Source organism: Cricetulus griseus, chromosome 3 (assembly GCF_003668045.3).
Source record: "Cricetulus griseus strain 17A/GY chromosome 3, alternate assembly CriGri-PICRH-1.0, whole genome shotgun sequence".
Classification (NCBI taxonomy): domain Eukaryota; kingdom Metazoa; phylum Chordata; class Mammalia; order Rodentia; family Cricetidae; genus Cricetulus; species Cricetulus griseus.
The window spans coordinates 236,674,619-236,818,797 of record NC_048596.1 but is presented as its reverse complement, the minus strand read 5'-3'; the positions used below and the strand labels follow the sequence as shown (position 1 = coordinate 236,818,797).

The following is a 144,179-nucleotide window of genomic DNA, read 5'->3' as shown; positions in this document are numbered from 1 at the left end:
TTCAAAGACATGACCCCCAGGATCTGAAGATCCTTCACGAGGTTCCACCTCCTACAGGTTCCATCACACCCACTAATGTAAAGTTCAGGGCCTACCCTTCAATACAAGGGCCTTTAGAAGGCACTCCAAATTGAGGATATAGCAGTGTCAGTACTTCCAGTTCTGAACCATTCCCTGACCCACTCTAGAAATCTAGATTAGATCTCCAGACAGCTGCATAGAATCTAGGACTTGCAAAGGCACAAAATCTGACTTCTTGCAGCCCCACTGCACAGAGGTATGTTTCTAAAGAGCTCAGAATAAAGTTGGTGTCTCTACAGTTCCACTTAAAACCCCAATAGGAACCTCAAAGACAATCCCTGGTTCCCTCCTATCCCCACCTTGGAAAGCAACACCAATATATCACACAACAGAGAAGGGATGGAGCTAAAGAGATGGCTCAGTAGTTAAGAGCACTGGTTGCTCTTCCAGAGGATGCAAGTTTGATTCCTAGAGCCCCCATGAAAGATCTCTAACTCCAGTTACCAACTTAAACCATCTGTAGCTCCATTTCCAGAGGATCAGACACTTCATTCTGGCCTCCGTGGACACTGGGCATGCAAGTGGTACACAGACATACATCCGGGCAAAACACTTACATACATATAAAAATAAAATAAATCTTTGGTTTCAAAAAAGTGTTGTGGGGTATCTGCCAGAGAAGACTGCTCAGACCAGGTTTAAGCCAATAGAAAGTATCTTTATCAGCCAGCTGGAGACTACACTTAGGAGTTCAAGATCCCAGTGTAGCACCGAGCCTTTCTCAGCGTGAGCTTTTAAGCATAAAAACCATGTTCTGGGTTGACATAGTCCATGACATATTCTGTTACCAAGAACAGTTAGCCAGAAACAGAACTACAGAAGTCAAAAAAGCAAGGTTACTACATTTAAAGACTTTCCCAGAACTGTGGGTTTTGATGGATTAGGTCTTTGTTTTCATTTAGGCAGTTGGTACTGTCTACATGCTGAGTTGTATGGACTGGATGGGTATTTGCATCATGGAGTCAGTTGTGCTAAAGTCTGGGGCCCTGTTAAAAATGGAAAAAAAGGAGAGGGGATAGTCTGTAAGAAAGAATAGTAAATGAATGGAGAATGAGTTTGACATGTTTCTGGGCTTAGAAAGTCCAATATAGAAGCCTTGTAGATGACAAAACAACAGAGAAGCCACCTGTGAATGAGGGCAGGATGTGTTAGTTTTCAGAAGCACATGTTGGCAGAAGCAGTGTGGCATCAACATCTCCCATCATGATCTCATTGGTACACTGGGCATAGCTTTTCCTAATGCTGCACTGAGATCATCCTGCAGCTGTCAGCATTTCCACCACATATATGCTGGCCTTGGGACACTGTGTCTCTTGCACCTAAAAGTGCTTCCAACCCCTTGTTGTTATGAGTGTAGGTTAATTGTGGCTGGTGTCAACTCCCAGCCCCACTTCCTGGAACTCATAATCCAGCAAACAAGGTCATAACTCCCTAAGAAGGTTCAGCTCCTCATTCCTCTTATCAAGGAGAGCTATTCTATGGGAGACCAGCTTGAAGCTGGCCTATGGCTGAGACTACAGTCGGGCTGGGTTCTGTGACTTCAGGGACTTGCCTTTCTGAAAGCTGATACTGAAATTAATCCCTGTGACCAGGTGCTTAGCAGTAGGAGCAGCCTGACTCAGTACCTAAAGGTGGGGCCTTTGGGAGATGACTAGCACTAGGGGATGCTCCGCAGGGTGGGCCCCTTGATTGAACTCTGGGAGAAGGAGAGAAAGATGAGGGTAGGGAAGAAGAGGAAGAACAGGAAAAGGAAGAAAGAGAGAAAGACCAAGAGAGATTAGGGAACACACCTGTGCACATATTCTCTCTCTCTCTCTCTCTCTCTCTCTCTCTCTCTCTCTCTCTCTCTCCCTCTCCTACCCTCCCCTCTCCCTCTCTCTTTCTGCATGTGATGCCCTGTGACACCTAAAGATTTTACCAGAAAGGTGGCCAGCTTCAAATATGGCCTTCTACTTTGTTTCTCAACAAGCACTGTGAGCCAAGTCCAAACAACTCCTTTTCTTTATTACTTACCCAGTCTGTGGTACTGAGCCACCAGCAACAGAAAATGGCTCAAGACATCTTCTGACTAGTGTCTTTGGCTATAGGAGCACTTGATGTCTGCTGTTTTTTGGCTCAAATGGCAGATCACTGGTTTAAGTCACACTATATGCACATATAGGGGAAGCAGGATTCCCAATACCATAAATGAACTTGAACATGAGCCTGAATTGTTGGGAGGACAGACTCACTTTAAATAGTATACGTAACTGAAGTCTTGTCCCCAGGCTCCTGGTTAAGTGATGGAATCAAAATTTCATCAGGTCTTGCTTTAGCTATGGTCTTATGGCAGTCTGATAGATATGACTGAAGCAGTTGTTTTTTCTTTAAAAAAAAAAAACTCCATGAATTTAATAACTGGGACACAATGTCTTTGAATTTCTTGGCATCTGTGGAGGTGATTCATGCATTTAATAGCTGCAGAGACTAAAAGGAATGACTTGCACAGGGCCAGACAGCAAGTCAAAGAATACGGTGAATCCACAGAGCCGTCAGAACCATTTGGCCTCTTGCCTGTCCCTTGTCCTGTCATTGAATCAGAAGCAAACCCTACTGGTAGAGAACAATGATGACCCACTGAGGGGATATGCAATACAAGCCAAGGGTCCATGTCCCCTGAGGTCAGACATCTGTTGTTCATCCTGGAGGTAGAAGCTAAAGAAGGCAGTTAGTCGCGTTGCATCTACAGTCAATCAATGTTCAGCCCACTTTCTCTTTCTAACTCAGTGTGGGATCCCGGCCCTTGGGATGGTGTTACCGATATTTAGTGTGGGTCTATGAACCTCAATGAACCCAATCTAGAAACCCCCTCACAGCCTACCCAGAGCTTGTCTCTTAGCTGATTCTAGATCCTCCAAGTTGACATTCAGTATTAACCATCACGGTGGTGAATGTCTTCCTTTTCACCTGCTCCTGTTCCAAGAGCCTCTCTGGAGGTCAGAATTTGGTGTTTTGTTTTTTAGGAAATGAACAGTGTTGTTCTGGAGAGAACAAGGTTGTAGTAAAAGTTTAGAAGTGGACTGTGTAGATCAGTACTTATCCCTAGCATAGGTATGGAGTTTGGGAGCCCATTCCACATAGAGGGATACTCCCTGAGCCAAGACACATGGGGATGGGCTTAGGCCCTATCCCAAAGGATATGACAGACTCTGAAGACCCCGTATGGAAGGTTTCACCCTCCCTGGGGAGCAGAAAGGGTGTGTGATAGGTAGGGTTTTAGTTGGGGGGGATGGTAGGGGAGGAGGGGAGGAAGAGGGAACTGGGATTGACATGTAAAACAATCTTGTTTCTAATTCAAATAAAAAATGAGAAGAAAAAACAGAAGTGTATTGTGGTATTAGTTCTCACTGTTTATGAGCATTTTGTCTTCACCCTGGAAGAAATGCAGTTGGCCAGATCCCTGGGGTACAGCTCTTTCCTCAGGGTTGGATGTGTCTATCTCCAGCTGTGATGACCCATGTGAGACCTTCAGGAGATATCAGAGCTAATGGAAGTTCACAAGATTCACAAGACTCAGGAAGCTCATGATATCTTCCTGAGGGGTTCACCAGATACTCACCAGGATCCTTCCCTAAGATTATTGTGGGCTCTTCAGTGATGTAGCTGCCTGTAAGTTGCCTAGGGGACTTCCCAATTGTGTTGCTACATTTGAATCAATCATGTTTCTGTTCAGTAACTACAATAAACTTATTGGTTTACTAAGCTGTAGTTGGATGGAATCCTTTCTTTGGTCTGTTGGTGCCTTCTCTACCCATATAGACATTCCTTTATGTCTTCCCCAGGAAAAGTCACCCATTAGCATTAGGGAATGTAGAGATGTTTACTTGACAGACATAGGTAATCTCCTAACTTCTTGGATACAGTGGGGGCTAGCAAACAAAACAAAACAAACCCAAAATCCAAAAAAAACCTTCTATCTCTTGAGCATGTGCTTCAGCTAGGTGAGAACTATATAGTTTCATCTTCAGGACAGAAATTTTTTTTTTAGTAATTGCCAAGTGTCAGACAATGTATTGGTATCAGGAAGAGACATAAAAATAAACAGGGCACAGTCTCTGCTTTCCAGAGCTGTACAGAGAAGGAAAGATATGATCTTCATAACTATAATAAGGTATGACATCAGTCTCCAGTAAGAGGTGAGCACACAGGAGGAGACTCTGACATCATCTACAACCCTCAGAGAAGTTGCCTTACAGGAATTGATTGATGCCTAAGCATTATGACGTGAAATTTACTGTCCTCAAATTTATTTCTGATCATCATAGAGTTTGAAAGAAGAAGAAGAAGAAGAAGAAGAAGAAGAAGAAGAAGAAGAAGAAGAAGAAGAAGAAGAAGAACAACAACAACAACAACAACAACAACAACAACAACAACAACAACAACAACAAAAACAAGAAGAAGAAGAAGTAGGTCCCCAACGACACCCATATCCTAATTGTCAGACATTGTGACTACATTATCTAACAAGAAAAACAGGTATTATTAAGAGGTCTAAAGGAAGAGAAGAGAGGGGGACAAGAAAGGGCAGTGCAAAGAGAAAAGAAAGCATGCTTTCCTCAGATGTGGATTCTAGATGTGGATGTGTGTGTGATGAAAACAGAAGGGTGACTATTTGTGGGGAGAAAAGGGACCAATATGGGGGAGGAAGGACAGGGAGGTTAGTAAGGGGGTGAACCAGGTATAAAAACATATGTATGAAAATGCCATAATAAGCTGGGCGTTGGTGGCGCACGCCTTTAATCCCAGCACTTGGGAGGCAGAGGCAGGCAGATCTCTGTGAGTTCGAGGCCAGCCTGGTCTCCAGAGAGAGTGCCAGGATAGGCTCCAAAGCTACACAGAGAAACCCTGTCTCGAAAAAAAAAAATTTAGAAAATGCCATAATAAAGTCCATTATTTTGTGCTCTTAGAAAATTAATTTTATTAAGTTCACAACTACCACAACAAATCTTGAGATAGAGTTGGTCCTAGGTTAACTGGATGGACCCAGTATCATCACATGTAATCCCTTATAAGAGGGGATTAGCAAGGACAGGTCAGAGCTGAGGAGATACTCAGTGGGTAAAGTACTTGATATAAAGCCTGGGGACCTGAATTTCAATCCTGAGAATTTATGTAAAACCAGACACAGTATTCATGAGTCTGTAATCCCAGTGCTCCAATACCAAGATGGGAGATAGACATGGGGAAATTCCCAGAAGCTCACAGGCCACCTAGACTGGTGTATATATTTGCAAAAAAGGAGATCCTACCTCAAGTAAGATGGAAAACAAAGATCAACAATATCCAAGGTTGTCCTCTGTCCTCCATGTGCATTTCTGATTTCACATATATGAACACACATCATATATACAACATCTGTACACACATACATACACACACACAAACACACACACATAAAGATAAAAGGTCAAGTTTATACAAGGAGATGCTGGAACAAAGTCAAGAGGCTTGGTGATAAGAGGGAGGCCCATGCTCCGAGGAGTATAGGTGGCTTTTACTTCTAGAAGCCAGAAAACTGTCCTACCGACAGCTGGTATGGCCTGAAGATAACCTGTGGACTTCTGCAACTGCAAGAGAATAAATTTGTGTTGTAAACTACTAGCTTTGCAATAGGAAATGACATTGGACTTGAGCAAGAACTTGCCGGATGCCTCAGATGATGCTGCAACGAAGCCTGAATTGAAATCAAGTGTGAACAAGTCCAGAACCAAAAGGGCCTTTCCCTAAAGCTGAATTCATTCTCTCTTGGTGTTTGTTCACTATATTTTAAAAAGCGTGTCTGTTTCCTGTATCTGTTGCCTAAGGCACAAATCTATGCAAGTGATATTAGTGCTAAAATGCAGGGAAGTAAGACACAGGACAAACACCTGCGGGCAGATGAATGTTTTTGGTTTTCTGAAGAGCATAAAAGAGCTAAATTAAGTGAGTTAAACTCCACCAGGCAGTGGTGGTGTACAGCTTTAATCCCAGCACTCAGGAGGCAGAGGTTTCAGTTAGGGTTTCTATTGCTGCAAGGAAACACATGAACAAAACCAAGTTGGAGAGGGAAGGGTTAATTTGACTTACATTTCCAGTGTTCATTGCCATAGGAAGTCCAGACAAGACCTCAAACAAGGCAGGATCCTGGAGCAGAACCTGATGCAGAGGCCATGAGGGTGCTGCTTCCTGGCTTGCTCCTCATGGCTTGCTCAGCCTGCTTTCTTATAGAACCCAGGACCACCAGCCCAGGGTTGGCTCCACTCACAGTGCACTGAACCCTCTCCCATCAATTACAAATAAAGAAAATGAACTACAGGCTTTCCTATAGCCTGGCCTTATAGAGGCATTTTCTCAACTGAAGCTCCTCCTCTCTGATGAACTTCACTTGTGTCAAATTAATATCAAACTATCCAGCACAATGATTGCATCCATGTCATCAGGTGCTGGAGACTGAAAGGAGAGCTTGGAGTAAGCTCTAGATAATTGGCAGGTGATCTGGTGCCCCCAGGAAGCTAGCGAGCCAAGGCTGTCACAGAGGGCGCATTTGCACGAAATGGCAATTTGTGGCCCTTTGTGGTTCTGAGGTTTTTGCTGTGCTAGAAGGATGACCTGTGGGTTTTCACGCAGCCTTAATGATGGTACTTGTATGTCACAGACTCGCATCTTTGAAGCATGGAAACCACAGCGCAGATTTTCCTTGTGCTTGGTATGTGGGTCCTCAGTACAGTTCTGTAAATGGTGCTGCTGGCATCCCAGCTGCTTCCTTGACATTTTCCTTCCTGTACTAGAGATGCCTAATTATATGGAAAAAACATATTAGTAGCTCAGTCAATAAATAATTAACTACTGCATGGCTCTAAACTGCTTGCTTTCTTTACCTCACAAATGCAGCATAGGATTCTACTTCGTGTTTGGAGTCCATGATGCTTAACTAGGCCAATTCCCTCTCCATGGCTGCTGGGCTTAGTTCCCACCTCTAACATTTGCTCTGCCTGCTCTCACCCTTCAATTGCCACACACCATGGTTCTTTCTTCTGCATGTTACCTGCCTTGACAATTGCATCCAATCTCAAGGATCCCATCATGTCCTTATGTGGCCCACTCTGCAGCCAACTGAGTGATGAGCCCTTTCTTAAGCCAACCTCCCTATGCCAAGGGCATCAGGTACCAGATCCCAGGCTGAATCCCATTTCTGTCATTTATAACAGATGTTTGAACATGGACAAGTGATGCAGGCCTCGGTTTTCTTATCTATAAAGGGGGGAGAATAATAGACTCTACCTTCCAGTTTACAGTAAGCATTCAAGGAGTTAGCTTTTTAAAGTGCTTGGCTATGATAATCACACAATTGATGTTATCTACAATCTGGCCCTTAGAGCCTGTTCCTTCGGCGCCTCCATCTGCCCCTCCATCAATGTCCAAGTCCTAATTCTCCATTCACATCTGGTCCCTCCAGTCCACTCCTGTTCATCACCTTACTTCTCTATCTAGTCTTTCAGCTCTCAGGGTTTTGTTTTGTTTTTTACCACCGTTTCTCACAGGTGAACCTCACAGGAATACTCATCCTTGCACAGAGTTGTAATTTGCTGCTTCTTAGTCCTAAACACACTTCTACTCACTCATGTTGCTTATGGAAAAGTCCAGCTTTTCGTGTAACATTCAGGTTCCTATACAGTATCATAGAGGCTTAGCTCATGTGCGGAGGACTGGGGGGCTGGAGGCTGCCTTGTGCACAGCACAAGTGGGTGGCAGCTGCTAGTGGGAGAAACTATGAGTCACTTGGCCACATTCTGTAGGCAGCAAAGGGTATAAAAAGGAGGAGCAGACAACTATATCTAAAATAGCAAAAACTGTCAAAATCAGATGGACATGAGGAACATTCAGCCACAAATATTGTCACTTGTCTGCTATGTGGCAGACAACACAAGGCAGTGCTGGGGACCCAGGGATAGAGATGGCCTGACCCTTCTTCTCCAAGATGGGCACCTGGGGAAGGGGACAGGAAAATCTGGGCTCACACACATTGGGAGGCCAGCAGGACACTTCTGTGGGAAGATGAAGGAGAGACACTTGCCTGTGTCAGCGTGCATAAAGGAAACTTCTAGAAGAAAGAGACCTAGCTGAGAAGAATGGAAAGCATAAGTCAGGTGATGGTGGAGAGGTAATGGTAGGGATTTTTTCACGGCCAAGAGGATGGCCTAAGGTCACCAAGACACTAGAATTTCCATGTAGTAGTGATGTTGGCCAGTGACCTAGCTGGGGACAGAAAAAGTAGAACATATTGAAAGATGTAATGTATTTCAAGGCATCTGTGGGGACCGGTGGGGTCAATAATAATATTTATTTATTTATTTATTTATTTATTTATTTATTTTAGTAGTGGGGGTTGAACTGAGGGCTTTGTGCATGTTAGACAAGCACTCTGGCAGTGAGCTCCTTCCACAGTCATCTTTTCACTGTTAATTTTGAGACAGGGTCTCACTAAGTTGTCTAGGCTGGTCTTGAGTTTACTCTGTAGCTCAGGCAGGTTTGAATCTTTGATCCTCCTGCCTCCACCTCTCAAGTAGCTGAGATGATAGACCTGAGCCATCCAGGCCCATAGATGCATACATTTATCTATCTGCCAATTTAAAAGTAATTCCTACAATAAAAGATATAGTTAAAAAGAAGGGGTGGACCAGGAAGACTTTGGATTTTACCCGAGCAGGAGAAATGCTGACAAATTATAAATGGGAAGTGGGTTCATCACAGTTTGTTTTTCTCAGACGCTGGAAGAAGCCTGGATTTGTGTTAGCAAAAGGCAGCACACACCAGTGATGTGAACTCAGACTGATTCCATTAGCAACAAGAGACATTATTGTTCTCGCTCTTCACCTCTAACCCCTGCAGGCTATAAGAACTGAGAGACTGTGTCCTAGGATCAGGATTCTGGGATGCCAGCACCTGAAATGATCCCAGACAGCACCTACTTCAAAATAAAAGTAGTGTGTTGACTAGGAGGAGAGGGACTAATGAGCTCCCACCCTCCCTGAGGATTTGAAGGCAGTTAACATTCACTAGAGGAGGAGAGACATTTTCCTCAATGGTGGAACCATTGGTAAGTTACCCACACCACAGCAAATAGCCCCTTACCTATACTCCTGTAAGTAATGAAACTCCAAGGGGGTCACAAAAAAAAAGAAAATATAAGATAAAGATATGAAACTAAAAGAAGTGGGGAGAGGAAGGGGATCGGCAGGAGTGGGAAGGGGACACAAGAGAGTAATAGAGGCAAATATGACAAAAATACATTAGATTAAAATACATTAGATATACATAGGAAAATGTCATAATGAAACCAGTTACTGTGTGTAATTAGTATACACTAATAAAATATCTTCTTAAAAGAGGTGTAGTAAATGCTGGGTCCTCAGCTTTTCTGTCTGGTGTCTTCATTCAGCACCCAATGTCCACCTTCTACCACTGCTGAGTAACTGTGACATAACTGGAGGTAGAGACATTGTCCCTGGAGGGCACCAAGGAGCCTCTAGGCTCTCCAAGCTGCCCAACTCCTACCCAGAGGGACCAGGTTATGATAAACCTCTACTCAGACAAGTTCCCCTAAGGAAGAGAGGAAAACGGGGCCATGCAAAGCAAGACATTGCTCTCATCTCAAAGGGAATAAGATATCATTTATTCTTGAGCCAGCTATGAGTTGATCATGGTCCATGAACATGGATTCAGATTGCTTGCAAATACAAATTGAACCATGGAAGTGATTACATGAGATCTTATTGGTTACAGAACAAACAACATAAATCAAGCCATCTGCCAAGTGTATTTTGGGGGACCATGGGTAGGCAGGTCACAGTAAAGTGGAGGAAATAGCTGTTATCTGATAACATTCTTGGATTTTAGATTGGTGGAAGCTACTGGCCTTCCAGAATACATTTTGAAGCTTCTGGTAGCCACAGTGATATTAGGACAGACACAGGGTGGGCAATGAATGGGCTTTCAAAAGGACTCAGTGTAGGCCAGATGCTTTGATTCTGATCTGTAACATTCTAACTCTGCACAATCATGAAGTTCAGTCATTGGGCCTTTTGTGCACATGCATATGGAAGCTAAAGGCCAATGTTGGGCATCTTCCTCAACAACGTTTCTCACTGAATCTGGACTAGACTGGCAAGCAGGCAAGCCCCAGGGATTTTCCTGTCTGCCTCCCCGGCTGCAATGCCCAGCTTCTAACAGGGGATTAGGCTTGGGTCCTCATGGTTATACCACAAATACTTTACCCGCTGAGCCCTCTCTACAACCTCCTCATGTAGTAGAGTCTTTAATTCAGGTGTGACTTTTTTTTTTTTTTCAGAGAACTTCGGTTTGCAGGAGGCAGGGAAGTCGGGCTTCCCAGAGGGAGGAAACTCTGCCTGGTTACACTGACAGACGTTGTGCTCATCCAGTTTTGAAAGACACTGACACCATCTCTCCTCCAGGGCCACTCAAAGGCTGGCTTAATAGGATTTAGTTCTATGTGTTTTATGTCAGAGAAAGCATCTGTCTCAGTGGCTGAGTCATCCCCACAGCTCTTAAAGCCCTGGAAGTGTGTATTAGTCACAGGACTTCCATCTGATTATCCTCACAAGGCTGAGGAAGTCTCCCTCCCTCAACTCCCAGGTAACTTTTGAAGGTTTCTAGAAGTCTCAGCATCACTATTATCTGACAGTCCAGGGTCATGTCCTGACTTTGAGTTTACACCATAGAATAGGCCTGAACTGCAGAAAGCTAAAAGCAAAGCCAGCATGCGTGTATGCATGCATGCATGCATGTCTGTGTCTGAGTTCCTGTAAGCAAGAGGTCAACCTTAGGTGTTCGACTCACTGCTAAACATAGCTGTTAGTATTTATTTAGGCATTTTTACTGGCCTGCCTTTTGGAGTTCTGACAAGATACACCCTTAGCTGCTGCCACTAAGAGCACCACCTGTGTCTATTCAATATGTTCCCTTTTAAAAGGGCCCTGGCCACCTCCCTCTCTCTTTCTCTCCTCTCTGTCTGTTTCTCTCCCCCACCCCCATACCTCTCTCCTGCTGCTCCTGTCCCAGGAGGCCACTCTCTCCCCCTCTCCTTTCCCCTTTTTATGGTCCTTTTCCCTTAATAAAAACCCCTCCCCTTGAACTCTGTCACACGGCATCTTTCTTGAGTCACTTTAAAAAAAATTACAACAAAAGTGCTTAGCACAATAAATACATTTCAAAAAACATTTTTTAAAAATTTTATTTGTAGAATTCTGTTGTCTTATCAGAATAAAGTCAGGAAAAGAAGTGAACAGGACAAAAGGCTCTGTGTTAGCTATTTTGTCATCATTCTATTCATGATTTCACAGTTTTGCCATTTGTCATAAACTGATGGTGCCTGGTTGATAACAACCTGATATTTTACCCCTTTCTGGGACATCAGTGCCTCTTCTGTGATTTACCTGTTGCTATCTATCATTTGTCTGCTTTCTACTTTGTCTTTTTTTTTTTTTTCTTTTGCTCTTTCTTTTTCCCATTGCAGTGCTGGGCTTTGAACCAAGGGCCTCACACATGCTAGGATTCTCTACCACTGAGCTGCACTCCTCATTGTCTTTTTACTTCTTTTTATTTTATGACAGGATTTCCAAGAGAAGTTGCCCAAGTTTGGCTTGTACTCAGTCTGCAGTCCAGACTGCCATGAAACTCATGATCCTCCTGCCTCAGTCTCCCCCATAGCTGGAACAGGGCTGTACTGCCAGGCCCCATTTGTCTATCCACTTTTTACGTGTATTTATAACCCATGGCACACATGTGGAGTTCAGAAGACAACTTAAATGAGTTGGTTCTCTCCTTCCTCTATGTGGTATCCTGGGAATCAAGTTCAGGTGGTCTGGCTTCGTGGCAAGGGCCTTTACATCTCAGTGGCCCTCATTTGTCCACTTTCTAATTACCAGTCTCACCAAGATTACCGTGAGAGCCCTAGCATGTTTAGTCTGTACACATTGCTGTGAGAGCACTAGCATGTAGATCAGGAGCAGACTCCCAGGCTGGTACTAGCCTGCAGGCCCATAGACACCATCGTGGTGAGACAGGTCCCTTTGCAGTCTGCCCATCATAGCCTCTGAGCCCTTCTCTTTCATATGAATATGCAACACTTCTTTTTCTTCCTTTTGCCTGCCCACACATGAGGCAAAAGCTCCCCCACCCACCCAGGCCAATCCTCTCCTCCTGGGCTGTGCTCCTGGTCCTCTTTTGACTTTTTATGTTGAGATGATCTCACTAAGTTGCTGATGTTTCTTCCCCTTCATTGTCAGTCGCTTCTTGTCGTCGTCACCACCACCACCACCACCCCCCGCCCCGCAAAACTATAGCTCTCCTTCTCCACGGAGAACTCTCTGACCATAAGAATTCATGCACAGAGGACCAGGATTCCAGAATACTTTCTCATGATACTTCATGAGAAAACTAAGCTCTGATGAAGCCAGAATCCTCCATGCCATGGTGGCCAATTGCATTTGTGAGTCAGAGTTTTGCCATCTCCCCAGCTCTCCTAAGGTGTCCCTTGTGCAAGAGGCTGGCCCCTGTATAGGAATTGAAAAATGGGAACCTCAAGGAGCACAGAGAAAATAGAGAGCCTGAGGGAAGACAGGCACCATCCCTAGAGAAGTGGTCCAGGATTCCACGGGACCTGATGGAACAGAGGTCACCAACTGCTGTGTCAAACAAGGTCAAGTAGCTATTTACAGCATATGCAGAAAGCATATCTGGCCAGGGCATCTCCATTGGGCTCTTCTCTCCCCCTCTTCCCTTCTCTTCCTTATTTAAGGTCACAGAAGATAGACCCTTCTATCACACAAGAAGCAAGACCCTTCTTGGTCTTGCTGCTGAAGTTGTCAGGGTCAAATCGTAGGTCCTGGCAGCCCTAACAAAGTAGGCCCAGTCACCTGTACTCATCATGTCAATTAAAGAGACAAACAACAATGATAAATAGAGAAAGGTGATGTTTTCAATGTGGCCACATGGGAAAAAAGAATAAAGGTTCACTCATGCCTCCAACACCATTTAGGGGCCCAGATATAAGGTTGTGTTTATATAGAGGGAAAATAGTTAAGCTGTCCTAGTCAATGTGTGATCCTGCCTATCAAGGACCCATCATTGTCACAGCTCCAGTTTCTTCTGAATGGTGATATAAGCATGAGATTCCTGGGGAAATTCCAACTTTCAGGGTCCATTGTTTCAATAGTCTGATAGCCAAAGGGAGAGTCACAAGAGTCTCTTTAGAATATATCTTCATTCCTGCCAGGACAGTTGCAATCTCAGAGACTAGGAGCTTTGTCTATGAAGTGTCCCTGCCCCCAGCAGCTATTTATTCCCAGCACTCTCCATGGGTCACATGCTACATGGTACCTGAGGACTCCTTTTCCCTGGGGTAGTAAATCCAAACCCAGACTCCATCCCCACAGAGCAGAGGCAATGTGCCAGTGAAAACGCTGTTGTTTTCTGAAGCGTGGTTTTGGAATGTACGCCAAAGTGTTTTATGTAACAATCTCTGAATTGTCGCCACAAATCTGGGAGATTGTTAATGCCCTTATTCTAGAGAACAGGAGCCAGAGGCACACAAAGTTTACATAACTTGATGCAAGTCACCTAGCTTAGATGGGAAATCTAAGCATGTCTCTTGTTAGAGCTACACTTGACGATATTGTTTGCCCATTGTTATGGTTTGAGTGTGACATGTCTGCACAGGCTTGTGTGCTAACTGCTTGGTTCCCAGCTGGTGGAGTGTGTCTTATTGGGGTTACTATTACTGTGAGGAAATGCCATAACCAAGACAACTTGGGGAGGAAAGGGTTTATCTGGCTTATACTTCATGTCACTGTTCATCATTTAAGGAAATCAGGACAGGAACTCAAACGTCAGGAACCTGAAGGCAGGAGCTGATGCAGAGGCCATGGACTGGTGCTACTTACTGGCTTGCTCCTCTTGGCTTGCTCAGCTTGCTTTATTATAGAACCCAGGACCACCAGCCCAGGGGTGGCACCACCCACCAGGAGCTGGGTTCTCCCTCATCAATCACTAGTTTTGTTTTATTTTTTAAAAATGATCCTATAGAGTTGCCTATAGCCTCATCTTATGGAGGCATTTTCTGAAACCAGGCTCCCTCCTCTTGGATGACTTTAGCTTGTGTCAAGTTGATATGAAACTAGCCAGCACAGGGTTATTTTTGAAAAGTTCTGGAAACTTCAGGAGGAGGGACCTAGCTGGAGAAGTCAGGTTACTGGGAGTGAGTCCTTGGGAACTAGCTTGTTACTAGCTCCTTCCTAGTATCTCTCCCGTTCTTCTCTGTCAGAGAACAGATTTCCTACACCACACATTTCTCCTGCCATGGTGGTCTGTTCATGCCCAGGGGGCCAAGCAAGTATGAACTGAACTGAACTGAACCCTCTAGAATGATAAGCAAAACTCATCTTCCCTCTTTCCCATTGTTTTGGCCAGGTATTTCATGACAAAGGTGTGAAAGTCACTAATTCACCTGTGAACTCTCACTGCAGCATAGATGACTTATGAAAAGCAGGGTGAGTTATTCACTTAATAGGATGGCCAAAAAAAAGGGGGGAATGAAAAGATGTTCAAGGTGGGGAGGGCCTGTGGAGAGGTGACTCCTGCCACCCAAGTGGAGAAGGTGAGGGAAGTCTATTCTTTTCCTCCCAACAAGGGTCACTGATTATTTCCTTATCCTCAGATCCAGAGAGAAATTTTAAAAAATATTATACTGGTGTTTTTCAAACTGTAGGCCATTATCTATGGTTGAGGCACAAGGCCCACTTGGTAAGTTATCACCAGTGTTATTCCTCTTTTTAATTAAAAAGGCATTTTGGTTGTGTGAGTATTCATGTGTGTATAGCTACATGTGTGTATGCAGTTGCTTGTGCTCATGTGTTCATATGCAGGTGGAGGTTGGAGGGCAACCTCCAGAGTGCTATTCCCATCAGTACTTATCCCTAGCATAGGAATGGACTTTGGGAGCCCATCCCACATGGAGGGATATTCCCTGAGCCTAGACACAAGGGGGTTGGCCTAGGCCCTATCCCAACGAATATGACAGACCTTGAAGACCTCCTACTGAAGGCCTCACCCTCCCTGGGAAGCAGAAAGGGTGTGGGATGGCTAGGGTGTTAGTTGGGGGGGCAGGGGAAGAGGGGAGGGAGAGGGACCTGGGATTGACATGTAAAATAATTTTCTTTCTAATAAAAAAAGGAGGGAGAAAAGAGTGCTATTCCTCAAGTGCTGCTCTTCTTGCTTTTGAGCTAGAGTCATTCATTGTCCTGGATCTCACCAAGCTAGTGAGGATCCAGAAACATGACTGTCTACACCTAACTATTTCTGTGATGAAAACTGACTTTATAAGTATGTGCCGTCACACCAACCTTTGATAACAAAGGCTCTGGGTACTGAACTCAGGTCCTTGTACTTGCAAGACAACCACTTTATAGACCAAGCTATCTCTCTGGCCCTGAAAAGTGTGTCTCTTTAAAAAAAATAAAATAAAATAAAATGAAGCCAAGGATAAGACTGAGAATGTGACACCTTTCATTTGGAGTTCTGCCTTATATGAGAAATCACTTAATCTTATGTCTTGTGTGTGGTATGTGTATGCAAGCATACATATGTAGGTCTTTGAGATGTGAGTATCTCTGAAGCGTCTGGGGCAGCTCTCTTGCGAAATGCCCTGCCATCTGGACTGGTCTGTTGCTATGTGTGTTGGAGCTGTTGTTCCCTTACAGCTGATTCACTGAAGGTGTGAACTGTGTGATATTTCTGGAGAGCAGTCTGTCTGCACGCTTGAAAAAAAAAAACAAAACAGAACTGAACGCACACTTCCAGGAATGTCTCTCAAAGAAGCAGATAACAGGTGGACAGTGCGAAGACTTTCATGAAGTCAGTATTGTCAATACCAAAATAAACATCACCTATGACAAGAACCTAAGTAATAATCAGCAAAGAGTGAATAAGCTAAGTTGTATTCTACATGTGTGCAATGAAACATGGAGCCAGTGAAATAATGAGACTTAGATAATCCAAGCATGCGTGGTAGTGCACACTTATAATCCCCAGCACCTGGAGATGGGAGCAGGAGGAACAAGAGTTCAAGAGCCACCCAGAAGTGGTGGTGCATACCTTTGATCCCGCACTCTGGAGACAGAGCAAAAGGATCTCTGTGAGTTGGAGGCTAGCCTGAAAACAAACTAACAAATAACAACAAAAAGAGTTCAAGGGTTAGGGAGATATCTCAGTGTACAGTGCTTGTCTCACAAGGGTGAAGACCTGAGTTGAGATTCCCAGAAGCCACGTAAAGCAAAACAGCGTGTCTGTGACCCCAGTGCCGAGATGGGAGGTGAAGGATCCGATTAGCATGGTGTTCACACAGCATCAAACTAAAGGGATTGACCTGGAGGTTATCCTCTGACCTCCACATAGGTGCTCTGGCACCTGCACACCGGCCTTCATATTTTGTGCACACACAACAGTTTAAAGTTATTCTTCGCTATATAAGGAATTTGAGGCTAGCCTGAGCTACACAAGACCTTGTTTAGGAAAACCGTCAAGCTGCTGAGTTAAATGAAAAGTTAAGCTGATGGTAAAGAACAATTGAGAGCAATAAAGACCATCTAAAAAGAGCCATTAGGTAAAAGGGTATTAAAATGGGATGTGTAGGTGTTCTAAAGGATATTGGGCAGGGGAAGCAAAGAGTGACTTTTACACTGGATCAGGAAGGTACCACTTTAACCAAGCAATCAGACTAGATCCTCAGCACAGGAATAAACACCAATCGGGTCTTCTCTTGGTCAGTATCCATGACACTTAGATTACATTCTTGTCAGAGAGATGTAATCAGTATCTGGTTAGAAACAAACAGGCCAATTCATACTGAAGGGCATTCTGCAAGAAAATTGGCTCACGGAGTTAAAAATTGTCTACATGACAAGTTACACACAGAAGAAGGGAAGATTCTAGGATGGTGTTGTCAGACTAGTCATCTTTCAAGGGCTCCAAAGTGGACTAAAGATGAACAAAGAAACATAGTAACCAAATATAAAGTATCTGTGAGGAAGACTGTGAGGTAATTGGAGAGTTTGAGTACAGGCTGGTTTGGGGATCCTATTATTTTATTTTTGGTAATTGTGTGTTAAATGTTTCTGTCTCCCCAAAGGAAGACTCAGTTCCCAATGTGATGGTATTGAAGGTGAGGCATTTAAAAGGGAAAAGAACTTAGATGAGGCCACAGCCCTGATGGGGTTGTCCTTGCCAGAAAGGGTATAAGAGACTTCAAAGCACAGTCTCCCCCTGTCCTTTGTGTGTATATATATCTCTCCTGTTTTTTCTTCTCTCTCTTCCCCCTCTCCTCTTCCTCTTTTGTCTATTCCCCTTCTCATCCCTCCCTCTCCTCGTCCCCCTCTCTCTCCCATGTGAGTACATAGCCAGACAGAGCCATGAGCAAGTCAGGATGAGACCCTTACCCAGAATTATGTCAGTTAACACCTTAGCCTTGGTCTTTCAACTCAAGGACCATGAGGGAAACTATAAGGTGTTTATGCCCACAGGCTGCAGTTTTTCAGTCAAAGCCCAAGCTAAGGGTTAGGCCCAGTGCTGACTAGCATATAGTAAACACTGCTTTCACCCTGTACTCTACTCCAGGGCACTTACAGTGAGAACTGTGATGTCTGTAGCTTATTTCCACATGGTTCAATAAATTTCTGGTAAATAGATGAGAGAGAGAGACAGAGAGAGGCGAAGAGGGAGGAAGGGGGAAAGAGAGAAAGAGAATGCTTGAGCAAATGAAAGGCAATGTTAATAACAGATGAATCTGGGGAAAGGGTCCATAAGCTTTTTTGTAGTATTTCTCCAACTTTTTCCATATTGAAAAAAAAATCAAATCAAGTACAGGGTGTGGGAGTGGCTAGAGATGCAACTCAGTGGCAGAGCACTTGCCTAGCATGCACAAGGCCACAGGTTCAAATCCCTCAGTACCACACATCTACACAAAATCAATGACTGTGTTTTTTTTGTTGTTGTTGTTCTTTGTTTTTTCCTAGTTGGGTGTGCTGGTGCTTGCCTATAGTCCTGCATTCAGGAGGTGGAAACAGAAGGATCAGGAATTCAAAGCCAGCCAACCTGAGTGTTTCTCTGTCAAACGGCCCTGGCTGTCCTGGAACTCACTCTGTAGACCAGGTTGACCTTGAACTCACAGAGATCTGCTTGGCTCTGTCTCCTGAACTGAATGCTGGGCTTAAAAGCATGTGCCACCACTGCCTGGCAAATTTGGACATTTTTTTATAGTCAGAAAAGCCAAAAACAAAACAAAACAAAAAGCCAACTTCTACAGACCTCCTCCTCGAGGGCCAGGTTGCAAGCCAGGGGCAGCAGAGTTCAGATTCGGATGTAACTTCAGCCCGCTCCAAGGCCAGGACTCCTTCCTTGGCCTCCTGTTTGCAATTGCTGTTCTACAGACACTGAAATGTTACTGGCTTTTACAAAGACACATCTACTGGGGATAAAGGCAGAATTGAGGCCTGGATTTGGGTCTCCTATCATCCCGCAGCCCTCTTCTTAGAGTACTGAGCAAGCTGTGGCTGCAAAGCGCCTGGAAGGGACACTCTGAAACTGGCTCCGACTCCCTAAACTTGTGGCTCCCCTGATAAGGAGGCTGGGCCTTCAGCACAGGAAATTAGTCAGGCCTTTGGAAAAGAGCCAAGGACTGGCAGGAAGCTCCAAGTGGGCCTCAAAGGGGTGATATGCAGTAAAACAACAAGTGCAGTGATGTTGACAGAATCACTTGATGCTCTGATTAAGAGGCATGTGTTGTCACTCGTGATGGGCGCTGGGAAAGCCAGGCTGGAGACATCAGCTGGACAAGCCGCCATGGGCATTTCTAAGCCATCAGGGTGGCAGACTTACCAACTAGGCTGTACTTGAAAGAAAAAAGTACCATCAAAGGACATACGCTGACACCTTCCAGGTGCTAGGTGGAAACCAGCAACCTGTGTGTCCCACCGGCAGCTGCAGTCTTCATCCATGCTGGGGCTTTTGTCTGTTTCATTGCTTCTTGACTCTTGCTAGTCTCCAGACAGGTGTCACCATGCTTCATTTGTTTGTTTCTGAGACAAGATCTCACATCCCAGGCTGGCCTCAAACTTGCTATGTAGTCAAAGATGATCTTGAACTTCTGATCCTCCTGCCTCTACCTCCTGAATAAGATTACAAACATGTACCACCAAACCACATTGCAGTGCAGGAGACTGAATTGGGGGCTTTGTGTATACTGGGCAAGCATTCTATGAACTGAGCCACATCTCCAGCCTCTGTTTATCTAGATATATTTTAATCTGCATCTTTACCTTGCCAAGAATGGGAAAATATGACTTGCATACCTAAGTGCTTCCTGAAAGATACCCATCGTCATACACTCTCCAACTTGTAGCCTAGAGCTGTTCACATACTTCGGGTATGAATACACTCTTCCCAGGATACCCTGAGCCCTGACTTCCATGGAAGCAGAGAGCTCTGTTCTGAAAATGCCTGCCTGAGACATCACCGGGGGGCTGCTTCCTTAAAGTCAAAGGCATAGCACTGGTACTGTGTCACATGCTGGTGCCAGAGCTTATGACTCCAAATCAGAGGCTAAATGACAGAGCTTCCAGACCTCAGAGGATAGCCTATGAAGTCAGACTGTTCCATTTCAAGTGGTCACATGATTTCCTTTAAACTCATGGAAACTTACAGGTCCTATATAACATAACTCCCCCCTCTCTTCTACCCTTCCTTTCTTTTCTCCATTGAACTTTCTCTGACTCAGTGAACCATTTAATAGGTACCATTCACTGCCATTTGATTCATTCCATGTTGTACAACCATTTTTCTCTAGTTTCAACACTTTTCCATCACTGAAGAAGACTGTAGGCTCATATCACACTACATATATACATATTACACTCATATATATACTAGGTACCCCACACATTACACATATACATATGCTGGACAAACCTATATATACTTATGCATATTCATTTATCACATACATAACTGCACCATGTACGTACATAATTAGGATAACTATTGTTTCAATGAAACACCATGACCAAAAAACAAGTTGGAAGGAAAGGGCTTATTTAACTTACACTTCAGCATTGCTGTTCATTCCAATAGGAAGTCAGCACAGGAACTCAAACAGGGCAGGAGTTTGAAGGCAGGAGCTGAGGCAGAGGCCTTGATGGAGTGCTGTTTATTGGCTTGGTCCCTCTGGCTTGCTCAGTCTGCTTTCTTTTTTTTTTTTTATTTCTCCATTTTTTATTTAAGTTAGAAACAAGATTGTTTTACATGTCAATCCCAGTTCCCTCTCTCTCCCCTCCTCCCCTGCCCCCCACTAACACCCTATCTATCCCATACCATTTCTGCGCCCCCCCCAAGGACGGTGAGGCCTTCCATGGGGGTCTTCAGAGTTTGTCCTATCCTTTTCCATAGGGCCTAGGCCCTCCCCTGTGTGTCTAGGCTGAGGGAGTATCTCTCTATGTGAAATGGGCTCCCAAAGTCCAGCCCTATGCTGTGGATAAGTACTGATCTACTACAAGGGGCCCCATAGATTTCTGAGACCTCCTCACTGACACTCACATTCATGGAGTCTGGATCAGTTCCATGTTAGATTCCCAGTGATCAGTCTGAGGACCAAGGGCATCCCCTTATTCAGGTCAACTGTTTCTGTGGGTTTCATCAGCCTGGTCTTGACCCCTTTTCTCATCACACTTCCTTCTCTGCAACTGAATTCCAGTTCAGTTCAGTGTTTAGCTGTGGGTATCTGCTTCTACTTCCATCAGCTGCTGGATGAAGGCTCTAGGGTGGCATATAAATTAGTTGTTACTATAAATCTTTCTGCTGAAAGCCACCGAGCTCCACTGCCACATGTGCGCTTTACGCCAGCCACCTGCCCGAGTTAGGCCCAAATGAATACACAGAAACTTGTATTAGGTTCAAAGCTGCTTGGCCAATGACTAGGATTCTCATCTGTTAGCTCAGTCTCAATTATCATAAATCTATATATTTTATAAGACTTATCTTATCAGACACCTTATTGGCGTCCCTCCTTGTGGTGGATCACATTGTGCCGCTGGAGCAGGAGCGGAGGGGAAAAAAGGGACGCTTCCTGTTTCTCCTTTGCTTAAATATGAGTCTCCTTACTATGTCACTTCCTGCCTAGATCACACTTCTCTACTACATTTCCCAAAATCCTCTTTGACTCCTAGTCCCATCTACTTGCTGTCTCATTGGCCAAACAGTATTTTATTTAATCAATAAGATAAACATACACAGTACATTCGCCATCAGTTAGTTGTCAATCTCATTATCAGGGGAGAACATTTAAGGTAGCCTCTCCACTGTTGCTTAGATGGTTAGTTTTTGTCATCCTTGTAGATCTCTGGACATTTCCCTAATGCCTGATTTCTCTTTAAACCTATAATGACTCCCTCTCTTATCGTATCTCTTATTTTGCTCTCCTCTATTCTTCCCCCTACACAACCTTCCTGCTACCTTATGTCTCCCTCACTCCTCCTTTTCTCCCCTTCTCATTCTCCTAGCTCCCTCTCCCCTCCCCCCATGCTCCCAAATTGCTCAGGAGATCTTGTCCCTTTCCCCTTCAGCAGGTGACCATATATGTCTCTCTTAGAGTCCTCCTTGTTTCCTAGCTTCTCTGGCAGTGTGGATTGTAGGCTGGTAATCCTTTGCTCTATGTGTAAAATCCATATATGAGTGAGTACATACCATGTTTGTCTTTTTGTGACTGGGTTACCTCACTCAAGATGGTTTCTTCTAGTTCCATCCATTTGCCTGCTAATTTCAAGATTCCATTGTTTTTTTTTTCTGCTGAGTAGTACTCCATTATGTAAATGTACCACATTTTCTCTATCCATTCTTCAGTTGAGGGGCATCTAGGTTGCTTCCAGGTTCTGGCTATAACAAATAGTGCTGCTATGAACATCGTTGAATAGATGTCCTTGTTGTATGAATGTGCTTCTTTTGGGTATATGCCTAAGAGTGCAATTGCTGGATCTTGTGGTAGACTGATTTCCATTTTCTTGAGGAGTCGCCTACTGATTTCCAAAGTGGCTGTATGAGGTGGCACTCCCACCAGCAGTGGAGGAGTGTTCCCCTTTCTCTACATCCTCTCCAGCATATACTGTCTTTGGTGTTTTTGATTTTAGCCATTCTGCCAGGTGTAAGGTGGTATCTCAGAGTTGTTTTGATTTGCATTTCCCTGGTGGCTAAGGTTGTTGAATACTTTCTTATGTGTCTTTCAGCCTTTTTAGATTCCTCTATTGAGAATTGTCTATTTAGTTCTGTACCCCACTTTTTAATTGGATTATTTGGCATTTTGGAGACTAGCTTCTTGAGTTCTTTGTAAATTTTGAAGATCAGCCTGTCAGATGTGGGGTTGGTAAATATCTTTTCCCAATCCGTAGGCTGTCATTTTGTCTTGTTGACTGTGTCCTTTGCCTTACAGAAGCTTCTCAATTTCAGGAGGTCCCATTTATTAATTGTTGCTCTCAGTGTCTGTGCTATTGGTGTTATGTTCAGGAAGCGGTCTCATGCCAATTCATTTAAGGGTACCTCCCACTTTCTCTTCTAAGAGGTTCAGTGTGGGTGGATTTATGTTGAGGTCTTTGATTCATTTGAACTTACGTTTTGTGCATGGCAGTAGATATGGATCTATCTGCAGTCTTCTACATGCCAGCATCCAGTTATGCCAGCACCATTTGTTGAAGATGCTCTCTTTATTCCATTGTATATCTTTAGCTTCTTTGTCAAAAATCAGGTGTTTGTAGGTATGTGGGTTAATATCAGGGTTTTCAATTCTATTCCATTGGTCTATCTGTCTATTTTTGTGCCAATATCAAGCTGTTTTCAGGATTGTAGCTCTGTAATAGTGCTTGAAGTCAGGGATAGTGATGCCTCCGGAAGTTCCTTTATTGTACAGGGTTGTTTTGGCTATCCTGGGTCTTTTGTTTCTCCATATAAAGTTGAATATTGTTCTTTCAAGGTCTGTGAAGAATTGTGCTGATATTTTGATGGAATGCATTGAATCTGTAGATTGCTTTTGGCAAGATTGTCATTTTTACTATGTTGATCCTACCTATCCAAGAGCATGGGAGATCTTTCCATTTTCTGGTATCTTCTTTAATTTCTTTCTTTAAAGACTCAAAGTTCTTGTGATACAGGTCTTGCACTTGTTTGGTTAGTGTTACCCCAAGATATTTTATGTTGTTTGTGGCTATTTTAAGGGGTGATGTTTCTCTGATTTCTTTCTCAGCCCTCTTATCATCTGTATATAGTAGGGATACTGATTTTTTTGAGTTAATCTTGTATCCTGCCACTTTGATGAATGTGTTTATCAGCTGCAGGAGCTCCCTGGCAGTTTTTTTCATCACTTATGTAAATTATCATATCATCTGCAAACAGTGAAAGTAGATGGCTCAGTGGTTAAGAACACTTAACTGTTCTTCCAGAGGTCCTGAGTTCGATTGCCAGAAACCACATGGTGGCTCAGCCTGCTTTCTTATAGCCCTCAGATCCATCAGCCCAGGGATGGCACAACCCACAATGGACTGGGCCCATTCCCATTAATCACTAATTAAGAAAATGCCTTACAGCTGGATCTCATGGAGGCATTTTCTTAATTAAGATACCTACTTTCAGATAACTCTAGTTTGTGTGACAAGTTTGCATAAGGCCAGCCAGAACACACACTAACAGCACATATGCACACTCACACACATTCTGCACACTTGCACACACTTAGGCACACACGAACCACATACACAGTCTAGATAACATTGGTTTTGTTTTATTTCTTTGAGTGAGTGATATAGAGATCCTCATACATTGCTGGTAGAGATGAAAAGCAACCGAGCAAAATCACCACATCTTCCAACAATTCCACACGTACACACACGTACACACACACACACACACACACACACACACCACTCAACACACACTCTCTCTACACCTAACATATACATTGTCCACACATACCGCACACCATTTTGCATGCATATATACACTATACATATTGTTCACTGTACACACACATAGGTAGTGGGTAGAGAGTTGTCCACCTCATAAGCTCAAACTGTAGCAACTAGACTGTGTTATGAGCCTTATCTAATTTGATAAGGGGAATTAAGGAAAAGCTGTTTCAAAAGGAAACAGAAGAAAAGGAAAGAAAGAGAATTGTTTAGCTTGGCAGTGGTGGAACATGTCTTTAATCCCAGTACTCAGGGAGGAAAAAACAGGCAGATCTCTGTGAGTTTGAAGCCTATCTGGTCTACAGAGTGAGTTCTAGAGCAGCCAAGGCTACACAGAGAAACCCTGTCTCCGAGAGAGAAGGAGAGAGGGAGGGGAGGAGGAGGAGAAGGAGGAAGAGGAGGAAGAAGAAGAGGAGAGAGAGAGAGAGAGAGAGAGAGAGAGAGAGAGAGAGAGAGAGAGAGAGAATGAAAAAAGCTTCATGGCTGGGATTTGTTAAGTTCCCATTTCATGGCTGAAGACACCAAGATATGAGGTTCATTTACTTTCTCAAGGTCTTGAAACCAGGGTTACTAGATATTAAGAGTTGATTCTTGCCTCTCTTGGAGGCAATCCAATCAAAATGAGGTCATTAGGGAGGGGCTCTTTTCCAATACTATGATGTTCTTATAAAAGGGAGACACTGGACTCAGAGACAGGCATACAGGAGAATGCAGTGTGGAGATGAAGGCAGGTTGTCCCAGTGATGCAACCTTAGCCAGGATACTAAATAAAGCCAAAGGCAGAGGCCTATGGCAGATCCTTTCACAGCCTCAGCAAGAGCCACCAGTCCATATTCTGACCTTAGTGTTCCAGACTGTGAGACTAAGGCTCTGGTGTTAAACTACCTGGCAAACAAGCATACAAGCCAGCCTGGGAACAAGACCTTGGCCTGCCACATTCTAGAAAACTCAACTGTGGGAGACAAAACCCACAAATGATTAGCCTTCAGATGCCAGACAGTCCTGTGCAGAGACCATGTGTGTCTAGAGTAAGGAGTATGATAGGATCAGGGGCCTTAGAGGGACTTTGGGCAGGGGTGTCTGAATGTACTGTAAGCTCAAATCAAGCTCAGGAGGAAGTACTACAGACCTTGCCATATATACAGCATCCACAGGGCCCCAAATGTGGAAAGAGTATCCTCAGAAACAAGGGTATAGAGAGGCCTAGCCATCTCTAGTTCCTGAGCAAGCTATACAGGTTCCCAGGGCCTCGATTCTCTTCTTCTATGTGCTAGGATGGCAATAGCTTCCTAGCTCAATGCGGAGCAAGGTGCTTGATGCTGCTGAAGGTGCATCAAGTAGGTTCACACCTGGGACTTAGTGGCTTGCTGTTCTGGCAGTGGCCTCCAAAGTAGGATCCCTGTCCCAGAAATGAACTTGGTAGGTCTGCCTGCTGGATCAGAAAAGTCATTGCAAAGAGCTTTATCCACCACATTCTGAAGTGTGTTGGTCTGGGGAGCCAGCAAGTTCATGCACACTGCCTAGCTTCAAACATGAGATGAGGCAGTTTGGAAATGCTATCACCTAACTCATATGGTACCAAGCAAAAGTTGACATCAGGATGTAAACGTTAGGTGTTTGGTGGTTCATGAGGCTCAACCCTCATAAGGAAACAAACATTCTTGTTATAATCAAACCCATCCCACAGGTACATACACATATGTGTACATACATATGCATATATGGGGCATTCATGTGTGCACACAGAGGCTAGAGACCAGCCAGAGATACCCTTCCTTAGGAACCATCTATCTTGTTTTGAGGCAGGGCTTCTCCCTGGCCTGGAACTGGCAAAGTAGGAGAGGCTGGCTGGTCAATGAGCCCTAGAGATCCACCTGTCTCCACCTCCACAAAGCCAGGATTGCAAGTGTATATAACCATGTCTTGCTTTTTTTACATGGGTTCTGAGTATTGAACTCAGATCCTCATGCTTGTATGGCAAGCACTTTACAAACTGAGCCATCTCTCCAGATTCATTCTTGGTCTCCATCTGCTAGTGTTGTCTTAGGAGGCTATGGGACCTTTGTGTGTGTGGGGGGGAGTAGAATGTCACTGGGAAAAAATAGATCACTAGAGGTGTCACTAGAAAGCTATATCAGGACCCTGGCTCCTACTAGACTGCCATGATGTGAACAGCATCTTTCACATGCTTCAGCCACCTTGATCTGCATTTCCTTACCATGATGGACTTGTCCCTTTGAAATCAAGAGCCAAAATAAATATTTTGTCTTCTTTTATTCAGGTACTATGGTCACAATGATGCAAAAATAACTGTTTATAAATTCAAACGTGTGTGTGTGAGAGAGAGAAAGACAGAGAGACAGAGAGAGACACAGAGAGACACAGAGAGAGACACAGAGAGAGAGAGAGAGAGAGAGAGAGAGAGAGAGAAGGAGGGAGAGAGAGAGCATGCATTCACTGACACCAAGTCCAGGCAGAGGGTTGTGGGCCCAAGGAACCTGAGAATTAGAATTACCCAGTCTGGAAGAGCAGGAGAGAGAACCCAGAAGATGGGAGGTTGCTAGAGGTGAAATCAGTTCTGCCTAAGAGGAGAGTACCAGTAGGCTGCACAGTCAGAACATTAGTCAAGACAAAGATGGCTGCTCAGGTGCCCACCAAGCTTCAAAGCTCAGGGCTTGGGGCCCAGAGGAAGCCAGCAGGAGGAAGAATCCAAAAGCAGATCCAAGAACAGAAGATGGTGAGGAAGATTAGTCACCATGAAATGACACACAGGCCCCAAGTACTCCACAGTTGCAGACAGGAACGCAGTTCTAAGCTGCAATAGTGTTGGTGTGTGTAACACCCAGGGACATTGAAATCTACATTTCTGAATAAAGAAAACTGGTATCCAAAGCCAAGAATGTGACAGTAAGATGCCCTAATGTTCAATTGATTGGTTGATCAGTTATGGTATTGGGGATTAATCCCAGGACTTTGAGTACATAAGGCAAGTGTCCTACCACTGAGCGACTCCTCCAACTGGTATTCATTTCAGTTAGTTTCACTTCAAACATGTGACAGCTATCTTTGTATTAAATTTTCATTAAATGTCCTGTACCTTTGATTCTTTTTTTAAAATAATGAACAACTTCTTTGGATCAGGCTTGAGGTTAAAGCCTGGGAGAATGAGGAATCTGGCACAGCTGCTGATCCCAAGAAGTTCCCAAAATGGCGTCCTGGGCACACTCTAAGGGAAAAGCCCCAGGGGCATCCTCTGAAGGTAGAAATGGGGTCAGTGGGTGCTCCCAGCTGAGCAACTGCTTCTCTCAGGGCCAGTTCTCCTCTCCTTTCCCCACCTCACAGAGGGTGGGACAGTCTGGTTGGCTTTGTAATCTCAACCACAGAAAGCTGCTCCACCCTTTGTCCCAGAGAAACTCTGGCTTGTCCTGTTATTATTGCCACACCATACCTGGTGCCATCTGATAAGGACCTATTTCAAAACTGGGCTCCTAATCCCTGCCAAAGTGAACAAGTTGGGCCCAGCTGAGGGCTGAGTAAGGAGCTGTGAAGTGAAAGTCAAAGAATGGCACTCAGCAGGCACCTAGGATGAGATCACACACACACACATACACACACACACACACACACACACACACACACACACACACACACACACCCGCACACACTCGCATATCTTGTATGCATTGCAACGATGCATAGACATGCTCTTGTAAGCACAGTAACAGAACAGAATCATTCCTACACTTCCATGCCCAGTTTCTAGAACAAGGAAGTCATCCTGAATGCAGCACATTGGAAAACAGTCATAAGAAATTCAAGAGCTTCCCACAAGGAGATGGACAGGGAAGGGATTGGTTTCCTGTTCTTACACAGAGATACGCCCAGGTGGAATGTCCTAGTTAGGTTTCTGCTGCTGGGATAAACATTACCAAAGGAACTTGGGCTGGAAAGGGGTTATTTCACCTTACATGTTCCTGTCATCATCAGGGGAATCCGGGACAGGAGCTCACAACAGGAACCCGGAGGTAGGAAATGAAGCCGAGGTCAGGAAAGAACTTTTACTGGCTTGCTCCCTATGGCTTCTTTGGCTACTTCCATGTAGAGCCCAGGCCCAGTTGTCCAGGGATGACACTGACCACAGTAGGTAGGACCCTCCTGCACCAGAACCCCAAGAGAAGAATGCATGGTCCCCCCGGGGAAGGCAACAGGATCTCCTGAGCTAATTGGGAGCATGTAGGTAGGGGAGAGGGAGCTGGGAGAAAGAGAGGGGGAGAAGAGGAGGTGAGAGGAAAGGAGGAAATGGGGGCACAGGAAAATTGAGTCGGGGGAAGAATAGAGGAGAGCAGGATGAGAGATACCATAATAGAGGGAGCCATTATAGGTCTGTGGAGAGATCTGGCACTAGGGAGATTTCTAGAAGTCTACAAGGATGACATCAACTGGCAATCTAAGCAATAGTGGAGAGGCTACCCTAAATGCCCTTCCCCTATGAGACTGATGACTGCCTTATATGGCATCCTAGAGCCTCCATCCAGTGGCTGATGGAAGCAGAGGCAGACACCCAGAGCTAAACACTGAATTGAACTCTGGAACCCAGTTGCAGAGAGGGGGGAGTGATGAGCAAAGGAGTCAAGACCAGGCTGGTGAAATCCACAGAAACAGCTCACCTGAACAAGGGGGAGTGCATGAACCCCAGACTGATTTCTGGGAGGCCAGCATGGGACTGATCCAGACCCCTGAACGTGGATGTCAATGAGGAGGCCTTGGAACTCAATGGGGCCTCTGGTAGTAGATCAGTATTTATCCCTGGAGTAAGAAAGGACTTTGGGAGCCCATCCCATGGGAAGGAATGTTCTCTCAGCCTGGACACATAGGGGAGGGCCTAGGCCCTGCCCAGGATGATATGACAGACTTTGGGGATCCCCCATGGAGGGTCTTACCCTCCCTGGGGAGCAGAGGGGGCATAGAGTGGGGGGGACTGGTGGGGGTGGGGGAGGAGAGGAGGGAGAGGGAGCAGGGATTGACATATGAAGCCTGCTTGTTTCTAAATTCAACTAATAAAAAAATAATTTAAAAAAAAGAAAATACTCTACAGGCTAACCCAGAGGCCAATATGATGGAGGCCATTCTTCAGTTGAGATTCTTTCTTCCCGGATATGTCTAGGTTTGTTTCACATTAACAAAAGCTACGATGGGAACATAGTCCATTGGTCTGTTTACTGTGTCTGCAAAAGGACAGCTGTAGGCACCACTCAGCCCAGGTGTAGGTCCCAAACAGGGATGTTCTAGAACTAAGCTAGCCTGGCAACCCTGTGAGGATGGTGCTAACAGATGAGGATTTCCAAGAACATACCATGTCCCTTGGCTTGTGCTGAGGGCTTGTACACACTGGCTCACTGAATCCACAAGGTCATCACCTGCAGTGGTACCTGGTAATATTCCCATTGCAATATTGGGAAACATGAGCCTTAGGGAGATAAGGCAGCTTGCTCAAAGATAATGTACCTAACTACCAGTGAAGGAGTTGGAATGTGAGCTAGGCCTGGGGGACCGGCGGGGGGGAGGGGGTGCTCACAGTCTCATGGGGTTCTGTATCCTCTTGCCACCATGCTCTCTCGATGTTTCTTGAAATGACAGGTTCCAAGCTGTTCTGTCCTGAGGTAGGATTGTGGGCATAGAAAGGAGCATGGCCCCAGGGGTCGGTGGGAAGGGAGAAGCACTTTGGGCCTCAGGTGCATTCACGGATGCCATGTAACACCTTAGTCCTGGGTTCCCTGTCAATCATCCATCCATACAGTCCCTTGTTTTGTTTTCTTGCTTTTCCCCTGCCGCACTTCCAACCCCAACACCTTACGTTTTCACATTACCACATTTACATTCCACTAGTTCAATGCACGCATATGCACGGGTAGCTGCACAGGGTGTGTCTGTATGTTCCACATGTGATACTGTGCCACCAACTTTATTCTGCACCATTATTTCAACTGACTATATTTTTAGAATCCATTCTCACCCCTCCTGTGAATTGAGTGTTTCTCCCTGCATCCCCTTCATTTAAAGCTTTCTGAAGCTCTCGTGCGCGCGCGCGGACACACACACTCGCATGGGTGATTTATGTCTGCTAGCGTCCCCTAAGATTTATGTTCTGAGAGAGTTGGGAATTTCTTTTCCTTACCACTGTAACTGTAGCTCCTAAAAATATTGCAGCAGCATTACGCTCTTACAAATATTGAAGAAATGAGTAGATTCACCTTCACCCCATATTTATCTCTTTCTTTAATGAGGAATATCTTGGTGCCGGGGAGTATCTTTCCCACTCTATTAACACCAACACTGTCTTGGTCTTCTTAATGCTGCTGTCACAGAATACCAAAGCCTGGGTGTTTTTAAAGAACAGATTGATTTCTTACATTTCTGGAAGCCTGGGAATTCCAGGTGGAAGAGCCACATCCAGTGAGAACATTCTTGCCTTGTTTTTTTTTTTTTTTTTTTTTCCCATGTGTATATATGTATGTTGTGTGTCTGCATGTGTGTATCTATGTTCACAATGTGTGGATGCACATGCTTGCATATGCTTGTGGAGGCCCCAGGTGGAGTCTTCTTCGGTTGCTCCCTATTTTACTCACTGAGCCAAGGTATCTCACTGAACAGGTATCTCAATGATATAGCTAGTCTAACTTGGCAGCTTGCCCAAACTTGCTTCCAAGTGCTGGGATTACAGGTGGGCTGCCATACTCACTCAGCAGGTATTTGGGTTCCAGAGATCCAAATTCCAGTCCTCACACTTACATCACAAGAGCTTTTGGCTACCACCTCCTCAGGTCCCCACCCCACCCCCCTGTCTTCTGAACAGACTCTCATGAAGTAGCCCTGGCCTGACCTGGTACTCACTATTTAAACCTGGCTGAAGTCAACTGTGTGGTGATCCACTTCCATCTGCTTCCCTAGTGCTGGGATTACATGCCTGGTGTGGTGAGAACCTTCTTCCTTGGAGTAGGCAGATGGAGCAGAGTACACCATAAACTAGAGAACAGAGAGGGAGCAAATGCATCCTTTTATCTGCATTTCATTTCAGTGAGGACTCAGCTCTTTCTGCAGTAATGACATTAATCCTTTTAGGATAAGCTGAGCCTCATGACCTAATCACCTCTCAGAGGTCCCACTCCTCAACTTTTGCACTGGAGATTGAGTCTCCAATGCATGGACCTCAAGGGACACATGCAGACATGGGATGGAGTAGACTGGCTGAATAATGGAGGTGTATTCAGATTCAATTCTTCCACTTCTTTCCCTCATCCTGCCTCCCTCCCTTCTCTCTTCCCTTTTGCAAATACAGCCATTCAGAGTTCTTTTTGTGTAAAAGCCTATTTGTATTCTTGCAGGCCCCATCCCAACTACCCAGAGAGGAAGTCTTTCTGAAATCCACTGTTGCAGCATTTGCCCTGGAGGAGATGACACTCTTTGTGTTTATTTTGGTCTGCAGAGCATTTGTGGAGTCCGGCTCCATGTGAACTTCTGAAGGGCAAGCAAGGGGAATGAGGGGCCCACAAAGTCCTGAAGGGGAGGCAGATGGCAACAGGATGAAGCACTTAGAAGGTGTGTTGAAAACCTACACGTGTATAATGAGCACCTGCATGATGAATTGTTCTCCCCATCTGTGGTAGAATCCACTGGGAACCAGTCTGAGATGGACAGATGTTTATAGTTTCAAAGAATCTTCCTGAAGAAGTAACATCATGCGCCTCCCAGCATGATCCATTGAGAACACATTATTTATGTAGCGATTGTGCCCAAATTTAATTTGAAGCTAATCACAAGAGACAAATTAGGCAGGCCCATGTGAGGAGCATGCTAACAACTGCATTCTTCCGAAATGATGTGTGATACTGGGCTTGGTGTGCACACCCATAACCCACACTCAGGAGGTGGAGGTAGGAGGGTTGAGAGTTTGAAGCCAGCCTGGGCTACACAGAAAAATACTGACAAAAATAAAAATAAAAGGAGGGGAGAAGGGAAGGAGGGAAAACCTACCATGTGAAAGACAAAACTGAAGAGCTATTTCAGATTAATGGCAACTCATGGCCTGGATTGGTGTGTGAACTGAAGGGGAAGGGAGAATCAATTCTTCTAATTTGAGATTATTAATACGGCCGCTGGGTTTGAGTGTGGATTGACTATCAGATCACAGGACTAATTAACGCTGAGATTGCTGACATGATCATAGCTTTGTGGTTATGTGAGAGAAGCTCCTGTCCTTAGAGATAAAGTATCAAACACCCAAGGTCAAATGCTCAAAAGTTTCAACTAACATAATGACAGCCATGTTGACAAATGGAGAAAGAATAAACAGAGAAAGCAAATATAGGAACTGATCAATCATTAGCCAATTTGAAGACTATTTGGAGTTCAGGCAAACCTTTAATTTAATTTAATGTGTATGAGTGTTTGTCTGCCTGCATGTCTGTGTATCATGTGTGTACCTGGTGCCTTCAGAGCCCAGAAAAAGTCAGAGTTCTCTGAACTGGAGATACTCACAGTTGTGAGCCGCTACGTGGGTGCTGGGAATGGAACCCAAGTCCTCTGGAAGAACAGCCCATGCTCTTAACTGCTGAGCCATCTCTCCAGCCCCCTTGCAAATTTTCTGTGAGGTTGTTTTCAAAGTAAGCTTAAGAAAGTCTTCTCTAGTGTTAAATTCAGGGGCAGAGCATGGAAGGATGGCGTAAGCATGTCGTCCCAGCTACTTGGGAGGTTGAGGCAGGAGGATTCCAAGTTCAACGTCTACCTATACTACAGAGTGAGTTCAAAGCCAGACTGGGAAGCAATGAAGTCTTGTCTCAAATAAAAGTGGAAAAGGGGCTGGAGATGTGGCTCAGAGGTAAAGCACTTACCTAGCAGTCATAAGGGCCTGGATTCAGTTACCAGTAAGAAAAACAACTACTATGGGTGCAGCTTCATAAAAAAAAAAAAAAAAAAAAAAAAAAAAAAAAAAGTAGCTGGCATGTATAGTGCTATTAGTGCTATGCAGTGTGCTGTGCAGCATCTCAGCCACTGTATCTAATAGGGGTATGGTTATCATGCCCATTTTACAGATGTATATACTCACTGGACTCACCAGTGTTAGGCAGAGGCAGGGATTTAAGCACAGGAAGGTACGCTCAGAGAGCTCTTTTGCACTGTTGGGTGTATGTGTATAAAAGCCTCAGGCTGAGTCACACACCTGGCCTTAAGTTCTGTATTCCCTGTGTTACTGACCTCAGGCAGCCTGACAGCCTCAATGGCCTGAGAGTTTTAACTTTGTCTTTCTTGCTTTGTGTTTTCTCACAGGTGCCTGGAGATGTTTGTTTATGCCACAGCCCAGTCACATCCTCTGGTGTTACCAGACTGCCCATGTTGAAAGGGCACGTTCAGCTCTGAATGCCCTGGGAGGAAGTTGCTCAACCTTCGTGAAAACCAAAACCCTCACTCTGGTTTCCTCTGAAAACGTTGCAGCAATTTCTTAGCTGGCAGTGGCAAATACCTGGCCGTTGCCTAGACCTGGAGCCATCCAACTGGCCATTTTGTAATCATGGATGCATTCGGCAGATGTGCATTGCTTGTTTGTTTATTTATAGGGCTAAGTTTCGCTCTGTATCTAAGGGGGCTCAAACTGACCCACAACTCCCAATCAGCCTCCAGGTACTAGGGGTACAAATGTGTACCTCCACACCTCACTAATTCCAGATTTTTCACAGTTTTCCTACTAAGTCTTATAATAACTTGAGGCTGAGTTTGCCAGGCAGTGGTGGCACACGCCTTTAATCCTAGCACTTGCTGGCAGAGGCGGGCAGAGCTCTGTGAGTTTGAGGCCAGCCTGGTCTACAGAGTGAGTTCCAGGACAGCCAGGACTGTTAGACAGAGAAACCATGTCTCAAAAAACCAAACAGCAGCAACAACAACAAAACCCAAAAATAGGAAGTGGGGCTGTGTTCTTAGCAGCCTCAGTTTCCTTCATCATACATGTACCGAGGGAGGTGTGTGTCCACTGAGAGGAGGCTGGAAGGAACCTAGAGGCCACTGATTGGTTCCACCATGACATTTTCACACATTTGTGTTATTGTACTCACTCAAGTCTGTGCCCCCTGCTATCCTAATTCATACCTCACTCCTCATGCTGTCCCCGTCCCTCCTTCAATCAGCCCCCCTTTCTGTGTTCATGTCATATTTGTGTATGTGTGTGTGTAAAACTAAAATCTGGATTCTGGTATTTCTTTATTTTCCCATTAGCCTCTCTTGTCCCTTCTCTCCCTTTGTCTCTACCCCCACCCCCACTCACGGTTCCCCTTCTTTCTTTATGATATTTTATTACTTATTTATTGTGTGTGTTCATGTGTGTACAGGTACTTGTGACCATGTGCACACATGACTGTGGAGACCAGAGTTCAACCTGTGCTGTTGTTCTTGAGGTAATGCCCATCTTGGTCTTTTGTTGGGGGTGGGAGAGCTTTGTTTCTTTTTACTTTCATTTACTCTGTATGTAACAGAGTATTCCACAGCCCTTGTGTGAGGTCAGACAATAATCTTGTAGGAGTCATCATCTCTTTCCACTCTTTGGGATCTGGGGATTGAACTCAGGTTTTCAACCTTGGTGGCAAGCACCTTCACCCAGTAAGCCTTCTCACTGCTCCTTCTTAATTCCCCTTCTGCTTTCATCACACACACACACACACACACACACACACACACACACACAAAGAGCACGTGGTGCTTCTAGATTCCTCACATGAGCAAAAACCTGGACATAGACATTCTTTTTGTGTTTGTTTATTTTTCAAGACAGGGTTTCTCTGTGTAGCCTTGGCTGTCCTGGAACTCACTCTGTAGACCAGGCTAGCCTTGAAAGCAGAGATTCTCCCATCTCGGCCTCTCAAGTACTGGGATTAAAGGCGTGCACCACAATGCCTGGTTGACATAGACTTTCATAAGACATGTTTTCCTTACTCTGCACCCAGTGATGGATGCTTAGTAAGTCCTTGAGGCAGGCTGTCACATCCTCTGACTGAAGGGTCATATGGCCAGAAGACACTAGAAATCATATCTCCCCATTATTCTCATTCTTCCCAACCTGGCACAGGTTTGCAATCCATTAAACTATATTTTTCATTGAAATAGCTAGCTATCAATGTGCCCCAACACAAAATCACAAATGTAATTAAAGCATTATGAGGGTTGTTTTTTTTGTTTTGTTTTATTTTTTGAGATAAGGTTTTGCTATATAACAGTCCTGGCTGCCCCAGAACTCTATCTGTAGACCAGGCTGACCTCAAACTCACAGAGATCCACCTGTCTCTGCCTCCTGAGTGCTGCTGGGATTAAAGGTATGCATCACCACTGCCTGTATAGGGTTTTTGTTTGTTTGTTTGTTTGTTTGTTTGTTTTTGAAACTTGATTGTACAATCCTCAAGAATGAACTTTATGGATGATAGCATCATGTCACAATGTCAAAATGTTGGAAACAACTGTGATCTTAATCTTTTATTCAGGTCAATAAATAGTGACTAGGCATGCGATGCAGCTAGCTGGTAGAGTACTTGCCTAGTGTGCCCACCTGAGGTGGGGGAGTGGTGTCTTATACCCACCATCTCATAAGCTGGGCCTGGGGGTGCACACTTGAAATCCTAGCACTTGGAAGCTGGAGGCAGGAAGTTCAAGGTCATCCTTGGCTACATAGAGGAAAAAGAGATTGAATGCAAACTATAAAGTAGTTCCCAGCGGGCTGTCTGCCCATGCCAACCCTGCAGGCCCAAAGCTCTTCAGAGACCCCAATTTTCATGGATGGCTTGTCCTTTGGGCTTCCTTTCAAGCTGAAACCAAAGCCAGCATATCTCTTAGCCTGTGCTCACTGACCCCAGAAGCACACTCACTGTCATGAGAGCAGCCAGAGGCTGAGATGGCACCAGAAGACTGTTCACTTCCCATAAAGATGTCCTGTTGGGTAACAGGGTCCATCCAAATGGAACAGAGGCCCAGCAGAAAACACCAAAGAACTCATTGCCACATTCCTCCCAAGCCACAAACAGTTCTTTCACTGTATTGAACAAGCTAAATTAAGCTTAAGAAGACTCAAGCATGACATTTTTGCTTTAAAAACAGAGGAGTGAAGTGTTGTGACTTATGCCTCTAGTTCCAGTACTCAGAGGAGTTTGAGGCAGGGTGATTGCCATGACTCCGAGGCCAGCCTAGGTTACATAATCAGATCTTGTCTATAAAAATCAAAGAGCAACAAACAAACAACAACAAAACCCCAAAACAAGGAGGTGGCTGGGGAGATGACTCGGAAGTAAGAGCACGTACTGTCTAAGAATAAGGACCTGAGTTCAAATCCCCAACAACCATGTAAAAAGCCTGCCCAACCCTGCTTGTGCCTGTAAACCCAATACTGTGGGAGGTAGGATCAGAAGGATGCTGGGGCTTTGCTGGTATAGACTCTTTATTGAGAGACCTTGTCTCAAAGTAATAAGAACAAAGTGGTAGAGGAGGACACCCAGCATCATCCTTTGTCCCCAGCATCCTCCTTTGGCCCCTGCACATGTGCACAGGTGTCTGCATCTGTACTTGTGAGCACACCACACACCCCCTCCTAGACTACACACACACACACACTTGACTGACAAACAGAGACCTCACACACACACACACACACACACACACACACACACACACACACACCACCACCACCAACAACAACAACAACAACAACACAAAATGAGGGTACCAGCTTTTAAGACACACAAGGGAGAACAGCTTGAGAGGAAAGGGCCTGGAAGGGGCAGCCCCTGGGGTACACAAGTCCTGTCCTCGCAGAGCAGGCAAGGCTGCCTTTTTTCTGCCTCAGGGTACATCAGCCAGAAAAGCCTTATGGGCCAGACAGACACATGACAAGAGTCCAAGGTAGGAGCCTTTCAGGGTGAGGCCACAAACACACAAACTTAGGAGGAACTCATTTCAAATCCTGACACCCAAAGGGCCACATCAATCTGAGAGAATGCAGCGCCTTAGCCTTTTTATGAACTCAACCCAGGACAAGTTCCACCAGGTCCTCTGCATCCATTCAGCTGGCCCTTTTCTTCTGAAAGGGTCTGTCCCTACACCTTGTAATTTTGTATTGTCTGCAATTTTGAACTGGGTGTGTCACTACTGTCTCCTTGAATCAGGGTCACTGGGAACAGCTTCCAAACACAGCAGTATTGGGCATGAAATTCAGATCTTCAGTTCACATAAATGCCTGGTGGGATGACAGCCAGCCGTAATTCCACCCTTGGAAGGCTAAGATAGGGGATCCTTGGGGCAAGCTGACTAGATAGATCAGCCAGATGGACAAGCTCTGGGCCTGATTTAGAGACCTGTCTCAAAGAATGAGATAGAAGTGTGATCAAGGAAGACTCCTGACATAGACCTTACGTCTCCATAGGCCCTCACACACAGGCAAGCACTACATATAAACATGCTCATGAAAAGAGAAAGACAAAAAGATAGATGGAACGCAAGGAAATGACACTTGCAGCTGTTCTGTGACCTCCACATGCTTATGCACACATGCAGATGTAGCCATTGGTGCAGGCACATATGCACGCAGGTATTACTTGTGGAGGCATGTGCATGCTTGTGCACACACAGAGACAGAGACTTGCACACACATAGACACAAATACACACACAGACTTACACACACATACACACATACTGCTTTATATAGAAAAGTTCTATTTAAAAGGCCGATTTTTTTTTGGCCTTTTGCCAGCCCCTCCTCCCCCATCCCTGTCCCCTGCCTAGGGCAAAGCTCTGTGCAAGTTGGGGACTTTGAATGTAGGCCAAGTTCATGCAGAAGGGTATTGCTGAGCATAGGCTTGTCTTCTCCTCAGTGTCCTCACTAAGAGCAGGGTGGAAAACCCCAGTGGCAAGGGGGCCCTGTTTGTGGGGAAGCAGGAACTGCTGTAAATAGCCACCTACTTTGTTAAAAAAAAAAAAAAAAAAAACCTACCTACTTTAGAATGGAACTCCCCTTGTCACAGAGCAATGACAAAACCCAGAGCAGACCCTGAGCTGGCCAGAGTAGACAAAGTAGGTTAGAAGCCGAGGTGGTCCTGCATCCCCAGTGGGCATAACAAAGCTTCAGCTTCACTGCTGGGCCATTTGTTCAGGTGTCTGGGACCATCCCATGCCCAGAGGGCAAAGTCTAAGGGACCCACCCTATACTCTCACTAGCCCAGTCACCACAGCTTCCTCTTTGTCACTTTCACAGGCACCTTTATCCCCCAGACAGGAACTGCTGCAAGGCCCACAATAGCCATGCTTGATGCAGCCCTGGCTAAGAGCCCAGAGGGATCCCCCGAAGTCTGGTCTCAGAGCAGCTGCTACAGTCTGGCTGCTGGTCAGTCAGCCTGGTAGAGAGCCCGAGGAGGGACAGAACAAGCTGTTCCCTCAAGTCTGTGTGCCTGTGTGGGTCTGTGCACCTTCCTTCACTAAGGTGCTTCCCCTGGCTGGAATGTGAAATTACCCAGAAGCCAAGGCAGCTGGGAAGGGAACCTAGCAACTTCCCATTTTCAAAGTTCGGTAACTGGCAGCATGGAGGAGATCTTTCCCAATCTCATTCTCAACTAGAAATGATCTTAATTGTAAGGGTATTGTGCACTTATACTAGAACATTCTAGTCAGATCCAGCCATTCCCCTATACCTTAGAAAAGTAGTAACTCTTGGGCAGTTGCCACACTGTGGCCCTCATCTTCATTTCACCCACACAGCGTCTGAGTAGCAGAGGACACTAGACAATGGAAGATCATAGCCCCCCTTATTGGGGGGGGGGACTTCAAGACAGGGTTTCTCTGTGTAGCTTTGGAACCTGTCCTGGAACTCGCTCTGAAGACCACGCTGGCCTCAAACTCACAGAGATCTGCCTGCCTCTGCCTCCCTAGTGCTGGGATTAAAGGCATGCAGCACCATTGCCCTGCCATAGCCCTTTGACTCTTACAGCTACCACCACTACCCTCCCCTGCGAGGACTGGCCTAAGAATTTCTGGGATCTCCTTCCATGATTACCGGGTGCAAATATACAGATATCTTTGGTTGTACAAAAACACACCACACAGTAGACAACCTTCTGTGACTTCCTTACTCATTTTCTGTGTCTTGGACATTCTCCAGTGTCACTAGAGATAATTCTATCTCCTTTTAATGTTCACTCAGTTTTAAATTTCTTTGTGAGGCTGCTATTTGTGCTGGCCTGGGGAACGGGGTTGGGGTATAGTCTCAGTCACAACAAAGTAGAAACTACCAGACAAATGGAGCCTGGAATCCCAGCATTCCAGTAACATATCGTCCTTATAGGTGACTCTGGCCTCAGACGCTGTGTGGGTGAAATGAAGATGAGGGCCACAGTGTGGCAGCTGCCCAAGAGTTACTACTTTTCTAAGGTATAGGGGAATGGCTGGATCTGACTGTGAACAATCAATTGAGATAACTCACTACCATCAGACCAGCCAAATGGCTGGATCTGTAAAGAACTTGCTGTACAAGCATGAAAGCATGAGTTCAGATCCCTGTGGTGCCCATCTAAAAAGCTGAGCGTGATGGTGTGTACCAGTAACACCAGTGCTAGTGGGCTGGACATAGGCAGATCTCTTGGTCTTGCTGACCAGCCAGACCAGACAAATCAATGACAGACCTATCATTAAACATCAAAAAAGGGGGAAAAGTGATTGAGGAAGATGCCCAATGTCAGCCTCTGACATACACCATACAGACCCACCCCCCACCCACATGCACACACACACACACACACACACACACACACACACACACACACACACTCCAAATATTCCTTTTTCTCTCCACACATTTTCCTTAAAATTGGTATTTACAGATTTGTGTTTAGGAGAGTTACACCTGAGACCGAAACTCCATCAGTTTGCCTTGTGTTTTTCTCACAGCAGGGGTGATATAGACACACTCCAGCACCACTCCATCCGGCCACTCACCTTGTCTGCTGTGTATGTTTATTCCTACAAGTAGCACCCCTGTAGACACACTACTCCTTAGAGTAGGAATTGTGAAGTCCATCTTTGGTATAATAACAGGACTGATTAGAAAGCCAGCCTAGAGTCCAAGCTCCCTGCAGGCCTCTACAAGTGATGGTCAAGGCCAGCTGTGTTCATGATCTTCCTGACAGACTCACTGCTGTGGCTTCAAGGGTAGCTACTACAAACCTTGTCCTGGCACTTTCCTATTGAGAAAAATCTTGGCCTAAATCTCTTTTCTCCTAGGAATAAGTTCCCATTGAAATACCTACTAGGGCTCTCATTTTCTGGACATTTCTGTCTATTGTGTTTCCATTGGAGACATGGTGTCCAAGTAGTTTGGACTTGAATGATCAATATCCACCTTAAATAGAAGGAAATACCTTCTTCCAAATTCACCTTCCCAAATTATAGCTGAAACACCTTGCACTTTGACCCAGTTTACTTGGAGTAGTTACAGAGGTGATTATCTGTGCTTCCAACACCTGTAAGATGATTGCGGCAGGAAGACTTTTCTGCAGACCCCAGAAATAGTTTAAGTTAGTTGTCTTCCTGACTCAGCTGACATCCCTGTTTCCCAGAGGATTCTTTGCCTTTCCTGTGTGTGTGTGTGTGTGTGTGTGTGTGTGTGTGTGTGTGTGTGAGAGAGAGAGAGAGAGAGAGAGAGAGAGAGAGAGAGAGACAGAGACAGAGACAGAGACAGAGACAGAGACAAAGCACGCTAGAAGTCAACCCCAGGTGTACTTCATCAGGTTCTTTGAGGCAAGATTTCTCACTGACCTTGAACTTGCCAAGTAGGCTAGGTTGGCTAGTCAGCCTATCTCTACCTCTGGCTTTGTTTGTTTTCTTAGACAGGGTTTCTCTGTGTAGCCCCGCCTGTCCTGGAACCCGCTCTGTAGACCAGGCTAGCCTCAAACTCACAGAGATCCACCTCCCTCTGCCTCCTGAGTGTTGTGATTAAAGGCGTGCACCATCACTACACTGCTCACACTGACTTTTCTAGTGAGTGCTGAGAATCAGGCTCAGGTGCTCTCGCCTACTTTATCAACTGAGCCATCTCCTTGGCCCACCTTCCACTAATTAGCAACAGCTGACTATCACATATTATTTTCTCGTCAACCTCTCGAGCATCTATGCACACCAACTGTGCTCTCTCTAGATGGGCATCAACTGGGGTGACAGTAGGCAGCAATGGATAAAGTCAGTGTATTTCCCTTACGATTCAGTGTTTTTGCTGGTGTTTTAGTCTGCTGAAGGTGCTGTAACAAAGCACCACAACTGGGTGACTTAAACAACAGCAGTATTTCCCGTTTTTTGGTTCAAGGTTGAGATTTTAACCTGCCCCTGTCACCTGGCAGAATGCACTCAGACAGTACCCTGGTCAGCCCAGGGTTCTATGGTTGTATAGTCTGTACGCGGTGCAAAGGACCGCTTTAAAAGAAAGACTTTGGCCTACATAAGTTTTTTCCCCCTCTTTCTTTCCCACTGTTCCCTGGGGCAGACAGGACTCTTCCTGTCTCCCTCGTCTCTTCTGCCCTCCCCCTGTCTCTGCATCTCTTTACCTTATCGTCTTACCTCCCACTCAATAAAACTTTCAATATGAGTTACATCTACAGGTCTCTGTTTCCTCATCCCCCCGCCGTCCATCACCGCCCTGGGACCACGATTCTTGTGGTCCCAGCATGGGACTGGACAGGGGACCCATCACCTGCCATCCCAGTCCAGGCTGCATTATTCCTAAGAGAGATGTTTTGGGGTTAATTCCTTTGGAGGATGTGAGGGACATGTGTCCCAGGCTGCAGACATCTCTGGGTTTCCTAACCTTCTATCTACGTCTCCCATCTGTCTTCCTCTCTCGTGGAGTTTTCTATGTGTGTACTATCTTTTGAGTCCACTTCCTCCTTTTAATAAAAACCTGGGTCTGATTTGGTTAAGGTCCACCCTACAAGTTCATCTTCATCTGACTATATCTGCAAAGACTTTATTTCTAAATATCACATTCTGAAGTACTGGGGTTAGGACCACACTTATCTTTTTGGACGGTCACAATTCAACCTACAGCAGATGTTAAGGAGTTAAAATGGAATTTTATGAGTGGGAGAGATGGATGGCTCGGTGGTTAAATGAGCTTAGGGCTCTTCTGGAGGATGAGAATCTAGTTCCCAGCACCGATGTTGGTAGGTTCACAACCTTCTGTAACTCCAGCTCCAGGGGATCTGACACCCTCTTCTGGCCTCTGTGAACACTACATACTTGTGCACAGATACAAACACATACACAATTAAAATTAAATCTTAAAAATGATATTTTACATTTAATATATTATGAAGCTGGTCTGTTGACACACACCTATAATCCCAGCACTTGGGAGGTGGAAACAGGAGGATCAAGAGTTCAAGGTCATCCTCAACTAAACAGGGAGTTCCAGGCTCGACTGGGCTACATGAAATCTTATTAATTACTATAATTAATTACTAACTTAATTTCTATATGGAGTGGAACCCAAGATTCATACAAATTTGTAAAGACTAACCACACCGTGCTCCAGAAATCTCTGGCTTTGGGTGGGCATACACATCCTTCCAGTGTCTTCCTACCTCCTCACTGCAGTGCCCTGCCCCAGGGGATGCAGTGCCCCAGGGGATATAGTGCTCTGCCCCAGAGAATGCAGTGTCCCTGGGATGCAAGGCCCTGCTCCAGGGGATGCAGTGCAACTCTTTTGACCTCATTTTCATAAAGAAATCTGAACTGTCCAACAGCTGGAAGCTACTATCCTATTGATCACAAAAGAGGAAACAGGCTGGGAGAAGGGCCTAGGTGGTCCCAACAAAAGATAAAGTTTCTTCATTTTGTTCGATAAAAGCAACCAGAAGAACATTAGAGGTTTCTAAGACCGGAACAGTCTTTATAAAACCCCCTCCCCACTAGTGTACCATCAAACGATGGTCCTATCTAATACTAAGAACATCAAGACCCTGAGGTAGGAATGTAGCTCAATGGTAGAGTGCTTGTCTAGCATGCACAAGGCCTCAGGTTCAATCCCTAATACCACAAGAAAATAAATGACACCCAAGTGCACTCTCTGGTACACTCAGGACCTATAATCCATTTTTCTTTCTGGCTTTGAAGGACAGGTTGTATTTACAAGTTACTAATGTGGGTATCTAGTACCAGTACTCCAAGGCTCCTGTACTCATACAAGCTAAGCCATTTTATCTCTAGAAAACTCCGTTCAAATTCTTGTTCACAGTTAAAGGTGATTTCCCATGGGGGTGGGAGATCCACTTTGAGAAAGCCTCAGACCCTTTTGTACCTGTTGTGGTTTGAATCCTTCCTAAACTTATTCTGGAGTTAAACCTCCACTGTGAGGCATGAAGTAGCTTCAAAACAACTCCACCTTGATGTTTGTTTACCCGTTTGTCCTTTGGGAGGTCGATTAACAGGAATTAAGATCAGGAGATGCCTCATTCATTCAGCGGCTCTGGACGCCCTCTTGTGGTTCTACTTGGAACTGCCTTGGCAAACCAGCTAGAACCAGTGGGTTCTCAACCTTCTTAATGCTTCCACTTTTTCATACAATTCCTCAGGCTGTGATGACTCCCAACCATAAAATTTCTTTGTTGCTACTTCATAACTGTAATTTTGCTACTGTTATAAATCATAATGTAAATATCTGATATGAGACCCCTAAGGGGCCACGGCACATAGTTTGAAAACCAGTGATTTAAGCTGAGTGGCTAGGTTGAAGGCAGGCTGGGTGAACCTCTAAGCTCACCAGTGCCTACCTGAGAGCCAAGTGACCAGGAAGCCATTCTCAGAGTACTCGACCTTTCTGGCCCTTCCAATGGCTTGATTTCTGTGCCATCTTACTAAGGACCACAAGGACCATGTGTAGGAGTCCTGCTCTCTTGCTGGGGCTTCTAAGATTTTGATTGTAGACTTTGGGCTCCACATCCTGGTAAAAGAGAAAATGGACAGAGATACTTTGGCAGCTGAAGGATCCTAACCTGCTCTTCAGAACTGTGCTCTTCAGATGGGTTTGTTCAAATAGCCTCTAAAAGAATGGATGCAGGGCCAGGGTGTAACTCGGTTGGTAGCGTGGCTACCTGGCATGCGCAAAACCATAGGATGTTTTAAAAATGAATTAGCAAAACAAACAAACAAAAACCCAGAGGATGGATCCCAAGCATCTGGGCCTCATGTAGCCTAGGTTGACCTTGAACTCACTGTATAGGCAAGGATGGCTTTGAACTTCTGATCCTTCTGCCTCTACCTCCTAAGCGCTTGGGTTACAGGTACAAGCACTGCTCTTAGTTTTATTCAGAGCTAAGGATCAAACCCAGGGCTTCACACATTTTAGTAAGCTGACATCCCCAACACAAAACAAAGGAAGAGAACCAGAGTTCAATTGCCAGAATCCAAGTGAAAAAGCGTGACATAGTAGCAGCATTTGTAATCCTAGTGCTTGAGACTCCTTGGGACTCATTGGCCAGCCAGCCAGCCTAGCCCATGTGATGAGTTCCGGGTCTCTAAGAGACCTTGTCTTAAAACAAACAAAGAAACGAAAGAAAGGAGGGAGGGAAGGAAGAAAGGAAGGAAGGAAGGAAGGAAGGAAGGAAGGAAGGAAGGAAGGAAGGAAGGAAGGTGACCAGCAACTGAGGAATAAGTTCCCAAGTCAACAGGGCAGGGGCTCCAGGTTACTGGCTGTAATCGCTTCCAGCCCCTCCAGCCCCCCCCCCACCTCACCCAAGCTCTTCTCTGCATCCCCATCCCATCTCCTTTGATTCTTTCATCTTTCTTGTCTGCTGCTCACAGTAAACCTAGATAATCCTGAACTCTAGCCCAGTTTTAAGTTTATCTGATTAGCAATCTATTTGCTGTTGTGATGTTTTGAGACAGGGCCTTGTTATGCAGTACTGACTAGCTTCATGCTTGTGTTTGCAACACTCAAGAAATAGAGGCAGAAAGATCAGAAGTTCAGAGTCATTCTTAGATACATTGAGAATTAAAGGCTAGTCTGGTATATGAATTCTTATAAAAGGGTTAAGAGTGGGGAGGAGATAAACAGACAAAAAGAAACAAAAAAATGTCCATAAGGGTAATTTAATTTAGGGTCTGTGATATAATTAATTTTAAAGCCATTCATCAGCCTTTATCTTCTGTGAACCATGTGACTAATGAACCGTTCACTATGTAAGAGTCATGGGTCCCCTAGGTTTTACCAATTATTAAATGGTCTGTTTTCCCATCATAAACTGACTGCAACGTTACACTATGGTAGCATACATATACCATTGATTCCAGTTCTCAAGATCTGAGGCAGGAGGACTGAGAGTCTGAGCTCAAGTGGAGGCCTCAACATAGCAACACCCGGTCATCATGGAACAAAATAACAAAAACAAGACAAAATAAGATTTTATTTTTAACAGTTTTTTTTTAATTTTCTGTACTAATATTTGTACAGTTGTAAACTCAAGGAGTCATCCAATACTTGTGTACATCTGGAGAACCATTAATAAGCACCTTCAGTGGTTTCCACAGTTGAAGAATTTATCATGTAAAACATTTTAGAAGGAACCTAGTAAAATGAATAAAAGTTATAAAAGATGGGAGGAACATGAGAGAGTGGGCTTCATAAAAATGACTAAAAAACAACTGAGGCCTCCTTATGAGGCTGCACAGAAGATTCACATGACCCCTAAATCTTGTGATATAAATTCTGATTGTTTAAGTAAAGACTCCCTCCCAATTCAGGTTCCCAGTCCAATGTAAGCAGGTTGAGATGGAGGTAAGAGGAGATGGGATTGGAGGCTGAGTATGATGAAGCTAGAAGGAAAAGAGATAGGGGGCTCTGTTCCCCAAGAGAAGCATCAGGCAAGGTCTTCTATGTCTTCAAGGACTAGCATTCTTTTGCAAAATGTGCCATTTTTCTCCGAAGTTATTTAAGGGTTTTAGTTTTAGCTGCCTTTAAACCCTTCCCCCACAATTTCCTCTTCAGTTTTCCATTCCTGTTCTCCGTCCATATTCCCACTGAGTCTTGTCTATGCCCTTACTCTACACTGTGCTGAACTGAACTTCTGATGTTTGACTTTAAATCCAAAATTTCTATTGCTTTAAGTGTCTTGGAAGCAGTTCAAAAAGGAGATAGATAGATAGATAGATAGATAGATAGATAGATAGATAGATAGATAGAATGAATAGTGGTTATGCAAATGGTCAGAGGACATTTTTGACACAAATGACAGACAGATACTTGGAAGGCAGCAACATCCCTTGAACTATACCAGTTAGCAATTAAGGGTCTGAACCACTAGTAGAAATACCCAGTTAGATCTTCCCAGGTTGGGTCTTCAGATGAACATCTAGCCAGAAAAAAACATAGAGAGAGGAGGAAACAAAGATACAATTCTAAAATTAAGGGACTATGATGGGCCACTACTTTGCTCAAGCCCTACCCTAGCCTGGGCCCTTAGATGACTAGCCAATAAGAATACTTGGAAACCAGTACCAGCAGTGGGGCTAAAGACTCACATGCCATCGTAGACTAGATGTAAATACAGGTACTTTGGCAAAGAGGAAGAATTTGCTACAATTCAAGACACATCAAAATAATAATCCCCTAACCTCACTCTACATCTTGACATTCCTCTCACAGGACATTTCTTTGACTTGCCCACTTGACTATAAATGGCCACCGCTGAAACACCAGGATTTTATAATCTGGGAGGAGCTGCTTATTACCATCCACCAAATACCGTGAATTCCTAGGATACAATTGGGCTTTGATCACATGGTAAATCATACTCACTAAAATCAGGGTTTTAAACAGGGGGAGGTGGTACAGAGCAGGAGAGTAGTTAGGTGGGAGCATGGAGACAGAGATTAGAGTACTGAGAGAAAAAGTATGACTCATAACCTTGCCTAAGCTGGACCTGGATGCTATGTTGAGAAACTGGCAAGCTCTCAGGCACCTCACAGTAACAGATGAGCTTGTGATACCACAGAGAATTATTGTGATTAGGTCTTCGGAGGTCTGCTTACCATGGAGGAGTCTAAGATTAGGGAAAGGTCCTATGGCTCTGGAATGAACACATAATTTTCACCCTGAATTCTTTTCTTTTTGGGACTGGGTATCATGCAATCTAAACTGTCTTTGAACCCTGCTACATAGACAAGATTACCTTGAACTTCTGATCTTCCCGCCTCCACTTCCCAAGTGCTAGGGTTACAGGCATGCACCACTACATTGGCTTTTTTATTCAGAACTCTATAATCTTGTCTGAATAGTGGGGTCAGAAAGTATGTGGGGGTCCTGCCCTCATGTTGGGGTACAGACTTGCCCATTACTGAGCTCGGGGTGACTGTTTCAGGGAAGGTTGAGGGGAAGTTGTGGGGGCTCAGGCTAGGCTAGACGTGGGCCTAGTGGTCACTCCACTGCAGGATAATTTTCAGTCAGGTTTTTTTTTTTTTTTTTTTTTTTTTCAGATCAAGTCATTTCAAGTAGAGTGTTGCTGTGAAATACTTGGAGAGGGAGCAAGGCATTCTTTTCATCATTTCCGTTCAATGCAGTCAACTCCCAGGGTGTTGTCAGGACATCGGCAGGTTCTGCTCCCTGGAGTGGGCAAGCAGAGGTGGGTACAGCCACCATTATTCACTGAGCAGTAGTTGTGGCCTGGAAAAGAAGGAAATCAGTGTCATAGACTCCTCTCTGGCTGATTTGATATCTACAGCAGCCTCCCTGTTAACCTCCCTATAGGTTCACAGGGCCAAGTAAGATAAGTTGTTGCTTGTTTCTTCGTCATAAGACAGGTTAGAAAATGAGGTCCTGATTTGGAGGTGTTGCGGTTAATGTGGATTGTCAGCCTGGTGGAATTTAGAATCACAACAGAAGTACACCTCTTCTTATGTCTGCTTGGAGTTTCTAGAATAAGTTAACTGAGGTGAGAAAATCCACCCTATGTGTGGGCAACATCCATGTGGGAACCCATGGGCTGGGTTCCTGAACTGAATAAAAAACTAGAAAGCAAGCTGAGCACCAGCTTCCTCTCTTTGTTTCCTGACTTCAGGTGTGATGTGACCAGCCATCTTACACTACACCATGTTGACTCTACCCTTAAACTGTGAGCCACAATAAACCTGTTCTTCCTTAAGTTGCTTTTGTCAGGCATTTTGTCACAGCATGGAGAAAAGGAACTAGCACAGGGGGCTGGATTTGCAAAGTGTATTCCACAGATCATGGGGAAGGGAGGGCTCCCCAACTCTGCTGAGGAATATTGAACTATGTAAAGATGTGTTACATTTGTTTATGCTGGGGAATGTTACTTTAACTGTGTCAAGGTGTGTTACATTTGTTTCTGCTGCAATTGTTTAATTATGAAATGGTGTGTTGCTGTTTCACCTTGTCTGCCTAAGGCACCTGATTGGTTTAATAAAGACCTGAATGGCCAATAGGTAGTCAGAGAAAGGACAGGAGGGGCTGACAGGCAGGGAGAATAAATAGGAGGAAATATCTAGGCTAGATAGAAAAAGAAGAGAACGAAGAAAAAGAGGGGGACATGCCTGGGGCAAGAAGCCAGCCAGCCAGCCACCAGCCAGCTAGCCAGTCACAAGAAGCCGTGAAAGTAAGAACTAAGAAGGGAAGACGAAAGGTAAAGGCCCCAGGGCAAAAGGTAGATAAAGAGAAAAAAGTTAATTTTAAGTTAAAAGAGCTAGCCTAAGCTAGGCCAAGAATTCATAACTAATAAGAAGTCTCCGTGTTATGATTTAGGAGCTTGTTGGTGGCCCAAAAAGAGAAAGCATAGCACACAGCTCCAACATGGAGCTGAAACAAAATAGCAGATATTTCCCATCTCACACACCCATGGCCTCACACTGACTGGGAGCAGGCAAGAAGGAAGATGGCTTGGGAAAGTAGCCTTTGAGAGGAGACACAGCTCAACACAGACTCTGGATCCAGGCTACCAGGATCCACCTGCTGCTCTGCTGCTGTAACTGCATGATTGAGCTCGCTGTTTGTATTTCCTCATATACGATATGGGAACAGCAGCATAACCACACAAGGCAGCTTAAATGAACTAATGAACAGAAGCAACTCAGAACTGTGAATCGAAACATAAGATGCCGAGGCCACAGAAAGCCTCGTGTCTTTGCAGCTTTATTCATGAATCTGTAGATGCATGTGTGCGCATGTGGAGGTCAGAGGACAACCTCAGCTGGCATGGTCTCTTTTCTGTTGAGACAATCCTCTCATTGGCCTGGAATTTTCCAGCAGGCTAGACTAGCTAGCTAGTGAGCCCCAAGGATCCGATTGTCTTTGCCTCCCCATTGTTGTAATAACATGTCACCAGGCCCAGCTTGTTTTTATGTGGGTTCTGGGGATTGAACTCAGGTCCTTATGCCTGCAAGGCATACACTTTATTTGCTGAGCCATCTTTCCAGCTCTGCCATTTTTTTTTTGTCATTTTCATTTTTACTAGGCCAAATAGGTGAATGTTTAAAGATGTCAGGGATTCAACAGTGAACTCACTGTTGAAGTCCTTTTTGGCACCTGAAGACTGTTCACTTCAAGACTCAGCCCAAGACTCAAGATGTTTCATGATCACATCCATGCCACTTCATGCTTCTCATTTATGGGCTCCCCATTCAGTAATGGACACTCTTGGTAGAAGTGACCACACCTCATCCACTGTGGCTACTAGCAGCAGCCTGTAGGCTTTGAGCCTTGGGACATTACCCTGATACCAGAGAAAGCAATGATGGAGTGAGGAATCTTTCAGGCAGGGATATACAGGATGCTCAAACTGGGCTTTCTACAGGAAGGAGGCCAGGGGTGTAGTTAAGCCACCATGATACTCTTAGGGACTCTGGGTGTTGACCCCACATTCAGCAGCAAGATTGAGTTAGTTACCTTGAGGGCATTGGGACAGGGCAATGGTGATGCCATATAGCCGGGTCTGCTTGTGGGGGTGGAAGGCATCCATCTCTTTGGATATAGCGAGGTCCATGGCAATCACTGAATTCCTGCAAAGCACCAAAGCATAGAGAGTGAACATGCATCTTTTGGCTTGAACTATTTTCAGTGGGCTTGGCAGCCTCTTCTGTGGCTTAGAAGAGAAAAAGACACGGTATCTTGCTCTTTTTATATTCCTTCTTCCCCTTGGGCTGAGCCAAGCCTGTAGTCATTGCTTTTTCACAATAAGGGTCAAAATAACCTAGCTCTCCCCTCTGTGTAAATTCTAGGTGACATATAGGTGACCACCTCAGTGTGGCCCTCCCTTTGTAAGAAGGTCTGGTCCAGAAGCAGCTATGGGAATACTGCAATTTAAAAATAACACTGATGTAGAAGTATGACATAATCATGGAGCCCACCAGCCACTTGACCCCAGGCAGTTCCTGGGTTTCGAATGGACATGCTCAGGAAGTCCCAGGCTCTCAGCACCTCTGCTCCTCTCTGAGATTTGCCAGCCCTCTTCCTCTACCTTCTTCCATATCTACTAACAGCCAGGAGGGGGTAAGAAGCAGGCATCACTGGAGGTCAAAGGTTAGGACAAGAGGCCAGATGCAAAGGCCTCCACAGACAAAGGGAAGGACACAGTTCTGCCCAGCTCACGTGACAGCAGCCTACGTACGTCTTCCAATCTGTGTAGTACAAATTCTTCCCATAACTCGTCACAGCGAAAGGATACTGGAGCCCTTCGAGAACCTTGCGACTGCTGGGCTGAGCCGGATTCAGGCATTCTGCTCTATGGGTGCCTGTGTGCAGCAAACACAAGTTGGTCATTGTTCATGTAAGAAATGGACCCTTTGTGTCAGAAAACAAGAGTCTGAAAGACAAGGGAGGAGGAGTTCAGTATTGCAATGACATGTCCTGGGCAACACAGAGGGCTGGTTCTTGAGCACCGACATTCTGTTTCTACTTCCTGTCTTTTCCCTTTCATCAACCTATACCCTCCTGAGTTCCAGCACCCACACCTGGACCTAGTGAGGAGACATAAGCTAGGGTAGAGAAGCCACAGCCTGTCCTGGCTTTCCCAGCCCTTTGTTTCAATAGGAACCCCACTATTTTCTGGCTTTTGCTCAAGTACCTCCCCTCTAAGCCTCTTCAGACTCTTTCTACCAAGAGTTGGGGTGCTGAAGAATTGCAACAGATCAGCAGCTGTGACTAACCTGCCACTAACACCTGCAGAATGGCTGTCATAGGCTTGTATAAGCATGTAAGTATTCACACTGCACTCTTTGTCCTAGTTAGTTGTGGGACAGAGAAGGTACTCAACCACAAACTTTCACAAGGAGAGATGAAGGGTGGGCCTCCTGGATAAGCATCTTTCTTACATCTTATCTCAAGCCTGAGGGACATACTGCACAGCCGAGGCAGGACCACATCAGGGATGCAGGATGCTATATTATCTCTGGATCCTAAGTTCAAGCAGGGCTCAGTAACCTCCCACCAAAATAAGAGTCGGCCATTTTTTTATAGAGCCATATAGCAATTATTTCAGGTTCTGCAGGCCAAAAGGTAAAACCAAGGATGGTACCAGGTGTTTATAACAACACTTAAAATGGCAACATTTAACAATATAAAAAACAATTCTGAGCTTGTTCGCTATACACAAATGGGCAGTGGATGAGATTTGCCAACTCACTAGAGCAAGAAGAGTAAGAAAATGAAGAACCATATTCCATGATCTCAAGCTTCCTGTTACCTGCATCCACCCAGCAGAGCTGAGACGAGAATGCATCAAAGGTCAGGCCATTAGGCAGGCCCAAGTTGTCCTGTGCGAGAATCCTCCGGTTGGTGCCATCCATGTAAGAAGTTTCAATTTTGGGATTTTCTCTGTTCCAATCTGTCCAATAAAGGTTCCTTGAAGAGGTAACAGTGGAGAAAGAGGAAGTGAGATCCTGAAAACATTTTTAGAGAACCAGGGAGGAAGAGACAGGAAAACAACACAGCTAAGTGAGACTCTGAGAAGCTCAGATGGATTCTTCTAGGATTACCTTGACTCTTTATTCAAATTGGGTTATCTGTTACTAGCAAATTCCATTTCCTTTATAGTATCTTGGAAAAGCTATCAAGAAAATTTGGAGGTCCTGTGGAGGGGAGGGGTCACTTAGAGGGTAAAGTGAAGATCTGCATTCAATCCCCAGCACCACAGAAGAAAAAAAATGCCAAGCATAGTGACTGAGGTTTGTATCCCAGTTCTGGGGAGGAGGCAGGTGGGCCACTGAGTCTCTCTGGATAGCCAGCCTGCTCTACTTGGGGAGGGACAGGCTAGTTAGAGACCTTGCTCAGGGTGCAAAAGGTGGACACCACCTGAAGAATGATATACAAGTTTTGTTACCAAACACACATGTGTGCACATAAACTGTGGACCTGACACAAACCAACAGTAATTCCCTGAATAATAAACCTATGCAGGAGGCCACAGTGGAGCAATGTGGTTTGACTACAGCAGGATGTAGATACCAGCAAGGTAGTGATTGAGATGTCTGCCATATGTGAGGTAGCTGAGTGGCCATAGCACAAGGGATTGTTGTCTCCAAGGGAAAAGTATCAAAATATCTAGGAGCTGGGGTCTGGGGTGAAACACTGAGAGCTTGCCATCGGGTGAAAAGAGAGAAAGCCGCAATGGGCTAAAGAGCCCCTCAAGAAGGGGACTCCAGGATACTCAAGTCACATCTACACCAACAAGCAGTGCCAGAGGCATGGTTAGGCCAACCCAACATTTTCACAGCGTTCATGCAATTGGAGCATCAGTTCACATTCACTATATAGAAATTACTTGATTTCTGAGCTGTCACCATACAAAGTCTCTTGACAAAAATGTGAAACTGGGACATAGCATGAAGTCCACCTTGTGGTAATTATGCCTGTATATCATCAGCTTGTAGACTCGGCTTCATCTTGCATGGATGAAACATCTCAGGAGAGCAATGCTGTCATTAGAACCTCCTCTGAGACCATCCAAAACAAGCCAGAGACCAAAAGAGAGACTTACACATTTTAGTAGGCACACATACCCTCCTACGGAGTCTGTCACAATGCCTCTGGGGTTCACCAAACCCGTGTCAAACAGCACTCTTCGCTGTGTGCCATCCATTCTTGCAACTTCTATCCGATCTAGCTGAGAGTCTGTCCAGAAGATGTTGCGGCCGAGATGGTCAAGGGCAATGCCTTCAGGGCTTCCAAGATCTAGACGGAAACACTGAGTCATACCCTAGCCTACGAGTTCTCTGGTTATTCAATTGTCTTAGACATGGTGGTAAAACCTTGAGAAACCAAATGGGAATATGAAATTCTTACTGTTTATAAGATGAGCAATTTCCCAAGTAACAAATTCAAAAATGCTACCCATCCATCCTCACCCATCCAGTGGGTACCACACTGGGAACCTGGAAGGTCACTGTGACAAAGATGCAGCCCTGTCTATTAAGAAGCCCACAGCCAACCACCATTCAAGCTGGGGTCTAGTTTCTATGGGCAGCTATAGATACAGGATCAGCCTGAGTTCACCAGGGAAGGGTTCTGGAGAAGTGGACACCTGTAGAAGCTGGTTCCTGAAAGACCAATGGGAGTTTATCAGATCTTGAATAAGTACTTTCAGATATAAAGAAGACTACAAATGGCTAGAAGTGAGCTGCAAGTAATTTTATACGGCTAGAGCCCATGAGAGTGAGGGAGAAGCCCTCAGTGAAAAGAGGATAGAGCCGGGCATTGGTGGCGCATGCCTTTAATCCCAGAACTCGGGAGGCAGAGGCAGGTGGATCTCTGTGAGTTCGAGGCTAGCCTGGTCTCCAGAGTGAGTGCCAGGATAGGTTCCAAAGCTACACAGAGAAACCCTGTCTCGAAAAACCAAAGAAAGAAAGAAAGAAAGAAAGAAAGAAAGAAAGAAAGAAAGAAAGAAAGAAAGAAAGAAAGAAAGAAAGGAGGATGGAATTCAGAGTGTATCTCACAGATGAACAGGACACATGGAATCCTAAGTGAAGATGGAATGGTAGATTTTCTTCCTTGGTAATTACAGGGCAGGAGGCATTTCAGGAAAAAATATTGCTGATCACACTGTTAGTACTTGAATACGAGTGTAAAGGGTAAAAAGAAGGTGTTTGGTGATTATAAATTACACTCCCCCACAATCTTCACTGAACAAAAAAACAACAGCAATCAAGACATGGGTTGGCACTGTGAAACAAATACTCCATGTAAGTCACTGTAAGTTAAAAATAGGAAATGACATTGTAGGATTCACTGGCATCCTTGAGATTCTTCCCTGTTCTAGGCAGAGAAGGACTGAAGGTTGTTTAGCTTGGTTGGGGTGTGAGCAGGAAGGCAACCCACCAGGCTGCACTGCGCCAGGCATGTGGCATTTGAGAATATCATCCCTGCACACTCTCACCCATATACAAGCAAGTCAACCTCTCACCTCAGCCTTTCCTAGAATACAGCATGCTTCGGGAACAGCAAAGTTCCTGCGGGGCTCAGGAGCTGGCGCAGTCCGTTAAGTGTTTGCTGTGCAAGCATGAAAACCTAAGCTCAATTCCTAGCACCCATATTAAAGCCAGGAGTGCTGGAAACCACCTGTAATCCCAGCACTAGATAGGCAAAAACCAAAAAAATCACTGGGGTTTGCTGGCCTCCTGGCTAGCCCGATTGATGAGCTCTAGGTTCAGTAAGAGACCCCATCTCAACAACAAATAGGTGAAGAGTGATTATGGGAATCACCTGATATTGGCATATGCACCCACCACCCACACATACACACACAAGCCTCTGACAGGAGTCCAACCAGAGGACAGTGATTCAGAATCACAAATGATTCACATATGGTTTATCATTCATACCCAAAGAAGAGCTGTATAAAGGCTAAGGTCTTTCCCACACTGTAAGAGGCCCAGAAACAATGAAACTGTCTCCCAGGGGCTCCCTGTGGCTTTCAAACAAAAAACACACACATACAAACAAACGCACAGGCACATGCACACACATACCCCAGCAGCCAATCAATTTGGGGAAAACTTGGAATGAGCACATCCCGTGGGATCACCCTGCACAGCTTTCAATACTGAAGGGAGAGGAGCTACCCAGAGTGTCTTTACAGGCCATCCAAAAGAAGCCTATTGGGAACTTATGTCACACTGTCACCTTCTACACAGCCCAGGTCCTGATCTCAAGAGCCACTGAGCCATTTCTCCTTCCAACAAAGAAAATATGGCTCTGTGGGCAACGCTTTGTTGAGGAATGGGCTGGACAAAAACCCCTAACTGTGTTGAGGAAAAGGAGCTGGCAAGGGGTTTTCCCTTACTGCTGTGTGAAAAGGAAATCAGTCAAGATCACATTTTTGGTTAATTCTGTGTGCTTTCACAGTCAGTCAATTTTAGTCTTTCTTACAGTTCTCACTGAGCTTAAAGGTCCCTGGGCTGATTTCAGGCGCCAAAAGCAACAGGAAATAGCAGACAGTGACCTATTCCCCTCTTCCACTGGGTTTTGAAATCAAATCACAGATAACAGCAACATTTTCAACAAAGAGGCAAAAAGGCATTTTTAAAGTTCCTTCATTACGCCAGAGCATGAAAGCTAACCAATATCATCTAAACAGCCTGTCAGCTTCCAGAAAAGGATTCCAAGAGCCAAGTGCAAAGCCAACGCTGTTTCACTCAGCCTCAGCTTGATTCCTGCTGTGTTATCTCTAAGTAAGGAAATAGGAAGAAGGGAACTGGCCACGGGGTGGATCCTTACAGAATACTAATGTAAGAGGCATGCTGAGTTAGAAGTTGAAAGGCTGCATCTGGCTCCCAAACTGAAGGAAATACAAAACAAGGCTTATTTTTGGAAGGTGTATCTTCCACCTGAGTATTTTGCAGAGGAAGTAGAGACTTCATACAGCTAATGGCAGCATGACAATGCCTTCTGAGAAAAAATATTCCCCAAGCCAATGAGTCATGATTGAATCAGTTCAAGTTCCTTGACCATTTCGGTACAGGGACCTTTTACAAATCCTGGAGTTTTGGGTAGACTCATTAAACATACTCATGTGAAATAGATTTAAACGAACTGAGGAATGAACCCAGGACCTCACACGCGCTAGGCAAATGCTCTAGCACTGAGCTATATTCCCCAGCCCTCAGGTAACTTTTCATTTTGAGACAGGGTCTTACAAGTTTACCCAGGCTGACCTGGAGCTCATTCTGTAACCCAGGAAGACCTTGAACTTGTGACCCTCTCAAATAGCTAGGAAGACACGCCTATAGCAGTGTGCCTTGCTACTCTATTTATTGAATGAAGGTATTAAAATGATGTATATTTCCTTGTTCAAGAAGGCATCTACATGAGGTTAAATGTTAAAGTTGGTCTGTGTCAACAAGAACACACACTTTATCAAAAGTTAACCAAAACAGAATTCTCTGTGAGAAGTGATCCCAGCTAGTTGGACTCCAGGTTAGAACTAGGGACAGGAAAGATGTGTTGAGTTAGGGAAGATCTCAAGATGCCTTCCATTGAAATAATAGCTCTTTAACTCCAATACAGCGTTGGGAATAGACTCTACTTTCAGAGATGGCTGTGCTGATATACAGTTATGATCCAGTACCAGGGAGAAGAGGCAAGAGAAGCAGGACTTCCAGGCTAGCCAAGGCTGCCGAACAATGGGTTAAGATAAATAAATAGTAGCCAAAATAGTTCAGTTGGGAGAATGTTAGGCTGAAGATGTAAATAAATAAATAAACAAGCCAGTGGTGGTGCAGGCATATAAACCTACACTTGGGAGGTAGCGGCAGGAAGATCATGAGTTCAAGGTCATCCTTAGGTACTTAATGAGTTTGAGGGTAGCCTAGGTTACATGAGATGCTGCCTCAAAAATCAAATAAATAGTTTTCAACTTCTGGGTAAGTGTCTATCAGTATGCTTGTAGGTTTTTTGACTATTCTGTCCATCCACTGCCTTTGATAAAGCCCTCATGGAGCACACGGTAGAGCAGACTCTGTGAGAAGCAATTGTAGGTTCAGAAGCTACAGAAGAAATGGAATGCAAAGAGATGGACCATGTCAGCTTCCAGAGAAAGGTATGGGCACCTGCCTTGTTTCAGTTTTATTATCCTGAGACAAGCAGCTAACCTCAGCCAGAATGTCCCAGATTTAATGACTCAAGTGACCTGTGGAAAATTTCAGGGGAGTTGAAAAGGGTAGAGTGTGAAGACAGAGGACCTGGCCCCTTGCAAGGCAAACAGTTTACTCTCTATCCTTCACCTCCTGCCAAGAGCAGTGTGTGCTAGAAGCAGCACCTCAAGGGACAATATTTGCTTGCTCACCTTGTCGAATGATGGTGGTTGGCTCTCCACCATGTAGGCTGGCTCTCCCAATGGAAGGCTCACTGATGTCTGTCCAGTAAACCACCTTGTCCACACAGTCAAAGGCCAGTCCAATGATGACTTTTGCCTGGAAGTGATACCCAGTGATTGAGAACAGTTTACCCACCAGCTAGTCTTGCCTTGGATCTTCCTATGTACCTATACACCCTCAGATAGTATTTATAGAAAGCAAATATGTTTTGTTCATTCATGTTTTTTATTGTTGAATTGTAGAAACTACATAGTTTAGAAAAAAATCTTTTCTGAATACATATGTGTTTATACGTGTGTGTGTGTGTGTGTGTGTGTGTGTGTGCTTATGTGTCTGTATTTGTACTACAAATGTTCAAGTGTCCTTGGATGCCTGAAGAGAGCATTGGATCCCCTAGAGCTGGAGTTGCAGGTGTTTGTGAACTGACTAACTTGGGTGTTGGGAACCAAATGGGTCCTCTACAAAAGCAGCAAGTGCCCTTAACCTCTGAGCTATCTTTCCAGCCCCAAGAATGAACATTTCAAATATACAAGATCCTACAATGAGTACTACAAAGCATTAAAGAGTAAAATTAAAGATGACCTGGGGAACTAGAAAGAGGTAAATCAGGTTAATGGATTCTGCAATTTTTATATTGCTAAGACATCAGTTCTCCTTAGTGACAGTTTCAGTGATTCAGTGTCTCCTTTGTTAAAGTTATCAAGTTGTTTGGTTTTGCTTTTGTATGATTGTTGATGTAATACTGACTGGCCTGGAACTCCCTATGTAGACCAGGCTAACTTGGAACTCACAGAGATCTGTCTCCTGAGTACAGGGATTAAAAGGCATGAGCCACCATGCATGGTAGGCTGTTTTGTTTTTGTTTTATTTTCTATAGAACAAGAAATTTATTTTAAAACATTATGGGAGCATGCAATGTGCTTGCTCATATCTGTAATCTCAGAACCTAGAAGGTAGAGGCCAAGGAGTTCAAAGCTAGCTTTGACTACAATAATATGTTCACATTTCTATTTTTGAAAATAAGGCTGTTTCAAAAATAAACAAATAAAAGTCTAAAATAGTCCAAAGAGTCTAAGGCAGGACCTTAAATATCTCTGACTTTGAGGTCCACTATAATCAAGACAGAGTAGCACTGGTTGTCATAGGTTTGCTGGAGAGATTGACACAGAAGAACAGAGCACCCAGAAACAGCCTCTCAATGATGCTTTAAGTGGTGTTTCTGACAAGGGTACCCACGTGCCAAGCAAGAAATATGGTTTTGTTAACAAACAGTGCTCTATCATCTTAATAAACACACACACACACACACACCCCTCAGGTTGACCTCATACAATAGATAAAAATTAAAGGCTGAGTTTATAGTACTCCTTTCTGAAATCATGAGAGAACATCTTCATAGCATTCTGAATAAACCAATTGCTAGGCCAAGCTTGCAGAATGGATGATTCAAGAGCACAGAAATATACTTTTCAGTTTGTTACAATAGCTTATAACTAGGAATACGTTATGAATTTAGAATTCTCCCAAATGTAGATTGTCTGTTTAAATCTGCATTATATTTGCAAATGGATATTGTATTATGTTAAATTACAAAATGTAACTACTATTGGTATCATATTACACATAGCTATTAGCTATCTTGGTATTATAGTGTAGTGTGTTATACTACATTGACATCATGCAATATATACTATAGTATATTTAACTATTAAATATCTTGATATTATAGTGTCTTGTATTATACTATATTGGTATTATGCTATATTATATTTTATATTACATAGCTATTAACCATATTAGCATTACATTATATTATATTGTATTACATTAGTTATCTTGTTATTACATTACACTACTATATTACATATAGCCATTAACTATGTAGCCACGTCCCTAGAGCTGGGACTGTCATCAAGGCTAGTCAGCCGATACTCACAGGGATATGGAGAAAGGCCTTGGCTTCTGTCTTCTTCATGGTGTTTCCCTCCAGAGGGAGGCGTTCAATCTTCCCAGTCTGGGCAAAGAGTAAGTGAGTCCCTGGGGGTAGGGGGATGACGGCTGTAGGTACTACAGGTCTCTGATGAATAGGGGGAGCCACTGTACTCAGACCTAGAGGGCAAGAGATGGTCAATGAATAAGTGTGCATGCCAGAAATGTACAGGTGCATTCTAATGCTCAAATATGCAGATGAATACAGGTGAGAGCACGTGTACATAAACATGAATATGTTCACATGAATAAGTGTGTGTGTGCTCACGCACACATCTACATACCACCCATATCCCAGGCCTTGTCACATTAATTGTATGCAAACAGCACAGCCAGTCACACAATGTCCATTTTCTGTCTGAAAACTCCAGAGGTAGAAAGCCTTCTTCAGCCAGTCAAAGGGCATTTGTGAAGAAGACAGGGCAGAACATGAGTTTAGCATTACAGGTCCAGTGGGGTAAAGAGCTAGCCTTGCTGCCTCTTATACAATGACTTGGTTATTTATGGCTGGATGCTGGACTGGTGTGAGAGCCAAAGCAGTGCTGGGAGCAACATTTGCCTGCAGGGAGTGACATCTTTAACACTGGATAGAGAAAGCTATCAATGAGGGCTGTCACACCCTGTCCATTGCTATGGAATGAACCTCACAAGCAGAAACATGTCCCCCTAGGTTCTTAGGACCAACAGGCTAGCCAGGGGTCTCATCCATCCTCTGACATGGCCTGGTCTCCTTGACTTGTTGTGACCTCCTGACCTTCACCCTGGCTGCCTCCCTGACTCCCTCAGCAAAGGAACTCCTGTGGGCAGGGGAAGGGGAGTGTCGGCAGACTGTGTCATAGGCTGCCCAGGTAATATCTGTCTTTCTATTGTGCACACAGGCCATGTACCTGTCTGGGCTTCTCTTTAGCTATCTAAATGGAGAGTTGGCTAGATGTGGATCACACTTATAATCCCAGTGCTTAGACAAACGCAAGAGGATCAGAAATTCAAGTTTATCTATGGACAACACAGCTATGTTGTCTATTAAAGACTAGCCCCCAACATGAGATCCTGCCTCAGAAAAATAAAAAATGACTGGGGCATACTAAGGTTCAAGGGCCTAGCTGTACAGGAACATGTATTGAAAAGATAAAAACATGTTTGAAGAGATGGCTCAGCGGTTAAGAGCACTGACTGTTCTTCCAGAGGTCCTGAGTTCAATTCCCAGCAACCACAAGGTGGCTCACAACCACCTTGAATGAGATCTAGTGCCCTCTGCTGGCATGCAGGCAGAAGACCATATATGTAATAAATAAATAAAATCTTTAAAAAAAATTAAAAAAAAAAAAGAAAAGATAAAAACAGATATTTCCACTAGAGTAAGCAAAGCTTTGGGGAGAACCAAGGGACCACAGCATCCCTGTTCTGTTACAAAGCCCAGTGGTCCAAAGCCTGGCCACCCTGTGTCTGCCACAGGCCCTACTGGGAATGTTCACAGAGCACATGTATACCCATAGATGGAAGGAGTGCACTGGAGAGAGGCAGGGAATATGGCAAAAGGTGACAGATATAGGGCTGGTAGCATGTGAGCAGGGAGACCATGCAGAGCATTGGCTAACACAGATCATTCTAGTCTTCAAGTCTACATGACAGCTGTCCACTTACATGGGGGCCTCATCCCAGGCTGGGTACGGGTACCCTCCAGTTCCCGACCATCTCTGTCCACACACCAGCAGTAGCCAGTGCCATGGTGGCACTGGGTGGGTTCATAGTGTCCATACTCATCACACTGGGGTACATACATCCCCAGCAGCCTGGGCTGTTGGGCATCTGCCACGCCTGATGCTCCAAGAATGTGCTCTCGCTCCAGTTGACATCGCGTTTTCCCCACCTCTGTCAATGATAAGCAAAAGCTGAGTGTCAGTTGAGCCATACATGGTATTCCCAAATGCCACTTGTCAGATTTAGACGCCAAAGATGGCCAGTAATTACTGGCTTTTTATTCATTTTTATTTTCAAATTTAAGACATCATTATGAGAGCCAGGGATGTAGCTTAGTTGGTAGAGTGCTTACATAGCATGCAACAAGCCCTGGGTTCAGAAGTTCAAGGTCATCTTCAGCTCTGTGAGATCATGATTAGCTTGACCTTGTCCCCTCCCAAGAAAAAATCGTAATAACTTATGATTAAAAAAAAAAAAAAACTACCTCATGTCATGCATGGTGGTACATGCCTTAAATTCCAGCACTTGGGAGATACAAACAGGTAGACCTCTGTGACTTCAAGAACAGCCTGGTCTATATAGTAAAATCCTGTCTTAAATTTTTAAAAATTAAGGCAAAACATATAACATAAAATAAAATACTTTAAATGAACAATTCAGTGATGCCTAGCTATGGTGGTTGTTTATATCTGAATCATTTTCATCACCCTAAAAGGAAAGCCCATGTCTAGTGAGTAGATGCTGCCATGTCTCTTTCCTCCCCACCCTGGAAGTTCCCAGTCTGCATCCTGTTGTGGACTTTCTCATTTTGTATATTTCATACAAATGGAATCATAGGTCATGTGGCCTATGTCTGTCTGGCTTCCTTAGCAGATCATCCAGGCCCAACCTCGATGAGGTTACCCAGCAATCCTTCCCTTCAACAGCTGAGTAGCTGCATTGTATAGAAAAGCCACATTTGTTCAGCTTTGTTTCCACTGATGGATGGTCCTGGGATTTGTTCGAAGGCATTGTAAGTTCATCTTAAATTCTACCTTTACCCTCTCAAGCTTCATGTGATCTACATTGAGTCCCAGACAAAGAATTTAGAGAGCAAAGACTAGGAAGCACCAGCCAGCTTCTTGATGTTTCCCTCTAGAGAAGGCCTATGTCTGCCACAAAACCTGGCCTTTAGCCTGTACAGTTCAGATTCCAAAGCAGGAAATAATGCTACACAAGAAGCTTGGGAAGTTGGGCCATAGTGTAAGCCTGCAGTCTCAACTCTCGGGGCACTAGTGCAGGAAGATTAGAGGTTCAAGAAGAATCTGTCTCAATAAAACAAAACAAAACTTGACATAGAATAAACAACTCCTAAATGTGCAGAGTTGCAGCTGGCCCCACATTCTCTGGAGTCCAGCCTCCATGGGAGACAGCAGAGTGGTCATCTCTGATCTGGGTGAGAAGCATCCGTTCTCCATGCCACTACTGCTGAGAACTACATTCATCCAAGTCTTAGTGTTTCTTCCTTCCAGCCCTTTCCATGAGTTGTTCTTCATGTAACACCCCCTTAACTTCCCCTTTTCCATTGCCTGGCCAATCCTCTAAGACCTCCTGCAGGAAGACTTCTCACAACCCTTCCCCTCATATTGGATTCAACATTTCTGGTGAGCTCCCAGACCCTCCAGGTGTTCCATAAGGTGCCCTAAGACCAGAGCCTCTAGGGCCCCATGACTGAAGGAGTTGTTCTGTCTGCTGAGCAGACTCAGGGCTCTTACAGGGTGGCTCTCTTCCACGTTTACTGAGAATACTGGACTGAACTGGGTGCACACATAACCATCTTTAGGCCTGACCTTGGGGAACCATAATCAGAGGGACAGAGCAAGACAACAGAAGATCTTCTCTCCACATGGCAGGAGAGCACCAGAGAGCACAAGAGCACAAGGGGGCCTGTTAGGATGGCTGGGGGATTGTGATCAAACAGTTCTTAGATTGGCCAACTCTCTGGCTTTGTGTACCAATGCTGCCTGTCACAATTACCCAACTCTGTGCTTGACATGTAAATTAATGGACAATAAAACTTTATTTACAATCAGGGTGTGGTTGTGCACATCATTAATTCCAACACTGGCAAGACAGATGCAGGTGGATCTCTGTGAGTTCCAGGCTAACCTAGTCTACAAAGAGAATTCCAGTATAGCCAGGGATACACACAAAGAAACCCTGTCTGGGGGAGGGAGGGGGGACAACAAACAACCCAAGCCAAACCAAACAAAACTTTAAAGCAGTAGCCAGATTTGGCCTGTGGGGATAATAGTTACCAGTCCTGGCTCTAGGACTCTGCTCCTTATTTTATGGAAAGTTAACCATATGAGGCTTCCTCTGCATTAGGATGTGGCAAGAAGGCCCTCACCATTTAACTATGGACTTCCCAGCTTACATAATCCCAAGCCAAATATACTTCAGTTTATAATTATCAGCCTTTGGTATTCAATTACAGCTATGAACAAGAAGACAACACACAGGTGGAACCTTAAGATGTCCACTTGTGACCTGGCCTACATAAGGCAGGCATGGTGGACTTCAAGGAATATACAGCCAAGGGCATGTGAAGTGTCTCATCTTTATGGCCAGTTCTCATGCTGGCTGGCCTAACACAATTGCTCCCTTGATTCGAGACAGTTAATATGCCAGAAAAGTATTTGTTGAACCTGGCAAGAAAAACAACTGTGTGTGCCTTTCTTTTGTCCCCGTGGGTAATGTAAAAAATAACAAGTAAATACTTGATACAGGAACCATCTGGTTAGAATCAAAATGTTGATTTTTGTATTCTATTAGATAAAAAACTTATTTACTTTCTCAAAACCTTACATTTGTTCAAGGTTTTAGAGTTTCCATTTCCACATATATGTCATTTAGTGCCCATTGTATGTATACATGTATGCCTATGTGAGTGCATAGCATGCATGTGGGTGCCCTCAGAGGCAAAAAGAGAGTGTCTTGTTCTCTGGATCTGGAGTTATAGGTGGTCATGAGTCATGATTGACATGTGGGTGCTGGAAATGGAACTTAGGTCCTCTGTAAGAGCAGGAAGTGCTCTTAACTGCTGACTCATATCTCCAGTTTCCATGCCCTTTGTGACAGGAATTTGGTTTTTACACCAAAGGAAAAATTTAAAGCTCAAGGATGTTAAGAGACTCCTACAGGGTCACAGCACTGAAAGTGTCTTGCCACAAATTGTAAGTGAAGTCTGTGGATTCCTGATCCCGCCCCTGCCCCACGTGGCCTTGAGTTTCCACATCCAGCTCTTCAGCAGTCAGGCTGGCTTGAACACAGTCAACATGTTAATATCCGTGAGGACTGTGAGGGCTGATCTTCATGACCAGCGTGACTGTATTTGGGATTACCTCGGAGACACACCTCTGGGCATGCCAGGGAGAATGAACTGAGGAGAATCATACCTACCCTGAATGTGAGTGGCACCATGAGGCAGGTTCCTGGACTAAATAAGAAGGATAAGGAGAGCTGGGTACCTGCATTCATCTCTCTGCTTCCTGACGGCAGGTCAAAAGTGACCAACCACTCCATACTCCATTGCTGTTTTCCCCACCATGATGGCCTGTAGCCTCTCAAGTTCCGAGCCAAGAGGAACCCTTTCTTAACTTGTTTTTCTCAGGCATTTTGTCACAACAATGAGAAAAGTAATGAGCACCATGATTCTTATTTCTTTAACAGCCCCAATGAAGTGTTATGAAAGCCGCAGAAGTTTTCCTCTCGATATTTCTGTCATTAACCACTTTTACAGCTATAGTGGATTAATGTTCTAGGTGTCTCCAACCAAGTGGAACTTTGTGTGTGTGTGTGTGTGTGTGTGTGTGTGTGTGTGTGTGTGTGTGTGTGTGTGCATGTGCAATTGTGTGCATGTGTGTAGGGGCCAGAACTCAATTTCAGGTGTCATTCTGAAACACATTGCTGGGCCTGACTAGGGTATGCGGACTAGCCAATGAGTCCTAAGGATCTGCCTGTCTCTGCCTCCCCAGCACTGAGATTTCCAGCATATGCCATGTCCAGTTTTCAAATGCAAGTTCTAGAGACTGACCTCAAGTCCTCTGTTTCACCTTTTACCAGTTGAGCTTTGGCCCCAGCCCCCAAGCAGAGCATTTGAGAGAGTGAGGGTTATTTCATTTTATACAGCAGGAAAACTTTTGTGTTGATATCCTGTTGGATATTCAAACGTTCAAATCATCTGGAATAGACCCTGAAACTTTCAGAAATATGTTGAATGTGTAAGGGCAGGAAACCTCAAATCTGAGTCAGGAAATAGAACTTGGAGAATGTTTATAGAAGACAATGTGCTCATAAGCTTCCAGGAATGAGTCCTTATCCTGGCAAAGAGGCAGCAGGAGTGGCCAAGAGTACCCTAGGGAATTTTGCATCATGGGTCTGGTAGATGGGGTGGGGACAATAGGGTCAAGAAGACACATTTTCTGGCCTTATTTCTGGTTGGTAAAATTATACCAGACAAGCTACTTCTTCTGTTTGGCTCAGCTGGGAGAAGGAACACATGATCTCTTGATATATCTGAGGGCAGCAGGAAGTCTGGGTGGCTTTTCTTGAGATGGCAGCAAAGAAAATGAAAGGAAATGAAGAGACAAAGGAGGTAACCCGTTTGTGATCTCTGGATCATTTGACACTGTCAAATGAATGGCCACTGCAGTTTCGAAGTAGAAGGAAGGGGGTGGATAAGACATGCCAAGCCTCTCTGGCACAGGGTAGACAGCAATGGGAAGACCTGTACTAGAGGGAAACTGTGCAGAGGTGCCACTCATTCAGTTACTTCCTCCATAGCCTCAACTACTTGTAGGGACCAGCTGTCCCCATTAACTACACAGACCATCATACACATCTGTGAACACAGCAATGCAAGTTCCACAGGCAGTGCCCATTCTCTGATGGCTCTGGGACATCACTAGCTCCCGGACAACACATTTGTCCAGCATGGCCATGCCTCCCAGAATGAGAACTTAAAAGGATGTAACATCTCCAATGTGGGGTCCCTAGCAATTCCCTAAGAACACCAATTACAATAATAACATTAGATGTGAACTCTTCGAGTCCCTGCCCAATATGAACCCAAGGATGCAGGATGGGAGGGAAGCTCAGGCAGGGGCAGTGAACTAGCCACTAGAAAACGGCAAGACAATGAGGGGGAAATAGGAAAAGTCATAAAACACCCAGAAAAAGCAAATGGCCTCTAGTCTCTGTGCTGTTGCCACTGTGGGAAATGACACTATAAGTTTTTCCCAGACCAAAACCCTAGGGAATCCTTAGGCCACTTATCTACTTTATCTGTACTATAAACATTCACAGGAAGCTACCATGAGCAGAGCATCACGAAAAGCCTCAGAGCGTATAGGTGGGAGGGAAGATGAGACTTGTTTCTCAGGGAGTTGGGGAGGGGGGAGGAGAAGTGGTGTCATGGAAACAAAGAAGGGGAGCTGGTGTCAGTGAGCAGGATGACCCCATGCCACAAGGTTCCCGGAGAAAGAGGGAAACCTGCCGCCACAGCCTCCCTGTCGGGCCACTGAAAGGCATTGGAGCAGCTTCCATATGCTCTCACCTTCCCAGAGCTCTTGGGCGTTGGACGTGGCACTCCCAAGATGATAAAGACAGATCCAGATGAAGAAAAACCTCTAAAGGTTTACACTATGTTTAAAAGCATATGTAGGCTTGTGAGAGAAGGAAGCAGAGGCAGGCAGATTTCCAGAGAAACCCTGTCTCGGGGAAAAAAGAAACAAAAGAAAGTAAAAATAAAGTAATAAAACAGCCACATAAAGATGGAAAATACACAGAGAATCTGGATACTATATACCATATTGTTGTCTTTAAATTGTTTGATTGCCAAGGAAAGATTTACTGCTGCTAAAATACATTTGATTATAAATGCTGCTAAATTAATCCAACTTATACATTTTTAAAATGCTCTAACTTCAAAATTTAAGTTTAAGGACAGGCTACTTAGAAATAAAGGTTTTGCTTGTATTTCCACAGAAAATGAAAAGCTGTGGATTCCTTCCAGACTAATATGGTTTGATCAAGCAAGACACCCTGAAGCTTAGATGATACAGGCTTACAGACTACAAAAACAAGGACTTGGTCAGGTTTCTATGCTTTATCATGATCCTCATGGTATATGAACATCGCCCCCAATCAGCAGGAAGCAGTTTAGAAAGAACAACGCCCATATTCCCAAATATTGTTTATAAATGTTTGTTTTCATTTAAATGGGGTTAGTTATAAATGATAATGAGCATAGTCAATCTCTTTTTAAAGAAAGAAAAGGGGAATAGGATATAGGAATGAATACTTTGCATTGGTATAGATTTGCATTTATTGATACAACTTTAAGGTCAATTTTGTGATAGGTATATGTCTCCTCTTGTTTAGGTATTGTGTTTATACAGATCTTTTACCTATAATAGTCAGAACTTATAATTAGGTTAGTTAGGTTTTCTAGATTTACAGAGATGTATTTGAGATGGTTAGGTATTCTTCAAACCTTTCAAAGACCTACAGAAATATGGCATTTAAATGGTTTAGGGTTTTTCTTGGCAGTAAGACACAACTGCTCCTGGCACACCAATTACGTCAGAAAGGAGGATTGGCATCAAAGAAACTCATTATGGAGTTTGCTTTCAACATGGCAAGATTAGCCATTTGGGTAAGAAACTACTCTTGCCTGGACTGTTTGTTGCTGTATAAACTGGACATGCAGGACCCACAAGAAAATGACTGCTGAACTTACAAAACAAGACAGTACTAAAGGGTTCCTGTTAAAATGGAGAAGAATGCTAGACACACTGTGGCCTCTAGGCTGAAGATGGATGCCCCAATGTTACAGAGGAACTTCGGGTGACTGTCCAGGTAGTGAGAAGTCTCTGTCACTTCTAGAGTTTATATATTATCCTTCTGTGGTTTTTGATAGAGTTGAAGACACATAGTTATGGTTATAGTTTTCTTCAGTTATTATAAAAGATAAGTTATCCTTCTTTTATTTAGACAGAAAAGAGGAGATGATGGGGAATGTACTGTGTATGTTTATTTTATTGATTGTTAAATAAAATACTGTTTGGCCAATGAGACAGCAAGTTAGACGGGACTAAGAGTCAAAGAGGATTCTGGGAAATGTAGTAGAGAAGTGGTGATCCAGGCAGGAAGTAACATAGCAAGAAGACTCATATTTAAGTGAAGGAGAAACAGGAAGGGTCCCTTTTTTCCCCTCTGCTCTTGCTCCAGCGGCAGGATGTGATCCACCGGCAAGGAGGGATGCCAATAAGGTGTCTGATAAGATAAGTCTTATAAAATATATAAATTTATGATAATTAAGACTGAGCTAACAGATGAGGAATCCTAGTCATTGGCCAAGCAGCTTTGAACCTAATACAAGTTTCTGTGTATTCATTTGGGCCCTAATTCGGGCGGGTGGCTGGCAGAAAGCGCACATGTGGCAATGGGTCTCGGTGGCTTTTGGTGGAAAGATTTATCGTAACAGGGAGCAGCTCATCCATTTCCATTAAGGGTGTGGCTGACCTTTCAGAGTGACAAACCTGTGGCTTGGTGCAGTGGCTGACTGACCAAAGCCACTGGGATATGTCTAAAAGAACTGTAAGCCAAGAAGCTGGGGTATTATAGAACTTGGTTGACTGGTAGCAGATGGTATCTTTAGGAAAAGAAAGGTCAGCTGGAGGGGCTGCATGGCTCAGCAACAATGCCACTAATGTATAAGAGATATGCTGGTTGAAGGGCCACAGGCATCAAGTTTGAAGAGGTCTGCAAGCTTCTGAGGGCCTGGTTGGAAATGTGGGATGTGATGGTTAATAATGTCAACTTACAGGATCTAGAATGACCTATGAGACACACCAGTGGGCATGTCTATGAGGGAGATTCTAGGTTGAGATAAATGAGATGAAAAGACCCATCCTAACTAAACTTGGGCATCGCTATCCCATGGGCTGGGATCCTTGACTGAATAAAAAGGAAGAAAAGAAGAGGACTAGCATTCATCTCTCTCTGCAATATGACACCCCTCACCTGCCCACCCCACCTGTCCACCTTCAAGCTCCTCCCTACCATGATGGGCTATATCGTCAAACTGAGACAAAGTAAACTCTCCCTTTCAGAGCTTTTGTCACAGCCATAAGAAAAGTGACTAAGACAGGCACAATGCTATCTCCTCGCTAGTTCTATTTGTCCTTTAAGGCCAAGAGCAGTGTCTTCTCCTTATGCTCTCCTTGCCTTTTCTAGCCCACTTGACTTTATTCTCCAGCCACTAATCACCACTCTCAGTCCTTTTCCTTTCATTTAGAATGCGAAGATGCTAAAGAATGCATTTCATTTAGAATTCGAAGAACCAAGTTCAATGGAAGCCACAAACAAGTTGCTAAGAAATAGTTAACTATGTACTAGGTGCATGTGACAAATTAGCATCCCTCTAAACCCTTGTAGCCTTAACCATCTCTGGGGCTAATTGTACCTACAGGGATACAGCCCTGGGGTGATTCGGAACCCCAAAGCTGTGCTGTCCTGGATTCAAAAGACAGAGAAGGTCAGAAAGAAACTGAGATTAACTGTGTCCAGTGCTGCTGATAAAGGCAGAACTAGGGTATGTCTAAGTGAGTGTATTATGGACCATTCCAGAATGATTTCAAGAGCAGTTTGAACAGGTGCTGGAGGTAAAGGCACCTACAGTTGTGTAAGAGTACATGGGAGATTCCAAGAAAGAGGCAGCAGCCTCGCTCTAGAATCTTCATTACAGAGGGTAACTACAGGATAAAATCTACAGCCCATGGGTAAAACATGATGGCTAATATTGCTTGTCAACCTGACACACTTGGAAAGCGGGAACCTCAATTGAACTGTCGCTACCAGATTGGCCTGTGGGCGTGTCTGTGGGGACATTTTCTTGATTGTTAATTGATGTAGGAGTATCCAGTCCAATTTGGGAGTACGAGTACCATCTCTAAGCATGTGGGTCTAGGCTGTATAAGACAGCTTGCTAAGCAAGTCAATAAAGAATGCTCCTCTATGGTCTGTACTTTAGTTCCTGCTTTGAGCTTTTGCCCTGGCCTTCCCTCAAGGATACACTGTAACCTGTAGCTAAAATAAACCCTTTCCTCCCCAAGTTGCTATTGGTCGGAATTGTTTTATCATAGCAACAGGAAAGCAAACTAGTATGAACCTTGAGCACAAGCAGGTGAGGTCACAGCACCGATGACCACAAGCCAAGCTGGTATCCAAGTCTGCGTGGGAAACAGCAAAGGGAAGCAACACGCTTTCTGGGAACAGATGAACCCCAAGGACTGAACAGGTACATCCTAGCAGGCACATCAGGCAGATTTAAACCAGGATCCGGAAGTGGTGTGGTGGGGGTATCCTTTACTTGATGTGCAAGCCAATAAACTGGAAGCTCTAGTTCTTAGGAATTCTCAGAAGTGACCAGTTTGACTGGAACCGGCGGTGTGGAGAAATGGCTGGGGACAGAATTATACAGAATGAGGACAGAGAAAGCCCAGGTGTAAGAGGAGGGGACAGAGCCAGGAAATGTCAAAAGCAAGGTGAAATACTTTCAAACACTTCACCAAGAGAACTGAAAAGGGTTCTGTCAACCAAGCCACCCTTCCAGAAGCTGAGGAAAAGCAAAGGGACACGATAGATAATGGACACATACCAGCAGGACATTCAGGAGAGATCAAGCTAGAGGCAAACACACAATAAGAAGTAAAGGAGGCAAGAGAGCAAAAATGAACACTAATTGGGCAAAGTCCAAAATGAGGCAATTCAGAGAAGAAATTATCATTTCAGAAATGAAAACTGAGTCAGGCCTGTGACCATAGCTACTTGAGAGGTTGAGGCAGGGGGATGGCTAATTCAAGGCCTGCCTGGACTACAGAATGAGTTCAATGCCAGCCTAGGTATGCTGGCCAGACTCTGTCTCAAAAACTGAACAAAACACAAAATCAGTCTGGAGACAATGAGATGGTTCAGCAAGGAAAGGTCCTTGCCACCAAGTCTAATGACCTGATTTGACTCCTAGAATCCACATGGTGGAAGAAGAGAACGGATTCCCACAAGTAGTCTTTTTATCTCCACACCAGTAATATGGTGTACGTGGACAAACACACACAAAATGAATAAATACATTTTTGTTTATTTGTTGTTTTGTTGTAAAGAGGGCTGGTAGAGCACTTGCCTAGCACATGTGAGATTCCAGCCTCAATCCCCACAGAGAAGAGGGGGAAGGAGGAGGAGGAGGAAAAACAACCATTATAGGGGGTGGAAACTTTAGGAGGTAGGACTGGAGACAGCAGGTCATTGAAAGGGATGTGGGAACTCTAGTCCCTCACTCTTCTTGTTTCTTTGGCATTATGGGGTGACTTATTTTCCTCTACCATGGATACATGAAGCTGTGCATCACCACAGACTCAAAGACAAACAGTAAGCTGGGAGCCAAAACAAACCTTCTGCCTTCCTTAAGTTTTGTTACAGAACAAGAAAAGCAACTGCTATACCTGGCATCCCAAGAATATGCAAACAGGTCCTCATCAGAGTGAATTTCCCAGCACATGGATCTTGGACTTCCCAACCTTCAGAACTATGATAAATAAACTTCTGTTGTTTATAAGCCATGTAGTCTGTGACATTCTGTTACAGCATTCTAAGAATACAACGTTCCATGTAACACACCCCTATACCCTAATCTCCTGTCTCATTAGAGAGGCAACTTCTGTTCTGAGTTTACTGTCCCTCATTTCCATATACACATTCCAGTTTTCTTATATACATATACACATTTATTTTCACACTGATTCATATTTTACATAAACAGGATCTGTCTTTCACACATACTATATATGTGCATATGTATATGTGTGTGTATAAAAAACCTTTTACATTTTTTTCAGTATTATACTTTAAGATTTACTCATTGCAACAGTCCATTTGTTTTGCCTGCTGCCTGTTATTTCATAGTACAATTTGAACTAAAAGTCATCTATCTATTCTTCTCATTGCTAGATACTCAGATTGTTTTCTGATTATAAATGATATAAACATTCTTGTACATTTCTAATACAGGTCCTCTAGGGCATATAACCACATGTTGGATTTCTTCTGAGAACAATACATAAACAATCTTAGTAAATCTTAGTAATGTTATCATTGTCCCATCTTCACATCTTAGACTACTGGTCTACCTGTTCCTGTTTAGCAAGCACAGCCTTAAAGACAGGGCAAGGAGTCAGACTTTTAAAAAGTTGAAACAAAAACTCAGACATCTGTTTCTCTTTGAAGTGGAGATGTGAAACCAGCCCACAGCAATAACAAATGCTGGTTGTTTTAACAGCAGTTCAAATGCCTAACTCAACTCAAGCAGCCAGGGATGCTCCTCTATGAACCCTGTCCATCAAAATCTGTGGGCAGGGCTATAGCCACCACCCATAATTTCAGAAACAGAAGATGGCCCTCTTCTACTTTGGCAGCAATTATTTTTTTAAAAAGTGTGTTGGGGGGGAGGGGTTGAGACAGGGTTTCTCTGTGTAGCCCTGGCTGTCCTGGAACTCACTTTGTAGATCAGGTAGGTCTCAAAACTCACAGAGATCCGCCTGCCTCTGCCTCCTGAGTACTGGGATTAAAGGCGTGCACTGCTACTATGTGGCTTATTTTTTCAATTTTTAAAGACACTTACTGTGCGTGTATGTGTGTGCTCAGAAGCACACATGCACATACATATGTGCCCATGTGAGAGAGCACATGTGGAGGCCAAAGCACAACTTATGAGTCAGTTCTCTCCACCCACCATATGTCTTCTGGGGATCAAACTCAGGTGGTAAAACTTGAGGCAGCAAACACCTTTACCTGCTGAGCCCTCTCATGGCACCCAACTCCTCTTTGTGCTTCTTAGTTGTTAGTGAGTTCCTTGGCTTTTCTCCATACTGTCCACCATAGTCAGGCACTTGGCTTTGTTTCATACTCCCTACCACAGTGAGGTACTTGACTTTGCTTCCCACTTTGAGGTCCTGCTTCACCCCAGTCCAAAGTAGCAACACCAACTGATAATGGTCTGACATCATGAACCAAAACAAAACTCCCATTCTTCAAGTTGACTGTCTTAGGTATTTTGTTCCCACAACTGAAAACTAGCAAACACAAGCACTGTGCAAGCCTAGTAGGTTCCATACAGCCAACAGCCAACTATGCTCATCTGTAATAGCACCTGCTGAGAGCCTTACCAGGCTTGGGGCTTCTGGGTACCTACTTGAGGGTCCACTCAAGTCTCAAGTAAGCAGTCATGCCAAAAGCTGCACATTAAGATCAGGAAACAGGTGACATAGAACATTCCATGAAGGCCTTAGTTATAGCTTCCCCCACTTAGTCCCTTCGTTCCATCTTCCCATCACATTCCCCAACACTCTTGGGCTCCTACTGATTTTATGTTAAATGTGACTGAGCCACAGAATGCCCAGATATTGGGTCACATCATCCAGGTTGTTTAGGATGACATACGGAGCAGATTTTCTCCCTGGCTTCATCAGTCACATAAAGGCCTATAAAGGACATGGACAAAACTGGTCCAGACATGGTGGTGCACGCCCAACACACTCGAGGCAGAGGTATGAGGATCTCTGTGAATTCGAGGCCAGCCTGGTTTACACAGTGAATTCCAGGCTATCCAGGGTTATCTAGTGAGAGCCTATCCAGACAAAACTATCCAGACAGACAGACAGACAGACAGATCTTGTTTCTGCCTGGTAGCCTCCAAATCAGAAATCATTTGTCCCCTATGTTTTCAATCAAACCAAACAATCCTTTTCTGGGTCACAAGGCTACTAGTCTCCAGACTAGAACTCTGCCATAGGCTTTCCTGGTTCTATGGCCTCTACACTTTAACTAAACCAGCTATTGGCCTTTTGGGTTCCCTGCTTACTTAAAACAGATGCTGGGGTTTGAGTCTTTGTAATGACATGATTCAATTTCTTATATTAGTGTGTGTGCATATACATACTTATACACATATATTCTCTTGGTTCTGTTTCTCTAGAGTACCTTGGTGAATAAAGACTAATGCTCAGTTTTTATCCTGTGCTTCTGGCTCCGGTACCTAGGAACCAATGCATTCTGAAATTCCAGCATGCTTTCAGTCCCTACAAGGTATCCTCTGAAGTTGTACACTGTGTGTTTCAGCACTATAGCCTGTGGTCTGACTTTCTACTTGCAGAACTCTGAGAATTTTCCATGGACCACTTCCTCACATCCTCTTATCCCCAGGCCATCAAGTCTTATGAACAAATCAATGGACCATCAACTCATGACACCCCATCTCACCTCCAGGAACACATTGGAAGCCATCCCCCTGATATCCAGGTTTGCATTGGCATGTGAAGGATCCTGGTGTGTTGTAGCAGAAGGCATCAGGGTGACATCGGCTGAGCTGGCATTCATCCACATCTGCAAAACAGCCACAGGCCCAGAGACCACGAGATTGCTTCAAGAATTTGTGGTTGATACAATAATTTAATCCACGCACTCAAATCTATATGAATCTGCTTTTAATTAGAGTCTAGGGACTTTAAACCCACTAAATATTAATTTTTAAAACATTCACACCCCATCTTCTATCTAGTACATTTGCAATTGTGTTTCATTTGAGAATAATAATGTTTTCAGGAAACACAGAGCTTGCAAAAGGAAAAAATTTAAACTGTCAGATGTTCCCCCTTTATTGTAAGCAAGAGCCTCTATAACTCCTAAGTATTTAGAGAAGAGAAAATTACATAGCCAATAACAGAGAGATGGCATCTCTGAAATCTTTTTTGAACTTAAATTCAGTATAATGTTGCATAACTTTACAAACCAAATAAACCTGAGTTACTCTGTTAATTCCTCTATGAGTCCCCTGACAGCATACTATGGGCTGATTCCAAGCCTGGAAAGATTCTGTGATGTCACTTCTTCTCTGACTTCAGAATAGGAACTTCACTTCTTGTACCAGAAAGAGCAAGCCCATTACACACAAAGATGGACGTTATGCTCTGTGCAAGCAAGGACTGTTTGGAGTTTCAAAAAACAAGCAAACCTTAGTTCCCAGGCAAAAGCACTATCTAACTGCTGCTTCATGAAGCAAGTCTTGGGGTCAGGGGAAGCTATGGAGGTCCCAAATGAGAACAACTCTCCAAGAAAATGCAGTTCCAGTTGCTGACACGATAGAAAAGACTCTTGCCCAGTGGAGCAAAATGAACACATCCTCCTTACAGACAGAGAGTGTTGATGATTAGCACACAGTAAGCACCACCCAGGCTGCTCTTCAGAGCCACCACATACCTTGGCAGGCTCTGCCATCCCCAGAGAAGCCAGGCAGACAGGAGCAGGTGTAGGAGGAGCCACCCATATAGATGCACTGGGCCCGCTGGGGGATATCACAGTTGTGGAGACCAGTTTCACAGTAGTTGATGGGCCGCTGGTCCACGTCAGCTTAAGGACAAAGAAATGAACACATGCCTTTGGAAGAAAGTCTCAGAACAGGTAGGTACTCTTCCAAACTCTCTGCACACCAGTGATTTGATCAGTGAGGCTCGGAGAAGCAGACTGTGTCTGGATGCCGCCTGAGTCCAGATCATACTATCTCCTTTGGTCACCACGTTCCATGTCGTTGTACCTAGGGCTTCCTGATCCCAAAGTGTTTGTTCTACCAATGAGCTGCATCTCTATTACAGGCAGGCCTGGAATTTACTCTGTAGGCCAAGCAAGCCTTGAACTGTGATCCCTTCATTTCAGCCTCTCAAGTAGCTGAAATGAAAGGTCTGCATCCCCAGGCCTGGCTTATCTTTGAGCAATGGAATCCATTATTCAAACAGTTTATGCAGAACTTATAGACAAATGGAAGGCTGGGGCCCGGGGAGAGGCCAAGGATTGGCCTGTGACTCCCCTGTGCCCTCATAGGCAGCTCCTTGAGGCACCTCCAAGGTCTTCACAGGCTGTAGGAAGAGCTCATATCTAACTACCTCATTTTGAAGATGGAAAAACCAAGGCCTGGGAGGTTAAGTGTCTTGCTGAGAACTGATGTCTGGGAGAAGACATTGGCACAGCCTCTGTCTTGTACTCTGCTCTGCCCTGCTCTCAAGTGAATGTGGCCTTAGGGAATGGGCAGACCCAGGCCAATCTGCCTCCTCCACATAGACTAGATCTCAGTGAGACCTAACTCTTCCCAGTCTATCACTCTACTGAGCCAACCAGGGATGCCAATGGTGTTACATTAAAAGCAAAGTTTAGAACCTCCCCCAGCTCAAAACTCATAGGAAAAAAGTCAGGCCAAGAAAACCGATGTTCTCTGCTAGAATGAAAAAAAAAAAAAAAAAGTTTCAACACAGCATGTTAAAATCTCAGCTCTGTGCAACAAAGAGGGCTGGCCTCCTGGGTGCACAGATGTTTGAGTCACACTCAAATCCTGAGAACTGTCTGTTCCCTCCCGTCCTACAGACACCACCTCATCCAGACCTTGGCGCCTCATCCAAGCTCTGAGATGGAGCAAAGGGAACGCATGCATACTGGTCACAGTAAACAGCCAGAGAGCACATGGGGACAGAACACTGACTGGTACAGTTGGTTTCTGTTTTAACTCAGACAGACACACATGTCCCACTCAGTGTATTAGCCTGTAGACCTGGGAATCTCCATGAATCTTTGAGCTTCAATTCTTGGAACCTGGGGGCTGGATGTATGTATGTATGCATGTATGCATGCATGTATGTATATATGTATGCATGTATATCTCGGGCTTGGGATAAATCTGGGTTGAGTACTTGCTGAGCATGCATGAGGCCATGGGTTCCATTCCCAGTATTGATACACTGGGCCTGGCGGTGCATGCATACAATCCCAGTAGGGTAGAAATAGGAGGATAAGAAGTTCAAGGTCACACTTGACTACATAGTGATTTTGAGGCCAGCCTATGATACATGATACCCTGTCTCAAAAAAGTCAAATATTTTGGATATAATATACCAATGTGAAGTGGGAGGTAACATGTCAAAAATTTTGTTCTTCATGACTGGCCCAGCATCTTCATTAACAACATCAATCAAGAACATAATAAGCTTAATGAATCAATAAAATTTCAGTAAGTCTAAAAAGCTATGCTTCAGCTTGTGGCTTACTAAAATAAGTGGCATGGCGCCAAGTGGAATTTCCTTTCTGATATAACTCAGGTAGAATTCAGTCTAAGGCAGCAAAGAGCATGAAAGTACTTCACCATGAAACAGAAAGCTTAGATGGATGAACTGATGCATTGCTAGCATGCACTAGTATATGCATTACAAGAACATGTTTGCTCCTGGCAGCCGTGACCATCTAAACAGGCAGAGGGCAGGGCTTCTTCTAATCCCCCTTGTAGTCTGCCCCTAGCAGCAGAAACTGGTGTCTGCTTCCCCACCAGGATCAAAACCCGTAATTATGCCTTTCCTACAGAGGTAGTCACCCCAGGAAAATTTCTTACAGAACTTACCCACGCATATTCCCCCGTCTGAAAAGTGGTAGCCCTCCACGCACTCACAGCGGTAGGCTCCTGGGTAATTGTTGCAGATTGCATGGTTTCCACACCTGGAAGGTTGCTCTGAACATTCATCAATATCTGCAGCAAATTGTTGATTAAAAAAAGGCAGACTTTTTAAACCTCATGAAACATAATCAAAGAGAAAGCATTTTCCACAGAGAAGAGATCCTTTTGAAGACAGATGTTTCTACATGCCCAAAGTAATATGAAATAGGAATTGTTTTTTGCCCTTTACATAACGTAGAGTGCGATTCAGTTAATTTTTTTCTGAGTGATATGTGCTTCCTTCTGAGTGAGTAACCAAAGGGAAACCGATCCAAACAAGCCACTCAGACTGGATTGGCAAAACACATTAGAAGATATAGAGAACTGCTCCTACAGAGGATCCAGGTTTAGTCCCCATAGTATAAGTAAGTAAATCTTTAAAATAAACTACCTTCCAACAGTTATGACTATAAAGAAAGGCTACACAAATTATAGCCAATTGAGAATTTGTGAATGTTACCTAGGATTTAGTAGACTCAAAGGCTGGGGTTGAATAGTACTAGGTTCAAATCCTGCCTCCTTTTATTACTGACTTGTGTTGTCTGGGCAGCTTAACTGTTTAGCCTCAGTTTCCCCATTAGTAAGTAAGTACAATAATATTCATTGGTGCATTCCTTTGGGAATTAGAGAAAATGGATGTGGGCCAAGGGAGTATGCAGCACACTCAAGACATGCAGTCATGATTATAATCATCACTCATCTATTGTATAGCCCTAGTGCATTTTGGGAAGACAGCTTTCAGACTGCCACCAGACTTTGAAGGCCATCTATGGCTACCGGTTTGTTGGCCTGGATGAAAAGCAGTGCTGATCCCTCATTACTCTATCAGTCCCATGACAGGTTGACATGTAGTCACATAAGTTACTTCCTGTACTGGCCCCATACTCAGAGGGTTCATAGTCTTTCCTGAGATAGGTATGCAAATGACTGGTACTATTTAACCCTCTTCCCTTTCAAGTTCCCTAATGTGAACTGTTCACACCCAGAAAGCAAAGTATCCCAGATCCACCTTTGATGGATAGCTTATCTGGTACCCTTCCTTTTTTGTAAAAAAATAAATAAATAAAAAATAAAAAGTCTGCTGACTTACTGGACAACATTGAATAAAACAAGCATTTTGCAACATTAGCTCTGTAGTTTGTCCTATACTTTCACAAAACAGATGCTATTCAATTTTTAAAAAACTGTGTGCGTGTGCGTGTGTGTGTGTGTGTGTGTGTGTGTGTGTGTGTGTGCGCAGTTTAAGATTCAAGATCTCAGACAAGTGGACCTTGCTAGGAACAGCTGGAGGGGTAGAAGGTGGCATGTGTGGGAACTGGGACTGAGGTGGGGGTCACATAAGCCCATCTGTCAGCTGCTGCTCCCACAGGGCGGAGCACAGTCTCTCATGCCTAACACCTGTGCTCTTTACTCTTCTCAGAACTCTCACAGCAGGTGGCAGGACCCCAGTGCTGGCCTGCATTCTGAAGGCTCCCACCCAACAGAGCACCAGAGCAGAGCAGCAGTTTTCCATCTAAAAGCCAGGGCCAAGTCAGAAGGGAACTTGTCCAAGCCCCTTCCTTGCTAGGAACATTTACGGGGGTGGGGAAGATACGTTGTGCAAAGGCTGCAGAGGCCACAGCAGGCCAATAGGACCTGGGCATAGTGGGGTCAGGGAGGACAGCTTTACATCATCAGGTCTGTAAGGAGAAGCCAGGCTAGACACCACTGTTTTTTTTTTTTAGGGACAAGACCCTCCCTATGTCCCCACTAAGATCCCATGGTCTTTGAAGTTTTCCTCATGTTTGATTTAAATCTCTTCTGTTGACTTAGTCCAAGTCCTTAACCCTTTCTTTAATGGAAATAGTAACCTGGTTGCTATGGTGATTGTCTATCATAGCACCCTACAACATTGGCTTAAAGAGGATTTTTCCACATCTGGTTAACTTCCTCTCTGAAAAGAGGAGAACCCCTTTTTAGCTCAACAAGAAAACCATGGATTATTCATTTTTATTTTTTAAAAAGGTTTTTTTTGTTGTTGGGTTTTTTGTTTTGGTTTGGTTTGGTTTGGTTTGGTTTTGGTTTTTGAAACCAGGTATCTTCATGTAGCCCAAGCTGGCCTCAAGCTCACAATTCTCTTGCTTCCACTACTGGGTTTGTTCCACATACTCAGTTTGGAATTACTTTTTAAAATTATTGTTGCGTGTGGTGTGTATGTATGTATGTATGTATGTGGGAGCACACATGACACTGCATGCATGTGGAGTTCAGAGAACAACTTTGAGGAGTCAGCTGAAGCAGGATCTCTGTTGTTTCTGCTGTGCCGTGTCCTCCAGGCTAGCCTGCCCTAGGGCTTCCTAGAGGGTCTCCTGTCTGTGCCTCCCTCCCATCTTGCCATATGAGGGTTGGGATTACAGGTTCGTGCCACCACATCTAGATTTTGACATTGGTTTTAGGACTTGAACTTGGGTTGTCAGACTTGTGCAGCAGCCATCTCACCAGGCCTAGGTGAATCCTTTGACTTTCCCCCACAGTGACTAGCTTTGGTACATTTTCAATATCTCTGCAAATTACTTCTTTTATAAATGCCAGGCCCTTTGAGGAGGTTATCAATATGTGGAATGCTTCCTAGAAACTCAGAAATTATTCATTGAAATGTTAACTGACACTGCTACTCTAGATTACAGTGTGAGGGATTACAGTGTGAGGGATTACAGTGTAGGCGCCATTGTGCTGTGAACCCCAGGTGAATTGCTAAGCTCTGAGAGTCTCTGAAAATCTCTTCCTGATTTCCTAGGGAAGCTCACTTGGAGACAGTAGCCCCAAACAGCCTCACTTTGCCTGTCATGGATCATCATATCCCACCACAGACTTGAATCACCCAGGTTCACCCTAGGTCCCCTCTCAGGAGCCTCCCCAGGTTCAAACAGCTCACAAAGCCGGATGCTTAATGCAATTTCCTATCAAAAGCCTCATGTCCAGATACATTAACACTGATGCTTGTTCTGGTAACTCAGAACAATAAGGAGCCTGACTCAGGACATCCCCACATTCCACCAGGCTAATACTCCAGAATGATGACCGACCAAGGACAAAAGCAAGTGCATGAGTGGCCACCCATCTTCCTGGACAAGGCTGGACAAGGATTTCCGGGGACAGTTGCAGAATGCATAAAGCACAGGGCAGTGGCGGGGGGGGGGGCAGTTCTCTTCAGAGAAGCACTCCCTGGGACAAGCTCAGACACCAAGAGCAGCGTGAGAAGGTTACAGTAAGCAGCAGCAGACACGTGGACACATGTGATGGTTAACATTGACGATCAGCTAGACTGGATTCAGGTCTCCAGGCATGGCTGTGAGGGAGTTTCTACATTAGGTTCATTGGGGTGGGAAAACTTATTCTAACTATCCACAGTATCCACAGTACCATCCCATGAGCTGGGGTCCTAGACAAAAAAGAAAAAGAAAGAAAGAAAGAAAGAAAGGAAGGAAGGAAGGAAGGAAGGAAGAAAGAAAGCTAGCTGAGAACCAGAGTTCATCTCTCTCTCCCTGTTTACTGACACTAATGTGGGCAGCTGCCTCAATCTCCTGCTGCCATGCTTTCCCAGCCATGATAGACTGTACCTTCAAATTATGAACCAAGAATAAACCTTTACTTCCTTAGTTACTTTACCAGATATTTTGTCATGGCAACAGGAAAAGCATCTATAATGCTTCATCAATATGTAGGTAGCTGGTGACATTATATACAGAGTGAGAAGTATGGAGACCTAAAGGAATCCCTCATCTCCACCCCCACCTTCACCTTCATGACAGCCTTCCGCTCACATAAGATAGCACTGTGCTGCTTGGAACTGTCCTGAGCCAACACAGCCATTCATGAAAGGGAAGGACTGGCCACTGACAGTCATAGGCTGGTCAGTTCTGTGTCCCTTCTACCACGCTCAATGACCAGGTAGGTGAGTACCAGATTGAATAGTACCAGATACACAGTTATCAGCATTACATCACCCATATGTAAGCACAAACCCTGCTTGCCAGTGTTTCAGAGCACCATGAGCAAGCAGCCTGCAGGGAAGGGTCTCTCTTAAGCAACAACCCCCCCCCCCATGCCCTACATCAGGATCTACACACCAGATCTGCCTCTCGGTAGGATTCCAGACCTAATGCACGATTCCCAAACCTCAAGCATTTGGCTTTCCAGGGCTTGTTCCCTAATGATGCAAGGATGAAGTTAGCAGTCCATTTTGCTGGGTGGATACTTGTGAGTACACCCTTCATTTACCAGGGAAAACTACATCTAATATTCCTTCTCATTAGTGAGTGCTTCAGTGCAGGCTTAAGTGGCACTGGTTAAGTCCCTGACACTCTTACCCTTAGCAATGAACAAACTGTTCTTTGTAATAGATTAAAATTCACTTACCAACAAATATCAAGCTGTCTACATGAAAGTCTTGGATGTTAAATTTTAAATAATAAAACAAATGATGCCAGAAGGCAGTTCACTACAGACAGTCCAGTAAGAGACTTGTGTTACTCACTGGCTCACTTTAGTGAGCTCACATTAATGTCCCTGACTCACATAATGAGCCTCAGTTACTATTAATTAAAGAAAAGCAGTAGAAACCTCAAGTGCTAACAAAGCTATAGAAAAGTTGGAGCTGGGGAACCAAAGCAGGCAGCAAAGCATTTGCCATGGCAGCATGAGAATCTGAGTGACATCCCTAGAGCCCACACAGAAAGCAGGCCATTGAGGTACACACTTGTAAACCTAGCAATGGATGAACAGAGATGGGACTCCTGGGACTTGTAGTATACTGAGTGAGCTCCTGGTCAATAAGAGGGCCTGTTTCAAAAGAAGTAAAAAGAGTTCCTAACAAATGACACCTGAGATGCCCTCTGGCCTCTATACACATGCAGTACACCACCCCCATGTGTGTTTGTTTATACAAAAAAATTGTGGAGAAAATTGAAACTCCTGCACACTGTTGGTAGAAATGTAAAACGGTATAGCTGTTATAGAAAACAGCATGAAGGGTCTCCAAAATTAAGCATAAAATGATCTACCAGACTTACTTTGGGGCTATCCAAAAACAAAAACTGAAAGCAGGAGCTTTCAATAGAAGCCCTGTTTATCACACCCTTGACTGCAGTATCAAAAGGTGGATGCAGGGGCTGGAGAGATAGCTCAGTGGTTAAGAGCATCAACTGCTCTTCCAGAGGACCTGAGTTCAGTTCCCAGCAACCACATGGTGGCTCACAACCGTCTGTTACGAGATCTGGTGCCTTCTTCTGGTGTGCAGATATACATAGAAGCAGAATGTTGTATACATAATAAATAAATAAAATCTTTAAAAAAAAAAAAAGGGTGGATGTAGTATGTCCACTCACAAGGGACTACCAGCAGGTTCCACAAAGCATAAAGCATAGTTGGCTGTGCCTTCTGAAGGAATGTGCTCCCTTCATCTGAATGGATAGAAAAGCAAAAAAAAAAAGAAAAGTGTGTGTGTATATGTATATATGTGCATATATCATGCAGTACATAATATAATGTAGTAATGTTCAGCCTTCAAAGAAAAAAAAACATTGTAACATATGTCATGACATGGATGAATCTTAAGGAGAGATTTGCTCAAGATTTAAGATTGTGGTAGTGGCTTACTTCCTATAGCATACACAATCTTAAATCTTGAGCAAAAAAGCCAGTGACAAAAGGATAAATACTGTGTGATTCCACAAACATAAGGTTCTAGAGCCAATAGGTTCATAGAAACATAACATCAAATGGCGGGACACAGGAGTTGGGGATGAAGACATGCAACATGGTACTGGGAGTGTGGTCTAATAAACACAAACACAATTTGTTGTACAAGATGAAAAGGATCCTAGCAAAGGGTGATAGTAACAACTTCACAACAGTGTGAATGTGTTTAATAACAATGAACTACACAATTAAAGATAGTTTAAAACAGCCAGGCAGTATACACACCACCCATCACTTGGGCGGCAGAGGCTGGGTGGTCTTGAGTTTGAGGCCATCCTGAGATTCTCAAGGAGACCCTGTTTTAAAACAGAAACAAAACCAAAACAAGGTATGCCTTTCATGGTATGTTTGTATGTCACACATTCAACATACTCATTCCTGTGATATACACTCAGCTTCCTGGCTTACAGAACCTGGATGTTCCCTCCTAGACCAATAGCCCAGAACCCCACACTTCAGACCAAAAAACAATACCGTAGCAAGTCTGCCCATCTCCTCGGAAGCCAATGGAGCATTCGCAGGTGAACTGTGTTCCAGGGCCAGGGCGACAGGCTGCATTGCTGTCACACCCGTGAGTGCCAATGTAGCATGGATTCTGAAGAGCATCGGGGGAGCCCTCTGTGAAGGTAGAGACAATATTCAAAAACCTTCCAGCAGCCCTCCTGACACAAGAAGTAAGCTGCTATCACAAGAGAACAGAACAATGGGACCAGAGCCTTGTATGCTGCACTACAGTGGGACCACCAAGCTCTACCCCTCTAACCCCGATCTCTGTTTCTATAAATTGTGTTACTGACAATAAGCCACACTCCTCTATGGTAGAAAATGAGATGTCTGTGGCTGGCTAAGACCAGAAAAACGACAACAAAACTCTGTGTGTGTGTGTGTGTGTGTGTGTGTGTGTGTGTGTGTGTGTGTGTGTGTGTGTGTTTAAATGTGAAAAGTCCCTCAGTTGGTGGTGATATTTGGGGTGGAACCTTTGGGAGGTGGAACCTTGCTGGAAGAAGTAAGTTACATGGTGTGTGGTGGGGGAGCTTTGAGAGTTCACTCTTTCTGCTGCATGTTTGCGGCTGAAGATGTAATCTCTTAGCTTCATGCTCCAGCCACCTACCTGTTGCTCTGCCTTCCCCACCATTATGGATTACTCTTCTGGAACCCTAAGTTTTACTAAGGTAAAACTGTTGATTCTGGTCCTGGCATTTCACACAGAAACAGAAAAGGAACTAATGCATACATCCTGTAGAATTCTATTTAGCTGTGAGAAGAGGTGGCACCCTTTGAATGTGGGTACATGGGAGAGTCTGGAGATCATTATGTTGAGACCCAGAAAGACAAATCCTGGCTTCCACAGGTGAGGGAGGATGGAAGGGATGGGGAGGCGGTGAGAGGATGTTGAGCAGGTACCAGGATGGTGCAGATGGATGGAAAGAATAAGGTCTAATGACAACAATTAATTACACATGTCAAAATAGCTAGTAAAGATTTAGAATGTTCTCAACACTGAGAAATGAGACATGTTTGGGGATGGACATGCCCATTGCCCTCACCTAATCCCTACACCCTGGATACACCTGCTGAAATTAGTTAGTTCATATCCCACAATACAAACAATTTTTAACGTGGTCCTTTTAAAAAGTAGAGGGTTTTTTTTGTTGTTGGTTTTTTTGGTTTTTTTGTTTTTTGTTTTTTGTTTTTTTTAATGTTTACTAGAGTCCGAAGTAGCCTTTGGCTGGCTGGCTCTGAGAGGAAACTCATCAGGATAGCCTTCTGCCCTGAAAGCTCATGAATAAAGAGCCCAGACACCCTCATGAATAGGCCTTTGGTTGAAAGAACAAAGGCAGGTCTATTTGCCAAGAGTGATGACCACACTTTCACAGGATATCTGACGGTCATTTTCTTCTATAGACTGAGAGCAGGAGACCAAAATCCCAAATCCAAGGAGCAGAGATTTTGACAAGTATGAGTGCAGAGTGCAGGAAGCACACAGGGGGCCGTCCACCTTACCCCTCACAGGCCCGATGGAATTGCTGAGGGCATAGCGCAAGATCCTTTCCTCCTGGTTGTACAGGACAAACACACTGTCCACGGAGAGCTGCTGGGTACTGGGCAGGGCTGGCCTGGAGTCATCATGGACACACTCCTGGAAGGTGATGGTCTGACGCCACTGGTAAACATGGGTGTGTGAGGGTGCAGTGCCGTCCGGATCAGGCTCAGTCACCGTGTACTCCCGGGTGGAGGAGGAAGTGATCACTGAAGCGTGGGAGGAAGACAGGAGCTTCAACAAAGGCTTTGGGGGCATCGGTAGCAGTCCCTACCCACAATGCAATCAGATGACAGGCCTGCTGGAACAACCCACATACGACCATTTGTTGTGCTTACATTCCTGTTGCTTTCTCCTCTCCCATAGATAGCATCAGTGGAGGCACTCACGTACTTGCTGACTCATGCTAAAGCTTTCTATAAGCTCCCAAGACACCGAAAACTAGAGATGAGGCCCAGCAGGAAAAAACACGGCTCAGAAGGAGACACACCTGGACCCACGCCCCTCAGCTGAGGCTGTAACCACCAACCTGGTGCTAGCTGCTTTTGCCTCACTTCTCTTTCAGAAGGAGCTAGGGTGAGAATCTGAGGAGACCACATTTGTAAATTACACGGAATCAAGCATTTACTACTACAACAGTGGCATTTGAACCGGGTTCCATAGGATTTCTCATTTAGGAATCAATAAATAGTGGCTGCTCCCAGCCACCTTAGATTAGATAGTATTAAAAGCTATGATAGGGAACGTTTTTTTTGTAGCAGCCAACTGTGGAAAAATCATCAAGAGTGATAGCAGCCAAGGAGAGAGTAGACAGTCTCCCCCACCCAGAAGAGAGTGGGAATTAGCCCAGGCAACAAAGCCCTCCACCTCCCATTTTGTTTTCTTAAAGCATAAAAGACCCTTTTTATTTCTGAGTTCTGCTGCAGCCTGCTCCATATGAGAACCATGAAAGCCAGAGGATAAATAAAAGATCAGTGTGCATTGTCTCCCATCCAGCTCCCATATGCTGGCTGCCAGCAAGCCATCTGGCTGCAGGCAGTCTAGGGCCCTTGGCCCCATTTCTTCTTCCTTCCACAGGCTCTCAGCACTGGCCATGGGTACCACCTTCCTGGATCATGCTTTCTTTAACAACAGCATTTTTAAAGCTCATATTGTTTGACTCAGCATCTGTTTCTAGGAACTGAGTCTCAGAAAAGGGTCAGACCAGCTACTTGGCAAGCTGAGGCAGGGGGATTGCAAGTTCAAGGGCTGTTTGAGCTACAGAAATGAGTTCAAGTTCAGTCTAGGTAACTTATGGATACTAAACAACAAAACCAACAAAAATCAAAGAAGGGCTGAGGGTGTATCGATGAGAGTGTAGCTTAGTGGTCGGCCATTAGTCTACTATGCAAACAACCCAGTGTTCTGTTCCCAGTATTGCAAGATTCAGACATTTGGCCAAGACCTTGGGATGTAGCTCAGCACTGCAGCGTTTGCTGAGGTTCTCAGTTCAGTCCCTGGCAGCATAAACAAACAACCAAACGGAAATGTGACCAAGTTTCACGATGCAAGAGGTCATTTCAACTCAGCATGAGACGGGGAAACTAGTGTAATTTACACTTCTGAGAGTAGAAGGACCACCCAGCAGAATGGGGACAGATTCCTTGAAAAGCCACTTAATGAAACTAGTAAATATTCATGATTTGATGTTAATTAAAAAGTAAAGATATTAACGAAGTAGTACAATTGGTTAATGCAGTACAAATGAAATGACATGTCAAAGATTACTCACTGTTTTTTCTACATTAAATATCCAGAAGCCTGGTATGATAGCTCATACCTGTAATCCCAGCACTTGGGAGGCAGAGGCAAGAGGATGGCCTTTAATTGGAGACAAGTTAGGCCTACACAGCTTTGAAAATAATCCTGACTTCTTTATAGTTAAGATGTGACCAAGTAAGAAAATGCCCTTATTCTTGGGAAAGAAATATCTGAAGCACTGAAGGGATGACCTGCAAGGACATTACTTCTCAACAGTTAGGAAGAAGTTTATATGTGTGTTAGAACACCGGTGGCAAATGTTAGCTCCTAGGAAGAAGTGTGTGCATGTGTTAGAACACTGGTGGCAAATGTTAGCTCCTAGGAAGAAGTGTGTGTGTGTTAGAACACCGGTGGCAAGCTGAGTAAGTGGCAGGTAGACGCTCTTGCCACTCTTTTCAGTACAAGCAGGTTTCAGAAGGAGAATAAGTGTAAAAAAAATACAAATAAATACGTCATAACAAAATCCTGAATTATATAATAGTGTGGGGGCATGTGACATAAATATAGCTCATAGACACCAGAGAAAAGGTTGCAAAATGTATTTAAATCTAAAAATTGTATTCAGGCTTATTTTCCTGGATTCTTATTTGTCATTTTGTTTCCTCTTTTCAGACAGGTTCCCATGTAGCCCAGGCTAGCCTTAAATTCACTGTGTCCCTGAGGATGACCTTGAATTTCTTATCTTCCTCACTCTATTTCCTAAAGGCTGGGACTCCAGGCATATGTCACTGACCTGGCTTATGGCAATGCTGGGGAACAAACTCAGAGCTTCATACATCCTATGAATGTAGGCAAGCCCTCAACCAACTAAGCTACAACCCACCCCATTTTCTGGGTGTTGTTTTTGCTTTTTACTATGTAGCTCAGGCTGGCCCGTAGCTGTGGTAATTCTTCCCAATGGCAGGGATAAACTGATGTGTCCCAACACACCTTATTTCCCTGTTTTACGGTAAATTCTCTTCAAGTGTGTCTTCTGTCTGTTCTTAGGAAAGGGATTAAAATAAAGAACAGCCTTGCATGTTTCCCTTTGCAGATCCCAGGGAGACTGCCCCAGGTGCTCAAGGCCATCAGAGTGGGTGGGCATTTGCAGAGTGTCAGGATGCCCTGGGGTTCAAAGTCTGGGGCTCACCTGAGCTGGAGTAGTGATACAGCTCTGTGTAGGGCTCAATGTGCACTGAAGAACCATAGGGGATCTGTGGCACTCGGCCGTCTAGTTCTGTGTTGATGGTCAGGTGTCCGTGTTCGTCAATACCACTGAAGTGCTGCTTCAGGACCAGCTTGCCCGGGTGCCCCAAGAAGGTCACCTCGGCTTGTCGGGTGAACTCGCCCCCTGGAAAGCAAGACAGGCCTGTCACTCTGTCACCTGGCAAGTGTACCCTCCTGCTGGCTCTAGGTTCATGGAGAGGCAGGAAGAGAACTCTTCTACCCTAGCTGGTTGAACTAAGCCAGACTCAGAACTAGAAATATTGTGTGTTATTTCTCCTATACAGAATCTAGATTGAAATTTACATATTCATTATTATATATTTAATTATATTATAATTTGTAGAACATATAAAGTGGAAAGGAGAGTATGAGAAAGTAAGAAAGGATCTAAAGGGAAGAGGGAAGGGAACAAGAGAGGGAAAAGGGACACATGTAAAATGAAACAGAAGATAGGAGTAATTGGAGGGAGAAAGGGCAGAGGGAAGGAGGCCTAGGGAGGAGGAGGCAGCGTTAATGTGCCCAGCCCAGGACATTGGGTGCAGGTCCTGGAAATGATGATGGACTCTGTACTGGCCAGTTTCATGTCAACTTGACACAAGCTGGAGTCACTGGAGAAGAGGGAGCCTCAATTGAGAAAATGTCTCAATAAAATCAGACTTTAGGTAGGCCTGGAGAGTATTTTCTTCTGAAGGTATCTGAAGATACAGAGCTCCAAACCCATTCATTCTCTGACCTTCCCCATGACTGTGTAGCCCATTCAGTTTAGTTGGGGGATCAATTACCAGTGATGCTAAACCCATTCTTGAACCCATTCTGCTCCACTGCAAACATCCATCCAATGATGCCTCCAATGGGTGCCAGGGGAAGCAGAGAATACCCAACAGTTTCAGGAATGGTGCTGATGGCTGTGTAAGAGCGTCCATGGTTCATCACCACATAGGAGTGTAGGTCAGTGTTCTCAAACACCACGGGCACCTGGCTGTTCCCCACGAAGATCCTTCCCTTCACCTTGCCATTGACCCGCTGTGGGGAACCTGGGCCAGAAACAAAGGGAGAAGGTTGTAGTGAGATATCCACCCCACCCACACCTATAGCACTGACTACACCCATTTGATGGCTCAGAGGTGATGGAGGACAGGACTAGATCTGGGGTCCCCGACCCCAGCGCGCTCTCTTGCTTCTGGTGGGGTCACAGAGAACAGCCTGAGTGGATCCTTAGAGCTGGAACCTGAGACGGTGACCCGCCTCTTGTGTAAGTGCATTCTCCCCGAATAAACTTCACTTAACCTGTACTGAGTCTAGTGAATCCTGATTCCCACGCAATAGAAGGTGAAGATGGTTCTCTCCTTCCTTCCAAAGAGAAGAATGTGTCTATTCATTAGGAAAGCAAAGAGATGGCAATGCTGTGGGAAATGGCTTTTGGGGAAATGAAAATACTTGTACCTGTGATTGTGTGCCATAAGCCCTGGATATCCCAATGCTCCTGTTGCATGTGGTGTTAATGGGCAGAACGCTAGGTACCTACCACTGTGCACCAGGGGCCTCAGGGATCCCAACACCTCCCCTTTCTCCCACGGGACTGATAATGGACACCCATAACTGTGTATCACAGACATTAGGAGTCCCAGCACTGCACAGACGTAAGGACCTGAGTCAAGACCCCAGCACCCATATAAAAAGCCTGCTGTGGCAATGTATGCTTGTAACCTCAGGACTAGGATGGAGAGGAAAGACAAGAGGATTCTTGGGGCTTGCTGGTCAGCTGGACAAGCTAGCTGGTGTCCTTGAGGTTCAGTGAGAGACCCTGTCTCAAAAAAGTAAAGTGAACAGCAATAGAGGAAACCATCTGATGTGGACCTCCAGCCTCCACATTTGTGCACACACTAACACTACACATACATCACACACACACATGTGCATGCACACAGAGAGGCACATGAATTATACTGCAAAATAAGAATAGAAACTGAAGGAAGATGCAAATAAAAAGCCACCTTGCACTGCTGAAGTTTGATGAAGAATTACATTTTTTGAAGGTTTTCCCTTTTTCTTTTGGCATGAGATAGAATGAGGGCTTTGCCTCTGAACTCCACCCCTGGCCCTCTATCAACCACCTATGATATATCTTATTTATTTTCCTAGATTGTGAATGATCAGGAACACTACACCTCCACTCCTTCCTCCTATGAAAATGTTCTTGGGAGTCGTCTATGCTCCCTGGAGAGCTGCTAAATAAGGTCACTGACCAGCCAGGACATTTCTGACACAAAGTAACTTTGTACACCCACTATGTCATTACACTGGGGAATGCTGTGACCCCTGCAGGCTAATGGTAAAAAAAAAAAAAAGAAAAAAAAATGCACTCCAAGAACAATACAGAAACCAGGAAGGAAACCAAGTTAAGGAAGCCAAATCAAGTGCTTCCATCAGACTCTAAATTAGCTTTTTTCCCCCTTGTTTTTTGAGTTGGGGGGAGGGGTTTCTCTCACTCTGTAACTCTATCTGGCCTCAGAACTCTCCCTATAGCCTAGGCTAACCTCAAATTTACAGCAATTCCCCTGCCCAAGTCTCTTGAGTGTTGGGATTATAGGCACGAGCCACCACGCCTGTGTAAAGAATATACTCTTCTTTTTAAAGCAGCAAGAATCCAATAAATATTTAAACCATAAAGCAATTACAGGGTGTGCATAAAATATCAAAATGTGTGGCCGAACAGTTTGTCATACCTGAGCTCAATGCCAAAGTTTGCTCAGCATTTTCAGCTCTGATATTCGGCAGAGGGAGTTAATGAGGGGGCTCTTAATATTGTTAAGTATGCTTTTGGACTGAGGGTATGGCCCAGTTGGTAGAGTACTTGCCTGGGAAGCACAAGGACCTGGGCTCAATACCCAACACCTAGAGATTTAGAAAGGAAGAAAAGAAAGGAGGGAGAGGGAGAGGGAAAGGGGGAGAGAGATGGAGGAAGGAAACAACTATACTTCCGTGTGGATTTTGGAAGCTTCTGCTAGGGTGAAAAAGTATAAAAGCCAAGCCTGGAACAAATACTCAAAAGCACCCCACCCCTGGGGTGACAGGATTTGGAAGAAAATAGGAAACAGTTTAAAATTAAAAACATTCTCCTAAATTAATATGACAGCTAAACTGCTTGTTGATTCATTGCTGAAGATAGATGAAAATAAGACAAATATCACTTTACTTAATTATGACCCAGAAGGAAACGTGTGTGTGTGTGTGTGTGTGTGTGTGTGTGTGTGTGTGTGTGTGTGTGTGTAGGGGAGGGGCAAATTAAAACAACTGACTTCAGACTTCAGGATGGCTATGACAAGGAATCTGGAACACAGCACACATCTCTCGAATTAGATTTTAATTAGCAAGATTTTTCAAAGCAACTCAAATTCCCCATTAAGCGAATATAAAGGTAAGTTGTGACAAGTGAGGCATTTGGTGGCATCCGAAGGGACAAAAGCCAAATATAGTAAGGTTTTGTCACTTATTTTCATTCTAATTTAGAGCCTCAAAAGTAATGGCTGTCATAAGGACCCTAAGACTTACATAGAAGATTCCTCTGACTATGTGGGGCAGAGGGACTAGCCAGTCCCCTTTGAGGACAGAGGTGAAAGTGACCTCAGCATGGAATTCACTTCAGAACTGGATGTGTACTGAGTTTGACAAGCCAGAACTAAGGACAACACCCCATCAGCCTCACCTCAGGCATGCTGGTGTCTGGGGAGCGGGGAGGTGGAGGGAGGGAGAGAGAGAGAGAGAGAGAGAGAGAGAGAGAGAGAGAGAGAGAGAGAGAGGTTTACAAGCAATGCATGCAGAGCTAGAGCTCAAGCCAAGTTGGAAACGCACTGTAGACCCAGCACTCTACATGTGGACAATCTCAAGTTTGAGGTCAGCCCAGGCTATGTGACAAGATGCTGTCTCAAAATCAAAGAAACAAAGAACTGAGAGGACTCCAAAGACAAAGGTATGAGTGAAGGAAAACGAGGGAGAACAACTCCTGGTCCTGGCTGCATCGTTTCAATGCTTGGGTCTTTCTGTTGCAGTCAGGGGACAGTTGTGAAGAGAGGCTCCTTCCTGGTGATTGTCATCTCAGAAATGGAGGAGTAGAGCTCCTTCCTGGTGACCGTCATCTCAGAAATGGAGAAGGAGTACAGGGGAACAAGATAATGTGCCATATATCAGAAAAAAAAAGGACATCCTGGGAGGAATGCCCACCAAAGAACGTAACAGAGAGGATATTATTAAAAACTGCATGTTCCAGAGATCAGATCAAGGACCATGTCTATAAACAAGCACCAAGACCCAAAAGGCATTCCTTTCCTTTTCCCCAAAGCTGAAAATGCACAGGAAAAGTACATTACCTTCTGCTACACACTGCCTGCCGTTGCCCGTGTAGTTGGCCACGCACCTGCAGCAGAAGCCAGTAGCATAGTCTCTGCACTCTGCATGCACGGAGCACTGGTGTCTATTGTTGGCACACGTCTGCTGGGAACCTATGTTGTAGCTGAATACTGTTTGGAGAAAACAAAAGCAAACCTGTGAAAGTTTGGCAGGTTCTCAGCTGGGAGGCATTTCCACATAGGTGCCCATGAGCCAACGGGACTCCCATCTACCTAAGACCTTCAAGGAGCCAAGCTGGCCACAGCAGTCAAAAGTCCATGGCAAGAGTGTGGCCATTGTATAGAGATGGGGCTCCATTACTCAGACCACTGATGTAAACAAGTCTTGAAGAAGCTGAGAAATCATTAAGTATAAATGCTTAAAAACTGCCACAATGCAGTATATTAATGTCAATTAACACAGGGGTACTCTTGCTCAATATCAATCTTAGGATGGTACCCATCTAATATGGTCAGAGGAGCAGCTTCATTTACTTAGGAGCCTCAAAAGATATGTTTACCCCAACCCCATTTTTGTTTTGTTTTGTTTGTTTTGTTTTATTTTGTTGAGACAGAGTCCCATGTATCCCAGGTTACCCACAAACTCACTAAGAACTGAAAATGATCTTGAACTCCTGATCCTCCTATATTCACCTCCTGAGTAGAGGGATCACATGCCTGATATATGGAGAGCTAGGGAATGGAACTCAGGGACATGAATTTGAAAGGGTCTAGTGAGTGTTTGGAGGGAGGAAAGAAAAGGAGAAATGATGTAAGTATTTTATAATCTCAATAAAAATTAAAAACAGCCAGTCAAAAACAATCCATTGATTATACCTCTTTTAAGATCCTTTGACCCGAGAATCAAAAAAGAATCTCTAGTTTAAATTTCCAGCACCCAAGTTTGTTTTACTAGAACTTCAAACCAGTCCATTAAATTAAATCATCTAACTAGAGCAAATACGTTTGGAATAAAATTCAAAATCCCTAGGAGTGAACTCCTATAGGTAATAATAATCCTGTTTATAACTGACTTTATGAGTGAAGCTCAAAATAACATTTATCCTCAGGTAGATTGTTTTGGCTCCAGCTACTTGGAATTTCCAGTGTGTATAAAATGGCTGGTGACCAAAGTCAAGGGCACCTGAGTAAACTTGAGAGTTTTCTAATTGCATAAGTTCAATCCAGGAATCCCCCATTGGTAGGTCTGCTATGTTCTGTATATATGAGGCCAACTATTTAAACAACACCAGAATGTTATTGTAAGCCTCAGACCATTGATGTTTCTAATAAACACAGTGAAATAACTGGGAAAAGGGACCAAAAAGAAGCCATCTGTCACAGATACATTTTGAGTTCAAGTCTAGGCTTTTGCTACCATTTGTTGTTGAGGAGTAAATAAATATGACAATTTCATAAATGATAAATTTCAGATACTTAGGAAGGCTAGGAAAAAAAGATGAAACTCAAAACTTAACACCTATAAGCAAACATACTCTAGCAGCATCAAAGGTTCTGCTGGCCAAGAGGTGAGCAGAGCCTTCCCCTACCCAAAATCCAGAAAACAATGTTCATGAGGTGTAAGACTGTAACTCATGAACTCATTTTTCCACGAAATAGCATCTCATTCACTTCTGTGCCTCAGTAGTGAGCACACAGCCTCATAAATGCCCATCTTTCCCATTTTGGGTATTCAATATGGACAGACAGTAATGACTACTGCCATGATGTACATCAGAACAAGGACAGAGAAACAAAAATGAGTTAGTAGGTGGAATGGAGTAGATGTTTCCAAGTCTTACAATAACCTCTTAATAGAAAGAGTAAAGTGTCCTATGAGACACATTTAAAGATTCTAACGCTTCCATTTATTTGGGTCTTGGTGGGGCTAGAGAGATGGCTCAGTAGTTAAGAACACTTGCTGCTATTTAAGGACTCAGGTTCGATTACTAACACCTGAATGGTAGCTCACAACCACCTGAAATTCCAGTTCCAGGGGATCTGATGACCACTTTTAGACTCTATGGGCACCAGGCAAGAGCATGGTACACATACACTCATGCAAGTAAAAGACACATTCACCGAAATAAAAAATAAATAAATTTTCTTAAAATGAACTTCAGTGGGTGTCCTAGTTTTCTTCATGTTGCCATGATTTAAAAAAAAAAAAATCTGACAAAAAGCAACTTAGGGGAGAAAGAGGTTTCTCTGGCTTGCATACCATTGTGCAAGGCACATGAAACAGTCAGTCACATCACAGTCACAACCAAGAGCAGAGAGGAATAAATGAACAGGTAGCTACTGCTCAGCTAGCTTTCTCTATTCTTCTACAATCTAGTGCCCAAAACTATGAAAGGGAGCTCTTGACTCTCAGGCCGGGTTTTCCCACATCCATCAAGGCAATCAAGACAACCCACCACACACATGCTCACAGGTCAACCTGATGGAGACATCCTTCACTGACAACCCACCACACACATGCTCTCAGGTCAACCTGATGGAGTCATCCTTCACTGACACTCTCTTTCAGGGTGATTCTAGGTTGTATCGAGTTGATAAATAAAACCAGCCATTATCTGTCAGTCTCAAGAAAAAAGCAAGAGTATTTTGATAATGTCCTCATAATACTTAAAGAATGCTCAAGTAATTTTCCTCAAATTGAAGGAAACACTTGATACAATATGGTTGATTAGAATATATTGTGTTGTGCCATGCATGTATGATGACTCATGCCTTTAATCCCAGCATTCAGAAGGCAGAGGCAAGCAGATCTCTGAGTTTGAGGCCCGGGATACACAGAGAAACCAAACCCAGAAGGAAGAGGAAGGAGTGGGAGAAGGGGAAGAAGGAGAAAAAGAATATACCACATTATATAAAACTGCCTTTTAAGGGGATTCGGGGTGTGTGTGTGTGTTCTTTAGAAAGCAACCCTGCAACTGACAGGAGGAAAAATAATCAGCTGTTTGAATTCCAAAACCAAGAGGAAAAACTGTGGGAGAAAAGCTGCATAAGAAGCCAAAGGAACTTCTAGAATGTTTTTTCAGGTGGGTGAATATATCTCAGAAGTCACAAATAAGAAACTTGAGTTTCAAAATATTCTAGTCTCTCCCTCCTTCTCTTTTGGTTTTTAACACAGGATTTTACTGTATCTCAGGCTGTCCTGGAACTCACTCTGTAGCTAGAAACATTGATTCTCCTGTCTCAGCCTCTACAATGTTGGGCAAACAGCACCCAACAATGACATTTTAAAAGAAAAAATCATTAGCCAGATTATGGTAGTGCAGGGCTTTAATTCCAGCACCCGGGAAGCAGAGGCAGCAGAATCTTCATGAGTCTGAGGCTAGCCTAGTCTACATTAAGTAACAGGTCATCCAAAGCTACATAAATGAGATACTGTCTTGTAAAAAAAAATACTAATACGCTTATTTATTTGTTTGTGTGTGTTTTGTTTGTGTGTGTATGCACACATACATGTGTGTGGCAGTCAGAGGACAGTTTGGGGGAATCATTCCTCTCCTTCTACTATGTGGACTCCAGGAGATCAAACTTATGACATCAGCACCTTTACCTACTGAATCATCTCTCTCTGGCCCCAAGTCTCTTTGAAACAGAATATATTATGAGGAATCTTGAAATGTAGCATAACCCTACTGTGTCTAGAACCAAAGTTCTAATCCTAAAAGATTACTAGGCCACTCAAAAGCCACTGGGCCTATGCAGTAATTGATTTTCAGTGTGAGCACACAGTTCCTGCTCCCTCAGGTCATCTGTTTCCTACAAAGCCACCTCATCGGCACATGACCCACCCTACATTAGCCAACTCCTGTCTAGAAACCCAAGCAGGCAAGAAAGGTTACAAACTGTAAAATAGATGTCTTACCAATTCCTGTTTCCTCTACTTCATCCACATCAATAACCTGAGGGTGCTGCTGGTGAAACCTCTCTGCTGGCAATTGGAAGGTCCTGGTTCTCTCAGTGGGGATCCCATGGGGTCTTTCTGTAGCCTCATAGCTAGGAGAGAGGACCCTGGGTACATCGTGTGGGTGGGTGTTTCCCCTTCTTGGACTAGGGGATGGAAAGGGTTGGGTGGCCATATCCTCCAGGCCTAGGTGAGAGGTTGCCAGGTCATACTCTTCATCCTCATAGTCTGATCCATCGTCATCCAGGCCTAGGTTCACATCTGCAGACACCACACCCTTGGCAGTAGCAGGACTCCCGATCTCAAACACCCACACACCCTGGTGTCCAGCGTTGCTGCTCCTAAAGGCAAGGAAGACATCTTGAGAACAGCCCAAAGCCCACAAGTAGCCCCCATTGACCCAACAGGCAGGAAGTGCTCAGGTAACATGTATCCATCTGAAACCCATAGCATGTGATATCCTCAGCAAGGTTGGTGTCCAGGAGGGCAGTATCTGCCATGCATGGTCATCACAGAGCTCAAACAGGCAGGGATTATTTTGTGAGAATGAGTCTAAATAGACATAAAGAGCTTACCTTCTAGTGCCATCCTAGGACACCAAGGTCTCTCGATGTCACCAGTTCATACTATTCACTGCTTACGTGTCCCATCACATGAACTCAGGTGACTAGATTCATTCCCCACTATTGTCTTTTCATTGCATGGAGTAACACATATTTGTTTTTGTTTGTTTGTGTTTTTGTTTTGTTTTTTGAGTTAGGGTTTCTTTTTATATCCCTGGCTGTACTGGAACTCAGTCTATAGACCAGGCTAGCCTCAAACTGTTCTGTCTCCTGAGTACTTGGATCAAAGGCACATGCCATTGTGACCAGTTAACATATTTGTATACACAGAGAAAATACAGTAGATAGCCCGGAGGTGGTGGTGCACACCTTTAATCCCAGCACTTGGGAGGCAGTCAGATCTCTATGAGTTCGAGGCCAGCCTGGTCTACAAGAGCTAGTTCCAGGACAGCCTCCAAAGCCACAGAGAAACCCTGTCTCGGAAAAAAAAAACCAATAAAGAAAGAAAGAAAGAAAGAAAGAAAGAAAGAAAGAAAGAAAGAGAATACAGTTGATTGGTACATGACCCTAGAGCTCCTTTGCCCTTGGAATTTCAAATGTAATAAAACTGACCTTTCTGACCAGTGGTGGTGCACTCCTTTAATCCCAGTGCTCAGGAGGCAGAAGCAGGTGGATCTCTATGAATTTGAGGCCAGCCTGGTCTACAGAATGAGTTCCAGGACAGTCATGGCTATACAGAGAAACCCTGTCACAAAAAAACAAAAAGAAGCCGGGCGTTGGTGGCACACGCCTTTAATCCCAGCACTCAGGAGGTAGAGGCAGGCAGATCTCTGTGGGTTTGAGGCCAGCCTGGTCTCCGGAGCAAGAGCCAGGATAGCAGGATAGGCTCCAAAGCTACACAGAGAAACCCTGTCTCGAAAAACCAAAAAAAAAAAAAAAAAAAAAACCAAAAAGAAAACAAAAGTGACCTTTTCGTGCTAATGAGAAGACCAGTGACTGAGCCTCTTGGCCAGAAGACCAAGAAGTTCTGTCCCTTCCAAGCCCGCTCTAGTCCTATCTACAGGGAGGAAGACACTGGGCTTCTAATGCAGTTCATCACCTAAGGTCAATGAGGCCAAAGGTCACACATTATGCAACTTCAATATAAACTCTAAATGGCAGGATTTGGAGAGCTGATGTGTAGGTGAATGAAGGGAGATGCTGGAAGGTGCAACAAAGTGGGGGTGGGTAGGTTTAGCACCTCACCCCGTTCCTTACCCTCTGCTTCGTTCCCCTTTGACTGTCACTGCAGTGCACTCTTTGGTATGTAGATGGGGGACATGAGGAAAGGGGCTTGTGTGTACAGGCACATGTGCACCATGTGTGCATATGCAAATAGGGGTTCAACCTCCAATTCACCTCATTCTTCATGTACCATCCACCTTGTTTTTTTGTTTGTTTGTTTTTTGTTTTTTGTTTTTTGAGACAGGGTCTGTTACTGCCCTGGGAGTCACTAAGTAGACAAGGATGGCTGGCAAAATGCTAGGAATCCATCCATCTCAACCTCCCAGTGCTGGATTTATAAGACCAGCATGTTTGGCTTTCTATGTGGGTTCTGGGAATATTACTCAGGTCCTTTACCAACTGAACTGTCTCTCTAGTCCTGTGGTGGTTTTGTTTTTGTTTTTTAAGATTTTTTTTATTATTTATTTATGTGTATGTATATGTGTGTCTGTGTCTGTAAGTGTATGTGCATGCAGGCACCCAGAGTAGACAAAAGAGAGCATCAGATTCCCACCCCCCTCCCCGAGTTACAGGTGGCTGTGAGTTACTAGATGAGGATGCTGGTAGCTGAACTAAGGTCTTCTGAAAGATCAACAAGTACTCTTAATTGCTGATCTATCTGTCCAGCCTTCTGAAGTGATTCTTTATAGCAACTCAGGGACAGTAACATTGGGAGGTTTTCTGAGCTCTGTGAGCTGTTCTAGTAAATTACTGATCCTAAAAATAGACAGAGTCATGAAAATTGATTTATAATTGTGTGGTCAGAAGCACAGGCACAACTGTAGGATGTGGGCATTGGCAGCTGAGGTGGGGGCACCTTGTGGGGCTAGGCTGTGTAGCTGTGGGGTCTACATTGATTCCAGATAGATAGTCAGTGCCAGACCTGATCTAAACTAAACTATAGGACACTTAGCCAGTATCCAGAGAATTGAGAAATTGGTTGGTGTGCGGGAAAACCTGCATGCGTTGACCAAGAGGGCTGTTCATGACAACAGTGCTACACTCTGAAAAGCAATTGAGATTCAAAACCCTGAGGCATTAAATATGCTAAATACAGCAGAGTGACCCTACCTCTAATTTTTGATTGAGCAACTTTTGTTGTTCTTGTTTTTCAAGACAGGTTTCTCTATTTACTAGCCCTGGCTGTCTTGGAATTTGCTTTGTAGACCAGGCTGGCCTTGAACTCACAGAGTTCTGCCTGTCTCTGCTTCCTGAGTGCTGAGATTAAAGGCATGCACCACCAATGCCCAGCTTGATGCAGCATTTTAATAACTATTGTGTATCTGTGATCAGAAGTATTCTTTCAGAAGTTATGTAAAACATTTGAGGAGAGTCAGCTGTTAAATTTTGGGGAATTTTTCCAAACCAGTTATGAAATACTGTCACTCTAAGAAAATTAAATTAAGGGCTAGGGATGTAGCTTAATGGTAAAAAATGCTTGCCTAGCATGCACAAGGCCCTACATTCAATCCTCAGAACTGAAATGTACGTGAATGTACGTGCACACATTCTCTCTCTCTCTCTCTCTCTCTCTCTCTCTCTCTCTCTCTCTCTCTCTCCTCTCTCTCTAAATTGTATGTTTTTAAAGGTGAGAAGTAACTATGCCAGATGGTGGTGGCACACACCTTCAATCCCAGCATTTGAGAAGCAGAGGCAGGCCGATCTCTGAGTTCAAGGCCAGCCTAAACCCTGGACAAGGTGGGGGGGGGGGCAAAACAAAAACAATAATCTTGGCTATTTCTCTCTTCTATCGAGTCTATAACATCCTTACAATGAGGCTTCATTGAGTATGAGTGTGGTAAAGAACTGTTCCTGAATCAGTATGGTGGAAAATCACTCTTTCTTTAGGTTCCTAGAAGGAGACAGGTTTGAATTGTCTTCATTTCTGACCTTAGACTCACTGGGGACATGGGAGAGACAATTTTGCATTAGGGTGCACTTGAATTAACAAACTGTTGGGGCTGGAGAGATGGCTCAAAAGTTAAGAGCGCTCGTTACTCCTCCAGAGGGTCTGGGTTCAATTCCCAGCACCCATGTGGTGGCTCAAAACCATCTGTAACTTTAGTCCCTGGGATCCAATACTCTCTTCTAGTTTTCACAGGCACTGAACACAATATATGTGCAAAACATTCATACACATAAATAAAAATGAAAACAGACAAATAATCTCTTTGTGCTGAATATACTCCCTAAAGTTCATGAGGAAAAAAATACTATTTCATCATTTAAATATCTCTATGTAAAATTTAAATCTACAGGAACATTCTTAGGTAACATAATACCTATTACATTGTGTTCAATAAAACAACATACAATAATATTATAAAAATAATATTTTCTGATAAAGAAAAACAAGTAAGGAATATGCATACTTGGCCAAATTTTCAATTGATTCCCTGTCATTGGCAAATATGTTGTAGGCTCCATCACTTCTCCATAGAAATCCCACTAAGCCTTGGCTGAAGCCAACCATGGCAGGCACTTGGTTTTCATCCTTCTTCGAGAATGTTGTAAAGAACTGTAGACCATCTTCAGGATAAAGGAAAATGGCATAGGAGCTGGAATTTGAGGAGGCCAGCACAGCCTGGAACGTGTTTCTCTGTGAAGATAAGTTAAAAGTCAGTTACCAAAGAATACAATCACACTCTCCAAGGATGCTATTCACTGGGCTCCTATCCTAGTAGAAAGGACAGTGAAAGGCAGAGGTATGCCTCCTCATTCCCCTGCAATTGGGAATATACCGTCTACCTAGAGAGGTGGCTATATGGACAAAACACTGTAACAGAGGTGCATACTACATGTAGATCAAAAGAGGAAGTACCCATGCTGGGTAGAGTGGAGGTAGGGGAGGCCCTTGCTGGTCACAGGAGGGCCTGAGCATACACACAGGAGAGCATCCAAGGACAAACGACAGTGTGTGCAAGATATTGTGGATTAAAAACATACCAGAATGAAAGAAAAGGCATGCTCAAGGCAAATAATAAGCATTTGGTACAACTGTTGGAGGGATTAGACCCAAGAAGCAGTCAAGAGCTCAGTATTCTTTTTTTTTTTTTTTTAAAGAACAGTATTATTTATTTATTTTGTATAGTATTCTGCCTGCATGTATGCCTGCAGGCCAGAAAAGGGCACTAGATCCTACTATAGATAGTTGTGAACCACCTTGTGGTTGCTGGGAATTGAACTCAGGACCTCTGGAAGAGCAATCAGCACTCTTAACCACTGAGCCATTTTTCTAGCCTGAGCTTAGTATTCTTGTGCCAGGAGATCTTCCAGTTTTGCAAAGTCTTGTGTGATATGTAGACCTGTCCCAGACTTCTCCAAAGCATCTTCCATGGGATGCTATGTGACCTACTGGGGGATAGTGATTAAGAGGAGATATGGCCAAAAGTTTGGAGGATTGTTCCAATAAGAATTATTATGGCAACTTCTTTACTAGTGGGTATTCTTTACTTGACTCAGGAGCACTTTGATATCAGAGCCTAGCATTTCCTATTAATAACTTCTCTATATAATTAGAAGCCATCTTCCCATTCTTTCTCAATTAAAGAAGGAGCACACAGGGAATACCATTTCCCAGGCAAATGTTTGCTGTGGAGCAATCTCCTCAAATAACTGGCTTTCTTGATATCAGATATTCACAGATTTAGACAGCCTATCTGGAACCTGCTGACCTGCAACAAGCAACTTACTGTATTTTTCTCTAGACTTCCTGTCTTGAGCAACATCATAGGCATGATGACCATTGGAACAAGCACAAACCAGAAGTCCAAAGGCCTCAGAAGTCAACACACCAGATACCTACATCTCCATCTGGGATGCACTCACCTTGCCTTCCTGGGCAGAGCTCCCACTGGGCCCTTCATAGGGGGCCACGGACTCCCAAGTGACAACCACCACACTAGTGGGCTGGAAAGGGACCTCCGGGAAGCCTCTCTGGACATACTCCGCTGCCATCTGCATGATGGAGGGGGATAAGTCTTCTCGATAATACACATTCCCCAGGCCATCTGTTGTGTCCAAGTCAGCCAGGAAAGGCGCCACTGAGCCGAAGCTGGGTGGGAAGGTTCCGGGATGGGATTCTCTGGCTGGGGGTTCGCTCATGGCGATGATGCCATTTGTAGTGACCTGCAGGGAACCAAGTGTGGTTAGAGGGAATACAGAGATGAACTCATCAAGGGGAAATGTTAGGGTTTGATTTTAAACAATTTCCAGCTGGTGGTCCTATTTTTAGAGACTGTGGAACCATTAGTAACAGAGTATGCTTGACGGAAGTAGAGCTCTAGGAACAGTTCCTAGCTCCTAGCTCCTGCCTTGTTCTCTGTGCCCACGTCAGCCACCATGTGAACAGCCTCTGCCACATGCTGCCATCACATAGACTGAGCAGCTTCACCAGGCTCCATGGTACCTTTTCCACCATGATAGAAAAAAAGCCCCCTAGAACCATGAGTCAAGGTAAGTCTTTCCTCCCTTAGTTGTTGCTATCAGGTATGGTGGAAGTGGCCACTCCCTCGGGACACTATTGTAGTTGCCCATCGTAAACAAAATAAACAATGGGAGAAGGAGATGAGCCCAACTGGCAAGACCAACATTTGTCTTCTAGACAAGATCGGCTGGCAGAGGGAATGTCAGACAGGAATCCGAGGACATGCTTGCAGGGTGCCTGTTGTCATGGTATGGGGTGGTGTCTCAAACTTCTCAAGTTTCCCCTCTGAGTCCTCCTGACCAAAATGATGAGAATGAAAGTGCTTTGTTGACTGTCAGCATTATCCAAATGACTAACTCAGCAAAGGCAGTAAGCCTTCCACACAGGGACTGTGTTATACCACGATGGGCACCAGAGTGGGTTGGATACAGACCCACCTTCAAGGAACCCACAGTCCAGGAGAAAGATAACACAGATGATGATAAAATGAATGTATTAAGAAGTAAATCTGCATGGTTACCATAGTGTCACTAACCAGTGTGACTAGCTTAGTGCTTAGACTACCAGCTAACAGGTATTAGCAGTTCACCACATTGCAGGCAGCATCTAATCCTTGGGGAAACTCTAGAAGGGTAGATGTTGTGAGGTAATCTCTTTGTACACTGTGAAGATGTGTCACTCTGATTGGTTTAATAAAAAGCTGAATGGCCAATAGCCAGGCAGGATTTCCTGGCAGGGAGGACACTGGGAAGAAAGATGCCAGGAGATGCAGAGGAAGCAGCATGGCTAATTCAGGGTAAAGGTAACCACACCATATAAAAGAATGCAAATTAAAAGATAGGGGTTGATTTACATTATAAGAGCTAGTTAGAAACAAGCCAAAGCTTTCCACTGAGCTTTAATAATTAATAATAAGTCTCTGTGTCATTATTGGGGAGCCAAAGGTCCCAACAAAAAAGTCCAGCTAGGTGTCACTGGTATCCATATTTTTCTAGTGGGAAAATTAAGTAATTAACTTGTCCAAAGTCACCATGTATAACTGGCATCACTGGAATTCTGACCCAAATATCTTGACTCCAAGGTCAGTCATCTCAGGACTTTGGATACAGCTGTAAGAATTCCTGACTGGCTGCACAATCCCTTGGGTTCAGTTGCCAGCAATATATAAACCAGGCATGGTGGCATATGCGTGTAGGCCTTGGGTTCAATTGTCAGCAATATGTAACCTGGACATGGCAGTTTATGCCTGTAATCACAGCACTGGGAAGATGAGGGCTGGAAGATACCAAGGTCATTCTTTGCTACCTAGTGAGTTCAAGGCTAGCCTAAGTTGTGATAGGTATAGTGAGCTCAGAATCTTTTTTAGTTCTTACAGAATATGGTCACTCTCATGTGTTTAAGAGGGCATGTAGAAGCCAGAGGTCAGGTTTCTTTCCACTTTATAGATTTGGAAACAAGATCTCTCACTCCCCAGCACCTGGAAAGAAGGCTGGAGGTGGTAGTGCTGATTCCATCCTAGGCTGGTAAAGGACTAGAAGCATCATTTATTTTTAATTAATTAGTCAATCTATTTATTTATTTATTGCAGTGCTGGGGGTTGATGCTAGGGCTTCACACTCATGTACTGAAGTGACACTCCCTCACTAAGCTCTACTCCCAATCTCCAGGCCTTGAACTTTTGATCCTCCTGCCTTTACCTCACAGGTATACACTACCACATTCAGTTTATATTGTTTGAGGGGATGGAACACAGGGCTTTGTGCACACCAGGCAAGCCCTCTATCAACTGAACTACATCCCCAGCCCTAAAACCACCTCTTTTTATAATGTCATGGGCTATTAACTCCTCGAGTGACATTTTCCATCACTTCGAAACAGTGAGACTTTTCTAGAATACACTGACAGTCTGCAGGGATGGCAGTCAGGCAAGGCGGCTCTTGCAGCCAGGCTCTCAACATCTAACCTCCCCCAGCACAAACATCCCAACTGCACTGTGCTGGGGGAGCGTGGGAAACAGCTCACTTTCTCAAGCAGGCGCCAGAAGTTGGCCTTGACTGCATGCTGGTGGGAAGCCATCCCATGGAGGCCACATACAGGCAGCTCCCTTCTACAAGGCTATTTTCCAGAGGAATTTAAATCGTCCAACAATCCTGAAAACACTCCCAGTACCATCTAGTCTTTCGAATCTGGGCACTGCAATGATTCTATTTTCACAAAGCATGACTGCCTTAGAAATCAAATTTCATGCAAGAACCGTGAAACCGGGTGACTACTTGAGGCCAAGATCACATAACTTTCCTTAGTATTATTACTGGGAAAGCTGTTTCTTCAACTCAGTCATCTGGGAGGATGAAGAAAGCTAAGTTCGCAGAAAGATGCTAAGCATCTAAACAGCTGGGTTTCAGGTGATTCCTAATTTTGAGCTTCTCCCTCTTGAGACAAGTCAAAGAATAGCCAACTTCATGGACCAATGTTTCCTCCTGTTAGACATGAAACTCCCCACTCAGTGGGAATCCATACAACCACATTTTCCCACCTGAAATAATAGGGACACTTGGGACTTTCCAAATATCTTGGTTTGGGTTTTGGTTTTTGGAGAGGGTTGTATGTATCCCAGGGGTCTAACCTGAAATGAAATATGTAGCCAAAGATGACCTTGAACTCCATATTCGTCTGCTTCCACCTCCCAAATGATGAGATTACAGGCCTGAGTCATCACTCCCTGTGCTGGTTCCTTCCCTGCATTCCAATGCTTCCTGTGCTGACACTTTGCTTCCCTTGACAAGCTCATCCTGTCCTTCAGGCTGAAATTAGCACTTGCTCAAAGAGCCCTGCCCCCATCCAGAACAGGCTCCTTTCACAGGACCCTCTGCAAACTTCACTTTCCCCCACCCTGATCTCTATCTCTGCCTCCTATTTCCTTAAGCCCTGTTTTCAGGCCCTTACCCTACACAGTCAGCAACAAGGGGTCAGTGACTATGCCCATCTTGGTCACTACCACAGCTCCAAAGCTTGTACATTGCCTGATGCCTGTATCCCCTCCCTTCCTGACTTCCTCCAGGGACCAGCAGTAAAGGACAAGATCTGTCTATACAGGCTGTTTTGGGAATGCCTGGAGTGAGCCCCACTGAATCATACAGCCCTGGCAGTCCTGCAGTAGTCAGCCTTACAGAGCACACAAGGGAACCTACATGGTAAATCTCTATTTACAGGGTTCCCAGGGCTATAGAAACCTGGGCATAGTAATCCCAGTAACTAGGATCTGAAATCAGGAAAAATCAGTGGTTCAGGGTCATCCTTTGCTATATAGAGTTACAGGCCAGCTCATGCTACAGGAGACCCCTGATTTAAAAAGAAAAAAGTCCAGAGGGAGGCCTGAACCCCAACCCAGAAGCAGCATCAGAGGGCCCAGGAAGTCTGAGCCTTAGGCCCAGTAGCAGCATCAGAGGGAGGCCTACGCCTCAGGCCCAGGAGCAGAAGGCAAGATGACAGCAGCAGTTTCCAGCAGTGGCTTCCAGAAAGCTATCACATGATGTTCCTCTAGGGAAGAACACCTGTGTCCCAGCCAGAATCCACTGCATTTCTCAGTTGGAGATAGTCACTACTACAGCTCCCACTGGAGCCTCAGCCCCACCTACACCTAGAGGTTGGACCCACTTCCACCGGAAACTTTATCTGCTTGCTCCTCAAGGAATGGTCAATGGAGTCACAGCCCCCAACTATATCAATTGAAGAAAGAGAGACCCCCCTGAAGCACAAGCTCCACCTATACCAATCAGAGGAAGAGATGCATAGACAACAAGGTAAGAACTCACTAAACAATATAAAGAGCAATACGGCACCACTAGAAACTAGTGGTGCAACAACAGCAAGACCTGAACATCCCAACACAGATGAAGCAGAAGAAAATGACCTAAAGAACAATTTTATGAGGATCATTGAGGCCCTTAAAAAAGGAAATGAAAGATTCCCTTAAAGAAATAAAGGAAAAGACAAACAAAAAATTGGAAGAAATCGACAACTCCCTTAAAGAAAAACAAGAAAAAGCAATCAAACAAGTAAAGGAAGACTCAAAATCTGAGATAGAGGCAATAAAGAAAACACAAACCGAGGGAATTCTGAAATGAAAAATCTGGGCAAATGATCAGGAACCACAAATGCAAGAATAAACCACAGAACACAAGAGATAGAAGTGAGAATTTCAGGCAATGAAGATACAATAGAGGAAATAGATTACATAGGTCAAAGAAAAATTTAAATCCAACAAATCCTTAACACAAACCATGCAGGAAATCTGGAACATTATGAAAAGACTGAACCTAAGAATAATAGGATAGAAGAAGAAGTCCAACTCAAAGGCACAGAAAATATATTCAACAAAATCATAGAAGTTGGATAGAAAGATTCCAACTTTCTCAACCTAAAGAACAACATGCCTATGATAGTACAAGAAACTTACAGAACACCAAATAGACTGAACAAAAAAAAAAAATGTCCCCTAACAACATAATAGTCAAAACAATAAACATACAGAATAAAGAAGAGTTGCAAAGGAGAAAGGCCAGGTAACATATAAAGGCAGATCTATCAGAGTTACACCTGACTTCTCAGTGGAAACAATGAAAGCCAGAAGGTCCTGGACAGACATTATACAGACACTAAAGGACCATAGATGCCAGCCAGACTACTTTACCCAACAAAGCTTTCATTAACCATAGATGAAGAAAAGAAGATATTCCATGATAAAACCAAATTTAAACAATACCTATTCACAAACCCAGCCCTACAAAAAGTACTAGAAGGAAAACACCAACCCAAGGAAGTTAGCTACATCCGTAAGAACACAGACAATAGATGAGCTTACAGCAGCAAATCCCAAAGAAGGGAACTGAACACACAAATGCCATCACCACCAACTAAAACAAAATAACAGGAACTAGTGATCACTGGTCATTAATATCCCATTAATATAAATGATCTCAATTTACCTATAAAAAGACACAGACTAATAGATTGGATATGAAAACAGAATTTATTCTTCTGCACAGAAGACCACTCCTAAATAGAATACCAGTAGCACAGACAATGAGAGCAACAATTAATAAAGGGGACCTCCTGAAACTGAGAAGCTTCTGTAAAGCAAAGAACACTGGCAACAAGACAAAACCAACCCCATACCTGACAGAGGGCTGATCTTTAAAATATACAAAGAACTCAAGAAACCTGACATCAAAATTATGAAATAATTCAATTAAAAAAAAAGGGTACAGGTCTAAACAGAGAATTCCCAACAGAACAATCTCAAATGGCAGAAAGACACTTAAGGAAATGTCCAACATCCTTAGTCATCAGGGAAATGCAAATCAAAACAACTCTGAGATACCATCTTACACCTGTCAGAATGGCTAAGATAAAAAACTCCAAATGACAGCTTATGCTGGAGAGGATGTGGAGAAAGGGGAACACTCCTCCATTGCTGGTGGGAGTGCAAACTTGTACAGCTGCTGTGGAAATCAGTATGGCAATTTCTCAGAAAATTAGGGATCAAATCCCTGCAATACCACTTTTGGGCATATACCCAAAGGAAGCACATTCACAACACAAGGACATTTGCTCAAATATGTTCATAGCAACATTATTCATAATAGCCAGAACTTGGAAACAACCTAGATGCCTCTCGGCTGAAGAATGGATAAAGAAAATGTGGTACATTTACACAATGGAGTACTACTCAGTGGTAAGAAATAATGACATCCTAAAATGTGCAGGCAATGGACAGAACTAGAAAAAAAAAAAAAAAAAACACATCCTGAGTGAGGTAACCCAGACCCAGAAAGACAAATATAGTATGTACTCACTCATAAGTGGATACCAGACGTAAAACAAAAGATACCCAGGCTACAATCCACAACCCCAGAGAAGCTAGAATCCTCTTCCAGAAACAGATGGAAGTAGATATAGAAATCCACAACTAACCATTGGTCAAACACCTGGAGTATAATCGAAGGAGAGAGGAGTGATAATATGAACAAAGGAGTCAAGACCACGATGGGGAAACCCACAGAATCAGCTGACCCAAGCTAGTAAGATATCACTGACTCAGGTCTGACAAATGGGGAACCTTTATAAGACCAAACTAGACTCCCTTAATATAGGTGACAATGGTTTGGCTGGATCAATATATGAGGCCACTGGCAGTGGGTCCAAGATCTAACTCTAATGCACAAACTGACTTAGTGGAGCCCATTCTATATAGAGAGATACTTTGCTCAGGCTAAACACTGGGGCTTGGGGGTGGAGAGGTGCCTTGGTCCTGCCTCAAAAAGATGATAGGACAGATTTAGTAGACTTCTTAGGGAGGCCTTACCCTCTCTGAGGAGCAGATGGGAGGTGGTGGGGGGGTTGGAGGGAGTGGGAAGGAAGAGGGAGGGGGAACTGGAATTGGAATGTAAAAAAATAAATTCATAAAAGAAAAAAGTCTGAAGAAGAGTATATACATGAAATGCAATTTGGCTAGATTCTGATTTAATCCTGATTTAATCCTTTAATTTAAAGGAGGGGAGAGGAGAGCAGAGGAGGAGAAAAGGGGAGAGGAGGGGAGGAAAGGAGAAGAGAGGCTAAAGACAAATATTCTTTGTTTGGTTTTGGTTTTGTTCTATTTTTTTGAGAAAGGGTTTCTCTGTGTAGCCCTGGCTATCCTGGAACTAGCTCTGCAGCCCAGGCTGTCCGCAAACTCAGAGATTCACCTGCCTCTACCTCCGGAGTGCTGGATGTGTGACACCTCTGCCTGGCAAGATAAATCATTTTATGTATATAATAAAGAAAAAAGAAGTGTTTATTCAGTTCAGATGGAGCAATGAAGAAATTATTCCTTCTACAAGGAAATGTTACCAGCCTCTATGTGGTTACCATAGATTTAGGTATCCCTGGATTGCTTTGCTTAGTTTTTTGGCATAGCTAGGTGCTCTGTAAGTCCTTTCTTGATGAAGGCAAGGGTCATGTCGGCCCCAGAGGAAACTGCTTCACAACAATAATGAACAGGATTAGGCTAAAGTTTAGAAACCAGGGCAAGTGGTTTCATTAGATAAGCCAAGACTAAAGATCTGCCAGGAGTTGGGCCTGGTCTATTATCCTTGATTGTGTTTTGTTTTCTAGTTTTAATGAGGTATAATGGACCCACGAAGGCATATAAATATAATGTATTTACAGTGTGCAATGACTAGTACCAAAAAACTTCCTAACAAAGGTACAGACATGTGGACCACACAGGGACACAAAGTCGGACAGGGTGGGGGAGGGGTCAGCAATTAACCTAAATACACACAGTCAACTGAGGTCTTACAAGCCTGCCAAGAACACACCATGGAGACAGCATTCTCTTCAATGAGCAGTGCTGGGAAAACTGGATATGCCCATATATAAGAATGAAAATGGACCCCTAGTTTATGGCCCCCACAAAAATTAACTGGAAATGGATTAAAGGCTTAAATGTAAGCCTGAAACCATAAAACCCCCCTAAAGAAAACAAAGAGAACAGTTCCTTGACGTTAGTCTTGAAATAAACTTTAGGGCCATGACACCCAAAGCACAATCCACACGAGCAAAAACAAACAAGTGGTCTGCATCACTGCACTGCATTCCTCCTCTCCCAGGCCTCCTCCCAGCTGCGGATCCCCAAGGAGCAGGCATGTCACTTGCCTTGGGCTAGCTAATGAGCAGAAGGTTGTGGCAGAAGCAATACCTAGTAACTAAAGTTAATCAAAAGTCACTCAGTTCTGTGGTACTACAGCACTGCTCTAGACTCTAGAAAGAAACAAATATTAATGAAAGCATTGTGCAGGTAACACCAATTTGTATTTGTATTTCTTTCAAAAACTACACTGGAGAGAGAGCTCAGTTGACAGAATGTTTGACTAGCATGATCCAACCTGGCTTTAACCTCCAACACTACGTGAAAGAGGTGTGGTGGTGTACATTTATAATCCCAACACTTGGGAGGTAAACAGAGAAGGATCAGAAGTTCAAAGCCAGCCCTAGCTACAAGGAAAGTTCTAGGCTAACCTGAGCTACATGAAAAAACCCTGTCACAACACAAAACAGGACTGGGAGATGGCCTCGGGTGAAGTACTTGCCACATAGGCACTCCTACAGGGAGAAGATGGGAAAATCCCTAGAAACTCTCTGGGAAGCTAGCCTACAAGAGACCTATCCCAAACAAGTTGGGAGGTGAGGTCCCGAACCTAAGGCTGTCCTGACTTCATGTGTACCACGGCATTCGTGTGCCCACATTCATACATATGAACATGCACATGTGCATATACACACAGACATAAGATTTTTTTTAAAAGCAAACAACAAAACATCAAAAACCTTAGTTTGAGCATGTTTCTGAGAAAGCCCATCTGAATTACAGAATACTAATTAACATTGTTATATTACTATTGAAATAGTCACTTAGTTACCTCCAAGTAACTAAATGGATGGAAGCCTGGCTTTTGTTGCCTTCATTTGTCTGTACTTTGCCTAAAGACATGGAGAACAAGTCAATATCCTTAATCTTTTCTGTTGCATCCCTCTGGATTTCCACAACAGCAGACCCTCTCGGGACAGGGCCCTGAACCCAGAGGGCAACTATGATGGTAAGGCTGTGCTCTCGAGCAGCAGTGAGCACCCAGTAGGAGCTACATTGTCTGCTCCATAAGGACTTGGACCACCTCACAGAACCAAATTGAATACCATGATCAACAAGATAACACCTACACCAGGACTATTAAAATTACAAAACTCCTGCTTCCGACTCTAATTCTTCTTCTGTTGAAATCTAAAACTGACATCAACACCTAGAAGGTGGACTGAGGGACACTGCACCTGTATCTGTCCCTCCTCCCAGTGTGGTCATATTGAGAGAGAAAACAAACAAACAAACAAAAACTTTTCTCTGCCTTTTAGCATTACTAATCTCTTTCATCTAGGGTGGATGGGTGGCTCATCTTTTTGGGACTGCCCAAGAAATTCCAGTGATACCTTAACTGAAACTAACAAAATATTGCCCAAATAAGATAATTGATGACTTTGTATTATGAAGTAAAAATTAATTCACTGAAAACAAACCATTTCCAAATGTGTCTACTGCCCTAGATATTGCTATTGAAGGATTTAACCCATTCCCCCTCGCCAAGCCAAGCCACTTAGCTTTTCATCAGCTGCCTTGGGGTAACCCATGTCAATTATATCACACACACACACACACACACACACACACACACACACACCTCTACATGGGTAACATCTGGAACCATTTAAGTCTAATTGTTTCAACTCGACTACAGAGGAGGTGGTCAGAGCCACTTGGAATGAAAGGGTGCTTCCTGTTTTAAAAGCATTTCCTGTCTCCTTTCCATCATTAATGTGAACATACAGACGTTGGGAATCCCTGAGGGCTGTCTATGTGCAGATGGTCAGTGCACAGAAGTGAGAGTCAAGGTCTACATAAACGCAGAGGAGAAGAGAGCTGACATGCATCTTCCTTGGCTTAAATGCAACTAGTGGCAGCCCCCAGGGTAGTCTCCAGTCCTGGGGGAAAGAAAGGCCTTCTCCAGCATAGTGTGGTTAGAGAACACTTGAGGTAGACACAAATAAGAAACAGAGTGCTGGAGAGACACAAAGCTTTACAGGGTAGACAATGGAACTTGAAGAAAGCAAAACTCCCTGGGTGGGAGGCTGTAGGAATTTACATTAATTTAGAATAAATCTTGGGAAGGGAACAAACATGTCTGGAGTGTGTGCTGAGTGTGAGGTCCTTTCCTATGGCTGTGCACATTTGTAAAATTTTAGCACAATGGGCATTCCATTGCAAGTCTGCTTTTCACACATATGTAATGGAGAACTGGCAAGCCCTTAACTTACATGTTCACACAGCCACTGGGTGAAGCAACAACCCACATCTGCAGAAGGCATACCCAGACAACTTTCCGTTTTTATGTAGCTGATTAGTTTAGGGGTATGGAGCACAAAGGTGGAGGTTGCTTGGGGGCTGGAAGGGGAGGAATTTCATGTTTCCATACAGAAAAAGCTGGAAAATGGGAAGGGCCTATGAAAAGAAAAAACTTGGAAAAACAAGCCCAGGAAATAACTGAATCTATTTACATGAGAGGTAGAAATTGATTTTAGAGGTAAATATGGGGCCAGACTGACGTCTGAGCAATACAGGCACTTAGACCCTTCTGTCCAAAATCACTGACTCCTCACTTGACCCACATAGTAGTTCAAAGCAGAATCAGAGCCTACCATCCTAGTCCTCATTTTATGTCTGTCTTCTTTGCTTTGGCTCAGATTCCTGCTTGACTCTGCTACACAGCCCATTTCATCCCCCTTCAAGGCTCAAAGCACAGAGATAGGTGGTCCTTGTCCTAAACCTGCAGTCACCTCAGTTCCCAGAACAGAGCATCTCAGTACAATCACCACCCCCACCAAAGGAGGACAGTTAGTTATCCATGAGGCTGCAACCTGGAGCAGAAGTGAGCATGTCCCGAGGAACATTTTGTCCCCTTAAGTTGTTCTTCAGGTATCCAAGTATCCAGAGTTGAGACAATGATTAAGGAAACTATGAATACTTCTTGTCCTAATTCCTTCTGTATTGAACCCTAAAGCTCCAGCCAGTAACCAAACTTGGGGTTACCATTCCTTTACCTACTTCTCTTCTCAACACAGTCACACTGAACATATCCCCCCCTTTGTTCTCTGCCATTACCGGTCTTTCTATTTGGTATCAAGACAGGTGGCCAAGTTTCACTAATTGGAGCTGCCAAAGCCCTGGCTTTTACACTAAAAACTCCAGTTACCGTTCCTTCCGGTCTGAAGCTGTTTTTGCTCCGACGATTCATTAAACCTTGTGAGGTGAGTGGAGCATCCTCTTAACGCTTGGCTTGAGAACAAAATGAACTTCAGCTCCTCACTTGGCTGGGGCTAGGCACTAGAAGTGCAGACCACTCCAGTACCCCAGATTACAAATGTTTTTCATTAATCCATGAGCCAGAGAAAATGGCTCTGACTTAAATTAGAAATAGAAACAAAGGGATTACCAAATAAAGACAGGGACAGCCCCGGGTTACAGTCACCATTTGGTTTTGTTTTCTTTTGTTTTTGTTTCAACCTAACCCAGTTTGTGTCAAATGATTTTGGATCGCTTGTTCATCTCTCTTCTGTGAGAATCTCTACCAAGGATGACCTTCTGTCACTTACAAATGGTTATTAGCCAGGCATGGGAGTACAGCTCTGCGAGGAGTGCTATGAGTTCAAAACCAGCACTGGCTACATAGTGAGTGTCATCCAACCTGGGCCACAGAATGAAACTCAAAAGTCAAAAAGAGTCAAGGTCATTATATTTTGACTATCAAAAGATGATTAGAAATTGGATAATGGCTCAGCGGTTAAGGGTACTACCTACTCGTCCAGAGGACCTAAGTTTGGTTCCCAGAACCCACATAGTGGCTCACAACCATCTTTAAGTCCGGTTTCAGCGGGGACAGGGTGATGCCTTCTCACCTCTACAGGCACCATGTAGTCATGTGGGATACATACATGAAGGCAAAATGCTCATACACATAAGATAAAACAAATCAATCTGAGAGAGAGAGAAGTTACCTTGATCCTTCCACCTCTAGAAAACCAGGGAAGAAAGGGCAGGCCCTGTTCAAGCCCTCATCTCTAGGGAGAGCTGTGTATTTCCTTAGCTCTAGGGTTCAGACACCAGGCCCTCGCTGGGAGCCGGTTACTACACGAGGTTTTTAATTGTAGCTTCAGCTTCTAGGGAGCAACAGTTCCACACTTGATGCTTTCTAATTCTTGCCTTTCCAGGAGTCTCACCAGCAACAAAAACCACAGCTGATGAGAAAAGGATCTTCTTTTTCATTTTTTTTTTTTTTTAATGCAGCTCACACACGGCTGTTTCCAGAATCTATGTAATGTACATTGAGCACATCATCCCTGAAGCCCCACTGCCCTCAGGCCTCTCACCCATCTTCTTTGTTCCATAGACAGTTTTGCTTCTGCTTTAATGCCTGCTATCTCATCACCTGGGAGGTGAAGGATGGATAATTAGGACTTTAACGCTAGCCCTGACCACATATTGAGTTCAAGGATAGCTGGGGGTACATGAGACCCTGTCTCAAAAGATTCAAATAAATTAACATGGTAGTAAGGATGCTGTCCTAGCTAGGTGATAAACACCTAGCTTGAGGAAGTGTCTTAGTTAGGTTTTCTATTGCTGTGAAGAAACACCATGACCATGGCAACTCCTATAAAAGGGGAAACATTTCATTGGGGTGATGGCTTACAGTTTCAGAGACTCAGTCCATTATCATCATTGCTGGGAGCACGGCAGCATGCAGGCAGACACGGTGCTGGAGAAGTAACTAGAATTCCTACATCGTTCACACAACAGGAAGTAAATTGAGACATTGGGCAGTATCCTGAGCAAAGAAAACGGCAAGGCCCACCCCAAGAGTGACACACTTGCTCCAACAAGGCCTTACCCACTCCAACAAAGCCACACCTCCTAGTAATGCCACTCCCAATTACATTCAAACTACTACAGTTGGAAAGAGTTTATTTGGCTTACAGGTAGAGATCACAGTCAGGCCTTAAGGGAAATCAGGCCAAGAAATCAAGGCAGAAACCTGGAGGCAGGAACTAAAGCAGAGGCCATGGAAGAATAGTAATTACTGGTTTCCCCCACCCCCATGGCTTGCTCAGTTTGCTTTCTCATACAACTCAGGACCACCTGTCTGGGGGGGCACCGCCCACAGTGGGTCATTTCACATCAATCATTAATCAAGAAAATGTCTCACAGACAGTCCCCCAAGCCAATCTGATAAAGACAATTCCTCAATTAAGGCTCCCTCTCCCCAAGTAACTCTCCCCAAGTTTGTGTCAAAAATAAGTAGCAAATTATCTAAACATGAAAGAATAATTTCAGATGCATACTACAACATGGATGAAATCTGAAAACACTTTTCTACACCATAAAGTCACCACAAATGAATATACAATCCATTTTTTCTGAAATGTCCAGAAAGGAAGATCCATAGAGAAAATAGACTGGGATTCAGGGAAGAGAACAAGAAGTGATTGCTAGACACAGAATTTACCTTGGTGCTGATGGAACCATTCTAGAACTAGATATCCATAGTGGTTGCACAATTCTCTGAACCGACTAAAAGTCAGTGAATTGTACATTTTGATTTTTGTTTTGTTTTTGAGACAGAGTCTTCCCATATAGCCCAGGATGTCCTCCAACCTTCCTTCTGCCTCAGCCTCCTGAGTGCTAGGATCACAGTAGTGTGTCACCATACCTTCCTTGGCCTACACTTTATTTATTGGCGAGTAGGCACTCATGTACCATGGCAAGCCTGTGGAGGTCAAAGGACAATTTCAGGAGTCATTTCTCACCCCCCTTCATGTGGTTTCAGGAATCAAACTGACTGTCAGTCTTGATGGCAAGAACCTTGTCCCACAGGCCAAGCCATCCCACTGGCCAAAATCACATATTTTTTTTTAAAAAAAGGCAGATTTTTGACAGGTTTAGTGACATCTGTCTGTAATCCTAGCACTTAAGAGGTAGACACAGGAAGATCAGGTGTTCAAGGCCAGCCTCAGGTACATAGTGAGATAGATGCCAGCCTGGGCTACCTGATATTCTATGTCAAAAATGTGGAGGTAATATGAATTTTTCTACACATGAATTCTATCTCAATAAAGCTGTAATAAAAAGAAAAAAAAAACAGAAGTCAATTGTGCTGGCTCAAGCACTTGGAATACTGAGGCATAAATATTGCTATAAAAACTGAAGACAATCTAGGCTACATAGTAAATTCCAGGCCAGCCTAGACCATAGAATGAGACCACGTCTCAAAACACAAATGAAACAGATATATAAAACAAGATGTACAAAGGGCTCAGAAAAGGGCTCAGTGGGCAAAATGACTGCTGTGCAAACATGAGGAACCCAGTTCAGATCCACAGCATCCACATAAAAAACTGGGCGTGGCAGTTCCTGCCTGTAAGTTGGTGTCTCCTTCAAAGGGGTCACTCCCATGACAGCAAGAGGATCTCTGTAGCTTGCTGGCCACCAGCTTAGTCAAAGCTTCATTTTTTTCTTTGTGTTAAAAGTTCTTAAGAATGGACCTTTCAATGTATTACTAGTTCCCAAATTAATTTTATTTTCTTGTACAGTGGGACTTGAACCTAGTGCCTCATGCATGCTGGGCAAGCGCTCAACCACTGAACTATCTCCTCAGTCCCCCAAATTAATTCTAAAATAAAGCTACATGTGTCTAATAAAGGGTAAAAAAGTTTAACCTGAATATTTTCAGAATAGGATCCAGTAATCATTTCCAGGAAATACCAAAATGGAATAACAAGTTAGGCTTTAAGACAAAGAAACAGTGGAATGCAGGCCTAGAACATTCTACAGGACAAAAGGCCGTGGTACTTTAACAGCGTGTGGACAGAGAGAAAGAGAGAGAGAGAGAGAGAGAGAGAGAGAGAGAGAGAGAGAGAGAGAGAGAGAGAGTGCAAAGTTCAGCAAAGTTCTCGTGAGATTGTTGCGAATGCCTGGCTTAACGTTTAGCTGTCAAGTGCAGCTTTGGGGATATTCGAGAATCTTTAGTTACTTGAGCATAACTTGGTGGTAGGGGTTACTGATTTGGTTAAGTGTGGAAATAGTAAGTAGTATAAGGGTTATATAAGAGAACATTCTGGGTTTTTGTTTGTTTTTAGGACTTTGAAGCTGAATATCAAAACCAGATTTTTCAAATTGAGTACAGTAACCCCAGTATTTGGAAGGTGAGGCAGGAGGATCACCTGTTAAAAACAAAAGTTAAAAAAAATAAATATATTTAAAATCCTGATCTCCTCTTCGTATACCAACCTCTATTCTGAACATCAATCAGCTGACCCCAGTCCTTCTTTGGACAGCCACTTCTAATCTGCCCACCAAATAACATGTCGGGAGTTACACATGGGGCTGGAGAGATGGTGATGCCGTTGGTTAAGAGAACTGATCATGATCTCAGAACCTATGTCAGGCTATCTACCCCAGCTCCAGTGGATCCAACACCCTCTTCTGGCCTCTGAGGACAACTGCTTACGCATGCGCTCGCGCTCGCGCGCGCTCGCGCGCGCGCGCGCGGCGCGCACACACACACACACACACACACACACACACACACACACACACAAATCCTTTTTTTTGGGGGGGGGGCGGTTTTCGAGGCAGGGTTTTTTTGTGGCTTTGGAGGCTGTCCTGGAACTAGCTCCTGTAGACCAGGCTGGTCTCGAAGTCACAGAGATACGCCTGCCTCTGCCTCTGCCTCTGCCCCTCTGCCCCTCTGCCCCTCTGCCCCTCTGCCCCTCTGCCTCTCTCTGCCTCTCTGCCCCTCTGCCTCTCTCTACCCCTCTGCCCCTCTGTCTCTCTCTGCCCCTCTCTGCCTCTCTGCCTCTGCCTCTCTGCCTCTCTGCCTCTCTGCCTCTGCCTCTGCCTCTGCCTCTGCAAGTGCTGGCATTAAAGGTGTGTGCCACCACCGCTCAGCAAGAACAAATCTTTTTAAAATAACTAATTAGTGCCATGCAGCAGTGGCCCATGCCTTTAATCCCAGCACTCGGGAGGCAGAGGCAGGTGGATTGCTGTGAGTTCGAAGCCAGCCTGGTCTCCAGAGCGAGTTCCAGGACAGTCCCCAAAGCTACTGAGAAACCATCTTGAAAAACAAAAACAACAACAACAAAAAAACCTAATTGGCAACAAGAAGGGAGGGGGGTGCCACTGGGGAGATGGCTCAGTGAGTGAAGAACTTGGCACACAAGCCTGAAAACCTGAATTCAGATCCTCAGAACCCATGAAAAGTCAAGTGTGGTAGCAATATGTTTGTAAACCCCATGTCAAATCCCTATGTCAAAATGGGAAGCAGAGACAGAACCCCCAGATGCTCGAGGCCAGCTAACCTGGTGTACACAGTGATACACAACAAAGAGACTGCCTCAAACAATGTGGAAGGTGAGGACCCACACGCTTGTCCTCTGGCCTCTACATGTGTGCCATGGGGCATACACAAAGATTAAAAGATAGGAGGAAACCATGATCTTTTACAACAGTAATCATCACTGTTCTTGAAATTTAACAAAACTGGAGAAAGATCTTGAGACCAGATGATGAAGGCCAGACTGGGATGATGTGGCCACAAACTCACCTGTGAGAAGGTACCAACCAGGTTGCTATCATTCACCTCCTATACAAACTGCTCCTCAAGCAGTTTCTGGGAAGATGGCCCATCATTCCCACCCCCTCTCCCCATTCCTTTCCCCCTCCCTTTCCCTCTCTGTCTACTGCTCCTTCTCCCTCCCCTTTCCCTGGAACTATGCAGACCAGACTGGCCTCATACTCAAGAGATCTGCCTGCCTATGCCTCAGAAGCACTGGGATTAAAGATGTGCACAGCCACAGCCAAATTAACCAGCTCATCTCTTCATAGCGTTCTCTCTACTATCACCACTTCACCATGTACCTGGCTGGCTCCCACTTCCAGAGCCAACAGAACTACCCATAGGAGCAGGTACATAAGAATTATTTGTGCTGATGTGTCATGAAGATCATGGTTTATTCTGGATGCCTCAGTGAAATGAAACAAACATGGAAATCATCCCCCCTGACTGGGAAAGAACAGTGGAAAATGTTAGCAAGTATCCGTGTCACTGTAGTGGTGTGGTGTCCATCAGTCATGGTGCCACTTGCCGCTTTATGTGTTTGAAACATAACAAGAAAAGAAACCAAGAAAGAAAACAAACAGAAAAAAGTAGAATGAGAAGGAGGAAGGAAAATAAATCTGCCTGAGGGCAGTGAAGTCGCCATTTGGGGCCTGAGAACCGAGTACTTTCAGTAGCTGTGCAGCTGTGAACATCCCAAGAGGCAGTACCACACTGCATGGTATCGCAAGAGGCAGGATCACACTGCATGGCATCCTAAGAGGCAGGACCACACTGCATGGTATCGCAAGAGGCAGGATCACACTGCATGTTACTCCTCACTGTGGCCCCAACACTAGAAGTCTGTACAAAATAAGAGCTAATGAGACAGGAAGGAGGGAGGGCAGAAAGGAAGGAGGAAGATGGCACTAAAGACAGCATGGTGTAAAGAACGCTGGACTAAGCCAAAGAGACACACTCAACTTTCACCCGTGACAACAGACATGCCCTGGGCCATGTGTGTTTCCTGTTTTGCGACTCTGGACCACCCAGCTGCTGCCTGAGACCCTCCAGGGCTGCTGAGAATATCAAATGCACACAGTTCTAACAAGCCTTCTGCTTCCACCAACACAGACCACAAGGCAGGAAACTCCTGCAGGCACCCAGGCACACACCAGCATATATGAACCACACACAGGCAGGCACAGGCATACATGCAGACCTGACAAGCCATGCTGAGGTAAACACACTGGACTATGGACAGAAATATGGACAGGCTGATGAAGATAAATGTGGCAAAGACACATGGTCCTGACCTCAAAGCCATATTTATACAAAGCCAACACAAAAGTGGCATTCTGTCAGGAATGGTTATATTACAGTTTACATCACTGTTTACTTTGGGGTTCCCAGATATCCAGTGTCAGCCATTTTTATTGACTCACACCCCTTCCCATGTCCAGTACTAGCCATTTTGATCCATGCTAGGAATCCATGTCAATGTCTTGTTGTCTAAACATGAACTGGCCCATTCAGCCCTGTTCCCTACACTCTGGCGTGCACACACACACACACACACACACACACACACACACACAATCATGTCACTAATCTACTTAGAAATGACATATGGCTCCCCTTTGTTTCATAGACTAAGGTGAAAACATAAGAGGAAACAGTCTTGGCAGTCATTTGTGTATTGTTTGACTCCACAGCACTCACTATGTCCACCTGTATACACACACACACACACACACACACACACCTGAGTGTTGGGAAATGGCTGTCATATGACAGAAAAACCCTGTCCCCATTGGGCTTAGACTAACTGGGAAGATAGGCCATAAACAAAGGAACAAGTTGTTGCCTGATAGAGCAGGTTTAAGAGACACTGCTATGTAGTTACCTCCTCCCAAATGAAATGTTCCAATTCAGAGGAAAGAGAGGCACCTCCAAACTTACAAGGTTCAGCAAGTTCAGGAAACTTACAGGACTCACAAGACCCACCCACCCCTAGCTTATATAAATAGTAAACAATTCTGTGAAGCAGCCTAGAAGCCGTGAAGGAGGCTCCAGGGATGCAACTTTTGCAAGTCATCACCCATGCTGAAGGGCATTTTGATGACTGTTTTTGAGTCACCCACGCTTCTGCAAGCAACCCCCAAAATTCATTGGTTGACTAAGCTAGACTTGGGTGGAATATTTCTTTGGTCTATTATAGGTGCTACATCTGGAGAGCAGACATTTGTTCACATCTTCCCAGCTTGCCTCAGGAAGTGGACAAAGATGGAACCCTCTTGGAAAAGTTACATGAGAGCTGCGAGTTAGTGGCAGAGTGGGGCACCTCTGGGAGACAGCATGTGTGTTGTTCCAGAAGTGCCAACAGCTACATGCGGCCACTGAGGCGAAAGTATTTGCCACTCATGCCTGGTGATCTGAGTTTGATCCCTATAACCCATAGTAGGAGAGAATGGACTCCTTTGACCTCTGACCTCCATGCAATCAGTGGTAAGTGGATACCCACATCCATACATGCACATCACATGCATACAAACACAATAATAACAAGATAAAAAATTTAAAAGGAATGCATTGAATGGGTCCAGAGAAAAAGAAGACAGGAATATAGAATCCACACACTGAGAGAGCAGGCTATAGCCAGGCAGCTGAGAGCCAGGCCAGGCTGGTACAGACACACCAGGAGCAGTGTGAAGTTCATGAACTACAAGTGAAAAGCATGGAGGGCTGTTGGCTGGGACCCAAGAGGTCTGAGTAATAGGCACTATAGACTGCAATCAGCCCCTGCCAAGAGTATTCCTGGCTCCCGACAGCATCTCACAAGGAGCAATAGCTCCCCATCCTAACCATGCCTCTTCTTCCTACACTCCCAAGAACCAACCTCCAACATCTTGTATCTGCAGCTATGCTGGGGAGCATTTCCAGAGCTCTCCATTAGCCTGGGCCCTGCTTCAATAAGTTCCCACCCTGAACTTGTGCCTCGGAGCACTGGGCATGTAGCAATGGTCTCGTTACCAGTGTGATTATTGGCTGAATGCCACCTCCCTCACGACACCACACTGAGCATGGAAAAGTGATCTTATTTTCAGTCTGTAACAAGCCACACACTGTGCCTAGCATATTAGGAAATTAGTTAAAGTTGAGCGCACACCTTCAATCCCAGCACTTGAGAGGCAGAGGCAGGCAGATCTCTGTGAGTGCCAAGCCAACCTGGTCTACAGAGAAAGTTCCAAGAGAGACCTGGCTAATAACAATAATAAATAATAATAACTATAGAATGAATAGATAATGGATCTATTCTAGGTACACAAACACACACACACACACACACACACACACACACACACACACACACACGGATGGGGCAATATATGCTCAATTGGTAGAATGCTTGCCTAGCATGCATGAGGCCCTGGGTTCAAACCACAGCACTACATAAAGTTGGTACAGCAGTGCATGCCTGTAATACTAGCACTCAAGAGGCAGAGGCAGAAGAATCAGGAATTTGGTGTCATCTTCGGTAGACACATTTGGAGTTCAAGGACAGTTTGGGCATCATGAGACCCCTGTTCAAAATAAAAATAGTATTATGTCCTGAAAAAGCAACCACTGCTAAAAATATTAGCAACAAGTTTTTATTTTTAGATTTTAAAGAAGGGTCTTATTCCTTAGTCCAGGCTATCTTTGGGCTCACTGTATAGCCCAAAATGGATATAATGCCTCCGGGAGTGCTGGGATTACAGGCTTGGACAACTATGCCTCACTTAATATTTTTTTTTTAAAAGTATCAGAATAATGATTTGGCTTCAATTATAAGTTGGTCACTATAACCAGTCAATTGCATTTCAGCCCCTGCTGGAATTAATACTCGTTTGGATTCTAAGACTCAACCACAGTCACTGCTCAACCACTGGGAAACTTGGGGAAAATGAGAAGCAGGTGCTTCTTCATCTAGGAATCACAGTCCCAGGCTAGCGCTGGGTGATCAGGGTTTAGGATAGACTCAGCTGCCTTCCTCCATAGGCCAGAGCCTATGTTTGGAGCAAGCTGAAGTTTTAGACAGTAGTCCATGAATGTCCTGTGGGGTAGCAAGTGAAGCAATGCTATCTGTGAGCATGTGTGTTAATGTATATGAGTGCATATGTGTATAGGGGAATAATAGAATACAATAACTTTGTGTGTTTGTGTACATGCATGTCTCTATGTGTACTCCTGTGTGTACAGACACATCCATGTGAAAGCCAGAGGTCTATGTCAGGTTGTCCCCTCCTCCCCCTTATTTTCTAAGACACTGTCATTGAACCTGGGGCTTGCTGATTAGGCTTGAAATGTTGACCAACGAGACCCAGGAATACTTTCTTTCCCTCTGCTGTGCTGAGATCACAAGCATGCTGCTGTGCCTGTCTTTCTACCATGGGTTCTCGGGGAATCAAACCCAGGTCCTCATGCTTGCCGGGCAAGCAAGTTAGCCCATGGTATATAATCTTTTTGCTGCTAAAGATATTCTATTTCCAACCACATGCAAGATTTCTTTCAATAAAACAGACTGAATACATTTAATCATAACTAATTTACTTATCCATCTTTATGACTCACGGACAAATCACTAAAATCGTGCTCTAGAGATTATTTCATTGCTTTGCATACCCAATGAGGGTGGCCAGTTAACATGACAATGAGCACGCAAATGGAGACAACATTCCAATCCAGGGCAGGAAATGTTTTCATTGCTCTAAACAATAGCCGTTTTGAAGAACTCTCAACCTGGGAGTTTGAGGTTCATGGGCCACAGCAGCAAGGCTCGAAATTTCAATGGCTTAGGGCTCTGGGTGGGGCTTAGATCCTGGATGGAATCTGGAGAACAGCTGGATTTATTGCTTGGACTCTACTGATGACCACTCAGGGTCATTCCTCTGGGGAATCACATGTCCTCAAGCAGGGATGCTTCTGAGGTCAACCGAAGGAAGGGAGGGCACTTCCCTCCAACAAGGCTCCTGTCTCTTCCAGAAGACATTCCCAGCAAAGCTTTCCTCCTGTCCTGAAACTCAATGTCTGAGTAGTCAGATGAGCAGCCCAGCTCTCAGGCATTTTGGTTTCAGACTTTTTTTTGGGGGGGGTGGGTGGGGGGATTTCAAGACAGCGTTTCTCTGTGTAGTTTTGGAGGCTGTCCTGGACCTCACTCTGTAGACCAGGCTGACCTTGAACTCAAAGAGATCTGCCCGTCTCTGCCCCCCTCCCCCTCTGGGATTAAAGGGGTACACCACCACTGGCTGGTTTCAGGAGCCCTTTAAATCCTTAACAGTTTTTGAAGATTCCCAAAGTACTGTAATCAACATTTAATCGTATAAAGCCAAGAGCAAGTTAAATACTTACAACAAATGAATATGTTACATGGTGACAGAAACATTATCTTATTATCTTAATGCAAGTGACTATATTTCCCAACCAAAATACATGGGGAGCAATGAGACTTTGCTTCACATTTTTGCAAATCAACCTGATGTCCAGCTAAATGGAAGGCAGCTGCTTCTGCATTTGACCTGTGGGGACAGACATGTGTGTATCATGCAGCCCCTAGTGAACTCTGCCCTATATTCCTGGGCAACTAAATTAATAAAAGCAATTGGGTTTGGCAGGATGGATGGTTCAGTGGGTAAGGTTCTTGTCTCACAGCTGGAAGTCTTGAGTTACCTAAATTCCATCCCTGCAGCCAACAGCCACAGAAGAAAACCCATCCCCAAGAATTGCCCTCTAACCTCCACACATGAACACATACGGCACATATGCCCATTCATCCAATAAAAAAAGAAAGATTTTAATAAAATAAACAACAGGCTGGGAGAGATGAGTCAGCAGTTAAGAACAGGTTCTAGTCCCAGCACTGAGATGGGATCCCAGTCCCAGAGGATCCATTGCCCTCTTCTGGCCTCTTCTGGCACTGCACACATGTGGTGCACAGACATACATGCAGAAAATACCCACGTACATAAAATATAAATAAAGGGAAAAAGCAAATAACATCTTAGTATTATTTAAAATAATCTTGACCTTTTGAATTCCTTGTACTTAGGGATCCTGGAGCCTACTACTCAGGAAACTACCTCTTTGGGCAACATTAATGATAGCTGTCATTTTCTAGAATGTCAAACACAGCTTCATTTTGTTTGCTTATTAAGGCAAAGTTTCTTATACCCCAGGATATTCTCAAATTCAAACTCACAAATTACAAGCCTATGCCACCACCTCCAACTTATTTATGTATTTATTTTACTCTTTCCCTTTATAAACAAGTGTCTCCAGACTTCCACTTCCTGTCCCTGACTATTGGGTCTAATGTCTGCTAGACACAGGACACTCTCCATCTGGCCTCCTTGGTGGCTTCCAGCACCAGAGTAAAATCAGGCTAAAGTCTCTTGACCCCAGCTCTGTCTGGTCTGCCTGGTCTGGTGCTTTGCTTGTTTGGGGATGTTTTAAAATCATGGTGGTGGGGGACAACCTGGATCACTCCGTTTTCTCCGTCCACCATGTGGGTCCTAGGGATGGAGATATGAACTTAGGTTGTCAGGTTTGACAAGTAAAATGCCTTTATCCACCGAATCACCTCACAGGCTATTTCCTGCCTTTTAAAGACAGATTTTAAAACCCCATACATAGTCCAGGCTAGCCTAACTCCAGAGCCTCCTTCCTTTACTCCCAAGTGTGGGATTTCAGGCAAATACCACCATGGTTTCTTGCCACTTTCTTCATGTCCCACGTGGAGTCTGGCAGATATCTACTGATAAGCCTCTGATCGAATCTCAGATCCACCCTAACCCATTGCTGGTGCTACCTCTACTCACAGTACTTCACGTGGCTTAACAGAAACAGGATGGCCGGAATGTAATGTAGTTGGTAGAGTGCTTGTCTTTCATGCGGGAGGCCCTGGATTTGATCCCTAGATCCCCAATTGAGGAGGGGGCGCTGGGGAGGCGGGAGAAGCCTCAATACTACATAAAATTTGAGTATATGTTTTAATATATTGATGTGTGTTCAACAAGATGGGTTCTTCAGTAAGGTGAAGGATTTTATTTTGTGTGTACTTGAAAGCATGCTAAACTAAGTCTGTAGGCTTCTCCAGGCTTCCCACGAGGGTCAGGGCAATCAGCCAACACCGGGTGAGAGCTCTTTGTGGGTGTGACTAAGGACTCATTCTTTCTAGGCAAAGCTGATAAGCTGCACGTGGGTGTTGCCCCACGCTATCTGCCCTGATCAGGCCGGGAGCACAGTCACTCCCCCGCAGGACAGGCCCCAGCCGCCGAGTGTATAGTACCCCCACTTGTGGAATGCACACAAGCTTTATATCAAATCCACATGGTGTGCTGGAGCAGCACGAAAGAGCTTGACCAGGCAGACAGCGCGCCAAGGCCCTATCGGCCCTGGGGAGGTTCGAGCACCTAAAAGGTCATGCGGGTCCCCCTCCTCATCTGGGGCCCTTGGGTGACAACTTCAGTTACAGGAAATTGGATCACCGGGACGCCCTGAGTTCCCAGCCCTGACCTCTGGACTCTGAAACGAGCTCAGCTAAGAAAGCAAAATCTCTGCCAAGACGTAGCCAGAACCCACGCACACAGATGCAGGGGCTGTCGCTGAACTCTGGGGCGGGGCAACACGGTTCCCCTGTCCTTTCCAGCTCGCCATCAGCAAAGTCTCTCTGCACGCGTGCAGGCTGTGACCCAATTCTAGCCATTGCGCAGCGGGGTACCGGGACCTGTCCCAGAAGGAAGGCTCGGGACAAAGGCGAGAGGCACACTGAACAGAGAAGGAAAACTCCACCCGAGGTCCCCGGTTCTAGGCAGGGCGCACGCGGAGATGGGTGAATCCGGGAAGCAGATACCACCCTAGACCTCGCGTGCTCGTGAGGTGACAGTCACATACAGGCAATGAGAATCCTCTAGGTGCACAGAACCAGCGGAGCGCCCGCTCCCGGCAGCTACCTATCGGGTCCCCGCGGGCGACGCCCAGGTCTCACATCTGTCTCTCTGGACAGGCGCCCCCAGCGTACCCTGGTATTGCTCCCCGCCCGGCTCCAACTCACATAGACCGACGTGATGTCCGAACGATCATAGAAGCTCAGCTCTCCGATCAGTTCCAGAGCGGGGGACACCACGTCGTCCCCGGCCTCCAGCTCTAGGTCCCCCTGCCCAGGGCCGAAGGGGAAGAGCTCCTGACGGCTCAGGCAGTCTCCGGGCCCCGCCAGCAATAGCTGCAGCAGCAGCACCCATGTCCACGCCGCGGGCTTCCAGCCGCTCGCGTCCAGCATGTTTCCCAACTGTAGTCCCGCAACCCCGGCTGCTCCAGCTCAGGCGGAGGAGGCGGAGATGTAACCCGACGCCCCTTGGCAGCCCCTCCTCGACTCCCGCCTCCCGGTGTCCCCACCCCGGGAAATAGGGGAGGGGAGCCGAGGGGCTATCGGGAGGGCTCGCCCGCCCGCCCCGTCCACCAATAGCTGCGAGTGGGAGGAAGAGGGGCGACCCCGAGGTCCTGGCGCAGCAGTGGGCGTTGGTTCCCTGAATTCCCGACCCAATCCGACGGTGGGCTCCCATCCAGAAAGAAGGGACTCTGCAACAGCATTCTGCAGTCAGGCTAATTCCTGGAGAGCAGACAACCCGGAAACAAATATTCTGGAACCAGGGACATAGCCCACACCAGGGGGAAGACTGGGCTGGTGCTGGAATTTAGCAAAAGGCCTAACAAAATATGTGTGCCTTTATTCATCCAATCATTCGTTGAGCATTTTTTTTTTTTTGAGTTTCTGATTTTGGGTTCCTTTAGTTATGAGATTCCGCAGGAAACAGGAACCCACACCTGCCAGACAAAGTCATAAGTATGGGACACAATTCAAGTAAGTTTTGCTGGAGCTCCAAACAATAAAAAAAAAAAAAAACATTGGGACTCGAGTAATTGTCCAGAGAAAGCTTCTCGTGATGTGCTGGGAATCAAACCAGGTCTTCTGGAAGTAAGGCAGTTTCATCAAGATGGCCTGGGAGGTAGAAGGCCAGAGCAGGCTGGGTTCCAAGGACCAGACATCTCCCTACAGAGAATTTGGGGTGATCCAAATAAAGCTGAATAACAACGAATCCGAGAATCTGAGCTCCCCTAAGACTCAGAGACCCCTGGACAGTTCTTGATAATGAGACACGGGCCTTCTAAGTGATATTTCAAATCAGCAGTTGGTCATTAATTTGACACTAGGTTAATTGAAAATACAGGGAGAGGCCTGACAACCTTCTTGGGGACTTGGGGTGCAGTGGGGTAGTTGAGAGGGGAATTAATCTAATAGACATTACAGTGGTAGGAAGAATGAGCCTAAAAGAAATGACGTTAAAGTTGAATTCCAGCTAAAAACTGAAAAACCAGTGCCCGCTGTGAGAGCAAGGAAGAGGATGCTGGAGTATGGGATGGATATCCACCCTTCCCTCAGAGGGGTCAACAGGATGCCCCTGCTTCCTCCCTGCGGCTGAAAGTAAAGGCCTGGAACCTCCATTAGTTCTCCTAGTACTTAGAAAATTATGTGTGATGTGACTGGTGCGGAATGTGAGCCTTGAACCAGCAAAATCATGAAAAGGTAAATGGAATACGGCTCTTGACTCATGGGAGGGTGTGGGGGAGGGGATCCTTTTCATTTAAACTCTTGAGTCGTCAGCAGTAACAGATACCAAGAGTTTGCTAGACACCCAGTGTTTCTGTGGACAGTATTTCCTCTTGGGTTCATAATAACAGGTCCTCCTGCTGGCGTGGTAAACACCTTGCCCAGTTGACCTCTCTCTCCAGTTCTGCTTATGCACACACATACCTCCTCCCCAGCATGAAACCCAGGGCTTCACACAGGCTAGGCATACTAGGCAAACAATCTGGCCAGGGACTTATTTTGTTTTGAGACAGGGTCTCGTTACATAGTCCAGGCTGGTCTTAGTTCATGGCAACCTACTAGCCTCAGACTCCTGAGCGCTGGAATTACATCACACCCAGCTGGCTATTAGCTTATTAGTTTATTTGCAATGTGGGAACTCAAGACTTGTCAAGGGCTTTATACACATCAAGCCCCTCCACCTGTGTTGTTTATACTGCACTTAAAGCATTAACTAACATCTACGTTAAGTTGTATTTGTGCTGCTTATATCATCCCCCTCACTAAAGAGGGATGGTGGTGTCTGTGTGGCAGATCTGTTGTGCAGCTCTCTGATCCCCTTCATAAGCCCAGCTACACTTCCTAGCTCCCTACCAACCCTATGCCACCTATGCATAGCCTGGCTGATGTCTGGGGTCCTGGACCTTAGCTTGGCCTGTTTCAGTCACAGAACTTCATACAGAGGCCCTGGGTTCAACTGCACAGAATACACATGAACCCCTACACCACTGAGAGCTACTAGAGGCCAAAAGCCCACCAGCTTTTGCCTACCCGAGACTGTTCTTTTTCTTTCAACCCCCATCCCAAGCTTGTCACATATCAGGGCTGTCCCGAAGCTGTACTCAGTGCCTGGAATGCGGTTATCCTTCTCACAGATTCTCTCCCTTTTTGGTACTCAGACAGCTGCTGAAACTCCCATTGGCTGGTGGAATTCTTCTTGGTGACTGTAGGATCAGAGCCTGCCTCCTCCTGCATCCTCCCACCCCCACTAACCAGCTGCACAAGCAGGGAAAGATCGCACAGTTTCTGTATCGCTCTATTTGATTGGGATATTCGCAGGGACAATCAAGGAATTGTTGTTATGAAGGTTAGAAAATGTCACCCCTGAAGTCAGATGGAGCTAGTCATTGAGCACATAATCCAGTTAATGCTAAGCTACCTTTATTATCTGAACATGTTGTTTTCCTGAGGCTGATTATCTCAACATCCTCTGAGAAGGTGCCAGGAGTCAGATACCAAGGCCACAAATACATAATCCTTTTTATGAGAAACTGGCAATGTCCTGGGGGAGAAAGGCAAGATAACGGCCCAGCAGATACACAGAGTGAAGGGAAATAATGCTTGTGGGATTTTTTTTTTTTTTTTTTTTTTTTTGCTTCTACTTGGTACTCTCTCTGGCATAGAGCCTAGCACTGGTACAGTCAAGGGCCACATGGTAGATTTGGGGAGTCACATTTGTAGGGGGGAAGGTAACTCATCTGGTCTCATACAGCTAGTGAAAGAGCAAGGGTTCAAACCTTGCTTTGTTTGACCCCCAAAATGGTATGCCATCTTGCCTTTCTATAGTTATCGAGGGTTCTCCAAGCTAAACAGAGCCCCCAGTCTCTGTCTACACAGTAGATGCATTTGGTCCAGTGTTTATAGCTAACAGCCATGCTCTATTTATGTATGTTTATGGTCCCTTACTTCATCACCCTGTACTGTAAACTGGCTGTCACTATTTATAGCCCTGCACTCACTTCACATTGACCAGTCCCTGGGAGATGTGATTCAGATTCTCAGTCTCCAGCCAGGACACTGTGGACTGTGGACTGTGTCCTTGTTCCTTTCGGAGTTATAGTCCCCAGATGCTTCTTATAAACTTCATCACAGAAACTTTACTTCATAAACTGCTTTGAAGTTTTCCAAATATATATAAATGCCAGGTGTGGTGGTACACACCTGTAATTCCAGAACTCAGGAGGTAGAAACAGGGGATCAGGTGTTCAGGTCATCCTCAGCTGCATGCTGTGTTCAATGCCAGCCTAGGGCAAAACAACAAAATTATTTATAATAGTGTGGTTTTTTTTCTCTAGTCTCATGTGATTTTTTTTTCTCTCTCTCTCTTTGGCCAAGGATCCATGTCCTATCTATAGGACACTGTGTGCAACAATGAAAAAATTAACTGTTTAAAACCTTAATGGGCCAGATATGGTACCATAGATCTGTAATCCCAGCACGTGGGAGATAAAGACAGGACAGGAGGCCAAGGTCATCCTTGACTACATAGAAGGGTTTGAAGTCAGCTTAGGCTGCATGAAACCCTGTCTCAACAAGCAAAACAAGGGGTTCAAGAGGTGGCTTAGTAGATTAAAGCACCTGAAAATTTGAAGACGTGGAGTTATGAGCCCCCAAACCACAAGGATGTCAGTTGGGTGTGGTAGCCTGCCTGGAATGCTAGCCTCTGAAGAGACAGAGGTTCCCCAGAGGATAAGCTATGTAGTAAGACTAGCCAGATCAGTGAACTCTGGATTTGATTGAGAGACCCTGCCTTAATAAGGTAGAAGAATAATTGAGGATGATTCCTTGTATTAAACTCAGGCCTCCACATTTGTGTGATGCAAGAGCACATGCACCCACACATGTGTGCCCATAGACATATTTTTCTACACATTTAAAACATTCATACACACACACATGAAAATGGAAACAAGAAAAAATATAAAATTTTAATAAGGCTGTTTTATTTATTTTTGAGGCAAGATATTGTTATATAGCTCTGGCTAACTGCCTGGTACTCAGCATAGCCCAGGACAGCCTCAAACCTCTAGCAATTGTCCTGCCTCAGCTTTCCAAGTACTGGGGTTACAGGTGTATGTCTCACTGCAGGCATTAGTGATTCTTTTAAGAACAATTTAGTGTATACAAGGGTCTTAGTTGATCTCCAACACTGTAAACATTTCTTTTTAAAATTTAAGATAAAAAAATGAAGATGAGTGTAGTGGCCCATGCTTGTGATTCCAGCAGTAGGAAGGTGGGAACTAGGGAGAAAGATCCTGATGTTTGCATTTGGCCAATTCTTAGCCAGTATGGGACCTGGAGAGATGACCATCTCTTAAGGGTTACCGCTTGCGCTCAAAGATGAACTGTAGTCCGTGATGGTAAGACTGTATTCAGGTAAACACCAGAGCAAGACGCAAGCCAGAGCGAGCTCACTGGAAGCAAGCTAGTGCGGCCAGAGAGAAGGGGCCAGCGTCTCCACGTGCAGCCCTTAAGAACCTTCCCTTACATCACCCCGACTTCCCTTTACCCTGCCCTCATGGGCGAGTAAACATGCCTGTCCGGGTTGCCATGGGGCGGGGCTAGGGTGTCTCCCTACAACCATCAGTTAAGAATGTCTATTGTTCTTGCAGAGAATCTGCATTTGATTCCCAGTATCCTGGCAACTCACAACTGTAATTCTCCAGCAGATATGATTCTATTCATGTCTAGCTGTTGCTTACAAGATCTCAGAGGGGGCTGGAGAGATGGCTCAGAGGTTAAGAGCACTGACTGCTCTTCCAGAGGTTCTGAATTCAATTCCCAGCAACCACATGGTGGCTCATAACCATCCATTACGAGACCTGGTGCCCTCTTCTGGTGTGCAGATATACATGGAAGCAGAATGTTGTATACATAATAAATAAATAAATAAATAAATAAATAAATAAATAAAATCTTAAAAAAAAAATCTCAGAGGACACAAAGACAGTGTTCAGGTTTTATGTAAACTTTACTCAGGCTAGAGTCCTCTGAGAGGAGGGAACCTCAGTTGAGAAAATTCATCCATAAAATTGGCCTTTGGGGATTTTCTTAATTAGTGATTGATGTGAGTGGGTCCAGTACATTGTGGGTAGTGCCATCCCAGAGCAGGTGGTCCTGGGTGCCATAAAAAAGCAGCCTGAGCGAGCCATGAGGAGCAAGCCAGTAAGCAGCATTTCTCTGTGGCCTCAGCATCAGCTCCTGTTTCCAGGTTCCTGCCCTGTTTGAATTCCTACCTTCATTGCTTTTGAAGATGAGCTGTGATATGGCACTGTGAGTAAAATAAACACTTTCTTCTCCTCATTGCTTTTGGTAATGGTGTTTCATCCATCAATAGAAACCCTCATGAATGAATCACCAGAAGTCCCATCACAGCATGCATGACAACTCACAAAAGTTCTCTCATTGGAGTGTTAACCCTCAGCCAACCTACTCTTCTTACACACTACAACATACCTCCTCCATCCCAAGCCCACAAGCATCTGGGAGTGGAGCAGGAGGAAGTGGTAGCTGAAATCCCAGGTTCTGTGACACCTTTCCCTCCTTCTAAGAGGTAATATTAACAGTCCTATTTATCACCACTGTGGGCACAGCTATTTAAATGTCTATCATGGTATCATTTGCTTACCTTGTTGCCATGACTACAGAGTCAAGGTAGTCTGTGGGTCACCACAACAATCTCACCTCTATGATGGTCAGGGATTACACAGTCCCATGAGGCCTAGAGGACCTAGTGAGTTCAAAGCTCTATGAAAACCAGTTAGAAGCCTTGGGCTTTGACATGTCAGATACTAGAGTATGGCCCAAGATGAGCTGGTTTACACCTCACTCTCACCTTGCAGAGTACCAGGGTGTGCACTGCAGAGGTAGCATCTGGCCGTGTCAACATCAGCACAGGGTGGAGATCTGCTTCCTGCTATCAGTTGCCTGACCTCTGCAATTCTTTTCCAGACACCTCTACTCAGGCAAAATCTGGATCCTTGGTGGTAGGGCCAAGCAGCTTAGAAAAATTTCAGGATGAGCTGATGTAAAGAACTGGAGTTTACTAAAAATAGAAAGGTACTCAGAGAAGAATAAAGTATGGTAAGGGTGTGAGTGTGGGCTTCTCACAGGAATCTTACTTCTTGGTCCTCTGGTGGCTTTGGAATTTTGTTGTTCAAAGGTACTCTCCCCTCCTCCATCTGTTTCTCTTTTCCAAAATTGAGATTAGAGGGTGGCCTTCAGAGGCCACTTACATGGTATTACAATCTGATAAGATAAAACCAGGAGCCACTAGGGTTACGTAAGGGCTTGGGGTTAGTGTCCTTTTACTGTAAGTTCAATTTCTAGCCTGGAAATTGCAGGCTGACAGCTGGGAATCGAGGAAGGCCTTAAGCTAATGCTGCAAACTGTTCTGGAGTGCTCCCTTCTCAGCAAGAAACTTCTGCCCTGCCCCAGCATGAGCTCTGGTCCCCTTCCTCTGCCAGCTTCCCTTTCCCCACCCCTAGTTCCCTTCAGCTCCTTTGTTCTTCTGGCTACTCTGTCCTGATTCTGCATCCTCCCCCACCCCCTTCCCCCACGCATCCTCTGACCCCCTACTGTCCCACTGCCGGGCCCTTTGGTGAATGTGCATCTGAAAACCAAATTCTACCTGGAGCCACCTCCCAGCTCCTGCTTGAGTTCTTTCAAGGAACTTGAGGAAACACTCATCCAGTTCCTTCATTCACTCAGACCTACTGTGTGCTAAGCATTGTTTCCAACAGGGATGAAGACCTATATAAAGGGCCAGTCAGATGGAAATGTTTAGGCGTTGTGAGCCACAAGACAAAATATGCTTTTAATAACTTTTCCCACCAGAGTAGTGTTTTTCCCATTTTAAAACGTAAAAACATTTGCAGGTGACATAAAAATGAATGGTCTCTATCTGGCCTATGGACTATCATTTGTTGCCCTCTGGTCTCAGCAAATAAAACAGGTGAACATTTGATTGTGAAATTTCATCACTCAGTGAGGGGCCCAGCAGACAGAGGGAGTACTACTGTGACTTTAAGAGGCAGGGCCAGGTGGGAGGTAATCGGGTACCTGGAAGGGATTAACTATCTCCTGGACTGGATTCCTCACCTTGGGAGCTGGTTGTAGACATGGAGGTCACTTCTCTTCCGCTCACACTGCTCACCATTCTTACACAGAGCACAGAGTCCCTCCACAGAGTCTGTACTGGTTAGTTTTTGTCAACTTTTTTTTCCTTGGTTTTTGGTTTTGGGTTGTTTGTTTGTTTGTTTGTTTGTTTTTTGAAACAAGGTGCCTTTGTATAGCCCTGGCTGTCCTGGAACTTGCTCTGTAGACCAGGCTGACCTTGAACTCACAGAGATTCACCTGCCTCTGCCTCCCCAATGCTGGAATTAAAGGCGTGCACCACCACCTCCTGGCTAGTTTGAATGTCTGAGAAGAGGGAATTTCAATTGAGAAACTGCCTCCATCAGATTCACTGTAGGAAAGTCTGTGAGACTTTTTATTTATTTAATTATTTATTGGTTTTCTTAAGCCTCCTCTCTCTCTCTCTCTCTCTCTCTCTCTCTCTCTCTCTCTCTCTCTCTCTCTCTCTCTCTCTCCTGACTGTCCTGAAACTTACAGAAACCTAAAGGCCATCACATTTTAGCCACATTTTCTTTGGCATTGCTATCCCTGGGCTTGTGGTCCCTGACTGTAGAAGAGAGCAGGCTGAGCAAACCACATCCCTCCAAGAACTCTGCCTCAGTTCCTGCCTCCAGATTCCTGCCTTGGGGTCCTGCCCTGAGGTAAAAAAAAAACAAAAAAAAAAAAACATGCTAAATCAGAGTATAATGGGGGAAGAAGATTCCAGTGTGGGCCTCACCCAGAGAGTGCCCCCAATTCTGCCCTATCCATCCCTCAGAACACTGTTGGGGACTTGTCAGAAGTGAAAATCTGGTTCCCAAGTTATCTGTTTTATTTATTTATTTATTTATTTATTTATTTATTTATTTATTTATTGGTTTTTCAAGACAGGGTTTCTCTGTGTGGCTTTGTAGACCCGGATGTCCTTGAACTCACAGAGATCTGCCTGCCTCTGCCTCCCAAGTGCTGGGACTAAAGGCATGTGCCACCACTGCCCAGCTCCAAGTTAATGTTTTAATATTACGAGGATTTGGGGATCTCTAGGCCTTGAAAATTTAAGGGGGAATAAGGACATCAAAAAGAGATGTTACAACTTCCTTAAAATTTTTTAAAAATGTACACTGGGCAATGGTGGTACTCTGTGAGTTTGAGGCCAGCCTGGTCTATACAGCTAGTTCCAGGACAGCTAGGGCTGTTACACAGAGAAACTCTGTCTTGAAAAACCAAAATAAATAAATAAATAAAAAGAAAATGGGGTTTTTCATTATGTAGACCAAGCTAGCTTTAAACTTGGGAAGATTCTTTTGCCTCTCTGTCTCCCAAGTGCTAGAAGTACAGGCAGGCATGAAACTACCACACTCCACAACTTACTGTTCTCATCTTCTAAAGATAGTACAGCTGAATTCCAGAAGAGCAATGACATCAGAATCAGGGTCCTTTTAACTAGGTAGGCTTGACCCTCACTTTATATAAATTACATATGTGTGTGTAATAATTATATATGTAATGGTGTGATTTTATAGAGAATGTGTAATTATATATAATACACAATGCTAATACGTGTAATTTTTAACAGTTTTACCACAGGTGAGTGAAAGCTTTCTCACACACTACAGCTTGCTGGGAGTGTGTGGCTGCAGAAGCCGTCTCTGCCTGGGGGCACCTGGCCCTGATTCGTCTCTCCCCCTCCTCCTCCCACTTCCTGCTCCAGCCACACTGCACCACCTGCCCTGTCCCCAGCCTTCTGGCTCCCACCCTCCCATCATGTACTCCCTTTTCCCTGGATGCCTTTCTCTACTGGGTCTTCATTCACAGACCTCCTCCCAGAGTCTATAAACCCTGCTCCGGTGTTCCCTGGATTACTGCTTGCTTTGTTCTTACTCCCTTGGGAAAGCAGGCTTGGCCACACAAACCTTAAGTGTAAGCAGCCTACCCCAGAACACTTCACTTCCCAAAGGCTAAGAAGACCAAGATCAAAGTGAGGACAGCTGACAGACATCTTGGGCCTTCTGAAAGGTTCAGGCATTATGCTGGCCTGCCCTGTTACCTGGTGGAACAGGCAGTACCTTGGTCAGCCCAGGGTTCCATGGGAACTAAGTCTGCATGCAGGTGCAGAGAACCCCTTTAAAAGACAGATCCCTGCCTGGTCTCCAGAGCGAGTGCCAGGATAGGCTCCAAAGCTACACAGAGAAACCCTGTCTTGAAAAACCAAAATAAATAAATAAATAAATAAATAAATAAATAAATAAATAAATAACAGATCCCTGCCCATTTATGCTCTTTCTACTCTCTCTCTATTCTCTCTACACTCTCTACTCTTCTCTGTCTGCTTCTGCTTCTCTTCTCTCTCTCTCTCTATGGCGACTGGCCATGGCGGTCAGCCATTTACCCTGTTTCTCTTCTCTCTTAGTCTCCCTACTCTGCTGGGCCTATAATAAACTGGTTAATATGTCTAATATGTCTCATCCTGTATCTCATCTTGCGCCTTCCTCTTCTTCTTTATCTTTAATTTAAACAAAAATCTAACATCTTCCTTCTTTCACAGTCCTTACAAGGCAGAAGAGTGCAAATTCACTCCACAAGCTCTATTCTATAGGTGTCTGCTAACTTTTCCTGGGGAGAGTCATTCTTACCCAGACAGGAAGGATACTAGCCACAGATTAAAGGAACAATTCCAGCCACACCCAGGTTACTGAACCAGTGAGTCTATTGAACTTCTTCACAGGAACATGGATGACAACTTCCCCAAAAACAGAACTCCACTTCAGCTAACCTTCTGCATCCTGCTTACTCTAGCTCACAGGTCACAGACAGCTGGGGAAGAATTAGATACAGCTGGATAGGACTTTGGGCTGTGCAGGTGGAAGTAACTAGACTCTCAGGTGAGGGAGGGGCTGATAATCCTCCTACTTCCTCATTCTGTGAAGGAACAACAGCATGTCTGATATCGATGGTAATTATGATACTGTTATGCTATTATGAGCTATTATGCTCAGAGGACAGCAGGAGCTTGCCTCAAAGTAAATAAAATAACTATATCCAAACTTAGGGGTGAGGATGTAGTGTAGCTATGAAAACTACCTTACCAACTGAACCACATCCCTAGCCCCCAGCTCTCTCTCTCTCTCTCTCTCTCTCTCTCTCTCTCTCTCTCTCTCTGTGTGTGTGTGGGGGGGGGGTGGGTGTGGGTGTGTGTGGGTATGTGTGTGTGTGTGTGTTTTGAGACAGGATTTCTCTATGTAGTCCTGGCTGTCTTAGAACTCCCTATGAAGACCAGGCTGGCCTCAAACCTAAAGAGCTCTACCTGTCTCTGTCTCCTAAGTGCTGGGATTAAAGGTGTGGGTCACCATGCTTGGCCCTCTTTTAAAAAAAAAAAAAAAAAACCAGGATAATTGTACTATAGGTGATTTCTTCAATCTAAAACTTCATTGTTTACTGTTCTCTCTCTCTCTCTCTTTCTCTCTCTCTCTCTCTCTCTCTCTCTCTCTCTCTCTCTCTCACACACACACCACACACACACACACACACACACACACACACGGGGGTGGGGGGGTGGAGCAGGAGTGCTAGGGGGCACACCCATGTCGATCCTTCCAATCTGCAAGCTGTGCATATTCAGAAATGGGCAGATGCCCTTGAGCCCACTAGTGGTGTGGACCAGGTAACTGTGTGACATCATGTCCCTTCTACCCAGTGGGAAGATCCAAAGGACATTACCAACCATTTGCTCACTTTGGCTCAAATTTGTTTCGGTGCTGTGGACCCTAGATTGAAACATGGGGTCAGAGAGACAATTGGGGTTCCTTTTCCAGGAACTAGAGCACAAATATTTACTCATGTCAGAGAGTTGTGTCCCTGGGACCCCCTCTGGAGACAAGTGTCTGTCTGACAGATCTTTCTGGGTTTACAATGGAGATATTTTTAGACAGAACAAGTCACTGTTTAGATAACACGGCAGTAGCTGGCTCCTTGGCCCATCTATGAAATGTTTTAGTTCTACACTGCTCCAGTCCACCTCTGCAGCCCTGGACCTGCCAGCCAGGTGAGCATGGTTTTTATTGTTTTGTTTTGTTTTTATTTTTGTTTTTTGAGACAGGGTTTCTCTGTGGCTTTGGAGGCTGTCCTGGAACAAGCTCTTGCAGACCAGGCTGATCTCGAACTCACAGAGATCCGCCTGCCTCTGCCTCCTGAGTGCTGGGACTAAAGGTGTGAGCCACCACCACCCAGCTGAGCATGATTTTTAAATTATATTTTAAGCAAATGCTACTGTCTCCTATATCACCTTTTCTTTTCTTTCTTTCCTTTGCACTCCCTTCCCTCTCTCCTTCCCCCCCCCCTCCTTTTCCCTTTCTTCCTTGTCTTTCCTTCCCCCTTGAATTCTGAAACATGGTCTCACTGTAGAGCACAGACTGGCCTTGAACTCATAATTGTCCTACCTCTGCCTCCCAAATACTGGAACTACAGGTGTGTGACCCTGTACCCAGCCTTACATTTGTCTTTCACATGAATATGTAAACTAATTCAGATCAAGGGATACAGGCCTGGGATCTCAGCACCAGGGAGGCTGAGATGGGAGGACTGTGAGTTCAAGACCAATGGGTCCTGAGTGAGACTATGTGGTTCAGTTGGTAGAGTGCTCTGCTGGCACACAAGAAGGCCTGGGCCAAATAAACTGGGCATTGTGGGGCACACCTGTAATCCCATTAGTTGGGAAGTGGAAGCCGGAGGAGCAGAAGGTCAAGGTCATTCTCAGCCAGCCTGGGCTACATGAGACCTTGTCTCAACTCCCAACCCCAACAACAACAACAAAGTAGACTACAAAAAATAAATAGACTTCCATGTTTTTTTTGTTTTGTTTTGTTTTGTTTTTTAAGATTTTATTTATATAGTCTTTGCCTGCATGCCAGTAGAGGGCACCAGATCTCATTCAAGGTGTTTGTGAGCCACCATGTGGTTGCTGGGAACTAAACTCAGGACCTCTGGAAGAGCAGTCAGTGCTCTTAATTGCTGAGCCATCTTTCCAGCGCCAGACTTCCATTTTTCAAATGATAAAATAGTGTTAGGTGTAAGTTGGCATTTTGTTTGGGCCACCAACAAGCTCACAAATAAAGATATAGAGACTTATTATTAATTATGAATGTTCAGCCTTAGCTTAGGCTTGTCCCACTAGCTCTTATAACTTAATTTAACCTGTTTCTGTTCTTCTGCATTTTGCCTCTGGGCTTCTTACTTTTCTTTCATCCTGTATGTCCTACTTTCCTGTTTCCTCTGTGTCTGTCTGTCTGGCCCCTGGTATCCTCTTTTCTTTCTTCCCTGCCCAGAAGTCTTGACTATACCTCCTCCATTACTATTGGCCATTAAGCTTTTCTTTAGACCAACCAGGTGCCTTAGACAGGCAAGGTAAAACAGCAACACATCTTTGCATAGTTAAATAAATATTCTGCAACAGTTAGGCTGGTAAAAAACAAAAACCAACCAACAAACCACACAATATCCAGAAATATAGATGTAAAAAGAGAAAAATTTTCTTTCCTATCCCCACAACCCTCACTCTTTATTTAATGTGAACCTTGAACCTCCCCAGTCATTTTCTGTGGATATTGTAGGAAGTACACAGGCTCTGGAGGCCACTCCCTATGTGCTTGTCCTAGCTCTGAGGTTCTCCAGGGTATGGCCTTGGGCCTGTTTCAGGCCTCCTCATTCTTCTGTTTGGTCCTCTGTGAAACGGGTACTATCAAACAAGTTGTTGATAGGAGAGGCCCAAAATAGAGCTGGGCACACAGGGAGCAGGAGTTGTGTGTTACAGTGTTTGTTAAAGCTATAATCACGGGGACTTTCTTCTGAGAATCTGCTGCTGTTGCAACAGGGATCCAAACCTCAGCATGAGCTGCAGGTTTGTTTCTCTTACTAGAAGCAACTTACTAAGTTTCTCTTACTAGGAGCATGATCTCGGGGAGACAGCTGCCTCTGTTCCAGGGTTGCCCTCCCCTTTTGGGAGGTCAGTCTGCATCAAGGAGTGACCCTGGGGTCCAAACACAGGAGGGCAACAGAAATGGTGAACTACTTTCTTCAGGAGTCCACAACCTCTTATGTTGTGTCTCACTCTTGCAGGCACCAGTGGGAGATGGTGGCTGGGCTCTTATGTGTAGGATTGGATTATTCTGTTCCTGGATGTTCACAGAATACAAACCTGCCCACTTTAGATGGTGCTGGAGGCAAGTGGACCCTAGAACCAATAGAGCATAAGAAAGAATCCTGAACTAAGTGCATTAGTGACTCTTGTCACTGTAACTCGTACCTGACAGAACAACTTTAGAGAGAGAGGATCTCTTCTAGTTCGTGTCATTCCACTGTGGCACAGAGGGCAAGGTGGAGTTCATGATGGAAGGAGTGAAAGGAGGAGGATGCTCCTCACATCCTGGAGGGTGAGGAAGCACAGGTCAGTGCTGGACCCCACAAAGGCCTGGGCTCCGTCCTACTTTCATTTTTGTAGCTGCGATAAATAGCCTGAGAAAAAGAATTAGGGGAGAAAGGGTTTATTTTAGCCCACAGTCCCAGGTTACAGTCCAAGGTGAGGGGAAATCAAAGCAGGAACTTAAAAACAGTCACATCACGGTCAAGAGCAGAGAGAATTCAGTCAACTTTCTCTACCTCTGTACAGTCCAGGGCCCCAAACCAGGGACAGATGCTGCCTACTTTCAGAGTGGGTCATCCCCCATCAATCAGTGTACAAGTTTGCAGATTCAACTCAGATTTTCAGGCTTGCCCAGCAAGCACCTTGATTCCCTGAGCCATCTTGCTGGTCCCTTGGCTAGCACTTCTATAGCTAACGTCTTTGTTGTTGTTATTGTTTGAGTTATTTATTTTATGTGTATAAATGTTTTGCCTGTATGTATGTATGTGTACCATATATGTGCAGTGCCTACAGAGGCTTGAAGAGAACATCAGATTCCCTGGAACTGGAGTTGCAAAAGGTTGTGAGCTACCATGTGGGTGCTAGAACCTGAGTCCTCTGCAAGAGCAGCAAGTGCTCTTTGTCACTGAGCCCTGTCTCCAGCCTCTGTTTTTTTGTTTGTTTGTTTGTTTTTTGTTTTGAGATAGGGTCTCACTATGTAGAGTGACCTCCCACTTACCACAATCCTCCTGCCTCTGCCTTCCAAGTATTGGGATTGCAGATGTGCATACCATCATGCCTGGCTTAGAGCTTCTTCATAGAAGTGGGTTGCTAAGGGGAAGGACTTGTGCATTAAATTTTAATACCCACTATGGATAGCACCTTGAAGTATAGTGTGTCAGTGTGTGCTGATGTGCCAACAATTCTCTCATGTGCTGTTGCTCTCCTCTGAAGAGAAGGGAGCCCCTTGGGAGAGACAATGGATGCACTCAAGGGGGGGGGGGGCTACCAACACCACCAGCCCAGTGACAGCCTGAATTTATTGCTGTTATTTTATTTATGTTATGTTATTGCTATTTTCTAGACTGATGGTCTAGAAAAATAAGAGCAAGAAGCCAGAACCCCGGGGCTGGAGAAATGGCTCAGCAGTTAAGAGCACTGGCTGCTCTTCCAAAGGACCCAGATCCAATTCCCAGCACCCATGTGGCAGCTCACAACTGCCTGTAACTCTAGTTCCAGGGGATCCAGGACACATAAATTTCTTTTTTAAAAAATGAAAAGAAAAATGAAAGAAGACAGAACCCAGTGCTTGTTGAAACCCAGAGATTATTTCTTTAACTGTCTAAATGTGGACACAGATGGGGGCAATTCTGTATGTAATTTTTCCAGTAACATGGTCTCTAGGGTAGACTTCCTCCACCTCTTCCTCTCCCCCTTCCTACTACTCTTTTTCCCTTCCCCCTCTTTCTTCTCTTCACTCTGCCTCCTCTTCTTCCTCTTCCTATTCCTTTACCCTATTCAGTGTTGGGCACTGAATGCAGGCTTCACGCACGCTAAGCACACACCCTCCCACTGACTCTGTGGAGTTCTGCCTCTTGCCCCACTTTCTGCTTCCTTTTAGAAGCGCTCCTTAAATCCGCTTTATTGTTGTACATGCAGTTTACATGCAGTAAAATACACCTACTTTGAAAATGTAAATTCCTAACTTTAACAAAAGTATACAATTGTAGGACCACTACTGTCATGATATGGAATGTTTTAATCACTCGTTCCCAAATAGTCCTCACTCTAACCCTTCTGCTGGCATCCAGGGATGTGATTTCTGTCACTGCAATTTTACTCCCAAGAATTTCAAGTACTTGGAATTTTGCCTGATCTTTTGGAGTCTGACTTTCTTGCTGAGCATATTGTTTTAGATTCTTCCTTGCTATATAATAACATATGCCCGTAGCTCATTCTACTGTTTAATTGCTACATGCTATTTTACATTTTGGGTGTGCAAATATTTGTATATCAGTTCACAAGTTGATGGGCATTTGAGCTGTTTCCAGTTTTTGCTGTCACAGATAAATGTCTATATCTGCTATAAATGTCTGTGTACACATTCTGTGTGAACATATGCATTTTCTATTTTTCTTGGGCAAATATCTAGGAGGAGGGCAGCTGAGCTGTGCAAATAGTGTAGACTGAACTTTACAAGTAACTGTCCGACTGTTGTCCATAGTAAGTGCACCATGGTGCTTTACCATTAATGTTTGGGAGCCACAGACACTCCACATCCTTGGGGCGTGTGGTTGTGATTATGTCTTTCTCATTGTACCTATTCCATTTCATGTGGAGTGATGTCCCAGTTTTGGTTTATTATAGTCTACCTGGTTGTGCATTTGTGTATGTGAGTGGTGTGTGCATATGCAAAGATCAAAGGATGACATTGCATGTCTTCCCCTATTGCACGTTGTATATTTGCATATTGTCTACCTTATACCTTTGAGATGGGGTCTCAGTGAACTGGAAGCTTATGGGTCTGATCAGGCTGGCTGGCCAGTGGATGACTGGGATCTACCTATGTCTGCTCCCTCACTAGAGTTACAGGTATGTATATACATGCCTAGCCTTGTTACATAGGTTCTGGGAATTCGTGTGCAGGTCCCATTTAGCTCAGGCTATCCTGGAACTTTCCAATTAACCTAGCCTAGCTTTGTTTTGTTTTTTTTTTTTCAACTTTTTTTTAATTTGAATTAGAAACAGGATTGATTTACATGACAGT

At 44.5% G+C, this 144,179-nt stretch overlaps 1 protein-coding gene across 1 annotated transcript; it reads right to left on the bottom strand.

The window, feature by feature from the left end:
• Positions 1–45,633: 45,633 nt before the first annotated feature.
• Positions 45,634–127,808, bottom strand: LOC100766031 (nidogen-1). Its single transcript, XM_027409438.2, has 20 exons — positions 127,531–127,808; positions 102,606–102,905; positions 101,150–101,376; positions 96,913–97,292; positions 93,015–93,164; positions 89,430–89,681; positions 88,571–88,771; positions 85,605–85,850; positions 84,075–84,218; positions 77,769–77,894; positions 75,590–75,739; positions 74,594–74,716; positions 61,181–61,408; positions 59,484–59,656; positions 57,517–57,643; positions 53,237–53,408; positions 51,922–52,079; positions 50,848–50,971; positions 50,127–50,239; positions 45,634–47,891 (listed from the first exon to the last, which is right to left on the bottom strand). Exons 1-20 carry the CDS (start codon positions 127,753–127,755, stop codon positions 47,770–47,772), a joined length of 3,741 nt encoding a protein of 1,246 aa, XP_027265239.1. The 5' UTR covers positions 127,756–127,808; the 3' UTR covers positions 45,634–47,769.
• Between the last annotated feature and the right edge of the window lie 16,371 nt (positions 127,809–144,179).

Bases quoted from the DNA above. Each gene is read 5' to 3' on its own strand.
- LOC100766031 (XM_027409438.2), bottom strand. From the start codon at position 127,755: ATGCTGGACGCGAGCGGCTGGAAGCCCGCGGCGTGGACATGGGTGCTG. The intron at 74,717-75,589 runs GTATGTGGTGGC...GCTGTTTTGCAG, and splicing joins GGATGGCAGAGCCTGCCAAG to ATGTGGATGAATGCCAGCTC. The intron at 59,657-61,180 runs GTAAGTGGACAG...CTTGCCCTCTAG, and splicing joins GCCTGGGATGAGGCCCCCAT to GTCTGAGTACAGTGGCTCCC.